Source organism: Callithrix jacchus, chromosome 2, assembly GCF_049354715.1.
Source record: "Callithrix jacchus isolate 240 chromosome 2, calJac240_pri, whole genome shotgun sequence".
NCBI lineage: Eukaryota > Metazoa > Chordata > Mammalia > Primates > Cebidae > Callithrix > Callithrix jacchus.
In genome coordinates, this window is record NC_133503.1 from 92,455,591 (window position 1) to 92,599,769 (window position 144,179).

Below are 144,179 nucleotides of genomic sequence, written 5' to 3' on the forward strand. Positions count from 1 at the left end.
TGGTGATGGGAAGGGAGAACATCAGGATAAATAATTAATGCATGAGGGGCTAAATACCTAGGTGATTGGTTTATAGGTGTAGCAAACCACCATGCAACACATAACAAACCTGCACATCCTGCACATGTATCCCAGAACCTAAAATTAGATTAAATTTAAAAAAGAAATACAAAACAAACAAAAAATGGGCAAATGACATGAACAGATACTTTTCAAAAGAAGACAAATATGCCAAAAATCATATGTAAGAAAGCTCAACAATACTATCATTAAAAACTGCAAATTAAAACCACAGTAAGATACCATCTCACACCGATCAGAATGGTATTATTAAAAAATCAGAAAATAACTGATGCTAGTAAGGTTGTGGAGTAAAAGGAATGCTTATATACTGTCAGTGGGAGTATAAATTAGTTCAACCATTGTGGAAGACAATATGGTGATTCCTCAAAGACCTGAAGACAGAAATACCATTCCACGCAGCAATCCCAATACTGGGTATACACTCAAAGGAATATAAATTGTTCTATTATGAAGATATGCACGCATATGTTCACTGCAGCACTGTTCACAATAGCAAAGATGTGGAATCAACCTAAATGCCCATCAATGATAGACTGGATAAAGAAAATGTGATACATATACACCATGGAATGATATGCAGCAATAAAAAAAGAATGAGATCATGTATTTTGCAGGAACAGGGATGGAGCTGGAGGCCATTATCCCTAGCAAACTAACACAGGAACAGAAAACCAAATACCATATGTTTTCACTTATAATTGGAACTAAATTGTGAGAACACATGAATACATAGAGGGGAACAATACACACTAGGGCCTATTGAAGGGTAGATGGTGGGAGGAGGGACAGGATCAGAAAAAATAACTAATGGGTATTAGGTTTAATACCTGGTGATGAAATAATTTGTACTACAAACCCCCATGACACATGTTTACCTATGTAACAAACCTACACATGTACCCCTGAACTTAAAAGTTAAAAAATAATAATTTCAAAAAATAGAAGAGGTCATTATTATTAGCCAAAGGTATAAACAAGGGAGAGTAAAGCTGTTTTTACTGTTATTTCATGTAATAGATTTAAAGAGATTGAGGGCCAAACACCAGAAAGAATCCTCAGAGTTGATGTGTCAGCTACATGTAAATGCAGTTTTGCTGACTGAAATAAAATAAACATAATTAGGGCCATTACCTGTATGATTAGGCGCTCCAGCAATTACAACTCACAACAAAACAAAGAATTCCTGTGTTACAGGAGCAATATTATTCTCAGCTGACCTCTCCAGATTGACTGTTTACAATAAACAAATTCCCAAAATTCTAAGCTTTCAATCACAATTTTCTCTGGTAGCAAGTTTTAGTCTATAATTGCAGAAATTTAATAGCGATTGCTTTGTTACACTATCAAAAATAAATTTTTTTAAATGAGATAATAAAAAACCCTAAAACTCTATTAGACTCATTCATCTTGATTTTAAGCAAAAATGTGGTCCTTTCCTAGATTATCAGGATAATTATTTCAATATACACTTAAAGGGCAAGGATAGATCTACCTATATTTATCTCATTAGTGACTCAAATTACTAGAGCCATTCTGACATAGTTTTATCATTTAACTGTCCTTATTGCCCTCTTCCCATGTTTCACCTTCAGCTCACCTCATCTTCAGATGCTGGAAACAGCATAGACCATGAATGGCCCTAACAAGTATCCTCTCATATCAGTAACGCCTTTCTCTGTCTCGACTTCTGCTAGATATTGAACTTGGCCTCTGTAAAGAAAATGGTGCAAAGCCCTCAACAGGAGGACTTGTAATAACTTTACATTCTGAGTTGTTGCTAGTCCATGGATCAAGTGATTTCTATTCTAGTTCTGCTTCTTCAACTAATTGGTTGCAAGTAACTTGGGCAAGTAACATTACATTTCTGATCCCCAGTTTCAGAAATTATTAATAAACACATTAGACTGGATGTTCGCTAACTGATTTTCTAGCTTTTATATTCAGTGTTTCCAACAGTAAAATGAAATGATTTCCCATGAATATAAATCTATAGTAATTAAGGTTTAATTAGTCAAACTTGATATTACCAAATATAGGACAGCAGTTATCACAATTAAAGCACTCAATGCTAAATTGGTCCAAACTAGTTCTAGTTGATTGTGTAATTCCTATCTGCCTGATTCTGTACTCTCAATTGTAGGAACAATATTTGTGAAGGAAACAGCTGAAATTACAAATCCCAAATGTGGAAAATATATGGGCCTATATTACAAGTGCTTACCAAAGTCCATTCTGTTACTTAAGTTGCTTCGAGTTCTCTTTTACCTCATTTTCTATTCCACCCACTCTCACTAATTCTATCTCACAAATATTCTTTGGATTATTCATTGTTATAGGTTGGGGCTTTTCAATGTAATCTTCAGTGATCATTCTTATCTTAAAAAACAAAACCAAACAAACTTCAAAAAAAAATTGCCCCTGTATTCAAAAGTGATCATGGGCTGCCCATGCCCTGGTCATTCATAGTGCAGGGAAAGGAATCAATGAAAGTACTTCCCCGTGCTTGGAGAGTTCACTCGTGTCCCTTGCAAACTCTGGAGCTTTCGTACATGTGGAAAAAAAAATGTACAACTGTAACCTTGCCTTGTTCTAGAAATAGTTTAGGACATCTTAAGAAATATATACAGTAGAAAAATAAAACATATTTTTAGTTTGGAGAAAATTTGAGGCAATAAAAAATTAAGGGCAATAAAATGTGATGTGGTACCAGGATGTAAGTACAGAACATATATACCACAGGATCCTATGCATGCAGTAAAGAGAAATCACAAATATGTCAGTACTTTTTGATCAGTCAGCAGGAACAGAAAAACATGACTACTTATGTAATTCACTGTGTTTGCAAGATAAGGATACATCAATTTCTCAGAATCAGAGACAGAAATTCTCTCACAGACTCCTATAAGGCTTCTCTTCATGTTGTGAACCAAGAAACATAATCTCTACAGTAAATATGTCACAAAACCCCACAGGGTGGTTTCTGATGACATCCTTCAATATAAGCTGATGACATAAGCCAAAGTGACAATATAATAAAATCAATAGTACAGGGATGTTGATAAAATGTAGCGATTTGGTTTAATCCAATGATGGATTTTTACATTATTGAGAATATTGTTGTGGTAAACTTCTCAATGGCTACGGTATGGCAGTGAGTGAAGACTATCAACTGGAGTGAGTATCTAAAGCTCATGGTAACAGTTCAGTGACCAGCTAAATGTTTTATCAGCCTGCCAAGCCAGAAGTGTAACTACCATTTTTTAATGAAAACAGAGTTGCTTAACAGGGACAAGTGTCAACATGGAAGGTCAAGCCATTCATGCTATGCAGAGACTAAGGAAGACCCCAGTGGCAAGGCAAGGGTCTCCTTGAGAAGACAGATCACCACACACAGACAACAGAGCAGGCGAGAGCCCTAGCTTCTGTGTCACAAAACAGAACTGTAATTTAGGTATGGGAAAATTTTAAAGCAACTAAAACCGAACAATCTACCTTGCCCATTAAATAATAAATCAAATCTCTAGAAAGCATTCATTTGAAGACTAGAGCTTGGAGCAATAAAACTTCCTGGTATGCCCTAAAAAGATAAAAATCATTGCAATCTAGATTTCTAAGCATCAACTTGATGAGAAAGCCTGTCATGGAACAGCATTATTATTTATACACCAATTTGAAACTGGAGGCCTGTTGAAACAAACATGACACCTTAGTTTTGGAGAAGTTGATATGTGATGTTTTCTGCTATGAAGACTATTTCTAGTCTAGCAAGTACTAAAACTTGCTGTCTACACAAAAGAAAATGCTTAGTTTCCAGTACTTTAGAGTGAAGGTGAGGGGATAATCCTTGTTTATAATTATTTAGGTTTTTTTTATGTATGTTGCCTGGCAATTCCCTAAACCCAAATCTTCTTAATTCCCTTTTTCACCTTCATTTCCTCCACTACCAAAACAGTCTAACACATAGTAAAATGGTCAATAGACATTTACTGAATGATATATCGATGTCAGAATAAGACATTCACAATATATTCTACTGAAAGAAGTTATAACAGAGCCCACCTTTCTCCATTAGTGATACGTTTTTTTTAAAGTCAATAATTAAAATGCATATTTTTTGGCTCACACTCAGAAATTAAGATTGATTCAGTATCTGGAAGGGTTCCAATGTCCACCTTTAACAATCATCCTAGATAATTCAGATGCAGAGCACCCACAAAGTAAGGTCTAAAAAGCACTGCAAATATTAAATGTAGGTTCTATATGAACATCACCAGCCCAGGGTCTTAGCCCATATCTGATTTCTATCCATCATCAAAAGTGTATGGGGAAGGGAAGGTATCTCAATTAAAGCTGCAAACAATCATGTTAATACCAAGAACTAGTCCTCAAGGTGGTAAAATATAAAACAGAGGTGAATAATGGAATACCTGTGTCTATGCTTTTTAAAAAAATACTTGCTTGAAAAACTACAGCTTATAATTTATCTAGCAAAGCATTTTAGAATGAATAGATGTTAAACTAGTAAGTCTGTAATTTGGGATAAAAAAAGATATAACTATCTAAAAAGGACAATTAACTGCATTCTGGTTTTATAAGCAAGTGTTTTGATAACCCAGCAAAAAGGCTGCCTGTGATCCACAAATTTCAGGGCATTAGCAGACATTTTAGCCAAATACATCTCACATAGATGTATTTTACCCAATTTTTAATTTTGTTTTGCTTTGCTTCTTAATTTAATTTTCAAAGAGCCCCCTGGGTTACCAAATAGTTCTAATATACACTCTTTTAGGGAAGAAATTAGGACTTCTTTAATTTTAGGAGCCAGCTACAAACATCTGGCAATGTTATAAGTTATGGGTGTTTATTTCTAAGAAGGGAATGAGCATCTCTGGACAGGCCACACTAATGCAATGAGTTTTTTTCTGCATAGCAACTATATAAAGTTAAACTATTTGCTTAGTGATGTTATTTATTTCTTCAAATAATTTTGAGCTTCTACTAAATGTCATGAACTCTCACAAATGTTTAGAAGACAGGTAAATTAACTCAAGTATCTACTTTCTAATATTCACATATGTGACTCAGTTAATTATAATAATAACATAGTGGCACAGGAAAACATAAGGCACTGGGGTAATACCTATCCAAGAGGGCCACTGTCTCAGGCTCAAAGAAAAAACAGGAACGTTATAAAATATCTCTAGAAGAGATGATGCCTCAATTAAGTCTTAAATAAGGAAAAGTTAGTAAGGCAAGGTCAGGAAGGTATTTCAGGACATTCTAGAACATAATATGTAAGTAACTGAGTGATAGCACATGAAGCTGGAAGGTCATGAAGGATTCAGATCAGGGTATATTTTATCTTAAAAGCCATGTGGAGCTTTGAAATGTTAGTGTCAGACAAGGGAATTCTCCACGGAACAGAGAATCACTGTTAAGGACATCATATAGAGAACTAAGCCTTATTTTCATTAGAAAATTATTACATACAGGCCGGGCACAATGGCTCATGCCTGTAATCTCAGCACTTTAGGAGGCCCAGGAGGGCAGATTACCTGAGGTCCCTACCAGAAATAACAAATTAGCCAGGCATGGTGGCTGGCACCTATAATCCCAGCTACTCGAGAGGCTGGAGCAGGAGACTCACTTGAACCTGGGAGGTAGAAGTTGCAGTGAGCCGAGATTGTGTCACTGCACTCCAAGCCTTGGCAACCGAATACTGGCCCCCAAGAAAGGGAGAGCATTAAGTCAATAGGTTTTATTACTACCATGTGTAATTATATTTAAAAAAACACTGAGCCTTAGTGGAATATCATAAGTGTGATGAAACCCTTGGTTATTTCTCATTTCTGTCCTTTCTTATTACATGAATGAATATGTAGCTAAAATGAGTGGATAATGGTTACCTTTTTCCTAAAGCTTCTCAGATTCAGTGGGGGAAAAATCAGTAATCCATCTTTAGAGTAGCTTTCTTTTTTGCAGGGTGATGAGGCATATCTAGGGACAAAAATAAGTTTCCAGAGTCATTGAAAGAATTTTGGTACTTCAAACTGTTACAACAACAGTATTTCACTATCACATGACCTTCCAGGCTCTTTCTTTCCTGTGATTATATACTTCAAGGATGTGTTACTACTTCACCTATTCCCCTCCCCCCACTTTCCCATCATTTCTAAACTAAACATGACTTAAAGTGAAGAATATCTTTACATAGCATTGTTCATTTTCAAAGGAAATTAGGTGGAGACAATCCACATTTAGAGAAGCAGCAGGTCTACATTAAAGGGCATTTGTCCTCTAGATTTATTTTTTACTCATGAGTGACCTCATCATAGAAAGAAATTAGCATAATTTATATCAATAATTTGTTTCTGTGATGTGTGAAGTAAATAATATCACACAATAAATTAAAGATGCTTTTATGACTGTGTTTTATCAGTTTATTTACCCTTATTTATATTTAAAACTGCAAAGTCACATTAATAAAGTTATGAAAATGGCCCCTGGGCTGAAGCCCTAGTTAGTTTATAGCTCAATAGGAATGAAGTTGTCTTATCTGAGTGATTAGAAAGGCTTTGCTGAATTCGACTTGTTAATTATAACACTTGCCTGCTTTATGAGAGGCTGCCTCTAATCCTCTAGCTTCCAAGCTAAGAGGTCACCTAAGTGGAGTTGCTATCTTTGGTTGAAACTGGTCAATCACTTTGCGAAACAGATTCACGTGATTTGTCTTTTAAAGCGACCTTTTGACTTGTAATCATCCACATTCTCTTCATGCTTTATTTCACTTTATTTTACTGAAGTGCATTTTAGAATGTTTGTCATGAAAAGAGCTACATAAATATTAATGTATTGATAGTGTTATGGCTTTTCAAACCTATATTTCATTTCATGGGTTTTAAAAGCAACAAAATTTACTGACTGCACAGAAATTATAGGTATAATGGACTTACTGAAATGCCCCAAATGCGATAAAATATGTGAATTATTAATCCCATGAAAGTCAGTATGATCCAGTTTAAATGCCAAATTTTCTCAACCAATCTTGGACTTTTTTTTTCACTAAGATAAAATTTCAGATGACAGATAAATATATTTTGCCCTATAATTTTTGAAATTTAAAGTTAATTTGGAGGTATATATTATAAAGTAAACAAAAACATAAATTAAGACACATCTAGAGTGAAAAGGGTACTCTAATTTAAAGCTACATGGCCATACCTCAACTTTCCTGCCTGTGCTATGAACCCTACATGAAGTCATGAGGTCAAGAGTCAGCAAAGTCGACAATTGCCTTACAATTTGGAAATTTAACAATTTCCAATGAAATGTTTTGGATAAAAAGTAAAATGACATTTAAAGAGCATCCCATAGAGCGAAAAAGAGCTGAAAATAGCTCACCCTGAGATATTATTTACCTACTGTGGCCAGGGAAAAATTTAAGGAAAAGGAGATTCTGAACAGCACAGATGCTATATAAAACTATAAAATTTTCTATCTTTAACTGTATAGAGCTATATAAAAATGCCAATTTACTTAGGGCCTTATATCATGTAGCTAGTAAGAGGGCAAAATCTGTAGGAAAGAAAGTGAGTGAACTGGGTATTCTTTCTTCCAGAAGTCTTTGACAAGTACTGACAATACTGACTACACTGTACTAGGCATTTAAGGGGCACAAAATGAGAATATAGAGCTTCTAGTCTCAGATAACTTAAAATATTGTTCGGGAAGAGAAAGTGAGCATGAAAATATACACCCAGAAAATAGAAACAAATTAAAATTCTGCCAGGTAATATAAACTGGATTGGCAAAGGGGAGTTATCAAGATTGCTTTGTGTAGGGATGTCTTGACTTTAGTTTTGATGGAAATGATTTTAGTGCATTAACAAAGAAGAAACTGGACAATATATGTAGCAGGAAAATGAAACATAAGGCAAGATACAAGACAAACTGTGAGCAGTATGTGAGATGCCAAGTGACCACTTTTACTTAAATGAATAATTGAATAAGGCTTTATTTTCATCTCCCATGAAAAGATTATGCATTAGTCTTGGAATAGTAATATGCCAATATTTCAATATCATTTCTCTCCCCCACATTTTCATGTTATAATAGTTTTTATAGAACACTAATTATAGGCTATGTCTTACACTAATGAAATAATATATACTATTCCATGGAAGAATCACATGAATTATATAAAATATATAAAATAAGTTGTATAAATCCTTTTATAGAAGATAAAGGAAGTGAAAATTTGTTAACTGCAAATTGTGCAGCAAACAACATAGTATACTTCATCTAAATTTTCCAAAAGTTTTCCTCAAAATGTATGTCGTTGGCTCAATCACTAAAATTTTTAATTTAAGTTTTCTTCTTTGAAAAGTAAAAGCATCAAACCAGATTTCCAAAGCTTTTCAGCTTTGATGGTTAAGAATCATTTAAGTTTTAATATCTCCCTCTCCCATTTCTTTTCTTGTCTTCTCTTCAAAACAACAAGCAAACAAACAAAAAAAGTAAAGAGGCAATGAACTTTTCTCTCTGGGACCAAATCCATAGATAAAGAGGACAAAGTTAGTTGAACATCAACATAATCAGTATTCCTTGAGAAAGCAACTGATATAGAAAGTGAAAAATTAGAATGGAATATAGGAAAAGATAAACTAGAATAAAATTTGCCAATAACCCAAATCACTAATTTAAAAAGAAATAAACAGAATTCCTCCATGCAACAGGAAAAACAAAATATACAAAATGATCAAACAAGACATTTCTCTGGTTTGAATTTCAAAAAAAAAACTTAAGTTTTAAGGCAAAAAAAATTCAGGAACTTAAAAAGATGGGATGGAAAGAGGAATAGGGAAGTTGCTATGATACATTAGCTCAAACTTCTTAACAACAGTATCAACAACATTCTGAAGGAAAAAAAATAGTAGTAACTTAAACCTACTTTATACAGTTTGATATTCAAATTTAAGGGAAACATCTTTAAGAATGAATAATGTAATTAGAAATTATTATCCCTTTTTGAAAATAACATGAGTCTTAAATTTTGTCATAAATGATAGGTGAAAAAGACAAAAGGAAGAAGAATGACAACAAGATTAAGAACAGGAGGAGCAGACTGAACACAGAAAAACTATATATTTGTATATCTGAAGATGAATTTACATGGAAATAAAATTTTAATAGACAAATGTTTGAAAACTTGAATAATCATATAAAAACCTGAAGACAAAAAGGCATAAAACATCCTAAAGTTAAGATAAAAAAAGATTTAAATTGGTTCAAAAATGTATAATTTGTCCTATATTGTATATAAACATGTAAAGACAAAAACTGCTTAAGAAAAAATAAAAGTAAAAAGATGGACATAGTTAGAGCAAGTGAACGGTTTTAAGAAGACAATTGTGGAAATTTTATTTATTTAAAAGAAAGTTGAATACAAAAAAAGGTTAATAAGGCAAAAAGAACATAGGATGAGGTTTTAACTCTAAAATAAATCTTTATCCAACAAATATAAAAGCATCACATTACCTAAACAATGAAATGTAGAAAATACATTTAAAAATCAATAGAAAGCAGATACCAATTTATATGAGTAAGCATAAACAAAACAATAAAAACTACATAGCATTTCTAAATAATCTATATTTATATATATTTACATGTATGCCATATTTATATTCATTTATAGATATATTTTATTTAAATACATTTATGTTAATGTTCAAATCAAGTTCTATATCTCTTAAGGAGAACCTATATGTTATTTTATGATACCCATAAAATATTTTTTAAATTGATCATAATTTAGGACATAATGGAAATGTTCATATAATTTCTTAAGCATAGGTACTGCAGGCAGTTTCATTATAAAAATTCTTAAAATTAATAACAAAACTATAAACAAAAACAATTTGTGAAGATACATTTCAAACAATCCCAAGGTTAAAGAAGAAATCAAAACCCAAACTGCAAAATTAGTAGAAATTAATGAAGCATATCAAAACCTATATAATATGGCTAAAGTTATGCCCCAAAGAAAATTTGTTACTGAACCATGCAAATTACAGTGAATCAATTCAGAGTCAGATCAAGAAGATAGCCTTAAAAATCACCTGTAGGAAAAAATTATAATTCTGTAGAAAGAAGGAAGTTGCTGATAAAGTTATAAATCTATTCATTAAGAAATAGAAAAAGTAGCATTTAAAAAGGTCATTTTAAAAAATATTTTTTTAATTTATTTTTTTATTAAAGATGGGATCTTGCTATGGTGCCCAGGCTGGACTTGAACTCCTGGGATCAAGTGATCCTCCCATCTGTCTCCCAGTAGCTAGAACCAGATGAAGAGGCAGTTATTTGGAAATATATATATATATATATATATATATATATATATATATATAAAACAGATTATAAAACATTCTCATTAAGAATAAAAAGAAAAAGAAAAAAATTACTAAATTAGAAATAATGGAATACTAATCACATATCTTGAGAAAAGTTAAAAATTATAATGGAACTATTTAAAAGCTCTTTATAAGCTTTTTAGCTAAAAAAATAGATTATTTTCTGTGAAAATAAAAATAAGCTACAATGAAACACTGCAACATATGCAGAAAACTTCCAAATAAGGAGTTTAACAACAAAAATTTGTAGCTTTACTTAAAAAATAAATCTCACACTGTATTGTATTACAAGGAAAGAATTAAATCTTTGTACTTTGAGTCAGGTAAACACTGATAAATTGTGGGACAAGTACACCAGAGATAACTACTGACCAATCTCACAAATGAATATTTATTTTTAATGCAACATTTTCAAATGGAAACATGGATGTCAGTGGTACATGAAAACAATAACTCCTTTAGGATCATAGGATGCTTATAACAAAAATATAAGAATTACTCAATAATAGAAAGTCAATGCAATACATAATTGATAAGTCAAATGAAAACAAACATAATTTTCTTAAAAAAGTCAGTGAGATAGATGTTTGTCAAAATATAAATTCCATTTCTGATTTAGAAAACTAATCGGAAGACTAAAGATAGTACTAAATCTAACATGAAGTTGTGTGTGTGTGTGTGTGTGTGTGTGTGTGTGATCTTAAGTTAGCATGATTTTTCATGATAAAAATTTGAAATATTCTTTTGGAGTCAAAAATAAAAAAAAAAAATCAAAGAGCTGGGGGAGGTCGGTAGCTCCTAACACCCTCTATTACCACAATTAGTTAACCTTGATCTGGAAGTACTAGTAATAGACACTTACCATTTTTGTCCAGTGCTCTGGTATCTTATTATGCAGAGCATATAACCACTGGTAGAGCCAATTTCTCACTTTCAGGGTCTTTGTTGCCCATAGGAAAAAAGCCATATGAATTTGACTGAAGCTTTGCAAAGCAAAGAAGACAGGAGTGTTGAAAATCAAGGAAGGAGGGTGTGCACACAGTAGCAGCAAACTAGCCAAGCCAGGCTCAGAGGTGCTGTATCAAGTGCTGGCAGGATGGGTGGTGCAAGCCATGGTATCTATGTAGAGCAGTGGCAGCAAGGTTGTCACCAAAAAGATTGCATGACATGATTTTGCTTTGGTTTTTGCTGATAATCTTTTGTTACTCTTCCAGGTATTTTATTATCTAAATTCATTTTCTGATTAAAGAAACCAGAATCAGGTACAATTGCTTCACTTAAGAATACTAATTGATGTAACTAGCCAGCAAAAAATTGACAATAGAAAATATTAAAGTGATTAATATTGAATTGATCAAAACTTATGATATAACTGTGTATCTAGAAATCTCGAGGGAACTAAAAAATATTAGAAAGAATAATAGAAGTCATTAAATGTAATCATATTCACATATTAAAAGGAAACATATAAGGGGTACAATAGGAGAGAAAATCCCATTTGCACTGGTACTTACACACAAAGTAATGATATGTTGAAATAAACATAACAATGTTCAAGACTTATATAGGGAAATCTATATAAATATATATGAAATGACATAAAATTATATTTAACTAAATGCAAAAACAGAATGCATTCTTGGATAGGAAGTTTATAAAAATTAATTTCAAATTAATATATATATGAAATGTGATTATAATTAAATAACAAAAGGCAGAATGTTATCAAGTCCCCATTTGAAAAGGAGATGGAGATAAGTAGAACAATTCTGAGAAGACTGATGGAAAGGGAATAATCTTGCTGAATACTAAGTATCATATAAATGTTAAAACCTTTTACATATGAATATATTAAACCCACATTGTGTCAACATATTAAAGTGCTTTGGAGCAGAGAAATAAAAAGTGATTGAATGGAGTAGAATAGAGGCCAAAATAAATTCTAATAAATACAGGATTTTGATTTACTACAAGGATGCAGACCAGTGGGGAAAGAAGGTAATATGGTTAAGCTTTGTGTCCCCACCCAAATCTCATCTTGACTTGTAATCCCCAGGTGTTTCAGGAGAGGCCTGTTGGAAAGTGATTGGATTATGGGGGTGGCTCCTCCATCGTGTTCTTATGATATCGAATGAATTCTCACAAGATCTGATGGTTTTATAAATGGTAGTTTTTCATTAGCTGACACACACTTTCTCTCTCTCTTGCCTGCACAATGTATGACATGCCTCTTCCTTTTCTGACATGATTGAATGTTTGCTGAGGCCTTCTCAGCCATGCAGAACTATTCATCAATTAAACTTCTTTCTTTTACACATTACACAATTTCAGGTATTTCTTTATAGCAATGTGAAAATAAACTAATATAGAAGGACTGAAGAACTCAGTCAGAAGTTGGTATCTGAATAACAGGCTGCCATTTAGAACTGTGTAAACTAAAACTTTTTCTTATTACGTCACTGGTTCTGCCTTAGCTTACTAGAGCTTTCATAATACACACAAAGTACTGGGTGGCTTAAACGACAGTGAATTTTTTCCTTACAATTCTAGAAGCTAGAAGTTCAAGATCAAGATGTCAGCAGGGATGATTTCTTCTGAGGCTACTCTCCTAGGCTTGTGGATGGCCACCTTCTATTTTTTTCTCAAGGTTTTCCCAATATCCTAATCTTTTTTCTTATAAGGACATTGGTCATTTTGCATTAGGGCCCTCCCTAATGACTTCATTTTACCTTAATATCCTCTTTAAAAGTCCTGCTGCCATATACAGTCCCATTCTGGGTACTGGAGATTAGGACTTCAATATTTGAATTTTGTCAGAACATAATTAATCTCATAGCAAAGTAGGCACACAGACCACCAGCAATCTTGAAACTCAACCTAGAATCAGAAACTCTGGGTGTGGGGCACAATTATGTGTACCTTAACAAGCACTCCAGGTGATTCTGAAGCATGTTAAAGTTGGAAACTAATCCTTAAACAGAAATAATGTCCAAATTATTAAGTAAAATTAAGAGTTAGCATTGGGTTGAGTAGAGAACCCCTAGAAATCCATGCCCACTCCAAAGCTTAGAATCTAACCTTACATGAAAATAAGCTGTTTGCAGATATAATTAGCTCTATTAAAATAAGGTTATCTTGGATTGAGGTGGGTAATAACCCAGTGACTAGTGTTCTTCAAGAAGAGCAAAGGAACACAGACAGATGTGCAAAGAGAATGTTCATGTAATGATTAATGTAGAAATTAATGTATCCACCAGTAAAAAACATCAAAGCTGTGGGCAACTACCAGAAGCTGGGAGAAACAAGGAAGGATCCTGCACTAGGGGAAGGCTTTCACATAGGGCAGACCCTGCCAACACTGTGATTTCAGATGTCTGCACTCTAGAGATGTGTGAAAATACCTTTCTGTTGTTTTAGAGGATCAAATTTGTGGTGCTTTGTTACAGCAGTCCTGCAAAATGAATACATAGCATTTAAAATTGAATTTAATTATTTTTTTAGTGGAGCAGATTTTTTTAATAAACAGAATATAAAACTTAGAAAAGAAAAACCTTCCACATAGTAAGAAAAAAGCAATGCCAAAAACAAAAACAAAAAAAGATAAACTGGAAACAGTATTAGTAATACTTATAAGAGGTTACTTTATTTTTTTAATTTACAAAGTGTTCATAAAAATAAATAAGAAAAGATAGTTAATAGAAATACAATGTGAAAATGTGAGAAACCACTTTGAGGAAAAATGCCTAAATGCCAAAAATGTATTAAAACATGGCCAATGGCATTATTAAATTAAGGCAAATTAAATGAGCAAGACATGATTATTTTCATTTATGAGAATGACACATTCATTTATTACATACTTGTAATAATATTTAATGGCAATAAATTTTAGAAATATATGCAATCTGCCGGGCGCGGTGGTTCACGCCTATAATCCCAGCACTTTGGGAGGCCGAGGCGGGTGGATCACAAGGTCAACAGATTGAGACCATCCTGGTCAACATGGTGAAACCCCGTCTCTACTAAAAATACAAAAATTACTGTGCGCCTGTAGTCCCAGCTACTCGGAAGACTGAGGCAGGAGAATTGCTTGAACCCAGGAGGCAGAGGTTGCGGTGAGCCAAGATCGCGCCATTGCACTCCAGCCTGGGTAACAAGAGCGAAACTCCATCTCAAAAAAAGAAAAAAGAAAAGAAATATACGCAATCCTTTACACTCTTGGAAGAAAATAAATTTCACCCTTTTCATAAAGCAATCTGTCCATATTGTAGGTTTTTAGATGCACATAGCAATGCAATGCCTGAAAATTTACATATAAAATTATTTCCAGATATATGTAAAATGGTATTTCTTGCAGGATTCTTTGCTACAAAAAAACTTTGCAAACAGTCTACATATCCACATATGTGATATAAACTAATTTACTTATGAAGTATCTGAATTAAGAAATAATAAGGCATTAATAAAAAGGAATTAGATCATGTTCCTTTAAGTGACATGGATGAAGCTGGAAGCCATTATCCTCAGCAAACTAACACAGGAACAGAAAACAAAACACTCCATGTTCTCATTTGTAAGAGGAGCTGAACAATGAGAACACATGGACTCAGGGAGGGAAACAACACACACCGGGCTTGTCAGGGGGATATGGGGGAAAGACAGCATCAGAATAAATAGCTAATGGATACTGAACTTAATACCTAGGTGATTGGTTGATAGGTTCAGTTACATGGCATATGTTTACCCATGTAACAAACCTGCATATCCTATACATGTATCCCGGAACTTAAAATACAATTAAATTAAGTTTTTTAAAAAAAGAAATAATAAGGAATTTAAAAATTGAGGTATATTTCTATGTATTAATATGGAAAAATATTTCGTATATTAAACATAGATATTCAGGGGCAGGAAATGGAAGCTTGTTTAATTCTTTTTGTGTAAATAAAATATGATATATTCACAAAAAAATATTTTTCTAGAAGTAATCATAAGAAATAATTAACAAGTAGATATCTTTGATAAGGGGTTTGAGGATAGAAGAAAAGAAGCTCCTTTCTTCACATATTGCTCTTCTTTATGGTTTAACTACTTTAAGCATAACTATTTAGAAATACAGATAAAACCTGCATAAATATTGTGCCAATTTATTTTATCTGGATGGTAAGATTATGGGTTATTTTAATGTTTTTAATTATAATTTTATGTGCAAAAACCTCTCATATTTTATAGTTGCAAAAAGGCCTGAGACAACTTTCCACTTAATTGCTTTACAAACTAAAAAAATAAAAGATGATATGGACAAGCTTTCCCTACTGTTTCCTAGTACTCATCAGCAAAAAGCAAGTGTTTTAACTCGAAATCCTTAGAATAAGTCATTTTGTAAATCAAAGGACAAGAATGTTGCATGATATAAAGAAACAGCACAGCCACCCCAGCCTTGTCTTAGAATTTGAAGAGACCAGTTTTGATATGCTGCTCTGTTGGTGGCCTATGACAGCAAACAACAAAGGTGAACTTGGATTTTTGAACTTTCAAACAGAGACTGTCTTTATTATCATTCACTCTAATATCTCTGCCAAGCAAGGTGAGAAAAGATGTGGGGAAGGAAGGATGTTTAGATAATTCAAGGTAAATAATTTACTCCACATAATATATGATAAATAGAAGGTAAGAGCTCAAGCTCTGGGTCAGGAGGCTTTGGCTTTAAATTTCAGCTTCACTGTGACTCAGTTTATTGCCTGAAGCAACTCAGCTTCTTCGTTTGTTTTCCCACCTGAAACAGGGACAATAATTAGCTTCTTCACATAGGGTGATTGTATTAAGTGAAGGAATGCAGATAGCCTGCAGAAGAAGCCTGAGAAGAAGCAGATTTTTTTTTTAAATTAGCCATAAAAAGTATTAGCTTGGAAAAAGGCATGGAATTGAGGTCGTGACAACTGCAGTTATATTAATAATACAAAACAGATACCATGAACAAGTCCAAAGGATCACGCAAATAAATTGCATTGTAGCTGACTGCAGATTTGGAGTAAAACTTATTATTTTAAAAAGAACAGATATGCACATTTAAATGATGTTAGAAATAAATTACGTGTTTTCTACATATCAGACCCATTTCCACTCCATATAGCACATTTTAACTTTTGATTTAGAGTAAGATTCATTTTAACTTTTTGATTCAAAACTGTTAGCAGCAGAGTATCCGTGTGGGTCTGCAGCAACTCAATTCTTGCCTCCTCAGAGGAAAGAATTCATCTGATGGGCATATAGCAGAGTGAGAGACCAAGACAAGTTTTATATCAGGAGTCAAAGTTTATTAAAAAGTTTTAGAGTGAAATGAAAGGAAGTACACTTGGAAGAGAGCCAAGTGGGAGAGTTGAGAGATTCAAGTACATGGTTTCACTTTGGCTGGGGTTTTACATGTTGGCATGCTTCTAGGGTCTTGTGTCTCTTCTCCGCTAATTTATTCCCTGGGGTGGGCTGTCCTCATGGGCAGTGGCCTGTCAACTCTTGGGAGGGGCTGCATGCACAGTGTGTTTACTGAAATTGCATGGATGTTCATTGGAGGCATTTCCCTTACTAGTCAAGTGTTCCTAGAGGAAGGTCATATGCCAGTTAAACTGCCATTTTGCCTATTAATGCACATGTCTGTACCCACTTGTCCAACTCCTGTGATCTTATCAGAAAGCTGTTGATCACCAGCTTCTGGTGATTTTTATCTGTTGGGAGATTGCCTTTCCCTGGTGCTAGCTGTGTCCAATTATTATTTTAGAGAGAGACAGTTTAACCTTACCGTAACCTTATGGTCACCTGACAATCCTGGTGGGCGGGGAAAGGGTTTTGCCCTGTACATGTCTGCCTATCTACCTACTCTAACAAACCAATGACACAGTTATGGAAGTAAAAATTAAAACCTTTCCCCACACATCAACATGAAGTTGTACATTTCACTTATAACTAATACATGGTTACATATTGGGTGCTCCAGGAATTACCTAGATTTTAGTGACAAAATGAAAGATGTTTGGTTTTCACAGTGTTAGTTCCCTTGCTTTTTGCATTTTGTTTTGTTTTGTTTTGTTTCTTGAGCAAGGTGATGTCCTGTCCTGATAAGCCACTGAATTTATAGTAATTCCTTTTTTGCAGAACCAACAACATACAGAACAAAACAAAAAAACTTTCCTAAACTCGGTTCCTATATACAGTTGTTTAAAAACCATACAATACTTACTTGTTTTAACATCTTTCTTAAACATTCTTTTTTAATTTAAAAGAACCTATTGAGTTACCTAGATAAAGCTGAGTGTTGGAGTATTTTCTGAGAAAAATTGCAATATGAGATGCTTTGTGCTCACGAAGAGTAAGCGAACACTCATCACGGGTTCCCTAGAGCAGAGGACCTAAAAATGGGATCCATAACAGAGTTTTAGGGGTCTATAATCCCCCTGAATTTGTATGCATGTTGTATGTGTATATACATCATTCATTACATATTCAGAGAAGTCTTTTATCTAAAAATTCTGCATTTCTACAGAGCAAAAACTCCAACATATTTTATAACTTTCAACCAAATGAGGCCTATCACTTAATCACTGAGAGATTGAGAGAAGTAATGAAAAAGGTCAGCTTGGAAGCATACTGTTTGTGATTAAAAGGAATAATTTGGTGATCCACTTGGAGAGAGTAATAAAATCTGCATTCGAAGTCTAGCAAACTGTAAGGCTGTTTGTTGAATGCCAAGGTCTTGATAGAAACTTAGTAAGAAATGAGACTTAGGGCTAACATCTGGAAATCTTACTGCCTAAGGCCATTTCCACAAGCTCATGTGCACGTGCACAAACACAGACACACACAAAAGTAGAATGATGAAGACAGAGAAGTACATACTTCTCAGACTCACATGGTTTGAAGCTTTCACTCTTGTTTCTCGGGAACATGTTTAATAAGAGAAATCAGTTTTGCCTCTCTGCTCCAAATTCCCTTACAAAGGACTTTTATCTCTCATCTCTAGGTAATCTTCATTTTTCTTCTACCCTCTAACTATACATCCCTAAAACCCTATAAGTATCCCAGTGGTTGGTAATTAATACCAGTTTGAGTCTGAAAGCAGCTCAAGCCTCATTTCATAAAAGCCCCTATGTAGACTACTCAGAAAAATGACTTCCAGAGAGAACTGTTTATTTTGAGCTGAAGAAGTTCTATCTATCTTTCTTCACTAGAAGCAAGTGGCAGAAAGGTCACTCTGCCCTGAAAAACTATTTAATCAGAGGTTTTATGCTTTTCTGCTGTTCCATCTTTATCCTGCAAGAGACCAGGTGTCAAGTCTACTTGCATAACGCAGGAAATAAGAAAGAAAAAAAGTGTCCTAATTATAACGTATATTAAGGTTAGATAGAACCTATCTGACGTGACAAGTCTGCATAGCATCCCAAGGAATTGTCATGCTTCCATCCAAACTATGTTCTATATATAATGTGTAATCTGCTGTTGGTAATGGCCTATATGACAAAAAGATACACTTTATTTGGTGGTATAACTTATCACATGCATAAAAGGCCAAGTATAATTATTCTTCTAAATATGCAGATATTTTCCTAAAATTTGGACTATTTAGCCAAAGCTACTTTAACACTGGGCATGTTCCATGCCCAAGTAAAGAACTTAGAAGAGAATGCTTAGCTTTTGGAATCTGTTAAGATGTCATTACTGCCAAGAATGTGACATATGGGGATAATTAGCTATTGTAGTCACCATGGACACTATAGACCGTATTCTGGAATGTTACTGGAACAAGTCTTTGCAGCATATTTTACATAATTTGGCAGTCTTCTTTATGAGCAATTCTAAAAAGAGTGGGCCACAAATTAACACAAAAAAATACATCAAAAATAATTTCTCTCATTTTTCAATTTGTTCAGTCTCTGCCAGGTTTAGACCAGGATTTCTTGTTTAATGATCCCGAATAGAATACATACTTTCTCTTCTCAAGAAATGGATTGGGATCTATTCTCAGTGCCTGTGGATCTTCTCTGTTTCTATTTATCATTGATTTAGGAAACTGGCTCTAAGAGAACAAAACACCCTCACTGGATTCTGAGGCTCTCATTTCAGAAAACTCTAGCATCATTTTATGATTCTGTTATATCTTTATCTTTTTTCTGCTTAAACCTCAAGTATTTTAAAGTAATACTTTTAATAACACAAACAAAATTTTTTTCTTTCTCGAAATTAAGGAGCTGTTTTAGTAACCAACAACTTATTCATTCAGATGTTCTTTAAACCAGCAGCTGATACATTACAACTCATGGGTCCATCCAGTCCATATTTGTAAATAAAGTTTTATTGAAACACAGACATTCTTAATTGTTCATGCATTATCTTTAGCTGCTTTCTCACTACAAAAGCAAAGTTAAATAACTATGACAAATTTAGGCATAACCTAAAATATTTATAATATAAACTTTATAGAATATGTTTACCAACCTTTAGGTTCAACAGATATTTATTGAATACCTATTTTATAGTAACTACTGTGCTGGGCACCAAAATGTAACAGTGATGAACATTTCCAAAATTCCGTAGTTAAATTATAATGCATTTGGTAGCAGAAAATGTGAGTAGGAAGAATAAGGACATAAATTAGACTTATTGTTCAAATACTTAATATAATCTCTGAAGAGAAAGGCATTCCCCATTAATTAAAATAATATTGAAGAAACCTATCACGTATTCTTGTGTACAGTAAAAAAGAACACAAAAATTTTAACCTACTCTCTAATGCTCATTACTCTTGAAATTATTGTCTCCAAGGACCATATGATGAGAAATGAAATATTGGTGAATATAGTGCCAGAGAATTATATTTCAAACTGAGATATCTGCAGATGGAGAAAGAAATCAATTTTTATGTGATTTTTAAAGGTTTTTGTTATACTTGATAATTGTTTTACACATTTCTTCTCCAGTGGTAAATCAGAAAATCCAGTTTTTTGTACTGTAAAGGTTGAGCACAAAGATGATGATGACATTGCAGACATTTATATATAATTTATTTTTATTTGGTTTCTTTGAAGCAGCAACACTTAAGGTTTATGTGACTATATCTAGTTAACTTTATTTTATGACAGCAACCAGTCATCTTCTAACTGGCCTGCTCTAACCATGTTAGACCTTGGCTTTGATGTGCCCACCCATGCATAAATATAAAACACAAAACAAGCCTTTCAATTAAGCTGTATATGACATTCTAATTTCAGCAATATAAATTAGAAATACATGTAAATGTCTTCAATGTGTCTAAAGGGACAACATGCATTTTAACTACTCTCCTTGAAGTTTCTCTTCTGACCTCTAATGTATTAAAAAGATAGGCTTTCTTCTGGACCTGGGTTCACTTTCCTCTGTGCTCTAGAAAATTATGTGGGCATTCTTTACTACAAAGGTGAACTTTACTTTGTTCATCTTAATAAGGCTGCAGTCTTGATTTGTTAATTTTTATTTTATTTATTTATTTATTTTGAGATAGAATCTCACTCTGTCACCCAGTCTGGAGTGCAGTGGCACCATCTCGGCTCACTGCAACTTCCGCCTCCTAGGTTCAAACACGTGCCACCACACTGAGCTAATTTTTTTTGTATTTTTAGTAGAGATGGAGTTTCTCCATGTTGACCAGGCTTGTCTCAAACTCCTGACCTCAGGTGACCCACCACTCGGCCTCGCAAAGTGCTGGGATTATAGTCATGAGCCACCATGCCTCGTCTATTGTTTATTTCTATAATCATGGCTCAGTTACTAAAGTGAAATTTTTAGAAAAATCTTCCAAGGGATCCAGAGATCTGCTACTTAAATAAGTGATTTTTATGCTAATCACAATCATTAAATAATATTTCAGCTATAACTTTGTTATACTCTCTCTTCCTTCAACACTGTTATGAAGTAACTTACAATAAAAACATGGCTACAAGATGTCTGCAAACAATTAATGGAAGACTAAAGTCAGGGATTCATAAGTAATGTGGAAGGGATGGAGATAGCCAATGACTGCAAATCCAGCAAGCAAATTAGCTACAATTTGGTAAGAGCAACAGAAGGAATACATGAAAATATAAATTCAGATGTAGTGAAGTCATTTCTATAATAAAAGTTATTTTTAATTATTCTAGAATAATATAAAGTTTATGATTGAATTTATAATACAATATCCAGCAAACTATGGGCACTTATATATTTGTAAAACGAAAGGACAGATTTGTTTAATCTAATTTTTATAGTGTTCACTGTATATTAAATACTAGTTGACTTATACGTGGGTCACTAGTGAGAACATCATTTTGATAAAGCAATCTTGTATGGATTTTAGTCTATACTAGATTGAATTGTCTTTTTCTCATTGTCATAGCATTATAGTAATTTGTTTTCCATTTTCTTACTGATCGCACATTGATAATAATATCATAGAAAGTATTTAAGAGGGTTAGCTTGCTCAACATCAAAGAGCTAAAGTAACTGTAACTATGTAAAAATGATGACCTCATGATTAGGAATTTGTGGAGGTCTCCTCATTCATCTAGACTTTTTGGGTCCCACTCTTTCCATAATATTCTGATTTTAAATAAGAGATACTGCAAGGGTGAGCAGTCAGTTTACATTGTAATACAGCTATTTGTAGCAACAGACTTGTGTTAAAATTTTTTGAAATCTCAAATCCACAAGAAAATGGTTTTTTTCAGGGAACTCATATGCATTACATGCAATTTAGTATCTACCTTGGTCTGGTTTTATACTTGATATCAATGGACTCACACAATATGTGTTCTATTATAACTTGCTTTTTTAGCTCAATATTACAGAATTCATTCTTATTGACATGTGCAATGATAGACCATTTTTATTTATTTATAATAACTCATTTTATAAATATCTTACATTTATTTTTACATGTGTTTATTGATTAACATTTTGATGTTTTCATATTTTTGTTATTTTGATGGATGGTGCTAATAGTAGTTTGCACATCTAGTGTTCATTTGTAAAAGTTTCTCTAGGATAGAGTTATTCACACTGAGATTAGAGGGCCATTAGTTGAGTATAATATCAACTCAATTAACCATAATTAACCACAATTTTATTAAAATGTGAAATAATAGAATTAAGCATATTAAATATTAGACATAATAAGGGTAATGATTGCTTTATGATATTTTATCTCCATGCATGTGTATTTGTGTGCACAGTCACAATGTAAAGTTAGTGAAAAGATTTTAAGCAGCTCTACTTAGGATACATAGCTAGGAATGTAATTCTACATATTCAGATTTTGCAAAATGAATACTGTAATGTATGCTTTCAGTAATAGTAAATAATGGTTTTCATTTTTTTGTATCCTTATCATTACTTGTCAGAATTCAAACTTTGGTGTCAAGATTATATTGGTCTTACAGAATGAACATCAGGTATGCCCTCTGTTTATACTTTTGGAAAAAATTACTATAAGATTGTTTGCTAAGAATTTTATAAACTTGTTCTTAAAATATTGTGTATCCCTATGTAACAAACCTGGATGTTCTGCACATGTACCCCAGAACTTAAAGTATTAAAAAGAAAGGCTTTTTCCCTAATAACCTCAAAACATCAAAAAACATAATTTTAGACTTTTGGTTTCCTTATGGGAAATTTTTTAATAAGTTATGCAGAATTTTTAGTTATTTGGCAATTAGCTTTGATAAGTTATATTATTCTAGAAATATATTATTAATCTCATCTGGGTTTTCAAATTTCTTGTCATAAAGGCATTAATAATTTTCACTCATTTTCTTTATAATTTCTATTTGATCTAAACCTATGGATTTTTTTCACTCAATATTTTTTATTTATAAATTATCTTTTTCTTTGGTTAATATTTCTGGGGCTATGTCTTTTATTAGCATTTTAATAACAAATTTTACTTAACTGATCATCTCTATTTCATTATTGGTTTATGTTTTATTAATTGTTCTGTATTATTATTGCCTGATGGTTAATTCCCTGCCCATGCCAACTTTATGGCTCGATGGCTCTGACAGCATTCTGCTCATAATGAGCAGCTCAGGTCACATAATAAGTTGAAGGTAGTTAAACAGTACACCAGGTAGTAAAAACAGCTATTCTGATGAGAAGGAGTCAAAAAGGAGAAGAAATATTAAAAATAGGGGCATGCGAAAGATAAGGTTAAAAGTACAAAATCTCCAAGAAAATTGAGTAGGACACAGTTTTTTTCTAAAGCTACACATTAATATTGGCTGAATACATGCACTATATTTTGCCTCATGAAACACAGAACAGTCATACAGAGAAAAGAGCTCTGATCTTCAATTATGTTTTAGTTTAATTTGAAACTACATCTTCTATTAGTAGAAGTCTATTAAATTGGGAGGAGTTCCCACTAAGGACAATTATAAAGGTTGAGCATGATTAAAAATAATTTATTTGAGGCTTCAGGAAACTACCAAAATTGCAAAGAATTACTGGCCCAGATCTGGGAGAGAACTCCAGCCAAAAAACATGAGCCATGTTTTCAAGGTTACTTTTCTGAGATACTTAGATTCTGGATGTCACTTTTGAGAGTCACAGCTAAATAGAGCAACAGGAAAAGCATATAGTCTAGGGCCAGTTAGGAATGATGGACTATTAAACCTTCTCCATAAGGTGGGAACCAAAGTACTCTTTTCAGGAGTAAGAGTAAACCAAAAGTAGACAGGTACATGAAAACAGTGCAGCTCAGCTCCACAAGTGTCAGTCTCTAAATTGTATTCGGGTAATGCAAAGTTAGGACTCCCAGTTAACTGGTCAAAACAAATGAAAATTATTTCTATTGTACAATAATATTATCCTAAACTCAAATTATCTCCACAAACAATTTTGAAAATAAAATATTAGAAAAAAAGGACATAAGAAAATGAAAAAAAGAAAAACTCTGAAAACATAGCAGACAATAGAAAAAGACTTACAGAGAAAAACAGATATACGAAGTATCTGTCAGTATTTTAAATAGTTTATTTGCTGTGTGCAGGAAGAGAAAAGACAATATTGAAAATTCTTTGGAAAAAAAACAAACTCTTAAAAACATAGTACAATTGGAAGATGGAGTAACTGAAATTACAAAGTCATTAGTTGAGTTTAATAAAAGGTTAGACATAGATGTAGAGAGTATTAGGACATTGGAAAACTGGTCAGAAGAAACTTTCCAGAATGAAGAATAAAGAGATAAAGTGATGAAAACTGCATGAGAATGTAAGAGACATAAAGAATACAGTAAAACATTTTAAAATATTCATAATTTAACTTCTAAAAAAATGGGAGAGAATGTAGCAGTTCTCTTTCAGGAGATACTGACAGAGAACTTCCAAAACTAGTGAATAGTCTATCCAAATACCTACACACATCCTACAATAACTACTAAAAATATGAAAGCAAAAATCCTTAAAATGCCCAGAATAGAAAAAGAAATGAAATTTCAAAAATTTTGGCTGTGCACGATGGCTCACACCTGTAATCCCAGCACTTTGGGAGGATGAGGCGGATGGATTGCTTGAGGCCAGGAGTTTGAGACCAGCTGGGCCAACATGGCAAAACCCAATCTCTACTAAAGTTACAAAAATTAGCCCAGCATGGTGGCACATGCCTGCAATCCCAGCTACTCAGGAGGCTGAGGCATGAGAATCACCTGAAACTAGAAGGTGGAGGTTGCAGTGAGCCAAGATCATGCTACTTCATTCCAGCCTGGGCAACAGAGTGAGAATATGTCTCAAAAAAAAAAAAAAAGAAAATCTCTAATTGGGACAACAAATAACATACTTTTCAACAGAAACAATGAAAGCCAGGAGACAGTGAAAGGATAACTTTAAATTGCAGCAAGAAAATTACAGTTCATCTGGAATATTATTTTTTACCAAAGAAAATAGCAATGAAGGTAAAATAATATTATGAGACAAAGATCATCTGACAGAATTCTTTAAAGGAAATATTGAGAGATGATTTTCAAGTAAAATAAAAATACTCATAGACAGAATTTTGGAGATGCATTATGAAACAAAGAAAGGTAAGTATAGATTTTGAAATGAGGCATTACTGAGCTATTTGGTGAATAACAAAAATATTGCTTTTGGATAATTGTTTATAGAGTAAGTGTACAGTTGGTTCTTTGTGACTATTATGAAGCATGCTGACTCTTGGCTAGTTATTATCACACTTTTGACTTCCCCTTATTGTCCTTTTTACTTTGGCATAATAATTGCTCAATTTTATGTTGTGGGTACAAAATTCAAATCTCACATAGTTCTGCTCTACATAGCCTTCAGGTAGTCCTTGAGCAGCCTAGAAGCAAAATTTCCAAATAGCCTTCATACTCCATAGGCTAAAAGCATTCATTAATTCCAAACTAAGAGGATCTGATACATGAAATAAAAAGAATTAGCATCCATTCTTTTTCTGCTGATTCAGACACTATAGAATGTTAACTTGATTTTCTTTAAAGCCTATTGTGTAATTTGTTTAGAGATAGTCTCTGGGTATACGCCAGATTTTGTGTCTCTAGTTCAGAGCCACCAGCTAATCTCTGAAACTACTTTGTTGTCAATATTCACATTCTGGATAAAGGAGCCATTAGCAGTTTGCATTTATTTATTCTATACAGGGCAATGAGTATTTTCCTGAATCACCAATGATGCAGCTGGCTGAGTTCAGGCCCTGCAGGACTCGTGATGGAAGGCAAGTTCTACTCCCAAACCACCTATAAGCATGCCATGTAGGAAAGATAATAAGGATTGGAAAAGGAGTTGTAGAAAGGATATATGTCATTTGGGATAAAAAGAGAGAAACCTGTAAAAGTAACCAGGATAGTTCAGCATAGACAAATTCCGCTTGCTGGAGTGAATTAGTAGTACTATTATTTAAATTATAAAATATTTTTTAGAGAAATGGCCTTACTATTTTCTAAATAAACAGCAAGATAAGCTGCCAAACAGAGATGTGGCACACCCCTTGAAGATAATGAATAAATCACTTGTCATTAGAATGCAAATATAGGTGGTTGATTTGTCCTGAGTCCTGAAAAAAATGTAGATTATATATTTTCCCTAAAATTTGTTTATACAAGTAAGTTACTTAGCAAACCTTTTGTATTTTTAGTAAAAACTTAAAATTTTATTCTATTCCTTTTCAATAAAAATAGTGCTCATTAACAGTAACCTATAAATAAATGGATTTATACTATAATTTTAAAGTTGCTTTAAATATATCTCTATGTCTGATAGATGCTATGTTTAAGCTATAGACAATGTCCTTAAATTTAGCAGACAAATATTTTAAGTAAGTTTTTTGCATAACCTTATGAATAAAAATATAGAAAAATCCAATAAGGATCAGATATTCTAGTATAAGATGTCTTACTTTTATTCTTAAAAATATATTTTTCTCTGATGGCTTGCTATTTACATGGCAGGACAATTCCATCCCTTGGAGTATTCCATATTTTTTCAATGACTCTCTAGGCAAATGACCTGCCTTGGAAAAAATACTTTTTATTCCTGGCCAATTTCCCTCTACAGCAGTGCTCACAGCTAACATTCATAAAGGAGAAACACTGCCAAATATTTCAAACTTCGGAGGACATCTGAAACTTATTGTTCAGTGCTTTCTTGGAACACCTTTATGAATACTTGATTCCATTGTGAGACATACTGCTTGCAGTACCTTGAGTTGCAAACAAAGAATGACAGCCCACTGCCCAAACTTGAAAGAGATTTTTATTCTCATTTGCTCAGCAAAATTGTCATGGAGGTACTCAGAAAGTAATCCGGGAGTATTTTATGCATCACAGTCAGTAAACATCAAAATATTCCTCATTTATTATCTTCCTAAAATTGTTGTCATAATGCAATTATGTAAATGAGGACCTGTAATCACACTGAGTATTTGTTCTGGTTTTGAGGCAAATACTTATTAGATCAGAGCAGTTTAAAGAAAACAAGAACTCACCACCAACAGAATTCAGGGAACGTGAAAGAGCATGAGAAATTCTCATTGGAACTGTTCCCAACGTGTTGTATAAATAAAGGTAGGGTTTGTTGAAGCTCCCCTCCCACCTCCTTCATTTTCTGAGAAAAGCATGCTTAGCTGGAGGAATGAAGCATGGCTCAGGCGGTCATCACAGCTCTTCTGTCCTGAGTTCTGGTGTATGAGATTTTTTTGTTTTGCTTTGTTTTTCTCTCTCTCTTTTATATCCACCAGCTTTCTCCTACTCCTCATACCCTCCACAAAGGATTTCCAGCAGAGAGCAGCTGGTACCCCATATTGGCTGCTTTCCCCAGACTCGGGGGGGCTTTCACAGGAAATCAATGGCTGCTTATTTTCCCCTGCACTGCAGTTTTATGTGTGGACTGACATGGCCCCAATCATACCGATCCATTCTGCAGAGCTATTTCCATTCAGATGTGCCTCTTTACAAATAGCGGAAATTAGTGGAGGGCCAGTGTCAAACTGCTTGTCACATCTTGTTTTCCATCTGTTGAAATCAGGTTTACAGTGTCCTATTCAGAAGCCTGGGCTCCTTTTGAGTTGCACAATACATTTCAGGAGTTCTATCAGGCGATAAATGCAGAACTTTACATCGCTATTAAAAAATGATCAAAATGGTTAGTCTTTTGAATTTTTTGAAGAAACTTATTTGCATGCAATATTTTGTTTTAATTGCATGATGTCTTTTATTTCTCAGTATTCAGCTCTCTTAAGTGTAAAAAGAGAGAGTTATTCCTCCTTCATTTTTCGGTATTAGAGCTGCAATGTGTTACTATATTCTGGTGATTTAGTTGCACAGAATGAATGACTAATCAAATTGTGAACATGAATACAGTCAATACCATACCATACCATCCTAGTATTCCTCAAACCTTCAAATAATAATTACTATTTATTCAATGCATATCACGCACCAAGACCATCACTAAATGCACCACAACTCATTTAATTCTCACAACCCTTTGAGTTGCTCTTATGATCCCCATTTTATAGATGAATAATTGAGGTTTAAAGTGATTGAATAACTTACACAGAGTGTCACAGTGTTTTAGAGGCTAAGCCAAACAATCTAACTCCTGAATTCACAAAATAAACCCTATGCAAAACCAACTCCTTGTAAAGCATAGTTTATTTAGTGCCATTTTAACCTTGAGTGTGCAAATGTACTCAGAAAGCTAAGCAAAACCCAGATTCGATTCTGGTTCTAGAACTGACAGTCAATGGATTGAAATGTAAAGTGAAACCCTTGTTTCACTAGCTCCTTAGGTGCTGCAGTTGAAGGACTACCAAGAGAAACTGACGGGTTTTAGGATGGTTCTAAACTCTTAATAAGGAAAGAGTAAGTTCAGGCTTAAAATAAGTAGATAATGAGATGAAAAAAGACATTCTCTACAATAAAGGAAACAGAAATAATTGGGAGCAAACCAGGTAAGACTGAGGGTGCCAATTCAGAGATGTACCTTCTCCATACAATATTTCTAATGAATGTGATTGAGAGTTAGTGCTAACTGACGCTTCCAGACAAAATATCTATTTACTGGAACACTCAGTTGATAGGATGGAGAGGGCTGACTGCTCTGCAATTTGAGACTAGCCCTCCCATTAATGTGAAACAATTTTTCCATTTCTTAAAAACACCTAAAGAATACTCATTCAAAAAGTAATATACAGATAAAACATTAGCTAAAGATTCCTTTTGTTGTTTTTGAGAGGTAGAGAACAAAACATTAGAGACAAAAGCACAATCTCCTGTGTTCTCCCCATTTCTTCCCAGAGACAATCACTATTATAAGTAATGTAAATAACTGGTACATTTTTTATGCTTTCACTACCAACATATATATGGAAACATTATACAAACTTACATGTTTTGTAAAATTTACAAATAATATATGTAAAATGCATCTTACTTGTTTTATTCTACTTTATATTTTAGAAATCTAGGTTGAATATTATTCATCTATTCTAGAATATGTATCTTAACTGCTATATATGGGGTATCACCTAATGAATATACTGTTATTTATTATTATGTTTCCTGATAGACATTTGTGTCATTTCAAAATTTTCTCTATTACAGGTAGTGCTGGACTGTAGCTGTCTGCACATTTCCTTTCACAAACGTATGGGAATTTCTTTGGGTAATATACTTAGGAATGGTGATACTAGGTCATGAGGTGTGTACACTTTCAATTTCAGTACATTTTCAATTTCTGTACATTTTGTCATTTTGCTTTGTTAAAGAGCTGTAGCAATTTATATAACTTCTAATAGTTACTGAGTTCTTTTCCAATGGCTTCTTCAACAGGTAATTTGTAATTTAATTCTTTTGCCAATATAGTATAGTTAAAAATATGTCTTATTTTAACTTTCAGAATTGTTGGTGATGTTATAGATATTTTTCCAGGATTGTAGCAATTAAGGTTTAACTTCTTTGCCCATCTTTTTAAATCAGTATATTAAGTTGCTTTACTTATTTGTGAACTTATTATTATTCATACCCATAACTAATATATCTTTAAATCAGTTGCTTGGCCACTTTCTTCATTTTCTCTTACTTATCCAGTAATTTCCAATTAAAATGTTGTCTATTTTATAAAATTTTCAATTTTTGTGTTTTTTCTATGTCTCATTTAATAAATGTTTGTTTAATCAAAATTATGGCAATCTCTTCCAATATACTGAGCAACTTAGTAGTCAGTCAGTCATCATTATTGCTACAGTTGTACTTTAATGTAGTGATTGATAGGAGGCACATAATTCCAAAAGTTTCATACAGGGAAAAAAATACTTTAAGCCATCCTGATAAAAGCCACTAAATCAATCTATACAAAAGGCTCACCAGAGAAGTGAACTTTATTCTAGCCCTGAAATTCATGAAGACAACTAAGTGGGCTCTAAGATGGCCTGCACATACCAGTACAAGTCCTATGTTCTCCATAAAACTTTTTCAAATTCTAGAATCCAATCCCATCATTCCCTATTTAGTCTCCTATACCTGTCAAAAGCTGAGCATTACATTCCCATGGTATTATTTCATATGAGTAAATTATTGTTCTCTCTCTCTGTTCACTGGGATGGGGCTGGGATAGCAACAAAATTGTAACAAAATAGTGAACTGATAGCAAACAATGGTTCCAGCACCAATACTTCCACTGACAAGCTATTAAACCTTGAGCAAGTCAATTAACCTCTTTGAAAAAGTCATAGTTACACCTTGCCCTGACTTAACAAGCATACAGTAAGAACAAAATAAATGTCTTTTAAAAGTCTAGGACAAAAGTAAGGTAATAACATTAACAATTCATTTTAGTAATTAGTAGCTTTCATTAATCATTCCCATATCATGATAGATTCTAACTACCACCAATATATACATATACAAAGTAGGTTTTCTCAATTGTTCTGCCATGAATAAAGATTACAGAACAAATTATAATTTCCTCACTATTCTGGCCATTAACATTTATTTCTTCATAGTATATGTTGGCTTTCCTACATAATTTTTGGAATTCCTACATAATTTTTTCAACTGAATAACATCAACACTTCTTTGATTTTTTTTATTATTATTTTTAGTAGCTCACACACATACCAACTCAAAATGAATCTATTTGACTTTCTCTTTTTAAATCACTCCCAGCAACAAAATAGTAAATACTCATTTTCTCTGGCCAATTTTGAATTTTCAATGCATATAATTGGAAAAAGTTCTATGTGCCTAGATTTTTATTCTTCATTTCCTTAAACAGAATACTAAAGGACGAGCTAGGATCAAAGATGGCCGAATAGGACAATTCTGGAGTGCAGTTCCCAGTGAGAGCAACAGAGAGTGTGAGTGAACACCACATTTTCCAAAAGAGTTATTACTGCACACAGACCAGGAGATTCCTGGGCTGAAAAGCTCCAAGGGTTTCCAGCATGGCTGTTTCAGCTGTCACAGCGGGTCTCCACACAAAAACTCACACAGATCTAGGCATCCTGGAAGATCTGAGAGACAGAGCCACCCATTCAACTGAAAAAAAGGGGGCTGAAACAGGAAGCCAGGCAATCTGGCTCGGTGAGTCCCAACCCCACAAAGACCAGCAATCGGAAATGCTCTGGATTGAGAGTTTCACAGCAAACACAGCTGGATCTGGAAAGGTCCAGCTCTGCTGGGGGAAGGGTGTCTGCCATTACTGAGGCAGTCCACCACCACTGAGGCACTCTGCCTTTACCAAGGCAATCTGACATTACCAAGTCAATCCACCATCACTGAGGCAGTCTGCCATTACCAAGACAGTCCACCATTACTGAGGAAGACTGCCATTACCGAGGCAGTTCTGACTACACCTCTGTAAACAAAACCACAAGGAAGTTCATACAGCAGCTGGGCAGAGCCCACAGCAGCTCAGCAATACCTCTGCTGGCAGACTGTGACTAGGCTACCACATTGATGAACAGGGCAGCTCTGAAAAAAGGCAGCTGATGTCAGGAACTTATAATAAAGCCCCACCTTCCCAGGACAGAGCACTTAGGAAATAAGGTGGTTATGAGTTCCACTACAGCAGGCATAAACGTACATGCCCAGCAGCTCTGAACAGAACAACAGAGCTCAGAGCTTAGCACTCGAGCTCCTATAAGGGACAGACTGTCTCCTCAAACAGCTCGCTGACCCCCATAGATACAAAGAGTTATCTCATAAAGGAGAACACAGGCTGACATATGGCAAGTACCCTTCAGGGACAAAGATAAGAAAAGAAGAAACTGGCAGCAACCCTTACTGTTCTGCAGCCACCGCAGGTGATCCCCAGGCAAGCAGGGTCTGGCATGGACCTTCAGCAGTCCTACAGCAGAGGGGCCTGAATGTTAGAAGGAAAACTAAAAACCAGAAATAAATAACTTCATCATCAACCAAAAGGATGTCCACTAAGAGACCCTATCCGAAAGTCACCAACTACAACGACCACAGGTAGATAAATCCACAAAGATGGGAAGAAACCAGTGCAAAAAGGATGAAAACACCCCAAACCAGAATGCTTCTCTTCCTCCATGGGATCACAACTCATCACCAGCAAAGGAACAAAGCTAGATTGAGAATGAGCCTGATGAATTGACAAAAACACGCTTCAGAAGGTGGGTTATAACAAACTTCTCTGAGCTAAAAGAACATGTTCTAACCCAATGCAAAGAAACTAAGAACCTTGAAAAAAGGTCTGAGGAAATGCTAACAAAAATAAACAGCTTAGAGAAGAATATAGATGACCTGATGAAGCTGAAAAACACAGCACAAGAACTTCGCAAAGCATATACAACTTTCAATAGCTGAATTGACCAAGCAGAAGAAAAGATATCAGAGACTGAAGATCAACTCAATAAAATAAAATGAGAAGGCAAGATTGGAGAAAAAAGAAAGAAATGAACAAAGCCTCCAAGAAATATGGGATTATGTGAAAAGACCTAATCTATGTATGATAAGTGTAACTGAATGTGATGGAGAGAATGAATCCAAGCTGAAAAACACTCTTCAGGATATTATCCAGGAGAACTTCCCCAACCTAGCAAGGCAAGCCAATATTGAAGTCCAGGAAATACAGAGAACACCACAAAGATATTCCTCAAGAAGAGCAACCCCAAGGTACACAATCGTCAGATTCACCAGCGTTGAAATGAAGAAAAAAAATGCTAAGGACGGCCAGAGAAAAAGGTCAAGTTACCCACAAAGAAAGCCCATCAGACTCACAGCGGATCTCTTGGCAGAAACCCTACAAGCCAGATGAGAGTAGGGGCCAATATTCAACATCCTTCAAGAAAATAACTTTCCACCTAGAATTTCATATCCAGCCAAACTAAGCTTCATAAGTGAAGGAGAAAGAAAATCCTTTACAAACAAGCAATTGAGGAGAGATTTCATCACCAGAGGACTGCCTTACAAGAGCTCCTAAAAGAAGCATGAAACACAGAAGGAAACAAAAAGTACCAGCCACTCCAAAAATGTACCAAATGGTAAAGAACACTGACACAATTAAGAAAGTGAATCAACTAATGGGCAAAACAACACCTAGCATCAAAATGGCAGGATCAAATTCACACATAACAATATTAACCTTAAATGTAAATTGGCTAAATGCCCCAGTCAAAAGACATAGACTGCAAAATTGGATAAAGAGTCAAAATCCATCGGTGGCTGTATCCAGGAAACCCATCTCATGTGCAAGGATACACGTAGGCTCAAAATAAAGGAATGGAGGATTTACTAAGCAAATGGAGAGGGAAAAAAAGCAGGAGTTGCAATCCTAGTCTCTGATAAAATAGACTTTAAACCAAAAAAGATCAAAAGAGACAAAGAAGGACATTACATAATTGTAAAAAGATCAATGCAACAAGAAGAGCTAACAATCCTAAATATATACGGGCCCAATACAGGAGCACCCAGACATATAAGGCAAGTTCTTAATGACCTACAAAGAGACTTAGAATCCTACACAATAATAGTGGGAGACTTTAACACTCCACTGTCAATATCAGACAGATCAATGAGACAGAAAATTAACAAGGATATCCAGAACTTGAACTCAGATCTAGACCCAGCAAAGCTAATAGATATTTACAGAACTCTCCACTCCAAATCCACAGAATATACATTCTTCTCAGCACCACATCACACCTACTCTAAAATTGACCACATAATTCGAAGTAAATCACTCTAAGCAAATGCAAAAGAACGGAAATCATAACAAACAGTCTCTCAGACCACAGGGCAATCAAATCACAACTTGGGATTAAGAAACTAACTCAGAACCTCACAACTTCATGGAAACTGAACAATTGGCTCTTGAAGGATGACTGAATAAACAATGAAATAAAGATGTTCTTCAAAACCAACGAGAATGAATACACAATGTACCAGAATCTCTGGGACACATTTAAAGCAGTGTCTAGAGGAAAATTATAGCAATAAATGCCCACATGAGAAGCAAGGAAAGACCTAAAATCAATACTCTATCATCAAAATTGAAAGAGCTAAGATCAGAGAAGAACTGAAGGAGAGACACAAAAAACCCTTTAAAAAAATTAATAAATTCAGGAGCTGGTTTTTTGAAAAGATCAACAAAAGACAGACTGCTAGGCAGATTAATAAATAAGAAAAGAGAGAATAATCAAATAGATGCAATAAAAAAGGATAAAGGGGATATCACCACTGATTCCACAGAAATACAAACCACCATCAGAGATTACTACAAACACCTCTATACACACAAACCAGTAAACCTGGAAGAAATGAATAAATTCATGGATACTTACACCCTCCCAAGCCTAAACCAGGAAGAAGTCAAAACCCTGAATAGACCAATAACATCAGCTGAAGCTGAGGCCAGTAATTAATAGCCTACCAACCTAAAAAAGTCCAGGTCCAGATGGGTTCACAGGCGAATTCTACCAGACATACAAAGAGGAGTTGGTACCACTCTTCTGAAACCATTCCAAACAATCCAAAAAGAGGGAATCCTTCCCAAGACATTTCATGAGACCAAGAGCATCCTGATACCAAAACCCAGCAGACTCAACAAGAAAAGAAAACTTCAGGCTAATATACATAATGAACATAGATGCAAAAATCTTCAATAAAACACTGGCAAACTTATTGCAACAGCACATCAAAAAGCTTATCCAACATGATCAAGTAGCCTTCATCCCAGGGATGTGAGGCTGGTTCAACATACACAAGTCTATAAATGTAATCCACCACATAAACAGAACGAAAGACAAAAACCACATGATTATCTCAATAGATGCAGAGAAGGGCTTTGACAATACTCAACAGCCCTTTATGCTAAAAACTCTCAATAAACTAGGTATCAACAAATGTATCGCAAAATAATAAAAGCTATCTACAAGAAACCCACAGCCAATATTATACCAAATGGGCAAAAACTGGAAGCATTCTCTTTGAAACCTGGCACTAGACAAGGATGCCCTCTCTCACCACTCCTATTCAAGAGAGTATTAGAAGTTCTAGCCAGAAAAATCAGGCAAAAAATAAATAAATAAATAAATAAATAAGGGGTATTTAGAAAAGGAGGAAGTAAAATTGTCTCTATTTGCAGATGACATTATGTATACTATATATGTCTCATCCCCAAATCTCCTGAAACTGAAAAGCAAATTCAGCAAAGTCTCTGGATATAAAATCAATATGCATAAATTACAAGCATTCAAATACACCTAAAACAGACATAAAGAGAGCCAAATCAATAATGAACTGCCATTCACAATTGCTACAAAGAGGATAAAATATCTAGGAATACAACTAACAAAGGATATAAAGGACCTTTTCAAGGAAAACTACAAACCACTGTCCACAAAATAAGAGAGGACACAAACACATTGAAAAACATTCCATGCTGATGGTTAGGAAGAAACAATATTGTGAAAATGGCCACCCTACCTAAAGCAAATTGTAGATTCAACGCTATCGCCATCAAGCTACCTATGACCCTCTTCACAGAACTGAAAAAAATCACCTTAAGCTTCATATGGAACCAAAAGAGAGCCCGCATAGCCAAGACAATCCTAAGCAAAAAGAACAGAGCTGGAGGCTCACTACCTGACTTCAAACTATACTATAAGGCTACAGTAATCAAAACAGCATGGTACTGGTACCAAAACAGAGATATAGACCAATGGAATGAAACAAAACAGAGGCCTCAGAGGCAACGCCACACATCTACAACCATCTGATGTTTGACAAACCTCACAAAAACAAGCAATGGGAAAAGGATTCCCTGTTTAATAAATGGTATTGGGAAAACTGGATAGCCATGTGCAGAAAGCAGAAACTGGACCTCTTCCTGATACCTTACACTAAAATTAACTCCAGATGGATTAAAGACTTAAACATAAGACCTAACACCATAAAAACCCTAGAAGAAAATCTAGGCAAAACCATTCAGGACATAGGAGTAGGCAAGGACTTCATGACTAAAACACCAAAAGCATTGGCAACAAAAGCCAAAATAGACAAATGGGATCTAATTAAACTTTTCTGTACAGCAAAAGAAACAATCATTAGAGTGAACCAGCAACCAACAGAGTGGGAAAAAATGTTTGCAGTCTATACATCTGACAAAGGGCTAATATCCAGAATCTAAAAAGAGCTAAAACAGATTTACAAGAAAAAAACAAATAAACCTATTCAAAAGTGGGTAAAGGATATGAAGAGACACTTTACAAAAGAAGACATATATGAGGCCAACAAACACATGACAAAATGCTTGTTATCACTGGTTATTAGAGAAATGAAAATGAAAACCACACTGAGATATCATCTCATGCCAGTTAGAATGGTGATCATTAAAAAATCTGGAGACAACAGATGCTGGAGAGGATGTGGAAAAATAGGAACACTTTTATACCATGGGTATAAATCAGTGTAAATTAGTTTAACCATTGTGGAAGACAGTGTGGCGATTCCTAAACGACCTAGAGGTCCTCTCCTTCTACCCAGCAATCCAATTACTGGGTATATATCCAAAGGATTATAAATCATTCTTTCATAAAGACACATGCACAGGTATGTTAATTGCAGCACTGTTTATAATAGCAAAGACCTGAACTGACCCAAATACCCATCAATGATAGACTGGACAAGGAAAACATGGCACATATATACCATGGAATACTATGCAGCATTAAAAATGATGAGTTTGTGTCCTTTGTAGGGACATGGCTGAATCTGGAAACCATCATTCTCAGCAAACTGACACAAGAACAGAAAAACAAACACCACATGTTCTCACTCATAGGTGGGTACTGAACAATGAGAACACATGGACACAAGGAGGGGAGCATCACACACTGGGATCTGTTGGTGGGGAATAGGGGAGGGACAGCAGGGGGTAGGGAGTTTGGGGAGGGATAACCGGGGGAGAAATGCCAGATATAGGTGATGGGGGGATGGAAGCAGCAAATCACATTGCCATGTACGTACCTATGCGACAATCCTGCATGTTTTGCACATGTAACCCAGAACCTAAAGTGCATATATATATTCTTTTTTTTTTTTTTTTTTTTTTTAAATGGAGTTTCGCTCTTGTTACCCAGGCTGGAGTGCATGGCGCAATCTCGGCTCACCGCAACTTCCGCCTCCTGGGTTCAGGCAATTCTCCTGCCTCAGCCTCCTGAGTAGCTGGGATTACAGGCACGCGCCACCATGCCCAGCTAATTTTTTTATTTTTAGTAGAGACGGGGTTTCACCATGTTGACCAGGATGGTCTGGATCTGTTGACCTCGTGTTCCACCCACCTCAGCCTCCCAATATATTATTTTATATATATAAAAGAATACTAAGGGACATAAAAGAAGAATGTTCAGGCAGAACAAAATGACCTATCAAAAGAAATTATTTTTATTTTTTACATAGAATTCTTAGATACATCCAAATAGCTTCCTGGAATGCTATAGTGTAGTCTTGACTGAAATAACAGAATAAATCAGATGACCATCTTATGTCATAAACCCTATAACTCTGCTTATAAAAAGGGTTTAATTCCATTCCTATCAAGTTCACTTGTCAACATCCATCCTTCCCCGAACAGAGAGAAACTTTTATTGTAGAAAGCTTGTGGAAGAACCATTTCCTCTCCTTCTACAGAATCTGAAATATTTTATGTGCCATGTAATTTCCTGGAATTCTGTTTGCAGAGACCATGGACATACAGAAGAAAACCCAAAGATATGGAATAATTCCTCAGGAGCCATTAATAGAGTTTATTGGTGAGTTTAGCAATTGACATGTCCGACGTTGCTTTCAGAATTCATTACTGACTTAACAAGATAACTCACTAGAAAGACAATAAAAGACATCTCTGATTTTTCCTCATCAATAGGATCACATCAATAACTATGACAACTACCAAATGACAAGATTTGCCAAATAGGGAAGTATTGAAAGTTGGATAAATGCAGAAGGATACTAGAACTGGGGGCCAGGCATCAGAAAGATTAGAAGTTAGAATAAAACACAATGAAAATTTTTAAATCGAATAAAGTGTCTGGATCTAGAATATCATTTTTGCTCTAATATTTAATCAAATATGAGTAAAAATATCACTTCACATACAAAAACTCAGAAAACTTACCAAAATCTTTTATGAAATAATTTCATGAAAATAATTTGCAGCAAAGTGAAAAAGGCATTCAAGGAGGAGAAAGAAATAGAAAAGGTTTAAAAAGTAAAATAAAGAAGGCATTCGTAGGAATAAAAAGAAAGTAATCTTAGGATGTGAGTCACACACCATGCCAGTAAATAGTAATTTAGAATAGAAAGTCATAGATTATCTAGAATAACATTAGAAGTCAGATAACCATGTAAATTTATATAAATCATATTTTACAGTAGTAGAAACAGGTCAATGACAAAGGAATATGTGTCCATCACTTTAAGTCATTAACATACTTCTACAATTAGTATTTAGATGATCATACTATTATAAAGATTGATTCTTGGCTTCAATTTTAGACACAACCTATAGGCAAAGCTTGGAAGACTAAGGTGTGTGTGTGTATGTGTGTGTATGTATGTTTCTATACTTATAGGTTATTATTACTAGTTTAAGATAGGGTCTCACTCTGTCACCCAGGCTGGAGTGCAATTACATGATCATAGTTCACTGTAACCTTAAACTCCTGAGTTCAGGCAGTACTCCCACCTCAGCCTCACAAGCAGCTAGGGCTACAGGGGCATGCTACTATGTCTAGTTGTTTTTTAAAATATTTTGGAGAGAAAGGATCTTGCTTTGTTGTCCATTGGTCTCAAAGTGCTAGCCTCAAGGGATCCTCCTGTTTTGGCCTCCCCATCACTGGATTTCCTAATTGTAGATTATTTAAAATTATATGGCGGATTAATTTGGAAAAATATTAAAAGGACAGAAGGTTGTAGAAAATGGATGGGGCACACGTCTTATCATCATTAAGTAGGCAAGGTGATAACATCTTGAGTAATCAAAATAATCATTGCATTGGAATCTTATGTTACTTCATAATGATTATAAGTAGAAGAGAAAGTTAAAAAATGAATCAGGCAGGCCTGGGAAGTAAATTATAGAGAGATGTTAAGTGTGTACCAAATGTGTAATATTCTATGTCAGGGAGTCTATAAATACCATTTGGAATTGATAGATCAAGAAATATATGTCCAATTCGATGATGTAGAATTATGGAGGTTGCTGACCCCACCACAGGTATTAAAAACCAATGATAATAGCAGAGGCAAGAGGATTTGCTTTCTAGTATATCAGTTAGTACTGTTCTAGTTTTCATCAGTCTATGAATTATTTACTTTTATAATAAAAATACAGACATGGAGAAAATAAATGTATGTAATTTTTTAAGGTTTGAGAAACTCAGGTCTACACAAAAGTATTTGTATTTAATGCTATTCAATAGAATTTCTGAAATATTCTGTCTCTGAATTGTTCAGTATAATCACTACATGGCTTTTAAGCATTTGGAATTTGGCTAGTATAAATGAGCAATTGAATTTTTAATTTGCTAATATTGATTAATTTCAATGTATATACCTATATGTGTCTCATGATTACCATATTGGTCATTGCAGCTCTAGATAAGACATTCTAATCTTTACCCTGAAAAACTCTATTTTATTATTTTTTTCTCCCAGAAATCCTTATGCTTAAAGGACTTTGCCAACCACATTTCAGTAACAGCATATTTGTTTACTGATCTTAATCAAATACATACAACTGCTAGTAGGGCTTTCATGAACCACAAGTGGATCACCTTACAAAGCCTAATCGAAACCGAAGCAACGTGATGCTTTGGAGAAGACAGGTTCTTTCAGAATTTGGGCACAATTTTATTAGCCTTTTTGTAGAAAGTTATTCAAAGACCCTTTGCTTGTGTTGTGAGAATCCCAAAGAATCTGGAAATTTCTGCTGGATTTCAATATTCTTCTAAATTCCTGTCACTGTTTCAAGTCCCTCATGGAATTGTGAAGGATATTGAATCAGTAATAAACCTTCACAACCTTTTTGCAGCTGTAAAATTCTCTGCTTCTCCTTGGAGGGCTCAGTTGTTGTTTGGCGTTTGAGAAATCCATGAAGTCCGCTAAGGTATTGGGAGTTTAACCCTCCTGAGGCTTGCTGGTCATTAGCAGGTCCTAGAAACAAGTGGTTAAGACACTGGAGGTATCATTGTTACCCCTCACCCCAGACCCATCCCAAAGCACCATTTTCAATGTTCAGTTCCATTAGGAAGAAAAAAAACTACTATGCTTTCTTCTTTTGTTGATGTCAATGAGAGAGAAAAAAGGCATTCTCTGGAGCAAGGTTCTGGCACTGTTCCATTTACATTCTTCTCACTAGAGGGATCAAGAGGTCAGTCAGCGAAACTAATAATCAGTGCAGAGCAAATAAGAGTAACACACTTGCACAGCTTTTCAGTCTCCTGGGGAAGCTGCATTCAGCAGAACAAAGATTCAAAGGCTGAATTTTAAGCTGACTACATCATTTTATGGTTAATATTATTAATGATCACCACATAATGCAAAAGTGAAGGGCATTGTCCACTCTTTCACTGAATGAGGCAGGAGTTGAAGAGTCGCTCTCTTGTCAAGCAAAGTCTATATGGTGAGTACTTTTAAAAACAGGTTTACATTAATTACAGGAGAATGGGCCACTTGACAATCACCTGCACCTCCTTAGTGGTGGCAGCAGCTTGTGGAAAGCATATGCACGTGCTTACTTGTGAATGAATTATTTAAAATACTTGAATTTACTCAAAAAAAGGATGATTTTCTGTGATGTAACATGTTAAACAATGCTTTTGTTGTCAATTCAGAAGAGGAGAAAAAAACAGACACTATTCTCAGCTCTGGTTATGATGTACTACATCCTTGCCTGTTACCACTTTGGAATAGTTGGAATCTTACCAGTTTATTCTCTGGAGTCAGATTTAGTAAAGTCCTAATGCATTGCTCTGAGGAAAGAAAACAGCAAAAAGTCATTGACACTTAGAAACCTTTATTTAGCACATATATTCTAAGTCATATGAGAAGTGGGAGAGGAGGAGTTATTACCTTTGATCCTTACATCCCTATTACACAAGAAGATATTTAGGAATTGTGCATCTAATTTTTACATTACTAGCACCTACTTCAGTTAGCAACATCAAGTAAATTCTTATAAATTTCTTTGAATATTTATTGAAAGAATAAACTAATCAATAACCATGGTCCTTATCCTAAAAAAGCTTTAAAACATGCTGGAAAAATGTAATTTTATTATCTTATTTTATTCCAAACTAATACTAAGGTATTCCTCTTTCATGACCAGTTTCATTGCGGTCCTGATTTACCCCCACATTCAACAATTCCATCCCCAAGTAGCATCATCTACTCTCTTTTCATTTTTATTCTCATTGCCACTAATTTCGTACAGTTTCATTCTGTCTCATGTGGATCATTTTAAGAATTTCTGGCTTGGTGTAGTGGCTGTCTGTAATCCCAACACTTTGGAGGACAAGGCACGGTGCTAACTTTGTTTATGAGAGCTATACCTACTTCATGAGCCCAGGAGTTCAAGACCAGCCTAGGCAATACAGTGAGAGATCTTGTCTCTATAAAAAATAAAAAAATAACTAGCCAGGGTATTCTAGCTCCTTGGGAGGCTGAGGTGGGAGAATCTCTTGAGCTCAAGAAGTCGAGGATACAATGACCCATATTTGTGCCACTGCACTCCAGCCTGCGTGAGAGAGTACAACCCCATTTATAATATTTTTTTAAAATCTGAATGCTATTACCAAGTTTTATACATCTGTCTCTTAACCCAAACTGTGGACTGTGACCAGATGAGTGTTTCTGACCACTGATCAAGACAAAGCTGACAATGAATCTCAGTGACATAAATGATAACGTAGTTCATTCTTAGAGCAAAATGAGGGAATCTTGTCACCATTTTAATACTCTTAATTATTTAAAAACTCTTAATTATTTTAAAAACACTAAGTATAAAAAAGGAGAAAGTGCAAAACTAAATCATTAAATTTGAAAATATTATATTATTATAAAAAGCATAATAATTTCTCCATACAATGATATGATATCACTTCTGAGGTGACATAAACATATATGTATGATCATTTGAGGTCATTAAATTTTCTGAACCTAAATTCATTGTAAGATTATTGAAAGCTAAAATTGTGTCTCATGCTTGTTTGGTTCATTTATTGTACCTGGTCAAGATTAGATGTTTACTCTGTCTGAGATTATTTATTATTTTATAGAAAAGAATAGTAATTCAAAAGGCAAAGTTAGCAGGAAAAACACTGTATTGAGGCCACGGTTTAATTTGGAATACTAGAGGTTTCATAGACCTAAAATCAATGAAGACATTTTTCCCCCCAAGTTAAAGACAATGTACAATATTTTTAAAGCATCTGTTGGTAGTCACAGGACTAACTTTGTTCTGTGATAGCTCCAGTTAATTCATTGTGCTTGTTAACATGACCAGGGCCAAATCAACAATCAATATTTGTCGGAAATGTTAAGGGAGTCTGCAAAAGTCAGAAGAGGCTGATTTTTATTTAGTATTTCCTCACAGAACACAAATAATTCCCTATTTGACTCTTAAGACCATGAGGTAAAAAAAAAAAAAAAAACTGGAAGAAGCAGTCTATTTGAGTGGAGAGAGGGGGAGTGAAGAATATTAAGCTCAGTTTCCTGCTTGCTAAATAGCTGTTAAAATAGATGATTTTCCATGGAACTGTGGTCATAAATAAATCTGCATATGAACCAGCATGTTGAATCAGCTTTAAAATATTGAGAATCAAACCAAGTTTCAATTTCTGTCTTATCAATATGGCTATGTTAGTATTTTTTAATTTAATGCTTTTTTATTATTTGTGGTTTTTTATATTATTTAAATATTAAATTAATATGAAGAGGTACAAGATAAAAATTTTGACTCTTATGCTTGTAGCCATCTGCTCATTAATCATCTCCATCCCACATATAATCTCCTTTCTTAATCTTAAAAGAATTCTTCCATAGTTTCTTTATTCAAATGCCTAAAAACAAAAACACATATTTTAATTTCCTCTTTATTGTTAGTTAAACTAAGTTTGGCCTACAGCTGCCTCCCTCTGTAGTGAACAGCAACCTTATTTAGTATGTAAACAAACTGCAACCTAATTTAAGAATACATTCTTGTATCAAGTAGCTGAGTCTCCTTGGGAAATTATAGAAGCTGAATTATCAGCCAATTATAGGCTATAAACTGTTCAAACATATCCAAATAAGGCAAATGCTGAACTGTAACTAATCACGCTACTTATGTACATCACTTCCTTTTTCTTTCTATTAATACTGTCTGCCCACATTGCTGCATGGAGCTTTCTGAACCTTTACTGGTTCAGGATGCTGCCCAATTCATAAATCATTTCTTTTCTCAAATAAACTCTTTTAAATTTAATTTGTCTAAAGTTCTTCTTAAATTTAACAATGCACCATTGTGTATTTTTTTATTTAACGATTTCTTTTAGAAATCTTTTCACATCATTACATAAATAGCTTCATCAATTGTTTTCCACCAACAAAGTAGTTCATTGCATATGCATGTATATAAATTATTTAACCAGTCCTTATCAGTGAACATTTGGGACATTTTAAACATTTTCATATTGCAAAGATGATAAATAACCTGTAATATGTCTTGTTTTGTACATATGCAGGTAGCAATGTGGGAAAATTTCTAGGCATCTGCATGAAAAATACGAAGCATTGACAAAGGATAAAAAATAAGATAGCTCTCAAATTTGTATACAGCAACTATCACTGGCAGAAGAGAGTGGGAATTGTCTGATCAGCAGGTCATTATACCCAAACAAATGTTCAAGTATAAAGGCAACAGGTAGAAAACCTCAAATATATACAACTCAAACATATATAACCTTGAACCCTTCCTGGAATGATCACTTCAAAACCAAATGCAATCATTAATTAGGGAACAGATTATAAAAAATACTTTAGAAATTACAGTGGTGAGATTTTAATATTTTAAAATATAAAACTGCTATAAATAAATGTTATACAATTTATGCTTAACACAACAAAATATAAATGCTGATTATGTGAAAATAATTATAAAACTAACAAAGTAAGACAGAAAAAGAAAGTGGAAAAGAAAATAATTATAAAACTAACAAAGTAACACAGAAAAAGAAAGTGGAGACAGAAAAAGAAAGTGGAGAAACATTAAGTTTTGTATCTTAATGTTTACATCTGCATAGCAAGAACTCAATCAGCATTATCTAAAATTAATGTGTACAATTTTTTTAAATGATTCTAATTTTAATGTTTCTTTCACAGTTTCCTTTAGTAGAATTATGTTCTTTGAAAATAAATATGTGTGATAAATACTTATCTAAAATTTAGTAACTCTTAATTTTGGAAAAGGTAGATAAACAATAAAATTAGTAACTCACTTTCCCTTGGATTTTTTCAATATTTAAAATAAGAAAAATTAAATGTAATGATTTTATCATATAGTAGCTGTAAAAATATTGCCATGTATTATAACCAAATAATAATCTAATAAAAATAGAAATTTATAGATCTACTTATATTTCTATTTGTATTATGCACAAAAATACAAAATGACAATATCTGGCATTGAGGTCTCATAAGTAATGGTTACTTATAAGTAGTGGCATATAGTTGTTTTGTTTCTTTGCATATTTCTTATAAATTCTCTATCATTCTTGAGTTATTTAAATTCTTAATAAAAGGCAAATATTCTACAAAGAGTACAGTTTTTGTTTTTGTTTTTGTTTTTTTGAGACAGAGTCTCACTCTGTTGCCCAGGCTGGAATGCAATGGTGTGATCTCAGCTCACTGCAACCTCTGCCTCCCGGTTCAAGAAATTCTTCTTCCTCAGCCTCAGTTTGAGTAGCTGGGACAACAGGTGTGTGCCACCACGCCCACCTAATTTTTTGTATTTTAGAAGAGATGGGGTTTCACCAGGTTGCCCAGGCTGGTCTCAAACTCCTGAGCTCAGGCAATCCACCCACTTCGATCTTCCAAAATGCTAGGATTACAAGTGTGAGCCACCACTCCTGGCCCAATAAATATTCTAAATAACATAAGGTGAATACATTCACTGTGGCTTTTTCAATTATTATCATACTAAGAACAAATAAATAGGCCAATAATTAGGAAATGATTACATAAATAAAGCATCATCAAGCAAATTGAATGCTATGCAAAACTTAAATGATAATTTGGAAGCCTATGGGCCAGCAAGGAACAATATTCATTACGTGATATTAAATGAACAAAAGTCAGAAAAAAATGTTCATTATTTATGCAATGATTTAAAATATCAATTGATATTTCTGTAACAGGCAGAAAATTAACTGATTAATAGATAAAAATAGATTACAATGAATTAAAATTGTTCGAACGAGGGTGGCAGTAATGTGGATGACTGTTTTCTTCTAATGTTTTGATAATGTTGCAGGTAGATATGTTGGTTTTTTAACAGCCCAAGAGAGTTTATATTAGTATACAAATACCTGAAATAAACCATAATCATTTATGGCTTTCACAGAATTAATGGTGTGAATTTATATATCTACTTCTGATAGAACAGTTCTAATATAAGTGAATCCAAAAAGCACCTCTGAAATCTTTCAGAGTAGGTCAAGTACTGGCTCAAAGAAATCTACTCAGCCAATATGCTATTTTTACTTTTTTATTTAACTTATAAACCTATCATCCTAGACAGTGATAAGACAACATTAAAAATCATGGGCAGCCGCAGTGGCTCATGCCTATAATCCCAGCACTTTGGAGGACAAGGCAGGCAGATCACGAGGTCAGGAGTTTAAGACCAGCCTGACCAATTCAGCCTGTGAAACCCTGTCTCTACAAAAAATACAAAAATTAACTGGGTGTGGTGGTGCAAGCCTGTAGTACCAGCTACTCAGGAGGCTGAGGCAAGAGAATCACTTGAATCTGGGAGGTGGAGGTTGCAGTGAGCAGAGATCTGCCACTCCACTCCAGCCTGGAGACAGAGAGAGACTCCGTCTCAAAAAAAAAAAAAAAAAAAAAAAAAAAAACAAATATATATATATATTATTATTATCCAGTTTTCTCTAAACTTAAGGCAATATGAACAACATTGGAAATAGTGAGAACACATACTTTTGATTTGGAATAGTTTCTAATTTTGGATTTTTATTTATAATACCTTGAGAGTTGCGTATATATTCTATTCAAATGGATTTTTCATTCAAGATTTTGAAAAAGCAAGGTAATTTAAAATAACTTGTTTTGCAGATTGTCTTCAGTAAGAAGGAGTAGAAATCTAAGAGTTTCTATCACCTGCACAATGCTTGCACAGAAACACATAACTGCATAGCAGGTTATCGTCTACTCAGCCTTGAATGTGAATTCCGTTTTGTTGAAGTTGAATAAAACCTATTATTTTCTGTAGAACAGTGAAACTGTTAGCTACATACTATACTTGACTTTTTTGTTTAATCTCTTGTGTGTGGGCTCTCTTTCACAAGCAAAAACAATGCATCCAGTGGTGCCATGTGAACAATGGAAGCTATTGACTTCGCTCTTCTACTGCTGGTTACTATATACTAAAGGGTTGCTGAGACATTTATTCTGTCCTCTGAATACTGCACAAGGAAATGTGTTGAAATCTGCCATATTTTTGCAGGTTTTCTAGGTGGGCAGCTTGATACCTATGCAGACTATAAGTTTACAACTTGAAAGGTATGAGACTAAAAGTGGGACTGCAAGTAACTGCCCTGGATCCATTGTATTTACCTTTAGAGAAAGCAAAGAAGGAGACTAAGCCACTCGCTAAAAGTTTTATCAACACTAGCACATCCATGCTGGTGTCGCTTATAGGCCTTGTTATTGCACAATCTTGGCAGAAGTGAGAAATGCAACAGCATTAGATGTTTTTCTTTAGTGGATTCCCTCCAGGCTATATTCCTATAGAATTTAGCAAATCAAAAATAGCATTTTTCAGAAAGCCCTTTGTATTCCACTTTCCTGCTTCACAAAGATAGCACTGATAAACCACACCAGCATAGGAGAAAGAGGGAGAAGAGGGAATGAATGTGAACTCTTATAGTTAATATTTAAAAGAAAACTTCTTAGTGTAAGTCCTATTTAAGTCATTGTTTTACTTTTTAAAAAATTAAAAAGGTATTTGCCATGGGAGATACCAAATTTTTATATCATGTAATCTAATTACTATATTTCCACAGAAGAAAGAACTCTTGAAAACAATTTACCAAAGATGAAGCACAGCCATACAGCAAAAAGGAATCTAAGACTATTTTATATTATAGAAAAAGGAGGTTTGTAGTGAAGTATTAATTTCATGTCTGTTTCCCCAAAATTTTATTAAAACAGGAAAGCTTGGCTCATGGTTAACCTATCACTAAGAAGTAGTCTTAGCAATAAGAGATGCTCCTGAATAATGCAGAGTAACTCTTTAAGTAATTTTAGAAGTGAAAAAAACAGTAAACTGGCCTTAACTTGAGTATCCAAATACTCAAGGTAGATTTGAAAAATGGTTTTGTCTTAAAACAGAAAATCCTCTTAGACCAGAAACAACATAACAGAAAACCCAATTAAGCAGGATTTCACACACATGCATACATGGAATTTCACTTTCACCAGAAACAAATACATAAAGACATATCTAGTTTAAATAAATCAGAGAGGCCAACAAAAAAAAATTACCACAACTTTATGGGTAAAATAGGCAATAAAGTGTAGCGCCACAGTTGAAATCATTTCACTCACAGCTTGGAGACATGGTTTCAGCTCGAAGCTCTGTCACTAATACCTGGGGTGGTTTTTGGTAAATAACCAATTTTAGGGCCAGACAACTTTCATCTTTTAAAAATGTGGGAGATCACAAAGTCTTCTTGCCACCTAAACAGCATGCTTCTCTAGCCTAGAGCTGACTCACACTGAGTATGACCCCTACCCCAGCATATGCAGACTAGGTGACTTGTCCTATTTTGCCAGGATCATATGCTTAAAATTTTCTTTATTTCAAATTGTGATCCTTAAATCACCAGGTTGGCTGCACCTGAGAGCTTGCTAAAAATGCAGAATTCTAGGCTCTGTCCCAGAACTACTGAATCAGAATCTAAAACTTGAACAAGATTAGCACGTGACTTTTGTGCATCATACAGTTTGAGAAGTGGTGATCCATTTGATTGGAGGTCTTACTACTTTCCATCGTTTTATACCCACCCATGACATTAATTTACCTGAATGGCCCAAATAGACATTCTATTTTTGACATCCTACATCTTTCAGTGTGCAAAGGTTAAAAGTAGGCTTTGAAATCAATCAGACCAGGGGTATGAATCTAGCTCTGACACTAAGGTCTGTTTCATTGGCATTTTAAAGAGCCTCACTAAACTTTTTGTCAAGAAAGTGGGAATAATAAAAACTATATGCCATGGCTAATGTGGGAACTACACTAAATTATTCTTTAGAAAATTAACATAAAGTCTGGCATATAGAATGTCTTGAGTAAGTAGTAGATGACAAACATCATCATCACCACCATCTTCATCCTCATTATTATGATTGTCACACAGTGATAGCCAGAGACAACATCATCAAATGAGTAGCAGGTTCCCCATCATCAATTAAGTTATATTTATTTTACTCCTCCAAAATATTCCTGGTCCAATCTAGAGGAACAAGTTGTAATATCATTTGGACTCATGCCAAGAAACCATTTGACTAACATCTTTTTATTCATCTCTCTGGGACACCACAGAGATTCTTAAGTGAGGTGAATATACGACACATCTTCTAATAGAACCCAATTGTTGGAGGATCTATTTAGGAACCAATCAAATGTCTCTTTGTGAAGAACAGGGCAGCAAGTTTGGAAAAAGTGACATCTCGACTAGATTCATCCGGAAAACAGCTTTTGGTCATAAAGGCAAAACTCCAAATTCAGAGTAACCCCCAATAAATTAGTCACTGAGGAAAAATTTCCTCTATAAGGAATGATTTCAGCTCGTAATTCTGGAAAAGAAAACAACAATAAGGTTCTTAATGCACAGCATGATATCATTAGTTACAGTTAGCTGATATATTGTTGATTACTTCAGTGAAATCATATACAATAACTTTGCTTCCTAAAAGATGTAAATGAAAAACAGACATGCATGTTCAAAGAATTCCTTCAACTCTACCTATTAAAGCTGCTTTAGAGAAATTAGTTTGCTCATGAGAATTCAAAGGCAAATGAGCCACATCAAGCAGGCATCTCTGTCTCAGATTTTAGAATGTGATGGAGATCACAGGATGTCGTTGCAGACGCTAATGTCCATGAATGTCCATATTAATTAAATGTCATTTAAAAATTAATCATGATCAGTGCCCTAGCCCATCCTTCTCACGTGACACATCATTGGCTTGTTTAGCAGAAGACACTGTGTTACATCTGCTATTGTCATTTCCAATCCTAACCAATTGTGAACAAGCTATGAGAAGCTCATAAATGCTTCACAATCAGATTCTGTAAACACAGGAATCTCCAGGCTGGGTGGGAGTAAGTCTTAAAGATCAACAAATCAATCATTTGAATGCTCTGAAATTGTCTAAAACCTTCCTATGAAGCCTCAGGCAAACAGCAGCTCTGGAAAGAAAGAAATCTAAAGGGAGAGATGAGAGACAGTACATATCAACCAAGAGTGAAGAGGCTGAGGCAGCTAAAATGCCTGCCCCTGCTGCACAGTCCAGGTCTGAAACCCCTAACCAACATGGGAAACTCTGGGTTCTCTTTGATGGCAAATGTTTCCAGTTCTTTCTATGCTCTGTGCCTTATGAATGCCTGCTGTTACACACTAGAGGAAAGATACTTTATCACATCCACAAATATATCAGTCCAAAATCCGGAAAAGTTTCCTCATCCTTTCTGTATTTTATCTTGAGTATAAATTCCTCAAGCCATATTTTTCTCCTTAATTCACATTACCGTAGAATCTGAGTCCACTGAACATAAAACACTCTTTTCTACATTCACCCTACTACATGAAGACTATTAATGAAAAAGTTATTATGCCAATTCCTCTTTAAGTAAGAGCCTCACACACCTGAACAATCATAATGGCCCTTTATTTCACATGGTGCAGACATCACAAATATAACTTAATAGAAACCATTTAAGTTCAAGGGTACAGAGCTGCAGTTATGAAAGGAGACCACCCTTATAGAGGTCCTTTTTACACTCCAATGGCTTCATTGTAAAAATTATATAATAGGATAAAAGTTGGATTGAAAAGGAGGATCAGTGGAATGGGAGGAAGTACAGCAAGACTTTTCAACTTATAACAATCAAAATACTACCAAATACAAAATTATCTCATTTTCTTCCAGATCCTGTGAATAGCTTTTCTATAGAAATCTCCCAGTGGTCTGCAGATTCTAGTCCCTTATAAGCAGTAAGGTTTAGAAAAAAATGCGCAGAATAATAGAATTCATATGCCAAGCAGCTGTTGTCACAGCAGTTTTGGCAATTTACTCTTCCCCATCTCCTTCTTCATTCTCTCCCATACACCTTCTAAGTTCTTTCTTACAGTGCCTTGCTTCCCTCCCTATAAAGCCCAGATACAAGACAGCTCCCTGTGTTTGCCCCCATCCACTCTCATAAAGCCCCCTCTCCTTCTGCCCCTAGTTTCCATTCTTCAAACCAAATATTGGGAAGATTAGCATGTGTTAGAGAAGGAAATAAAAGTCTTTGAAATACTTTGAGGTGAGCAAAAAATTGGAACAGTAATTTAAAGAGCTTATCTTAATATAGTTTCCTTTCTCTAGAACTACACTCTGTTATAACTACACTCTGTTGCTCATACTTTTATTACTCTAAAATGGAATGAAACACAAGCTTTAAACAGCATAGTTATTATAAGACCTTTAGCCAGCTGCACTACAATTTCCGTTTTAATCAGCTTGGCAATCTGTAGATTTTTACATTGATTTATTGGACTCACCATTTTCTTAGGTATTTTTTTCTCCTCTCCCTTTCCTTCCACTTTCCCTCCTCCTCCTGGTCCCCACCTTTCTCCTCTTCCTTCTTCATTTCTTCTTGCCAATTCTAATATTGTTCTTCATATTTGACAGTTTTCACAGTGCTTGCTATACCACTTGTTTATGGCCTGATGTTAAATTTGGCTAGCAAAAGAGGTATGTCCACATTCTTCTACTCTCCTGCTCAAAATTAGGTTTTGCACTAATTGAACAAGTAGGGAATATTAATCACCTCTTCCCATGTTTGTAATGTATTTTACCCATTCCCTAGTTAGAGAAGTATACAGCCAATTCTTTTTATTTGCAGTAGTTACAATCTGTAACGTCACCTCACTGAATCAGCAAATTCTAAAACATTGCTCCTAGCAGAAATACATGGTTAGGTTCCTGCAAGCCTCTAGTCACAACATTTTTTGTCACCTGATGTATGCATAACCTTGTTTTATGTGTGTTTCTATTTATAGGCATCTCATTTTATATATTGCTGATTCATTAGCATTGAACTTATGGTCAACAGCACTATAATTCATGCCTGAATGAAGCTTATCTACCACACGTATTTTCCCCCTAAGGCATTTGAGCTTAGGAACACTAGGCAGCACTTCAACACTATGTGTGAAGATGATTTTTAACAGTGAAGTCAACAACAAAGTGAAAAATGTGTCATTACATAGATCATAAAAAGGACATTTGTTCAGAGCATGAGAGCTAAAATAAAGAGGTAGTGTCACCATGTTTGACCTTGAGAATATGTGAGTCAGGCAACACAAATTTTTTGCCACCATGCTCTTATCCACAAATAATGGCAAAAGCAGCTGGAGCATTAATTCTGGGGTTACAAACACATTTTAGCAAGTAAGTGAATGAATAAATGCAACATGCAGAAATAATAAGAATAAATGGTCGTTACTTCTGGACCACAGAGTATACACCTTATATAGATGTATTGCTATTTTTGTGTCACTAGAAATTTTGGTTCATTAGATTATGAACCAGCATTGAGCTAGGGTAAAATAATTGAATTACTACTTGAGTTTCATTTTCTTAAAGGCTCCTCATGAAAAAGTAAAAGATATTTTGGCTTGTTTTTGCAAAATGGTAGTTGCCATTTTGTACTGTAAAGAGCTATTTGTTGTTGTTGCTACTACAACTGTCACTGTTGCTTTTCTCCCAAGGGAAAAAAGGTGAAACAATGAGTGTGTTTCGAAATATGGGCTGCTAGAAGCAGAATTAAGTCTTGAGACCATAAGTACTAAAGGTTTTGGGTCCAGTGAGCCTCTCAGGCATGTAGAACACAATACCTTAGGAATATCTGTTATATGATAGGAGAGCAAATGAGTGAGTTCAAACAGGTGAGAAGGAGTATTCATGGAGCATTAGAAGTCCAGACTGAATTAAATGAAAACAAGATATCAAATATAGTAAATAAAATCATTATAGTGAGGCCAAGGAATAGACAATTTTGAGTATGCTCTGCATAGGTGAAGCAGAGGGGGCTGCTGAAGAGACCGAGCCATCAGCAGCTTGAGAGTTATGTGTTTGGGGTCTTTATTATGTCAGATTGTTTCCGGAAGTTCCTGCCTCTGTTATAAGTCTCCACCTGCTTTCTTTGTCTAGTGTTTCCACTCTGCCTTGTTCCCACCTAGTTTCCACCATGGGGTGATGAAATCAACAACAGAAAAGAGGTGAACATGTGTTAGAGATGGAAATGGGGTGGAAGCTAGGTGGACACAAGGTGGGACTAGGTGAGGAACTGTGGTTCACCGAATAGTTGAGGCCCTCCCTTACTATTACCTGCCATTAGTTGAATGGCAGGTGGGGGCCCAGTACCATATACAAATTCTACCCAATGACAGCATTGCTCATAACTGCAACCCCAGGAAGGTCATATAGCAGTTAAATCTGTACTTTTTATGCCTGTACATATCTTATTAATTTCTTATTTTCTCTTTATCAGTGTGTAACTACATTATGATAGGTTAACTACAGTGAGTAATTACTGGGGAAATCCTTTCTGCTTAGGTATTTCCCCTCCTCTCAGCTTATGTCTAGCATGTAGGATTTTGGTGGTCCCTAGGGAGACTTTCCAGACCTCCCTTTCTCATAAGCTCTCCTCACCTGCTCATGTCTAGCTATCTGCCTCCTCTAGTGAGTATAGGCATTGATTAAACACTTTCATTCCAAAAGGGAGAAATCGGCCAAAGGCAAGGGACTACAGGCCTCATGCAAGTTTGAAATCCAGCAGGGCAGTCATTCAATTGTAAAGTTCCACAATAATCTCCTGTGACTTTATGTCCCTAATCAAAGGCACACTGGTGCAAATGGTGGGCCCCCAAGGCCTTGGGCCTCTTTGCCCCTGTGGCATTGCAGGGTTCAGTCCTTACAGCTGCTCTCACAGGCTGGTGTTGAGTGTCTGCAGCTTTTCCAGGTGCAAGGTGCAAGCTGTTGGTGAATCTACCATTCTAGGAACTAGAAAGTGGTAGATCTCTTCTTGTACCTCCACTAAGCAGTGTTCCAGTAGAGACTCTGTATGAAGATGCCAAGCCCACCTTTCCCCTCCATCCTGCCCTCGTAGATTCTCTACAAGGGTTCCACCCTTGCAGCAGGGACACTACTGACTTTTCCAGAAAACCTCCACAATCTAGGCAGAGGCTTCCAAGCCTCAGTTTTTGCACTGTGTGCACTTGCAGACTTAACACCATGTGGAAGCCACCAAGGCTTACTGTTTGCATCCTCTGAAGCAGTAGCTCGAGCTGCACATAGACCATTTATGCTAGCTGGAGCTGGAGCACCCATGATGCAGGGAGCATTGTCCCAAGGATGCATAGGTCAGCAAGGCCCTGGGCCTTGCCCAGAAACCAATTCTGCCCTCCTAGGCCTCTGATGGGAGGGGCTGCCTCTTAGATCTCTGAAGTGCCTTTGAGGCCTTCTCCCCACTGTCTTGGCTATCAGCACTTGCCTCTATTTTTTGTATAGAAATTTTCATAGTCTGCTTGAATTCCTCCCCTGAAAATGAGCTTTTACTTTCTACCCACATGGCCACATGTGAGTCAGGCAACATATTGTTGACCAGGAATTCAATGCTAATGAATCAGCAATATATAAAATGAGATGCCTATAAACAGAAACACACATAAAACAAGGGTATGCATACATCAGGTGACAAAAAATGTTATGACTAGAGGCTTGCAGGAACCTAACCATGTATTTCTGCTAAGAGCAATGTTTTAGAATTTGCTGGTTCAATAAAAATTTTGCAAATTTTTATATTCTGCTTCCCTTTTAAATATATGCTCCAACTTATTTCTTTGCTCTCACATCTGGGGTAGGCTGCTAAAAGTAGCTATGCCATATCTTGAATACTTCACTGCTTAGAAATTTATTCCACCAGATACTCTAGGTCATTACTCTCATATTCAAACTTCTGCATAAGCCTCAGGCATGGACACGGTTCAGCCAAGCTCTTTCCTATGGCATAGCATGCATGACCTTTGCTCCAATTTCCAATAAATTCTTTATTTCCACTTTAGACTTCCTTAGCCTGGACTTCATCATTCATATTACTATCAGCATTTTGGATATAAACATTTAACTGGTCTCTAAGAAGTTCCAAACCTTCTCTCATCTTCTTGTCTTCTTCTGAGTCCTCCAAAATCTTCCAATCTCTACCCATTACCCAGTTTCATGGCCACTTCCACATTTTCAGGTATCTTTACTGCAATGCCCCACTCCTTGTTACCAATTTTCATTGTTAGTCTATTCTTGCATTGCTATAAAGAAATGTCTGATACTGCGTAATTTATAAGAAAAGAGATTTAATTTGCTGATGGTTCTGCAGGCTGTCCATAGCAGCATTTGCTTCTGGGGAGGCCGCAGGAAGCTTCCAATCATTAAAGGCAAAGACATACCAGGCACATTACATGGCAAATGGAGGAGGAATAGAGCTAGAGAAGATGTGCTACACATTTGTAAATGACTAGATCTCACAACAACTCACTATTAGGAGGACAGTACCAAAAGGGATGGTGCTAAATCATTATGAGAAATCCACTCCCATGATTCAGTTACTTCCCACTAGGCTCCAACTCTAAACATTAGAGATTACACTTCCACATGAGATTTGGGTGGGGACACACATCCAAACTATATCAAGCCTTCATGGGTTAATGTGGGAAAGACTGGGACTAAAGCAGACTACCTGAAGCCTACGGCCGTAACATGGAAGAATAAAAATTAAGAAAAATAATGTAGAAGAGCAAGCTGCAAAGGCTGTTTGGGGAATTAATAATAAATATTTTAAAATAACTAGGCTGGATGTGGTGGCTCATGCCTGTAATCCCAGCACTCTGGGAGGCCAAGGTGGGTAGATCACCTGAGATCAGGAGTTTGAGATCAGCCTGGCCAACATGGTGAAACCCCATCCCTACTAAAAATACAAAAAATTAGCCAGACATGGTGGCAGGCACCTATAATCCTAGCTACTAGGGAGGCTGAGGTAGGAGAATCACTTGAACCGGGGAAGCAGAGGTTGCAGTGAGGCAAGATCAGGCCATTGCACTCCAGCCTGGATAACAAGAGCAAAACTCTGTCTCAAAAAAAAATTACTATAAGAGGTAAACAAAAATTGATTAATTGAAAATGATTTTTAAGTTTGGAGTTAGTTGATGAGGGAAATGCCCATACTACTGAAAGAACCAGGGAAAACTGAGAGGAAGTTTGATTGGCAAATGATTCTGGAAGAAATCTAGTTGGGTACATCTACCAGAGATGATTTCTTCTCTAATTTTAGTAACATTAACATTTTTTTTCACAAAGCAAAGTGTTTTATACTTACAGAGGCTTAGTTATTATTCAATACTTCATTATGCAAATATTCTCTTTTGAAAGTTCTACCCATTTATCTATCACTGTCACTTGGAGCACAGTAGAAATCTTCCTTCTCTTTCACATACTGGTATGTATATAAATATTAGAAGCCAGTTATTACGCATGCCCTTGGAAAAAATATTTATTTTCCCAAAACAAATATTCCTAGCTTCCTTAGTCATTTATCTTTTCAAATACTCCCCAAATCCTTCACCATTATACTCATCTTCTCTGGAGGTACCTAAGTGTTTCCATCGATGTATGATACTCAGAAATTAACAGAGGTTTAAAGATGCTCTGTGATGAGTGTGAAGTACAATAGCATTGCTATACTTTTGAAAGAGTGATTTTTGATACCTCAGATGTTCAGACTTGCATCAAAAGCAGAACTAATTACAAGCCCAAGTACACCCACCCTGTGCTTGTGTAATTAGTCTTTATGACCTAAATCTAGGATTTCACATTGCAAAGGAGCAGAAACTATGTGGTGAAAATATCTGAGGTTAGGGCAACAAAAGATGTGGGGCACAGTAGAAGTACAGAACAAGTAGAACAAGCAACAAAAATGGAGAGCTGATGAAGACAAAAGAGGGAGAGGCAGGATCGTAAAGGATCAAAAAATTTAGTAAAAAGAGTTTCAAAATGAAAGACAGTATTAGGAACCATAAAATGTAAACACAGATTTTAAAAATATAAAGACTGAACAGATGCTTTTATATATGACAATAAAATGCTCTGTGCTTAGATAAAGCCATTTCAGGACTGTGATATAAAGGGATTATGTTTAAGAGGCTAGAAAGGAGTTAGCAATGAAACTCAGAAAAGTCCAGAAATAATGCAACACAAAAATCAAAGAAAATAGAAAAATTCAGCAGCATCTAGAAATATTGTATGTTTTCACTTAATTCATGTCCTCTAACTTGATGTCATTTGTAAATCCCTCAGAGCACTTCAGACTCTAAATCTCCAACACAGATAAATAAAAAATAAAAATTTTACTCAGGTAATAATATATCTCCACACAGGAGCAAAGTATCATTAATTATGTTTGAAACAAATGAGCAATAGGACATGAAATTTTCCCTTAAATTACCTAGCAAATTCACAATAAACTGTGGTTTCAATTATAAAACAATACTATTCCTGGAACTGCTTAAAATGTTGCAGAGATATCATACATTTGGGTCAGTTGTTTTAAAATTTCTTCTTAAAATGTACTACTATTACATAATAATATAATATCAGGGTTTGCATTTTTCAAAGACGAAATAAGGAATAGTATTTATTTTTATACTTTGTTTCAAATTCAATGTCAGCTTCAGTCCTTTCATAGTCTGAGAACATTGAATATTAAATGTATGAATTCCCAGTAACCATGAAAAGCTTACATCAATATTGTTAGCACCATCTAAATTTTCTTTAAACGTAACTCTAAAATGTAACTGGCCAAGTCTTCCTTTGCCCTATCAGTTACTCAAGATGGAAGAGAATAAGATTTTTATTGGGAACTTTGTCTACTTCTGTTGACAATAAAACTGGTAAAATTGTATTGGGGAGCAATTCAGTAAAACATAGGACAACTGTATTTGTACTGTATTTAGCCTCTGTTTTAACATTCCACTCCTGAATCTACAACTGAGGGAAATATTCACAGTTCCATAAGGGGATGTGCATGAATGTTTTTGCTTCAGGGTTATTGTGATTGCAGAGAATCAGAGGCAAGCTAGGGGAATCCAACTCGGGGAGGCTACTTAAACAAAATGAGGCAGATGTATCCAATGTGTAATACCACGGAGCAGTAAGAAGTAAAGATGTAACTATATTTATTAATCTGAATATATTTTAGAAACATTATATTAAGTAAAAAAGCAGCAAAAGAATAAGGTCTATACTGCAGTATCATCCAAGGTAATAGAACACATGCATATACAAATTATTATAGTATGTCTCTTAGGCTACATAGATAGGGAAGAGAAAATAGAAGTAAGGATGGAAGAGGAAACTGATTACAATTCTAGAAATGTATAATTCACAATGGGGAACAAAATGTTTTCTAGAATCTTAACCAGTTGTACAGTTAATTTAATCACAATTTTTAGTTCATTGCCCTTGTTTTTATGATATTGTTAGTACTCCTCTTTCCTCTTCCCATATACATTTTTTATTAGTTCATAAAACATTTAAAGTCACTTTTAGCAACACAGAAACATTATGTATTTTGCATAGGATAGATTATGAGTGAGCAAAAATATACATATTAGTTCAAATGATCTTTGGCACATAGTAAAAACCGTGATATTCTTCTTTATTTGTGGTTTTGTATATGTTGTAAACCATCTAAAACAAGACAAAGTGCCTTTGCGAAATCCCAATTTGTGGACCTAACCAAATACCTGAAAATGTAATGATGCCTGACATGCACTTGTGTGCAGGAGTAGCATTACTGTGACTTCTTAGAGCCAATGATTTTGGTACATCAGATCAGGATTGGGAACCACATTCTTTTCCTTTCTTAGAAAAATCTCTTGACATACGTTCTTCTTGAACTGCAAGGGAAACAATCAGCTTTGCATTTCAAGTAGCTGACTATGTTTGGTTGCAGCTGATTATGCCGATGATAAAGATTAAACTCTAGGAACCAAACATATGACGCGATTCATGCTGAACACTAGGCTTGGTTGCATGGAGTAGCATTTGTTCAGAACCTACCAGAATATAATCTCACTTAATCATCACAGTGACTCTATAAAGTAATTACTATTAGAAATAAACTTAGAGCAAAAGAATATGGGCTAGGGAGGTAGAGTAGATTCTAATTGTAACATAGCTAAAAAATGGCAAACTAACCCTCAAACCCTGATGGGTAAGAGCCTCCACCACATTCCACTGCCCTTGTGATTGATTTCTTCAATATTGATTCATTTCCTTTTGAATCTTTACCATTTTGTTCCTTAATTCAGTGGTCAACTGAGCCCAACTCCCTTTGCCCTCCCAGCATACTCCCCTCCATTAAAATAAACTCTTAGAACAACCCATTATCTCAAATATTTTTAACAAAGAAAACATGGTCGCTAGCAAAGTTTAATTTTCTGATAGCTACTTGATGTTCTTAACAAACACAGACTTGTAACACATAGCAGCACTGCATAATGGCCAAGACCAAGCTAACAGTAGAGTTAGGTTACTAAAACACATTTCATTAGCAGAGAAATAAAACACGTCACCAAGATTTACACAGGCTCTTTCTCAGCAATCAGGAAATTGCACTTCCTTGCTTAGAACAGCTACAACAACTGATAAGATTTTTTTTTTTTTGCTCACTGCCTTACTCCTGCTTTGCTGTTCACATTCAATTAGCTGGAATCAAGTAAATCCATTTGAGATCAGGGCCAGGGAGAATATAACTGGGGTTGCTATCACTTTTTCTGTCAACTTGTAAGTGTGCTATGAATTACCTCTAGACCCATCTTTGCTTTTCAATAGCTTTGGGAATGAATGCATTTTTTTAATGCTACATGTTATATCTTTCTGACATTGGTTTGGTCCTTTTATGGATTAAAGAAGATTGCACCATTACAATGTCTATAACATAAGCTGACCCTGAACAGGGCAGTACACTCTGCTTTAGGATTAGAACCATATTCTGGGACAATCCTGGGCAGCACATGGCAATCAAAAGAAAATGATCTTCCAGAATGAAGCTTTTGTATTAGTTCAAGTGAAAGAGAGCTGGTCATCTGGGTACATCATGCAGCTTTCCAATGAAAGTAATGGGAGAAATAGCCAGTAATAAGACAATTGTCAGGAAATGTTCCTCACCAAGTCTAGATGCTGTCTGGAGAATCTTTTGAGGGACTTTTTGCATATGTCTCCATTTATTTTATTAGTACTTTCTTTCTAATTTCTTGTGACTTAAGGCTATCTTTTCAGGATCTGGGAGGCACCTTTGAAAATCAAGTTAAATATTTTCTAAACAGATTTATAGCTACTGCTGGATCAGAGGCTGTAAAAATGTAGAAGATACATGAAATGCTGAGCCCACAGAACTTTCTTGGACAAAACCAGATGCAATAATTAGACACAAAAATAATCCATGTCAAGGCCTCTTCCACAATCTCCATTAAAGAAAGACAGTTTCTTTGCAAATAAAATGTAGTGGCATAAACTTATTTCAGAGCCAAGATAGCAACAGGGATAAATATAACACCTTTTAATCTTCATTTCCTAGTTAATACACTGGCATTAAAATTTACAACAAGATGGTAATATGAAGAATAAGAAAATCTCAGTTGTTTAATATATAAAAGCAATTTGCCTTAGGAAAATCAATCAAGACAAACCAAACCTAACATTTGTAGGAGCCAGTATGTCTAAATCTATTTTTGTTAATATAAAACACATGGATCTTATCTAGATATTGACTAAACATCTTAACTTAGAAGTGATTAATATTTTGGTCCTAAAATTTTGTTTGGAAAAAGCTTGATATTTGTAAATAGCTTTCAAAGCTGAGTCCTCTTTGATTGTGTAAAGAATTAAGGGTTTCAAAAAACTAAAAGTCAATTTGTCAAACACAGGGATTAACTGATTATCAACTTAAACGTCTGTAATAATACCACACAACAAGCTTTTCCAACCCACAGCCCCTGGGCAGCATGTGGCCCAGGACAGCTCTGAATGCAGCCTAACACAAATTCATAAAATTCTGTAAAACATTCAGAGATTTTGTGCAATTTTTAGGGGTTTTTTTAGCTCATCTGTTATCATTAGTGTGAGCGCGTATTATGTGTCACCTAAGGCAATTCTTCTTCTTCCAATGTGGCCCAGGGAAGTCAAAAGATTGGACACCACAGCTATAGAACTTCAGAAAATATTTTTGTAAACAAACTTGGTAACAAAGGACTTTTTTCTGTTTATGATTATTAAGTTCTTTTTTTCACTGTTTTCTTTAAATGTTACTGATTATTTTCACTGAAAAATCATACTTGTCATACTGATATCTTTAAAAAATGATTTAAAAATAATTCAGATGCTGGAGAGGATCTGGAGAAACAGGAATGCTTTTACACTGTTGGTGGAAGTGTAAATTAGTTCAATCATTGTAGAAGACAGTGTGGTGATTCCTCAAGGATCTAGAAATAGAAATGCCATTTGCCCCAGCAATCCCATTACTGGATATATATCCAAAGGATTATAAATCATTCTATTATAAAGACACACGCACACGTATGTTTATGGCATCACTGTTCACAACACAAAGACTTGGAACCAACCCAAATGCCCAAAAATGATATACTGGATAAAGAAAATGTGGCACATATACAATGGAATACTATGCAGCCATAAAAAAGGTTGAGTTTATGTCCTTTGCAGGACATTGATGAAACTGGAAACCATCATTCTCAACAAACTGACACAAGAACAGAAAACCCAACACCACATGTTCTCACTCATGAGTGAGTGTTGAACAATGAGAACATACAGACACAGGGAGGGGAACATCACATACTGTGGCCTAGGGATTGGGGGCTGGGGAGGAATACCAAAGGTTGGGGGATTGGGAAGGGATAGCATTAGGAGAAATACCTAATGTAGATTACAGGGCGATGGATGCAGCAAACCACCATTGCATGTGTATATCTATGTAACAAACCTGCATAATCTGCACATGTACCCCAGAACTTAAACTACAATAAATAAATTTTTAAATAAAGAAAATTATTTTAAAATAATTCAACCAAGAGGCACAGAGTAAGATGTGTGTGCGTGTGTGTGTATGTGTATGTGTGTATCCCCAGTAGTTCCAACTGAATTTAATGATTCATATGGCAGAGAATACCAGTTTCCTCTACTATCTTTCTTCTATTTTGCCTTTATTAATATAATCCAAATATTTTAGCAATCATATGACTACTCCAATAACAATACTATTTAATCTACTTTAAGGCTTAGTGTTGACATGACTAAGTTTGGGCCAAGATGTTGGAAGTGGCATTAATGTGGAAGCAGTGTATACAATGTCTAGATGCTATCATTAAGCAAGAGAGTATAAGCTTTTCACCTTCTCCTTGAGTCTGCCAAGTGAACTGTGGACAGTACCATGCTCTAGCTTCAGCTAGAACAATCATCTATGCACATCAGAGAGAAATGGTAGACATTTACATCCCATTTTTAGCATGATAAAACTACAGGGGTCAGGGCTAGTGTACTGGCCATGCTCCATAACGTACTCAACAATCCAGGATCCTTCTATCTTAAGCTACTGTTATTTTGGCTTTTCTTTCCACTTGTAACAAGATTAAAAATCCTCATTGAAACAATTATGCTAGTGCAAGTCATTTGGAAGAAATCTGAATTATAGTAAATTTTGTACTTTGGATGATAGGAAATAACTAAGGTTCTATTATGAAGTATTGTCCCAGCATCCACAAAGTTGTCACTTCCACTTTGAAGGATTTAATCATTCCAAAGTCTCAGAGTGTCACTACATAGGCAAAATTAAAAACAAAAAAAATCACACATGTTGCCTAGCATCCTCCCTACTTCCTCCACCAGTCTCATCATCCCTGTACTCAGGCCCCTGATACTCAAATCCTCTCCCTCCTTAACCCATTTGTTGGGTAAAATTATCATTAAATGGTTGTTGGATATTGTTTTTGCCATTTTAAATGATTGGCAGCATATGACATGCTAGCAAATCCCTAGCTCAGGGATTCTTTGTTTGCTCCCTGGTTTTATTAAACTTTTTCACTTTTCCCACTCTTCCCTTTCATAATTGGAAAATAGAAGAGCTAGAAGAAGTCACAGAAAGCCACAGGCCAACACTAATTTAAAGATAAAGTGGATCTAGAAATGTCAAGGTAGCCAAAGCTATAAAGTAAATATTTGCCAGCACTTAGATGCAAATGCTTCTCTCTTAAGGGCTAAACCACTGTTTTCCTCTCTCTACCAGATAACTGCCTATTTTACATCTATGGCCTGTCCAGTCCTCCTTGTTATCCTTTCTTCTTTATGCCCTTTGACATTTCTGTTCTTTGATAAATATAAAGAAAATGAGACGGGGTAGAAAGAAAAGAGAAAGTATATGTGAGCCAGTGGCCATTCTGTAAAATATCCTATTGGATGATTTTTGTATATTTAGTACTATCCTTTTAAATGAATCTCTTCAGATAATCAGACTTCCATTTTAAGTGACTGGCTTTTGTGAATACATTTTCCAGAATTCTAAGAAGTCCTACCACAGTAGAGCTCTGTCTTTCCCAACCACACTCCAAGCCTCCTACATTCCTAGTCTCAAGAACTGGTAGCACATGCAAGAGAGACATCTGAGCATCATCCTTCACTTTTTTCTGTATCTTATCTTCCATTCAATTAATTGATAACTGCAATCAATTATACCTCAGTAACATCTCCCAAACTCGCTCTGTTATCTCCCTCACCATCTATATTTATTTAGTGCTTATCTGGACTAGGAAAGCAACTTTCTAACTGGCCCTCAGTCTCCAGTTCTATTCTTATCTAATCTTTTCTCTAACTTTCAGCTAGTGGGACCTTTCTAAAATGCAAATCTTTCCATTTGCATTTGTCTTAGACTTCAGAATATTGATCGTCATTCGAACATACAAGGCCTGTATAGTCCAGCCCTGTTCACTCCTCCAGTTCCATCTCTTACTGCATCTCTCCACCATTCTACCCTGCAGCCTTCTGTGCTTCTTCTAGGTCATTAAAACTTGGAATACATATTTTTGAACATATATTGTTACTTCTGAGTTTAAGATCAGCTGTAATCATCTCTTTTAGAATGATCTCTGTGAGTTTCCAGTTTAAGCCTGGTGCTCATTCCTTGTTCTCTGAAAGCATCTTGCTCATGTCATTATATCATCATCAACATAATATAATGTATGAAATGCAGGTGTTCAAATACTTGTCTTCTCCATTATAAGTGTCTTAAAGAAAATATCACTTATTCATCTATTACAAATGTCTAGCACATAGATGGTTCATGGTAAGTATTCAATAGGAGTTAGTTGAATTAATAAATAAAAAAATAAATCAACATAGCTATGATCTGTGCTATGTCAATCTACTACTGAAAATCTTTTTCAACTTTCGCCTTGCTTTTAACTAACAATTTCAGATTAGGTTGTCTGTTAATAGCTCACTCAGCTCACACCATACTCCTCCAACACACACACACACACACACACACACGAGACATACACACATGCACGAGACACACACACATATATGAGAGTAAAGCCAAACTCTGACATCTTGCCCAGAGCTTTCCTTCCCTTAGTTAATATCACAGACTTCTTCTCATCAAATAGTAGTTGAAAGTTACTCTACTTGTTCAAATAGTAGTTGAAAGTGAACAAGTTACTGTACCATTAAATTTCTGTGTACTATTTTCTGTCCTTACAGAGCTAATCTCTAATCCTCCCAAGATAAGAACTTAACAAATTATCACATGCCAAGAAAAGAATAAAGTGACTGCCCAAATAGATTGTGACCTCAAACAGTAGCTGAGACAGTCTCATTCCACTTCATATCTAACTTAAAGGGAAGAAAATAAGTAGGAATGGAGCGGCAAGACACAGTTGGGTATTTTCTCTAGTTGGCATCTGGGCACACCATTACAGTAACTATAGTAAATTTAAAGGCCAATTATATCAAAATATGTCCAGTTGCAAGATAAAAATTACAGAAAACTGTTTGCCAATAAGTGAAAATTTTATGCTGATGATTTAATTACAGAGGAGTTCTGAGTTTCATTACAGCAATAGAAGGTGATAGAGAAATGTTCATTTTTTCTGTATCTCGACTGCTGAAATATATGCATACCAGTTATACCTTTGAAATTGCTTTGTGTAAATACATCAGCTACCTATTAATCTAAAATGAAAAGAAATATTTAAAATGACAAAAATTTCTTAAGAATTTTGGTTTTCTTCTTTTTGCCTAGAGCACTTTTATGATGTGCTAAAAAATAACTGTTCTAAAATATATATAGTAAACAACTGAAGCTAGAAATAAACTGCCTTCTTTTGATAACTGTTTATTTCAAAAAAGTTTGCGTTGCCAGTTCAAATTGTTGGTTGACATGGTTTGGCTTTGTCCCCATCCAAATCTCATCTTGAATTGGATTAGGTTGTGCAAAAGTAATTGCCACTAAAAGTAATGGCAAAAACCGAAATTACTTTTGCACCAGTCAAATAGTTCCCAAAACCCCATGAATCGTGGGAGAGACCAGGTGAAGATAATTATCATAGGGGTGGTTTTCCCCAGCCTGTTCTTCTTCTGATGAGTTAGCTTCCACAAGATCTTATGGTTTTACAAGGGGCTATTCCCCCTTCACTGGGAACTTATTTCTGTCTCCTGCTACCATGTGAAGAAGGCTATTTTTGCCATGGCTGTAAATTTCCAGAGACCTCCCAAGGCCTGTGGAACAGTAAGTCAATTAAACCTCTTTCCCTTATAAATTACCAAGTATTGTGTACGTCCTTACAGCAGCGGGAAAACGGACTAATACATTGTTGCCATGACAGTGTGTCTTAAAATGATAATAATTTTTTAAAAAAGCAATATGGTTTTTATCACGGTAAATGATAAAAAAAATATGGTTTTTATCATGGTAAGTGATATATAGCTAACTTCACTGACTCTAGTCTAAGTTATACTTGCTTATAGTTTTATAAGAACCATCATTATTATTAGCAGTAGCGGTTTCAGTCTGTCAACTGATTTCCTTTTCATAAGCATGAACTGTACACACATTATCACTGTAGGCTAATGAATATATACTTTGTACTTTGCAGAATCTTTTTTTTTCTTTTGAGACTGAGTCTTGCTCTATCACCCAGGCTGGAGTGCAGTGGCATGATCTCGGTTCACTGCAAAATCTGCCTCCCGGGTTCAAGCAATTCTCCTGTCTCACCCTCCTTAGTAGCTGGGACTACAGGCGCATGCCACCATACCTGGCTAATTTTTTGTATTTTTAATAGAGATGGGTTTCACCATGTTAGCCAGCATGATCTCCATCTCCTAACCTCATGATTGCCCACCTTGGTCTCCCAAAGTGCTGGGATTACAGGCGAACCACTGGGCCCAGCCAGCAGAATATTTTTTTAATACATTTCTAGGTATTAGAACTGATGCAGATATCATGGAGGTCCTTAAATGCTGGAAAAGTATTGGAGACATAGGTTACTTGACCACATGCAGATAATTAGAAAGGATGATTGCAGTCTCAATTATAACTAGTGAAACACAATTTTTTCATGGGACAATTAGATTTCTGTAGAAAGAAGAAGAGCCGGAGGAACTTATCACCATTGGAAACTAAATGACCTTTCACTGGACTCACTTCCTGAAGACTTCTACTCCAATGTCTGTACCATTTCATAAATGTATTATGCTTAAACATCTCACTCTCAATGGCAACTAATGAATCACTAATATACTACTCATTTAACAGCTTTTCAATAGTGTGGCCATTTAAAGCAATTAGAGTTTCATAAGCAGGCTATTTAGCTAGTCACAAAACAAAATGGGAATAGAGTGATTTATTTTTACATGATTAAAAGTTTCACTTTAAAAAAAAATCAAATGAAAATCTAACCTAATCAAATGATTTCTTCTTCCCTAACATTTTTATGGGCATAACTAAAGCTGACCTTTAAAATCATGTTACTATTAAGATCAAATATGGCCCTGTACTGAAATGGATGGTCATAGTTTTAATACAGTGTGAGATAGAATATGGAATCTACCTAAATTTACCCTTTACCCAAAGCATTACAGCATCTGGACATTGATCAGCTCTGTCAGAAAGGTATCCACTCATAGGCTACCATTAAATATAATTCATTCAAATCAAATATTTCATACTTGTACTACCACTTTAAATAATGAACACAGGTATAATTTTTTCTTGCATTCTCTAAAAAGATCAATTTTATTATCCTTGATACATCAATAACAGCTATTTTGTGAATTATAGAAAAAATAATATATTTTGGTTATTAAGTTTTGCCTGATCTAATTGTGCCACTTTTTTTTTTTTTTTTTTTTTTGCTAATACTTAGAACATTGACTTGGCATCTGCATTTTTATAACCCAATTACATAACTTTGAATTCTTAAACAAAGTTATTCTAGTATGTCATGGGTATGAAAAGACCAGAGACAATTAAATGCTAATTGGAAAGTGAGGTTAACAAAGAGCTTATACAAACCTAATATTCTTTATTAATTATAAAACATCATAATTTTTAACAAGTTTTAGTAGTTGGAAAGTATTTTCTTGAAGTCATTACTAAACACTAATTGCAGCCTCAATGATTCTTACTAAACTCAGAATGCATGAAGTACATATACATACTTGATTTTTTGTGAACACAGAAGTTTACAATTATAATTAGAGTCAGAGCTCAAGGTAAAATAGACAATTAACAAATGACAGTTGATGGGCAATATAACCTAATAAAAACATTCCAACAAACAATAATATCCTGTGTTGACTTGAAGTAACGTAATTTTTGAATTTTTGAGCATTATTCATGAATAATTATAATATTAACTGGCTTTTTAGCTAGCAGAGTAGACATCAAAAAAATATGTATAGCCAGTACCACTACCTTTAGAAGTGATACTGAGAAAACATCAGAATGCTTATTCATAAATTATTGATGGGTAAAACATTACCATAAATTTAATATTAAAAAAAAGTAAGGCTTAGCACAGTGGCTCATGCATGTAATCCCAGCATTTTGGGAGACTGAGGCAGGCAGATTGCCTGAAGTTGGGAGTTCGAGACCAGCCTGACAAACATGGAGAAATCCCATCTCTGAAAATAAAGTAAAATATGCCTAAAGTATGATGCCAAAAAACATCTGAATAAATTCCAATGTAAAATTTAATCATATTTTGTATTCAAAATAAATTTATAAATATTTTATTAATCTGAAAGAACATTCTGCTTGGTGTTTCTTAAAATTTGTGCAGGAAAGTATAAAAGATGAAGTTCCACCTGAACACTTGACTGTTATTCTCCTTTCCAAAGTTTATATAAAATGTCAAGGGGTTTATAGATACACTGATGCTCATCTAAGGCCTAGATTCAGAAATACTATTGTATAGGAAGCCAAGATTTCATGTACCTGCTAAGTTTTGTTTGTTTGCATTGGGTAAGATTCGTGTATTTCATTGTGGTAAATTATAAGCAAACCCTTGATTGGTTTTGACAAATAGATATCACCTAAGTGGATTCAATTATTACCATAATATGAATTATTACTATCATCCCCAAAACTTCCCTTATGTCTCTTCCAAGTAAATCCCTGCCTCTTTCTCTAAACCCACACCAGAGTCAACCATAGTTCTGATTCTTTTTTCACCACAATTGGTTTTGCCTATAATGAACTTCATATAAATGAAACCATAGAGTATGCTCTCTTTTGTGTAAATCTTTCTGTCAGCATATTTTTCAGATTCTGCCAGATTTTTCTCCATATCAGTAGTTCACTTTTCTTTATTGATGAGCTGTGTTCAATTCATTGTATGAATATATCAAGTTTCTATCTATTCTCATGTTTAAACATGTTGGCTGTTATGAATAAAGCTGCTAGGAACACTCTTGGAGAAATTGCTTTGTGGGCATATACATTCCTTTCAAGAAAACACTTGAGAGTAGAATTGATATACAGTAAGGTTGATGTATACTTAGTTTTACAGGATACTGTCAGATCATTTTGCAAAGTGATTGCATCATTTTACACTTGCTCCAATAACATGTAAGATTCCACTTGCTTTACATCCTCTCCAATATTTCGTATAGTTGGTCTTTTTAATTTTAGCTATTTGCGTGGGTATGCAATGATATGTCATCATGGTTTTCATTTGCATTTCCCTGAAAATTAGCTAAGATGAATGAAGATCAATGTTTTTATCTGTTGATGAGCCATCTGTATACATTCTCTAGTAAAGTGTCTGTTCAACTCTTTTGTCCATATTTTATTGGGTTGTTTATCTTTCTGTTGTTAAATTTTCACTAATTTTAGTGTATCTGAACTCTAGACATTTTCAGCATATGTATTACAAATGTTTTCTTCTAGTCTGCAGGTTGTCCATTAATTTTCTAAATTGTATATTTTGACACACAGAAGTTTTAATTTTTGGTGAATTCTTATTTATCAATTTTTGTGGTTATTGCTTCCTTGTGCCTTCTAGGAAATTTTAACTGTACATATTCATAAGATATTTTTCTATTCTGGCTTTATACTGTTCACTTTTTTGATTAGGCCTATCCTATCTAATTAATTGATTCTTCTTCAATTATTTTTTTTTCTGTATGTACTGTGTGTAGGGGTTAAGGCTCCTTTATTTTCATATCCACATCTAGTTGTTCTAACACAACTTGTTAAGAAGACTTTTCTTTCTACATTGAATTACTTTGATATCTTCATTAAAAGTTGACCAGGTCAGTGGAGGTCTACTTCTGAGTTCATTATTCCATTCTGTTTTATTTATATATCCATCTTTATGTCTGGACCACATGTCCCAATAACTGTAGCTTTATAATAATCTTAAATTAAGGTAGTATTAATCCTCAAACTTTGGGTGTTTTTCAAGATTGTTTTACGTATTCCAGTAAATATGTCTTGGTGTTTTCACATATATGTTAGAATTAGCGGCTTGATTTCTACCATAAAATAGTGTCTTGTTGGAGTATTTTGGAACTGTGTCAAATCTACAGATCAATTTAGAAAGTGTCATAACTAGTTCACCAATATGTCTACCTAACTGTTGAAACATTAGTCATTTTAAATGCCATTACAACAAAGTCCCAGCCAGTATCAACCTGAACAACCACTTTAATTCAGTCTGAATTTCACCTTGGTCTCTCTTCTTCCCACCCTTCATAGCTTCTCTCATGCACTGCTTTTTACTACATGCTTTTTACTACATTTATAATACTGCTTTTTACATCAAGATGGAGATCAAGCTTAACACTAATGTCAAACCGAGTTATGGGGCTGCTTATGGTTAAGGTTCCCACATAGTATTTTGAAATAACCAATGACCTACGGCTGTATTCTTATCCAAAAATGTTCACCTCTTCTTGAATATATTAACTCAGTAAAGAGACATGATCAACATTTTTAAATTTTTAGCTATTTTTCAGAGTTTTATTCACAAGATTATGTTTTCCAATCTGAGATCTTAATTGCTATTGCTCTTTTCTGTACAAATCTTAAGAAAGATTAGCAGTTAATGATACTGAAGATGAAATCAACTACACCTTCTATTTCACTTAAAGAGACAAACAGTTCATTCCCATTTAATTCAAATAAAAGCCTTACTGTGTGACCTACCCCATATCTGTGAACAACAACTCATATCTAAGCTTTAAAAAAATTATGAGTGCTGTAAGAAAGATACAACTTACGTTGCAAACAGACTGCCTTAGAACTGTCTTATTTACTTACATGGAAGGTAAGAGAACACATATTTTTTGCTTCTTGATGATCAGAATCTCTCTTAATAAATACCAAAAACAAAATACATAATTTGACAATTCAGAGACATATCTAAAGCTAATTTTCAGTTCAGTATTACCTAGGTATAAAGGAAGAAAGAATGTAATTGCTGCCTTTATGTTATGTGGTGAGGGTAATACAAGGATTTCCAAAACACACTTTCAGTTTCCCTCTGTCATCTTTTTAAATGATCTGACACTCTTTCTAAAATGTCAGGTTACCAAAAAGATAACCTCATACATATAGAAGTCATTCATTCATTCATTCATTTAGTCATCAAATTTCAAAGTTATTAGAGTATCTAATCTATGTCAGACACTGTGCTAGGCCTTCAGGTTAAAAAATAAAAAAAGATATGCTCATTGTCCTCATGGAGTTTGTATTATTCAGAAAGGGACATATACTGAACAAATAAATAAACAAAAACAATCATTTTAGTAAGTGCTTTGAAGGAAATTATCAGTAGCGATGGTAGACAAAAAAAAAAAAAAAAGAAAAACCGTAAGGTGACTTTAGATAAGTTGATCAGAGAAGGAATATATGGAGGGGAAATGACATGCAAGCTAGTCTTAAAGAATGAGAAAGATCTGGCCATGAGAGTATTTTGAATAAAGAAACAATTTTATTATTTACTTTTGTTATCTTCAGTAAATGTTTTAGGAGTCTGCTTTGAAGATCCTCAAGGTTCCTGATAGTAGTTAAAGCTATAAAAATGAGAAACAGGGTAGGGGACAGGAAAATGTTTTACTTAAAGCTAGCTATGAAGCCCTATGGCCTTTCTTTCAGCCTCAGTCATCAATACCACCTGTGTTAAACACACTGTGCATGGTCAGTATAAAAGGAGATTTGTCATTTGCATCCACCTGAAGTCCCAGAGACTTGACATAGTCTTAAATATTTGAGGATTCTACAAACTGACTTCTGCTAGCAACCCAGATTAGTTTCAAGAATCTTATTTTGTTGGTGTTTTTAAGTGGTTTATGCAATGCAGAAATAGAAAGACTGAGCAGAAAAAAAAGCAGATGATAAATCCCATTGTACTCTTCCAAAGAATGAAGCAAATCAAAATGCAGAGTCACTGATCTGACACAGGAGTACAAAGAGATGCACTCACTTAAAAGCGATAAATTTAATAACAACTCATAGTAATATATTTTTATGCTTAATACATTACCAGGCTTTCATATTTTATGGAGAAATAAACTGGAGAATAATTCTCTTTGCATTTTTATTTATTTAGCTCAGAATAATGAATTTTTATGTGGCTGAACGGCTGCCTGGACATATATAAATTTCAGTCATATTATCATCTTGTTACAAAATTCAAGAAGCAAGATATTGAAAACAAGGAGCAGATGCAGAGATTTCAAAGCATCATAAATATATGTGCACATTCTAGTTTATATTTAATATAGTTATAGTCCACAAAGTCTGTTTTCCCTTTAATCACTTAAGATGTTAGATTTATCTTAATCTTAAGTCAATCTTAGGTGTTTTTTTTAATCATGACATGATCACAATAATAATAAACTTCATGTATTTCAGTCATTTATAAACTCAAGACACAATTCCATGCTGAGTTTTAAGATACTCATAATTAAGTAATTACTTGGTAATACTTTTGGAATAGGAAAGAGAAAAAGGGGACATATGGATTTATTAATATAACCACTTATTCTATACATATAAATCTTTTTTGTCTTTTGACTATTTCAAGGGATTTAATGGTGTTAAAAACATTTAAACCTGAACTGCCAATTCAGAAGATAGTTCTTACTTCAGGAGAATAAAACGAGAATTTTAAAAAGACATCCAAGAGTTTCACAGATGACTTCTTATGCCCTGACAGACATTCCTATGTCCATGAAAAGCTGGGAAATTATGTGGTATGGATAAGAAGAACTAAGTAGGAGGGGTGAGAGCCTTGGCCCAATTTTCTTTAAAAGATAAATAATTTTTTAAGCTAGAAGAAACATTCTCATGCATAAATTATCCACAGCAGTTCCACACAAACTGTTGACTCTAGAACTCTTTGTATCAGTCCCTTATATTATAAGGAGCATGTATCAGAAACTAAGCCAACTAAAGTAGTCCCCTCTTATCCATAGGTGATATGTTCCAAGAATACCATGTTATCAAACCCTGTATACAGTATATGCAAGAGGTGATCTGGTAGTAAGAGGACCACTGTGTGACCAATGGGCAGGGAGTGTGCACAGTCAAAGGTATGATTCATGTCCAGGGTGGGATGGTGCTAGTGAGATTTTTATCACATTACTTAGAACAGTGCACAATTTAAAACATATACATTGTTTATTTCTGAAATTTTTCATTTAATATTTTTGGACCTCAGTTGGTCACGGGTAACTGAAACTGCAGAAAGCAAAACCATGAATAAGAGAGGACTATTGCATGAGTCTTTTTTTTTTTTTTTAGTTCAACTGTTTTTTTAATAGCAAAACTTATTTGATGAAGAAAGCAGCATGCTGATTTACATTCTGATATAAGCTTCTCATTTCATTATTAAATAGTAATACTCATTTGGCAGATCAGAGTCTATCCACAGACCACATTTTTAATTGCACTGGTCTAGAGAAAAATTCAAAATCATGATTTAGAGTGGTGGTTGCAAACCATAAAGCCTATAAATCAGGAAGAACATCACATGTGGACTGCACCTGTTCCTGGTGGGAGTCATTAGGCTAGTGAAACCCGAAAATATCAAATGTAAATCCCAATAAAGAGAAATAAAATGTTATAACAGTAAAGGACATGTTTTACATACACACAACTACTGAGAAGCACAAACACAGCTACATACCAAAAGGCCTCAAGAAATGGATTACTCACTCTACCAAGAGTCACTTGGAGCAGAACAACAATAACAAATGAACAAAAACAAACAAACAAACAAAAACTACATGGAGGAATATGCATTGTTAGTGGGGTCATTAGGTGAGGTTTTGGGCTGAACCTTTTAATATGAAGAGACCCAGAGAACAACAGCAGAGCCCAGCTCTGGTAGCAGGAGTCCTGGGCTATTTGTTGTGTCCTCTCTGGAGTAAAAGGTAAAGGTATTTTCAAGAACCACATTTAACCATGGCCCAGGGCAGAAGAAGAGATTCTAAGCCAAAGAGAACACAGAGGGATGAGGTGAGACTGATCCCCAGAGCCAAGGTAGAGTTAGATTTGATGGGTACTTTTGAGGAAAGCAGAAACTCACTAGGAAGAAAAGCAGAGTTTTTGCTCACTAGAGGGAAGACAGAAGGAATTGTATAAAGAATGCCAAACATCAGGCACTTAAGCAAGGAGGATGTATTCATGTGTTTTCACACTGCTAATAAAGACATACCCAAGACTGGATAATTTATAAAGAAAAAGAGGTTTAATGGACTCACAGTTCCACATGGCTGGGGAGGCCTCACAATCATGGCAGATAGCAAAGAAGAAGCAAAGGCACATCTTAACATGGTGGCCAGCAAGAAAATGTGTTGGGGAACTATTCTTTAAAAACCCATCAGATCTCATGAGACTTATGCACTACCACTTGTACAGCATGACTCAATTACCTCCCACAGCGTGCCTCCCACAACACATGGAGATTATGGGAACTACAATTCAAGCTAAGCTTTGGGTGGGGAAACAGCCAATCCATATCAGAGGAATGGAGGAAGAGTCTGGGTGCCATTGTAAAGACTGGAAATGCAAAAGTAGGACAGAGGCTCAACTGTGGCTATAAAATCTTCAATTTATAATCTTTGATTTTTCAATAGTATTTTCAAATAATCTAACATTGTTAAAAAGAGATATGTGTTTAGTCTAGGACCAACCACAGGAGGAAGCAATTTTGATCCCTCTATTTTGTTTCTCAAATGTAATTGAATGGCATCTGATGACTTCCCTAGTTTACACTGTACACATTCCTAGATAATTTTCTCTCTTCCCTGGGCTATCCTTTGAAATTCTGATTCTATTTACTATCAAAGGGGAATCACAAAAGAGACCTAAAAAAGTTTGATTTAAGTAATCAACTTCCTAAGATCATTTTGACTTTATTATAAACAATAGCCTCTGGGAATGAGATGAGTTTGACTTAGAGGAAAAAAGTAACAACGCTCATCTCAAATATGATTTTGTCTTATAAAACAGGATTACGGAAGTTATAATTCACCTCAAGGATGTAAAATTCCCAGTTATATTGCTGGTATTAATTTATTACAAATTTTTTAAATAAATTACATTAAAAAATTATATTTATTTTCATCTTCACTTGCCTCTCTCTTATCTCCCTCCTCCCAATAATAAAAGCAAGAGGAATGTATACAATACACCCCAAGCTGATCAGGTTGGTTCTTTCACACTGCCCTTAATATTTTCCCTTTTTATGAAAGACCTGACAAAAACTACTCAGACAATTATCCTGACGAGAGGGACAGCTTCTGATGAAGCACCAGGGGAGGGAATATATCTCATAAACAACCTCACTCTGTCCTCAAACTCATACCATTAGCTCTGAAGGATGAGGCAACTAATTATACAAAAGGCTGTTGCCAGAATTTTCAACATGCTATAAAACTTTAAATATAGGGACTGACAAAATGAATAATAAATTCTTTCTCTACTTCACATATGGCCTGCAATCATGCAGCTGAATATTTCAAAACAATGGTGCAATGAAAACTAATATAGAGCAGTAGCCTCTTGGGTCCCCAGGGTGAGGGATACTGAAGACTGTACAGATATTGAATGACCAGGTGGGTGATGCTGCATCTCCCATTGCGCTCCAGGGCCATGGAGAGAGTTGTGCTAACTCAATGTTATAATTAGAGGAGACCTTAGAATTACATCAGGTCTGCAGAGGCAGTAAAGAATACAGTTTTGTCCATATGTATTGTCTTTCATTTTTGATCAATTTGAACACTAAGCCTAAATAAATAAGGAATTGGGTACATCTATTTCCCACATATCAACTCTGTCTTTTACCATGCTTTGTTTCTGTTTTATAAAGTTGGAAGAAAAAGTATATCATTTACTGTAAAAAAAAAAAAAAAAAAAAAAAAAAAAGCAGAGTTGAACTCCTGACTTTTCTAAACAAGATACTGAGGCATACAAAAAACCTTCAAAGATCTTATCAAAAAAGCAAGTAAATAATCATAAAAAGTGTGCATTGTATTCAGGGTGACTATTTCTTTGAATAAAGTATTTTCTACTGTTTGGTGGGGGACTCCTATTACTACAGACCATAAATAAGAATTGGCAAACTTGGCGAAAAAATACTAGTTGTTTTCTCAAAAAGGAGCAAGGTGTTGGAAAACAAGAATGACAAGAACATATTGAGGGAACTGGAATATTATTTTAAGTATATTCCAAAATATTAAGATGAATCAAAGTAATTATTGCCAAAGGTGAATCACCATTTTTAAAACAGTGAATGGGCCTTATCAGTAACGGAATATTTTTACTCCCATCCAGCAGCTGTGCTGTTGCCTGTAGTGTCAGAGAGCTGGCCCCTATTATGGTTAGTCAAGCAGGTAGTGTAGCACTAGGGGAAATTATCACAGAAGGTAAAAGTCATTGTATACCATCCCGGTTTGATCTGGCTTTAGCTGAGATGGGCAGATTGATGCCTAATATTTTTGCCTTATCAAATCCTGAGGCTAAAAGGAAAATAGGAGGTATTTAATCCAACTCCCCAACTGATGTTTTATTTCCCTTTACATTATCATGGCCAGTAGGTAGCCATGCACAATGAAACTTTTTTGAATGCCTTAAGTAACAGGGAATGTAATATCATACAAGGCCACCTTGCCTCAGTCAGTCATCATTCAAGTTCCTTCTAAATGAAACATATACAGAGAGTAGACTTAAAATCCCCTTGCTCTCTCTTGTTCATTATCTAAGTGGTCATGAGATATAATTGTCCTCTTAAAAACTATATTTTATTTAACAAAATTATATTTTATTATGGAAAAGCATCTCCCTTTCTTACTAAAATTCAGATTACTGGAAAAGAAAAGCCCTAGGAAGTCATTTTGCTTCTGGTTAGAGATTGAGCATTTGTGTACAAAATTAATTAGGCTCATTGTAACCCACCTGGAAGGGTTGAAAAATACAATTCTCAGCAGGGAGCATTGTAGGAATAAAGACTGTCTCAGTGACTGGATTATAGATGCCTTGGCTCTTATTATTTTCTGTTATAGAACCCTATCGGTTTGATTTTTTTGTTCTTGTTCAATGACTGCTACTTAAAATATCAACTAGAAAGGTAATCTCCAGAACGGTGCTTTTATTGTTTGAAACTCAGAAAAACAGCAATATGATCTTTCAGCCTGTGTGTGTTGCAAAAGCTAGGTCACTTTCTTGGGCTTGAAGGTCAGTTTCTCTTTATGTTAAATTCCTGTCTTTAAATGAAGAAGAAAAGCATGGAAAGGAAGCCGAAGCTTTGACCCACAGAGACAACCTGTGCAGTTAACCAGTGGACCCAGCTCTGGTTTAAATTGAGTATCCAGACATCACAATTTGCTCCTTTTCTAAAAGATTCTTAAACACAAAGAGAAAATGAGGACAGAAAGGTAACAGTAGATACAGCAACAAAGATACATACAGGCACAAGAAGCCTGGTAGGGCAAGTTTCTGGAAGCTAATTTGCCCTATTATCCTACAGGAAGCAAGGTTGCCTGTCTACTGAAAGGACACAAAATGAACTGTGTGGGAGAAATGAGAGACATCCGCCACAACATTCAAAATGAATAAGAGAATACAAAAAGTGAATGGAGAAAAGGCTGACTGAGTAGAGGGGGAGAAAACAATCAACACTTATTTTGCAAAGGACAAATATCAACTTCAGAGTGGAAAATACTGAAAGTATTTTATTGATGGGATCATTATGGTCTACTGCATTGAGGATGTTCATGTCATCCAGTATTAATTTGGAGAACTATATCATGAGTTTAGTTCAAAAACATTGGTATGCTTACTCTATGCACTGGTCACTGGTTTTCATGCTGGAAATATAAAGGAAACTAATGCATAGTCACTACCCTAGAGTAAATTGTATTCTGGAGACTATCAGACCATATACAGTTAATTTCAACTTAATGTGTTAAATGCTGTAACAGCACCAGAATGGGAATTCAGGCCAGACTAAGGGATCAAGGAAGATTTTCCAGAAGAGATAATGCTTGAATTGCCTTTCATCTAGATCAAAGCTCAACCCTATTTAGCTCTGTGCTATAGGGCAACAGGCATAATCCCTCTGAGCATGCTTCCTCATTAATTAAAAATGGGCACAATAATACCAATCTCACAGGTTTGTTATGAGGATTAAAAGATTAAACACAAGAAGTGCCTTGAACTCTACTTTGTATGTTATATTGGAAATGTTTGATAAATCTCTTTTCTCCTACTCCCTATAAAATGTTAGTGCTGGAAGGAGCTTGAGGTATGAATGAGATTTTATAAATGAGAAAGGCATGGGCACAGATCTTGGACGATTTGCCCAAGGTCATACCAGTCAGCCACAGAGCAAGGTCTTCTCACTCCTAGCTTAGGACTAACTCCACAATACCCACTGTATTATTTCCATATATTAGTATGATGATTAATGATAGGAATCACTCCACAGGAAAACATATGCAACATAAATATGGAGACACTGAAAAAAAAGAGAGAGCCTATAAAAGTAAAATCTGTGCAACAGTTCAGCAATAGATTTTAAAACCAACTTAAAAAGAAACTTAAGTCAGAAAAAAAAAAATCAAGTGAATGTAAAATCATACACTAAAATAACATAACCGAACAATATTTAAGATTTAATTGAGTCATTTTAAACAACTTTGGATATGAATGAAACCAGTGTGAGTGGGCAATAAACATGTTAACATTAAAATTCTACATTTTTTTTTAAAGATTCCTTAAATTGTTTAGATGAAAAGCAGATATTAAAATTTTCATCTGGGCTGGGCGCGGTGGCTCACGCTTGTAATCCCAGCACTTTGGGAGGCCGAGGTGGGTGGATCACAAGGTCAAGAGATCGAGACCATCCTGGTCAACATGGTGAAACCCCGTCTCTACTAAAAATACAAAAAAAAATTAGCTGGGCGTGGTGGCGCATGCCTGTAATCCCAGCTACTCGGGAGGCTGAGGCAGGAGAATTGCCTGAACCCAGGAGGCGGAGGTTGCGGTGAGCTGAGATCGCGCCATTGCACTCCAGCCTGGGTAATAAGAGCGAAACTCCATCTCAAAAAAAAAAAAAAAAAAATTTCATCTGGTGAAACCGAATAAAAACTCTAAAATCATTGAGTCCAATTTTTGAGTGTTTAGAGTTCATCTCATTCAGGGTTTCTCAGCTTGGCACTGTTTATATTCTGGACTAACAGGGTTTTTTTGTTTTGTTTTTGTTTGTTTAGGCGTGTTTTTTTTTTTGTTTGTTTGTTTGTTTTTTGAGGTGGAGTTTCGCTCTGTCACTCAGGCTGGAGTGCAGTGGCATGATCTCAGCTCACTGTAACCTCTGCCTCCCGGGTTCAAGCAGTTCTCTGCCTCAGTCTCCCAAGTAATTGGGACAACAGGCACCCACTACGCCCAGCTAATTTTTGTGTTTTCAGTAGAGACGGGGTTTCACCATCTTGGCCAGGCTGGTCGTGAACTCCTAATCTCTTGATCCACCCACCTTGGCCTCCCAACGTGCTGGGATTACAGGCATAAGCCACTGTGCCCAGCCTGAACTGACAGTTTTTTTACTTCTTTGTTGGTAGGCTGTAACGTGGAATTATGCATGCAGCAGCTTCCACAGACTCCACCCAAAAATGTCAGTAGCAACCTACCCACACCTAAGTTGTAATAACTGAAAACGTTTTCAAGCATTTCCAGATGTCCCCTGCAGGACAAAATCACCCCAGCTGAAAACCACTGATCTAGCTGAATGCTCTATCCACTGCAGGAATTCATCATTTTTCAATATTTTTGAAAGATAGTCAAATTCTGACCAATTCCAGGATTAGAAAAAGCCTCTAATTATAAGGCGTTCAATCTCCTATCTGAACAGCCCTAACCATTTGAAACATTATACTCAGATAAAATCTGCTCTTGTATATTTTTCTACTAACCATATACATTTTTCCCTCTAAAGAAACATCCAGAACATTCAATCCCTTTTATTCTTTAAAATATGTGAAGGCAATCATCATGTTCCCTTTAATTTTCTCTACCCTAAACATTTTTCCAATTTCTTTAACCCATACTCTTGTCAAATGCTTTCTGGATTTCTTGTTATTTTTGTCTTCATCTTCTGGGTGCTATTTTGCCAGTACTCCTCACACCAGTGTTAGTTTCATTACCCCATCATTGCAGATAAGAGAATTGAGAACCACAGTGGTTATCTGGTTTGCTCAAGTCCACATCAATAGTTAGTAAGGGCTGGGACTAAGGCTGGGTCTTTTAATTCTCAGTTAAGGACTTTTGACTATACACATAGCCACTTATACTCAAACAGGCAAGCAGGCAAGGGTTGCTGAATGTAGGAGGAGTTGTTCCTCTTTTTAATCATTGGTTCACCCTGGACCAGAAGTTACTCCAAAATCAACAGGAAAGTGGCAGTGAAGGAGTAGCACACATCCTCCGTTAATATTCTTTCAGAATATTTAACACCTCCCATGGGAGTCAAGCTACTTCAAGAAATCACATAAACTTAATCTGTTCAATTTCTTCATCTCTAAATTAGATATAATAGTGGCACTTGCTTCTTAGTGTGGTGTGAAGAGTAAATAAATGTTAAGTAAATGTTGTTATTTTTCTCCCAGCAACTACACTGTGTGCCATGGGCATACTGAATAAAGAATCAGTGTGATGGAAGACAAAGGGCTGAAGAACCAGTCAAAAGAAAAAATGAGGTATACGTACAAAATACAAAAGCATATTTCAGTAAGTCCAGCCTTGAGATATGCCAGTTTCCCTGGGTAGCACATCCTGGGTATAACCAAGTCTGCTTTTATACAGTTGTCAAGGAAAAGCTAGAAATTCAGAAAATTTAAAAATTATAATGGGAGTCACACATTAGTAAATAGTCATTTCTATTGCTTTTGTTTTCTCAAACCCTTTTGCTGTTGTTTTATTTTTGTGTGGTTTTTTGTTTGTTTGTTTGTTTTTTTGAAGGAATAAGTTTTCTTTGATGGGTGGCAGAGGGACAATTTCCCTTAACCCACATAAGAAAACAAAGACAAATAGCCTTTGCTCAGAACCAGTTCATTTTATCTCTGACTTGGGAAGCTTCTTCGTGCAACTGATTGGATTTGCAAAGTGTGATTCTATTCTGGAGGATCATTGATTACTATTTTTAAGCTGGTTTGCTCCATTTCATGTGTTAACGTATTTATGTGGAAGGTTTTCCAGAGTGAGTCTTCCCTTCTCCTCAACATACGAAAATATTTTTGTTCTTTAGTGGGATTAAATTGGTCTGTGTGTGAATCTCTTAAGACAACCTGGACCAAACTACCTCTTGAAGTTTTCTTTAGGGACCCTCTTTGCTTTTGTACACTGCCTTGTTTTAAAGCCTCCATTATGTTATGAATGCAACTCTTGATTACTCCACCTTAATAGGCTATTTCCCTGCTGTCACCTTCTGCACAGGAGGCCTGCATGAAAGCCAGGCATAGCTTCAGGAAGGAATGTGCAAGAATCACCTGGTGCCAAGTCATTATTTTTCACACTGTGCCATGCTGTTGAGGAACAGACCTTTGCCACTTAACCCCAGGCCTTGGTGGTTCTTAATTAGGTTGCCCAATTTGCTTCTAGTACTGGAGGCCTTTGAAGTTACTGACAGCATGGTCTCTGATGCACTTGGAAAGTAACACTGGTGAGATGTGGCTTGTTTGACAGGCTGGGTTCCTACATACTGGAACTATAATAGCACATGTGTCTGTACACATTGGGCATAAGTCAAAGGACAGAGAGGTATATCAAAGTACTAGATATGTGTACAATATTAGCTGCCCATTGTAAAACTTCCTTCTGATCCTGGGGGAATCCCATGTTACTGGAGTCTTGGCAGGAGACAGGGTCCTGATCCCTGACCCTGACAGTTAGGGCACAGACATATGGCCTAGAATCAACCAATGAGGTGTTCCTGCTCAGGACTTAAAACCTGGAAAACATGCCACCAATACATATATTGTTCACAGCAAAGGCAACAGAGTGGAAAAATCAGCCACAAGGATAAGCAACATTCTAGGGCAGCAAAGCCTACTATGATACTTCGGATCTTTCCTGTGCCCTGACCTTGACTGGGTTTTTCTGTTGCTTAGAATAACTCAACTATGCTTCCAGCTTCCTTCTATCAATTTTGTGAATTATTCAATAGTCTCTAAATAAAAACCCAGCATCGTTTCACCTCTGACTGTCTGTGTGACCTTGGACAAGTCATTTCAGCCATGACCATTGGCAGATGAAAAGAATAGAAGCACTTGCCTCTATGTTCAGTTGAAATAATTAAATGAGAAACAGTAAGTTGCTTACACGATGGCTGAGACATAGTAAATGCCAAATGAATGTTACCAATCCTACTTTTTTATTACTAAATTTATGAATGTGTATTTGTATATGAGTTTATTTAATCAACATATCTAAGCTAAAGACTCTTTAGAAATAAGATCATACATCTCTTAAATTTATTTATACATTCAGTTAGCCCACAAACATTTATCTGAGAAATTGTCAGGCACTTTGGAAGGAAAGAAAAGGTAGTCAAAAAATCAACACAGTTTCATTCCTCAAGGCAAAATAGCAGTTCAAAAAAACCTTACATATCAACGCAGGCTAGGAAGCAAGGAGTGTACTGTCGGAGAGTGCAAAGCAGAAGGGCATAACTTAACCATGTAAAATCAGTCTCAAGGCAGAAGGGGAACACTGAACTGGAATCCGAAAAATGAGTAAGAGTTAATTAGCAAAGACTGACAAAATGAGCATTCTGGGCAAAAGTAACCGCAGAACTAAAGGCGCTGTGGCAGGAAAAAACATGGCATGTTAAAGGACAAGGGACAAGGAACTCTGAAGTACTGAGAAGAGAGTAGTGCAGCAGGGGGCTTGGGGTGCTGGCCCTGCAGATGACATCAGTGTATTTGAAATATCCTAAGAATGATGAGAAAGTATTAAAAAATCCAAGAAGGGTCATTGCCAAAGCAAAAATCCGTTAGGCTTTAAACTTTTGAGTTGGTGCTGGAACAAGTTAAGACTTTTGGAAACTATAAGGATGAAATGATTGTATTTTGTATGTGAGAAGAAGAATGTGTGATTTAAAAGATCAGGCGTGGACTGCTATACTATGAATATTTGTTGCCCACAAACCTCATGTTGAAACTTGATCCCCAATATCAAGATGAGGCCAAATTAAGGGTGTTTGGGTCATAAGGGTAGATCCCTCATGAGTGGTTTGGTACTGTCTTCATGTTAATGAGTGAGTACTTGCTCTGTTAGTTCCTGTGAGAGCTGGTTGTAAAAAGAGCCTGCCACCTACCACCCCTACCTTGCCTCTTCTTTTGCCATGTGAGCTCTGGGCACACCAGCTCTTCATCACCTTCCTCTATGAGTGGAAGCAGCCTGAAGCCCTCACCTGAGCAGATGCTGGCACCATGTTTCTTGTGCAGCCTGCAGAACTGTAAGCCAAATTAATATCTTTTTTTAATAAGTTACCCAGTCTCAGGTTTTCCTTTATAGCAACACAAATGAACTAAAACAGTCATCCAATAGTTTTGCTTTATGAAATGTTCACTCTGGCTACAGTTTGAAGAATGGATTGGAAGGAACAATAAATGGTTATAGGGAAGCTACTTAGAAGGCTCCTACAGGAATCCAGATTTAAGACACTGGTTGATTGAATTAGGTACTAGAGATGGAGATGAGGAGAATTGTATAAATTGAGGTATTCAAGTTGACCAGATTTTGGGTGGGTTGGCTATTGGAGTAAAGAAGTAGGTGGCATACAACCCTCATTTCCCCAAAGTTTCCCTCCGAGTTTTCAAAACGGAGGCCTGGTGTGCTTGAATAGAAACTGAGTATGTTTCTTTTTTTTTTTTCTGCCCACCCTCCCCAAAACTGAGTACGTTTCATGCTCAGATAACTTCTCATACAACAATACAAAAATACTCCTAAGACATTCATCGGCAGAGTGCTTTAACATTTACGAAGTATATTCATATTCACTTTTTTACTTCATTTTTACTGAGGCAAAAGAGAGGTAAATAATGCTTTGTTTCTAGATGGCAAATCTAATATGTCCCGGAACTGGGATCCGGGCCCACATTCTCTGCTTCATATATTCTGTTCCACACAGGAAGAATTTTTTTCCTATCTGAGTAACTCAAAGAATGCAAACAGACTTCTTCAACAGATTTGCTTTCACAAATACCTGTTTTTTTATTGAATATCACATTTAATGAACATCTATGTTTTCCGTGATTCATCAAATTTATTGATATTACAGACTTGCTAGCTTAAATTCTTACATTGTATCTGCAATGTTAAGGGAAAAAAAAATAACCTGAAATGGCAGTTTTCTCAATGAAACTTAGACAATTAGGTTCAGTTATATGTAAGAAATTAAAACAAAAGTTTTCCATAAAGGCAGTAAATAACAGAACAACTTTGGAATCATAAAAATCCAAGGGAATTCTAGTTCTCCCAATTTCTAGTAGCCAAGTGATGTAGAGCAATTCTCTGAGCTTTTTTTTAAATTTGCAAAATTTATATAGCCAACTTAAGTTTGATTACATAGCTATATCTTGCTACGGTAGCTGCAGAAGACTAAGCTCTCAATAAATGGTAGATAAAATGAGGGCTGACACCTCCTGTGGGACCATTGTGTAATTAAAAAATGATTATCACATAATCGAAGGGCAAGTAAAGGATGAGACTTAACATATCATACTGTCATTTCTGAGGAATTTGGGGGTAGTTTCAGGGTCAGCTTATGAATCTGAGAAAAAAGCCTAGATGTTCCTGAGTGAAGCAGAGTTACTGATTAACACTTTCCTTTCTTTATGTGTTAATTATTAATTAGTACTATATTGGAGACACAGAGCCAGAATCCCCAGTCCACCTAAACTAATTTTATCACCACAAATTAACCTCTAAACTGAATAGTCCACACAGAGATCAAGAGGTCATCTAGGGCAAGTCTGGCTCTTTTAGAGTGATACAATGTTAACATAGACTTTCAGATCTATGAGGAAATAAAATGGTCCTCATAATTTGAAAAAAAAATAGGGTATCCACTTCATTTCTAGACATTGTTGTCATTTTGAGATTCTGGTGATTACTAATTTTTAAGGCTCTAACACAACAATCCTGCCACTGATAACTATAATTAATCAAAGAATAAATAAAAATCCTAGAATCACTACCTCTCTTATATTCATTATCTAGGAAATATAGAGATACAGCAACACATACAACTGGAGTGTTGAATTTTCTTATACAACTCAGAATCCAAGACTGCAAGATGTATTAACAAATGCATTTCCACAAAATATTTAATGAGTATGTAATATACCAAAAATTATACTAAGCATTCTTGATATATGTAAATTGATAAGATACTATCTTTACCATCAAGGAGTTCCTGGTATAAAGGGTGAAACAGAGACATGGGAGGAAATTTTTGTAAACTGTGCATCTGACAAAGGTCTAATATCTGGCATCTACAAGGAATTTAAACATATTTACAAGAAAAAGACAAACAACCTCATTAAAAAGCGGGCAAATGACATAAAGAGACACTTTTCAGAAGAAGGCACATATGCATCAACAGATATATGAAAAAGAGTTCAATATCACTGACCATTAGAGAAATGCAAGTCAAAACTACAAAGAGATATCATCTCACACTAGTTAGAATGGCTATTAAAAAGTCAAAAGATAACAGATGCTGGTAAGGTTGTGGAGAAAAAGGAATGCTTATACACTGTTGGTGGGAGTGTAAATTAGTTCAATCATTGTGAAAACCAGTGTGGTGATTCCTCAAAGACCTAAAGACAGAAATACCATTTGACCCAGCAATCTCATTACTGGGTATATACCTAAAAGAATATAAATCATTCCATTATAAAGACTCATGCACATGTATGTTCACTGCAGCCCTATTCGCAATAGCAAAGACATGGAATAAACGTAAATGCCCATCAAGGTTAGACTGGATAAAGAAAATGTGGTATATATATGCCATGGAATACCACAGCCATAAAAAAGAAAGAGGTCATATCCTTTGGAGGGAACATGGATGGAACTGGAGGCCATTATCCTTGGCAAACTTACACAGGAACAGAAAACAGAGAATATCACATGTTCTCACTTATAAGTTGAAGCTAAAAGAATGAACACATGGACACAGAGAGGGGAACAACACACACTGGGGCCTACTGAAGAGTGGAAGGTAGAAAGAAGAAGAGGATCAGGTAAAACAACTAATGGGTACTAAGATTAATACCTAAATGATGAAATATCTGTACAACAAACCCCGATAACACATGTTTACCAATGTTGCAAACCTACACATGTACCCCTGAACTTGAAGTTTTTTTTTTCAAAAAGAAATGGTTAATTATAATATGATGCATTTGATGTTTTCATAGAAGCAATTCTCTAGCCTAGAAACAATGTGAGGCCAGAAAACATCTCTTAATTTATTTTATTTCTTCAAAGTTCAACAGAGTACAGCCCATATAGCAGGTACTCAAGAAAAGTTTGTTGAATGCACACATGCATGCATGAAAAAATCAATTGCAATGATTGAGGCATCATGAAAAAGTGCACAATGGCTCACTACTTCAGGACCACACACTATGCGTGTCCCTGACGTGTATCTCAGGTTAGAGCTCACAGCTTTGTTACCAGATTATCTCTAATAAGTTGCCCTACTGAATACTTTCATGGTGTTGGCAAAAACACCTTTTCTTCCCCTCCTCCTCTAGATGATGAGAATCCTGGTTTGCAACAGCTGGGCAGTAGTATGTAATCGACAGCTTGGTGGAGTGCATCTTATCTGGTCCCTCATGTCTCAGGAAACTGATTGACAGAGAAATACCTAAGGAAACTGAACAAAATCTATTGTATTTAAGAATTGCCCTTTAATATTAGATAATTTCTCTATATTATTTTAAAAAATGCATTTTGTTCACATTTAGCCAAACCTACTTTGCAGCTTGAAGGGAAAATAAGATAGTCGTATTTTTATACTGAGAGAGGCAGATAGCAAAGAGAAGATACAACTTTAGACACTGTCCTTTTTACCAGCTATGCTACCAGTGACATAGAAGAGATTCATGTACATAATTTGAATAAAAGATTAAATAAATAAATGAATGAGGAATGAATGAATGAACTCTAACTTGGCATGTGAGGAAAGTCTCATATAGAAGACCAGTTATACATTGTACACGAGAAAATCTTAATTTCTGATACTATCAGTCTAACTAAAATAATAGCAGATTCTTTCTGCACATCTCATAGTTTCCTAAAGAAATCAGGCATAAAACCACAATTTATAGATACATTTCTGTTCAAAGGGGTCACATGTACTGGTTGCTTAATTTTCCTGATAGCAGAGGAGCCTAAAGCCAACTTTGATTTTCAAGCCCTGTAGCAAATATAAGTAAATTTGCCATATGGTTCTGTCCATTTTTGTTCCAGATGAAACAAATTATGCCCACTATAGTTACATCAGATAGAGATGTCATTATTCTTAACCCAGGCTGCACAGAATAATCACCAAGTAAAGTTTTTTTTAAAGGCTATTATAAGCCCCATCCCAGACCAATTAAATTAGATTCTCATGGGACAGGACCTAGCCATGTATATTTTTTAAATGTTTCCCAGGGACTTCTAATCTGTGGTCTCAACTAAGAAATACTGAATAAACTCATTTACACCTCCTGGCCAGCCAGGATGCAGGTGCTAACAAATGCTTCCCAAACTTCAAGGTGCACACAGGTCACCCAGGGACCTTGCAAAAATATAGATTCTGATTTAACAGGTCTGGGGTAGGGCCTGAGATTCTGTCTTTGCTAACAAACTCCAAATGAGGCTATAATGTTGCTGAGCCAACTTGTTATTTGTTACACTGCAAGTAGTAAGGTGTTAAATCACTCATGCACCAGGACCTCCTACAAGTATTTGAGGAAGAAATGTGGTTCATGCTGCTGATAAAGACATAGGCAAGACTGGGAAATCTACAAAAGAAAATAATTATTGAACTTGCAGTTCGATGTGGCTGGGGAGGCCTAACAATCCTGGTGGAAGGTGAAAGGCACATCTCACATGGCAGCAGTCAAAAAAAGAAGAGCTTGTACAGGGAAAATCCCTTTTTAAAACCATCATCCCATGAGACTCACTCACTATCATGACAACAGCTCAGGAAAGACCCACCCCCATAATTCAGTCACCTCTCACTGGATTCCTTCCATGACATGTGGGAACTGTGGGAATTATAATTTAAGATGAGATCAGGGTGGGGATACAGCTGAACTATATCAAAATTAATCTCTGGAGAGACATCCCCAGGGGTCACATGCAACAGGCACACAGTAAGATCCTGCATAAACATTTTTGCTGTTGAATAATGAAGACTTACAAACCAGTAAATGGCCACAGCTGTCAGCTCCCCAACCAGCTAGCCTGTTCCATCTCCCACGAAGCCCCACATGCCACAATCAATTCAGCAACTCAAGTTTGAATACCTGCCACATCAGGGAACCTCTAGGATTCTGCTTCAGCACTAATGACTTATTTTTTGTTCTGACTGGTCAGAGTGTTTGCTGAATTGGCTATTAAATCTTTTAAATATCACTCTTGAGCACCATACCAAGCTATGATCCCTGGATGGGTCAGACCTTGAAAACTGTCTGATTGCTGTCTTGAGATTGTGTTATATTGAAAGATGATCTATTTCATCACTAATGTAGGTGAATAAAAACATGAGATCAGCAAGATCTCATGACAATAGACAAATTAGGTAAAAAGATATGAGTTAAGGAAAACATTGGATCTAACAAAAATGATATGATAACAATGATTTAATATGCAAGTTCACCACAAACAGGCTGACTAAATGAGAGAAACCCCTTGGTTCAATTAAAAACTAGAGACTCTATGATATTAAAAATAATTAGAAATTTGCACCACCGTCATCAACAGAAATCACAGATGTAGCCAAAAAAAGACAGTTTCTCTGTAACAAATAATTGCAATTATCATATGCATTACAATAATCAGTTACTATAAAGTGAAATATTTAGTTTTAAAAACATATTTAGGTCGATATTTATTCAGGTACAATTATTTATCATTTTAAAACCAATTTTCCAGATTAGTAGCTTTAACTATGTCTCTACATGTGTAAAAACTTTTTTAAAAAACTAAAAAAAATTTTAGATTTTTAACTTCTGCATATTTCTTTTAAAATAGTCTGACCAGCCGAGCGCGGTGGCTCACGCCTATAATCCCAGCACTTTGGGAGGCCGAGGCGGGTGGATCACAAGGTCAAAAGATTGAGACCATCCTGGTCAACATGGTGAAACCCTGTCTCTACTAAAAATACAAAAAATTAGCTGGGCATAGTGGTGCCTGCCTGTAATCCCAGCTACTCAGGAGGCTGAGGCAGGAGAATTGCCTGAACCCAGGAGGCAGAGGTTGCGGTGAGCCGAGATCGCGCCATTGCACTCCAGCCTGGGTGACATGAGCGAAACTCCATCTCAAAAAAAAAATTAAATAAATAAAATAAAATAAAATAAAACAGTCTGACCAAGAAATAAAACAATAACAATAATGAGAAAACCCAAAACAAATTGAAGATGTATGCCTTGGGTTCTTTAAGACACATCTGAGAGAAATAATTCTTGTCAACTCCACAACACCTGTTGAACAGAATAAACAAGGATAGACTCTCTGTCCTAATGCCACAGTATTTTTATTAGTTTTACCTCTCTAGTGTACCTCATTGGGGCCACTGAATCACTATAAAGTATTGCATGAAGACTGTGTGCTTTTCAAGCATCTTAAAATATATCCATTAGAGTTGTAAAGGGCATTTCCATCAGTCTCCTCATACTTGTAGATGTACAGGTTTAACAAGCTGTTGCCATCCACTATGCCATTATGCTGACTAATCTTTGTTTTACTTTCATTTACCTCAATTTGTACTCTGTCTTGAATTTTTTTTAAGTACAACAGAATTACTAATGTGATTTCTGACTTCATCTTTTCCTTTTCCTGTGGATCTAAATCAAATACTGTGTCATTTTTAACGTACTTAACAAAGGAGGTTTTGAATCTCAGAAACACATATGTCTAATTATCTGTAACCAAAAAACTGCTTTCCATGTCTTTCTCTCTTTCCTGCAAGGGGCATCCCCTCTCGCTTGCATGTCTAATATCAGGACCTTAAAATCCTCCCACCATATGTCAGAGATATTTGATCTTTTTCTGTCTAAGCCTGTGGTGGGCTTATAGTTCACACTGTCTGCTATGTCTGATTCCTCCTCAGGGGAGTCTGATTTCACATTCTAACTGCTCTAAATAGGCTTCAGAAATAGTTTCTTCTTGCTAGACTAAGAAAAGAACAACCATGAAGAATGAAAAGAAATAAACAAGCAGTGGTCCTACACTAAACGACACAGACCTCTGCCTGGGCAGCTCCATTATCTGACTGTCTATAGCTCTTCCACCCATGTCCTTCCGTTGTGTGATAATCAATCATGAATACAAGCAGAAATACAGATTAGGCTTGCCAAAAGTGGACAGATGGGACCAGTCAGGACACAGAAGCAGGTATTTCCAGCCCTCTGCTTACTGCACACAGAAATTTATTGGAAGCCTAAAATGTGGAGCTTTCTTAGCAAACCTATTAAGAAAGTGTTTTTAAGAATGTCATATAGAATACAAAACAAATTCCTTAGGTTTTGTAAATAATGTATTCAGATTCAAGAGAAACATCCCAGCAACCTGAAGCTCTTCAACATGACAGCAGCTTCCATTTTTCTCTTCATTTGTTCCTAACTGTTCTCTCCTCTTGGTGGGACTGGCAGGTGGTACCTCTCCTGCTGCTACTTGCAATGAATGACCCTGTGATGGCAGATGAGATCTTTGTGTATTCTGGCATGAAGGGATTTTTTGTTCTGTTTTTAACCTTAGCAGAGGCTAATTTAACCACATATCGCCATCTTCAAATTACAGACAACTGGGACTTCTAGTGAATAATTTTTTTCCCCCATTGGAAGGCCCAACTACCTGCCTGTGCAAATTTTGAAAGGTATATTTTAATCCCCAGCAATAGAAACACACTGACCAAAGCAGTATTCATGGTAGCCCAGAGATGCGTAAGAAAAAGCCCCTGTTCAAGATGTGCTTCCTGCTGAGATGGGAACAAAATCATATGCGAGATATTAAAGACAATAGCTGGGTCTTAAGGAAACTCAGCATAGTATAACTATATTGACAGAAGACTAGAGGGGCTGAGCAGACCTGCAGTCAGTGAAGTTTTTAAAGGCAGCGGTACTCTGCACGCTTCACGTTTCTGCCCCTCCCTTTCCCCCTTCACCAGCCACTCCTATAAGTTTCAGGTTTTGGCACTGACTCTCTGTCAGGTGCCACATATATTACCCAGTCTGTTTACAGAGAACAAGCCTCTATTGTTCTATCAGAAAGGAAAGGACAATCAAAGGAAAGTTTATAATCAACACCCACTCAAAGAATATTTGCATTACTTATTTTTGATCAGTACTTAGTATTTATACACATTTTAATAATCTTTTCTCTACAATAAGCAAGAATAAATGAAAGATTAACTCTGAATCTATGGCAGAGCTCCCCTGCCTATTCACCCACATTGTGGTCTCTTGGGAGGAGTACGTAACGAACAGCACTAAGACTCGGGATTTTCCACCTTAATTGGTGCTTAACCTTGTATATTTGCTCCAGTTATTTCTGTTGAAAAACTGATGGCCTTCAGACAGAATTTGTGAAATGTCCTTCTAAATGGGGCCAAAATATGAGCTGTAAATTGTTGCTGGAAAATAAGAAATGGGTTATAAAAGCATAAGGAAAGAGAGAGAAACAGAAAAGTGGTAGAAAAATGCCTACATATTATCTGCCACCCATATAGAGAGAAGAAACAAACCTTTCCACAGACTTCGCCGAAGATAACAACACACTTTAGGGACAACACATTTGCACTATAATAGCATCATTTTTGTTTAATACATTTATACTTTATGCCTCACTTTGGTGGGTTGGGGAGGGGTAGTGGTAATGAAGGGAACTTTGTTGGGGAGAGGTAGCACTTTATCATGTATACGTGAAGATTTCCAGTTTCCATGAAAGTTCCTGAACATTACACAGCAATAAAATTAGCATTTGTCATGGGACATGGCATTCTGAAAGTCTATAGGAAGAGATTGGGGGCTGTCCAATAACTGGAATTTTCAGGTTCCTTTGATAGTTTTAGCTCTCATTTTTATTAACCAGTTGAATCTGGTATGCACTGTACTCTTACACTGTGAATAATATAATAAAAACAATAGAAGACCTACCTGCTGCTCTAGTTTGCTAGAAAATACAGTTGGACTCTCAGAAGGCAAAAGTGGAACCAAGTCATTTCAACCAATAGTCTCTGCATAGCCTCTTGGAGAATTCTTTGGTCTTTCCCTTGATGATGATTTCCTGTGAATGACTGTGGCAGAGCACAAATATTCTTTTTTTTTTTTTTTGAGATGGAGTGCAACAGTGTGATCTTGGCTTACTGAAATCTCTACCTCCCTATTTGAAGTAATTCACAGGTGTGTACCACCATGCCCAGCTAATTTGTTTTGTATTTTTAGTAGAGACAGGGTTTCACTATGTTGGCCAGGCTGGTCTCAAACTCCTGACCTCAGGTAATCTGCCTGCCTCGGCCTCCCAGGGTGCTCGAGTTACAGGCATAAGCCACCGAGCCCAGCTGCAAACATTCTTATATTCATGTTTTTTGTTCTTTTATTTTTCCTGTGCTCTCTTAATTGTGGTCTTAACATGGAAAGTCCAAACAATGCAGAAATATATAGAGCAAGAGTCAAACTAAAATACCTTTAGAGGTCAAGGAGGCCACATAAATGTGTGAAGCAAACCAGCTGGCAGGGGACATGGGGCCCTTCCACTTCCCGGAGAGCTAGAGAAAATATGGCGAGCCTCAATACCTGGAATTTTAATTCAGAAAGCTAAACAACAACAACATCACGTCTACCTCAAGTACATCTAAGACCTCACAAATTGCCAGTTTCAGCAAGGAAATGAGGGTCTCCTTCATCTTCCTGTCCACTTTAAATTATTTTATTACATGACATTATTCACTCATTTTCATGTGTATGTTCACGTCTTGTGTGTGTCTATGTTTATGTCTGTATTTGTTTAGATAGTATAGCCACTTAAAAGGTAATAGGCATTGACTAAGAGTGTCCACTAACACTAACAGTGGACAGCATAGCAAAGACTGTACCTATGTGGTCAATGCTTGTTGTCTTGTCTGCAGAAAGAGGACACTGAATAAGATTTGTGTAGTCTCAAAATTCACAGTGACTCTGCATTAAAAATGGGAGTATGTAGGAACTAGAGCATAAGCAGAAGTACAAAAGATGAGATGTGCGCCCCAGGCAGCAGGAAACTGTTGGAGAAGATGGTTCAGATTCTGACATGAGTACCAGTAGGAGAGAGAAATTCAGGTAGAGTTAAGTCAGTGAAAAAGAGCTGACTCCATTAGTAAAATAAAAAACCTAAATAGCACAGAGATCCGTAAGATGGGAGAGCTTCACTGATGATTATTTTTTCAGGGCAATGCATCATAAAGAGAAGGAGAAAGCAAAACCACTTCTGATGTTAAATGAAGAAAACAGAATTGAACTTTCGAGCAAAATATAAAACTGGAAGTTTTAAAAGTAGAGGCTTTAAGAAATGAAGTAAATCCTAAGGCAACACCAACTATTCTATGACTGAAGAGCTTGTGGTTTCAGACAATCTTAGACACTCTTTAAATCATATCCCTTATGAATATTCAGATATATATGTTCTTCAACCGAGTATAAAAATGTTGGATCTTTTTATTCCTACAGTAAGCTCTTTTTGCCTGTCTCCCTCCCCAACTTCCCCAAAGAAATATATGCTAATCTTAATTTATAAAAAAAGTTAACAGGTTCCTCAGTATGTTGGCTATGAAGTCACAACACTGAATAGAGATCATCCTAGTTGCATCTTATCAGAGGAAAATAAAACAGAAAGATCTGACTCTGTTTCATTTAGCTCTCTGAAATGTTATGCTCACTGAAACCCTCAAACTTGAGCTTTGTTCTTCCTATGGGTATGAAGTTAAAAAAAAATCTTGTTTCATTTTTGTCCACACACTCACAAAGTTCATATTTCAAGAGCTGCCTGGAAGTAAAGTACTAAGAAGGTTTTGTCTCCGGTCCCTACTCCATAAGGCAGTATCTAGAGCATTTTACAGCTCAGGTTAATCTGTAATTTAGTCTAAAGCTGTTCTGGAACTTCACAGGTTGCAGTGCCTTTAAAGTGATGCATGAATCCATGTTTAAACCATAAACTTTAAATGTTGTACATCTGCATTCTAATCTGAAGCAATCTTAAATACAGCAGCTGGCAGCAGGCTGTAGCTCACACTGCCTGCCAAGGAATCCAGTCGTTGGCGTGTTCACAGCCATGGAATTATTACGGCTGTAACAACTGAATTCACATTAGATCTTAACTTCAAGCTGATTGGTTTACTTGGCTGCACTTGTGTTTATTTCTTTCATAGCTTTTGTTTTATTTATTTGAAAGCCTCTTATTTGACATTTTCTCCAAGGAACAGACAAGTACACATACATAATTTCATGGGCTCATTTTGACTTTCTGTATAGCATCAATACACAAGGAAAACTGCATCTGGGTAGTTTTCAGAGCTGTGATATGTCACCTAAGAACAGGAAATTAAGTCAGAGTAATCACTCAGCTCTAACATGCCTCATTGTATGTAGGTATTAAGGAATAAGACACTAGATGTTTTTGTCCTCACAATTCTCTATCTTTCTTCCTCATTACCTTATAATCAGGTAACCAGGGTTAACTAGATTTCATGTTTTCCCGTAAGATGATTATAAGGAGATAAGATAAGGAGAACATCTTCTGTTCTCCTTTCTACCACCATTTCTTCTTGTTACACAAATAGCTCTGTCTCTGCCCTGTTGTTTCTCCAACCTATCCCACACACTTCTGTCAAATTAATTTTCCTATACTCTGCTTTAAAATCCTGTGCTTAAAAGTTTTCATGGGGTCCTGACTTGCCAAAAGAGAAGGACCCTACACAAACCTTCTGAGACAACTAAACAGTCTACTTACTCTTCCTAAACACTGTAGTCACACCTCCATTCTAAGTCCTTGCTCACTTTCTCATCAATTTTCTTTTCCAAGTTAAATTCAGACTTCCCTTTGAGGACAAGTTTAAGTCATCTTGTCAAAGACTTCCCTTTCACTCCAGGTCCTCAGAGATAGGTATATGTGCTAAGAGCCAGAGTTCCTGTTCATGCTCAACAATGTAATCTAAACACATTATACACATTATCTTACATAATTCTCACAAAATACCTATGAAGAAAATATTATCAGTCATCCCACTATGCAGGATGAGAAGACAGAGTCATGTGTACAGTAATGTCACTTGTCCACTGTTACAGGGCTAGTCAATGGAGGAGCCAGTGTTCAAATGCTAATCACATCATTGTTGCATTTCCTCCTTGAGACTTCTTTGAGATGTCCCTAGTTCATTAATTTGGCCAGCTTGCTTTTGCTCGTATATAATTTTATCACCCACTAAGAGTCACAGCCCACTAAAACCAGATGTTCTTTCTCATTGCCTTATGTGTTAAAGGTGTGGAATAGTTCATTGTACTCTCCATCAAATATTTCTGGTTTTTTTCAGCACACTAGATGATGGTACCTAACACCTCTCTTGTATTTTGGCATGACTGTATGCCAGTTGTGGTTAGTGAAATGTGAGCTGAAGTGATTTTGTTTCTAGGTAGATGCCTTAGCAGTCAGAGTGCAATTCACTGTCTCTTAGTCCCTCAGCTGTGGCTTTCCAGTAAGATCCCAACAGATGCCATTCTAAGAGCCTGGGTCCCCAAGTGAAGTCCACATGGAACAGAGTACAGTGGACCTGTGCTAGGCCTGGGAGAAAACTCTTTAATTTTATAACTTAGATTATTTTTTTCCCTGTAGAACAACTAGCCAATCTAACCAACAGTAGTGCATCTGTAGAGAGTTGTGACAGGAACTCACATGAAAGCAAAAACCAGAAGAACTCACCAGTTACATTTAAAATATCCAGAAAACATCTGCAAGAAAGGTGGTAAAGCGAAGAAGATTTTCACTCAGGAGAATCTGATCCTTAAGAATTTTCAGTTCAATTGTGGTCACAGTCAGGTGCTGGATCATAAAAGGAGACTCTAGAAAATCCAGTTTCAATTTCAAACTCTTTTTATAAGTTCTGCATGGATCACAATTCTCCTGTTTAGAGCATCTATTACTTTTCTATTTTCTCTTCATCCAAATGACTATTTTACAGTCCACTCTTACCCTCATTCCATTTTCCTTTGATGTGTTTTTACTCTTCAGTTTTTAAGAGTCTCCAAGTATGTATAATAAACTTTCCCATCACAGAGACTACATCCAGAGCAGCCTTCTCTATATATCACAGTTCAATTTCCAGTCTCTCCAGCAGTAAAGAAAGAAAAAAGAAGGAAGAAACGCACATGATAACTTAGTCTCAATTCTAAAAAGGGGAGTGGGATACTCTGGGTAACTGAATTTTCTCATTTATGGATGAAGATGATAGGATTTTACCTGCAGGATGAATTACCCGTAGAATGAATATATGTTGTTTTACTTCCCTTCCTTATCTTTGAGATTATAATGTAATTGTTGTTTTTATATTTAATCAAAAGTCTCCAGATCACCATTCTATATACATCATTGACTATTGTATGGTACTATAGCTAGAGCTGGTAATAATGTAGAAAATTGTGTGAATATGTATTTATTCCATAGCATTCCTAAAAGAGTGAACATTAAATCTCCGACATTAAATTTTGTTTGTAACTTACAGATTAGAAAGTGTATAGCATCTATAATAAAAATATAATTACAGGAGAGTAAATTTTAAAATTTCTAGTTAAATGATGTTATCTTGTATTAAAGTTGAGATAGAAATTCCCTAAAGAAAATAATCGAAGTATTTATAGAACTATTCCTAATAATGACTTACAAGGTTTCATCTAATGGAAACATGTATGCTAATTAGGCATTTAATAAAATCAGATAAATTTTTTTCAAAATTAAATTACTGCAGGTTTCCAATACATGGATGACTAGTGAGGAAGAGAAGTAGGCAACCAGGAGAGATTCTTGTAGGAAAACAATAAATAACATTGAAAAGTGTACTTTAGAGGAGTGGTCTGCAACCTCAACCCCCACAACTCCTCACCTGCAGTGGCATTAGATTTTCATAGGAGCATAAACTCTATTGTGAACTGCACTTGTGAGGGATCTGGGTTGCATGCTCCGTATGAGAATCTAATGCCTGATGACCTGTCACTGTCTCCCATCACCCCAGATGGGACCGTCTAGTTGCAGGAAAACAATCTCAGGGCTCCTACTGATTCTACATTATGATTAGTTGTATAATTATTTCATTGTACATTACAATGTAATAATAACAAAGTGTACAATAAGTGTAATGAGCTTGAATCATCTCAAATCTATCCCCCGACCCCTACCCCAGTGCCTGGAAAAATTGTCTTCCATGAAACCGGTCCCTGGTGCCAAAAAGGTTGGGGACCACTGCTCTAGAGGCAAGAATATGAGCACTTTGTTTTTTCTGTTGCTAAGACCCACCGCTGATTTGAAACCTTCTGAGCTAAGGGTCACTACAAACTAGGAACAGTTGCACTTGCTACTAACCAATTTAATTTGGACTATCTCAGCCAGCCTTATTGAATTCTCTGCAAACCCCCAGAGGCAGAAAGGTACTGCTGTACTTAACTGTTCAATAAGGTTTACTTTCAGGCCTCACTGGCGCAGCCTGGTTGTACATTCAGCATCATCTAGTTTAAACATATTGAGCAATCAATTTAAACTTGTTATTGTCATTGGGGTTTGAAAATTTAATAAGCAATTACCTGAACACATTCCTTTATGTTTTTAATTTCTACTGAGATGTTGTTCCATTTTCAGGCCTAAAGCAATCATGCCCTCCAGAATGTTTAATTGAATGAGTCCATAATGCAAGCCTTTTTCTTAACTGTATTTTCCTAGTGTGATTTATAAAGCTGAATGAAGTAGTGTCTTCATAAAAAGGGAGCCAAGAGCAAGTGAAAATTTCAAAGATCTGACATGAATGAATGACAACACTCTTTTTTTTATGTGAAGGAAGCTAGCTGACCCATTATCTCCTTAATACATCGGTACCTTTCCTATAGGGTAAATCTAAAATGCATATACAGAAGCAATGCTGTAGAATTGTATATATATTGTTTTTAATCCTGCCACATGAAGTGAAGTGGTGGTCGTTCATTTATAGAAGTATTTGTTTCCTTAAAAAAAAAAATGAAAATTGAGTAGTTTATTTTATCTAATAATTGTTTTTTCTCATTTTGTGTCTAAAACAGGGTCAGCAAACTTTTTCTGTAAAGGGTCAGATGGTAAATATTTTAGGATTACAACATATGGTCCTTGTCTCAACTACTCAACTCTGCAGTTTTAGGGCAAAAGCAACCATACATGATACATGAATGAATGGGTATGGCTGTGTTCCAATGAAGCCATTGGAACACAATGAGCTAAATCAGGCAGCAGGCTAGATTTAGCTCACCGGCTATAGTTTGCTAATCTCTGGCTTAGAATATTTAATCGAAAAAAATACGTGTGTGTGTGTGTGTGTTTGTGTGTGTGTGTGTTTTGTTTGGTTGGTTGGTTGGGGTTTGTGTTGTTAGTTTGTTTACTTATTTGTTTGTTCTGCCAAACACATGAATTTTTTTAGAGGTTCCCTTAGTAGGTTTTCTTTCATCTGTCCCATAAATGCTGATATTTCAAAGGATTTTTTTATTTACTTCTTTTAGGGGTAATACATTTTTAAGCCATCCCCATGACTTCACTTATCATTTAAGAAATGATGTCCCACGGCTTCATTGGGAACTATGGCTAAACATCATCCTGATTTGATCTTTTGCCACAAGCAGGCTGGTGTTGCCATAGAAGACTGTGTGATTTGTGACTCCTATGAGCATCCCTGCACTCTGGTGCACATACGTGATGAATGTAACTATGGATCTTACCAGGGGCACTGTGTGATCTGTGGAGGCCCTGAAGTCTCTGATGCCTATTATTGTAAGGAGTGTACCATTTAGAAAAAGGACAGAGATGGCTGCCCAAAGGTTGTTAATTTGGGGAGCTCTAAGACACATCTCTCCTATGAATACAAAAAAATACAGCTTCAAGAAGAGGTGAATGGTCGGTGGCCATTCCCCCCACATCAGGCTGCTCAGCTGCCAGAAAAGATGCCTACTACTACCAGAAGAAAGGGAGCAGAGCCCAGAGAATCACCAGGAGTGCCTGCTGGTGTACTGGCAGCTTGCCATTCTCCTCTCACCCAGACATGTGGTATGGATGGAAAAGGATTCTTCACAGAGCACTCTGGCACTCTGTATCAGAGAAAAACTGATACATTAGTGAATAGTGTTTCTTCAATTTGAGAAGCAAAGATCTTCTCTCCATATTGATATGTTCTCCCCCAACCAAGATCTTCTAAAAGGAAATAATATTTTAGTCTTCTGCTTGATAAGTTGACTGTGAAGCTACACCCAGTAAAAAACATGTTCTTGCAGCAGCTCTGGCGGCAGCTGTCCTTGAGGAACCTTCCATGTGTGGTGGGAAGCTATCAGAACAAGAAATGCAGGCATTTACTCTTTAAACACTTGTGCTAGTTTTAATGTTATTTTGTTCTGAGAAATTGGAAACCTTTTCTGTTGCTATTATATTAATAAAGTTGGTGCTTATTTTCTGGTAAAAAAAAAATTAAATAAATAAAATTAAAAAAGAAATGATGTCTCCCAAATTTTACCTTTAGTCCATAGCTTTCTTCTAAATGCCAGAACATCACACCTAATGGTGTATCTTCTCCCCAGAAGCCCAACTATAGACATATTACAGATACATCAATCTATGTCCAAATTAGAACATGTTTTCTTTCCTATCAGCTTTCCATGTATCCTACCAAGCCATAGGAATATAACTCCTCCCTGAAGTACTCTAATTCTTTCCTTTCCTTCCAATTCGATATCAATTGTTCCCAGTTTCATCTCCTAACTGGCTCTAAACTCCATAGTTTCCTCACCATCTCCACAGTCTCTGCCAAAAATTTTTGTCTCCTTCCTGAAATATCATTAAGAATATATGCATAGATCCCCCATTCTCCAGTATTTTTTCTTTTCAAAAGCACACCACACTGCTGTTGCTTATTTTTCTAAAATGTCACTTTTTGACTGAATATCTACAATTATTTCTTTTCCCTACCAAAAGATCAACACAGAATAAAAAGCTTTTCCAATACCATCCTATCTACCCTGCCTTACTTCCCTTCACCTCTACCAGTGCTATCCCACTTGCCCCAGGATTTCATGCAGAGGTCATACTGGATAATATCTCTCCTTTCTTAGAGAAACGTTGAATGATTATACATTCAATATCACTGGACATTTTTGCACACTAGATTATGTCCTTTCCATGTTCCACATACTATGCCAGATTCTGAGCATATAAATATGAAAAAGACAAAGAGCTTACAAGCTTACAGTATAGCTGGGACAACCAAATCAAACACATAATGATAATATAAAGAGATAATATGAGAAGGAGCACAGTATCGTGGTTTAAACATGGACCATGGAATTGCATTATCTGAATTCACATTCCAGTGTTCCTGTTGGCTGAGGGACATTTGGCAGGTTCCTTAATGTCACAGTCCATTTGGGCTGCTATAACAAAATGTCATAGACTGGGTAATTGATAAACAATAGAAATGTATTTCTTACAGTTCAGGATGCTGAGAAATCTAAGATCAAAGTGCCAGCAGATTTGGTGTCAAGTGAGGGATTGCTCTCTGCATCAAAGACAGTGTCTTCTAGCTCTGTCCTCACATGATGGAAGAGCAAACAGGGATCTCTGAGGACTCTTTTAAAACGCACTAATTTCATTCTTAGAGTGGAGCTCTCATGAACAAATCACCTTCCAAAGGCACCACCTTTTGCTACCATCCCCTTGGTGATTAGGTTTCAACATACGAATTTGGAGGGATACAAATATTCAAGACCTAGAAACTGGCTTCTCTGTGTTTTATCAATAGATAATTCATCAGCAAAATAATGGCATAAAAAAACCTATCTTAGGGGATATTGCAATGATTAAAGGAGTAAATAATTTGCCAATTCCTTGGAACAATGTCTAGCATAGGAAGCACTATAAAATATAGACAGATAAATAGATATAGGTATATATAAATGATATAAACCTTTATAAAATATATGTGTATGATGTATATCCATAAATATGTATATACTGCTTTATTAGGCTGTTCTTGCATGGCTATAAATACCTGAGACTGTATAATTTATAAAGAAGAGAGGTTTAATTGGCTCACAGTTCTGCAGGCATTACAGGAAGCATGGTGCTAGCATCTGCTTGGCTTCAGGTGAAGCCTCAGGGAGTTTTCAATTATGGCAGAAGGTAATGTTCAAGCAGGCACATTACATGACAAAAGCCAGAGCAAGTAAGAGAGTAGGGGAACAAGGTGCCACACACTTCTAAACAACCAGACCTCATACGAATTTCCTATCAGGAAAATAGCACCAAGCCATGAGGGATCTGTCCCCATGACCAAAATACCTCACACCAGGCATAACTTCCAGCATGGGGGACTCTTATTCAACATAAAATTTGAGTGGGGACAAATATCCAAACTGTATCAATTGCATATATGTGTGTATATGTATATAAATTAGTATTATTAGTTAGTCAATAATAGAAAAACTGGCAAGGAAGCAAATAATTATACATACAGAGTGAGGAAACATTGAAGAAAGAAGGCATTTCCATGGAACTTGGAAAATGAGGTGACAATTAAGAAGGAGAATCAGGCTTTAAAGCCAAGTTAGTCTGTCTCGAAAGTTCGTTTTATACTGGTGTGTTCTAAGAATCATGTTTATATTAGTCTTTTATCGCAGAATTTTTATATAAAAGTTCCTGTGCATATTGTTTAGTTTTTACACAAACTCTAGCCTTTAATGACTACAAGAGTTCATGATTATGAATCTCTAAGCCTTTCTTTATGTCAATTACCTTTCCTTTCATGTCATTTTTTATGTCTAGAGGCAACTGTGATAGAGCGAAAAGGAGGTTTTAATCAGAAGTTTTAAGTCACAAATCCAGATTTCTCTATGTCATGGGGCAAGTTACTTTAACTCTGGTGAGACTTTTCTTATGCATAAAATGGAGATGGGGGTACTTTACTTACAGCACATAGAAAAGGATTAAAGCAGTCACTCACTGCCTGGAAAAACACCTGTTTTCAAATTCCACCCGTCCTTTCAGACCCATCTCAAGCTCACTAACTTCTACAAAACTTTCCTGCCCATTGAAAATCAGTGATCACCCATTATTATAAACTTAAATCACTGTCTGTATCACTGAGGCAGTTCTTGATTATGAGACTTTTTCCTTTTATCATATCACTGTGTTACTATTTAATAGTTAATATGCATGTAATTTATTTACCCAAGTGGATCCAAAACCTTTGGTTGATATATAGTATATTATACAGTGTATATATTCGTAATAACACTGTTTCAAAGACTGTGCTAAGCACACAGTGGGGTTAATAGATATTGATTAATAATAAATAAAAAAATAAACTGAGAAAAGGGAAAGTAAAACCAAATGTAATCTTAAAACAAGTAATGGAACACATACATTGTGCTAAAATAATTTTACATATACCTTCATTATTACACTATCTGTAACAAGGTAAATTGTTACAGATAACAATTTGGTTTATAGAAAACTTTGGTCACTAGGTTAATTCTGAAATAAAAGGTGGATGAGCACCTACTGGGTGCTAGGGCTGAGGCTTACAGGAGAGCATGAGACAACAGGTTGTTTCCTTCATGGAAAATGAAATGCCTGAGATGACTTCAGCCTCAGCCCAGAGCACATCTTTTACATTAAATTTGCTCTTCATCAGCAAGACTGAGGATCTGGAAGTCTAACAAAATGTATAACACACAGTAGGCACTTGGTTAATGAAGGTATTTGGCACATGTTGAAAGAGGGAAATTAGAAATTATAGAACAACATAATAATCTTAGGATATAGAGATTAAAGTGGAGCTGGGTAGAAAATTAAACTTAAGCAATATCCTCTAAAAGAGTATGACTCAGAGAAAAAAAATTCACATAGTAAAGACAGGAAAATCAAAAGTGCAGAGCTAGAGAAGACTTTACCAGCAAGAAATCTTAACAAACGTTTTTCATGTATTTTCATGGCATTTGTTAAGTTGTATATAAATGCTATGACCATACTTTCAAATTTTAACTATGCACACCCTCTCCTTCAAACACTTCCTTATAAACCCAAGTCTTATTCTCACATTAGTATTTTGATAAAGTAGAAATTTTTATTTTTCTTCCCTTGATGCACTCTAATTTTAAAGAAAGCAGAAATCACATGTCTGACATACATACAGACACATAAATATGCTTTGTCTTTAGAAGAAAAGAAGGAAAATTAACATTTATTTAGTCTAATTGTGAACCTAGTATTTATACTTCCTATTTGGATAGACAGTATATAGTTGTGCTTTTAACTCATATACATGGCTAAGTGGTCCACAGACTGAACGGTGACTAGGGTTTCAGTGATTTTGAAATAGTTGTATTTTATTAGCCCTTGGAATGACAATAGTGCTTAAATATATACAGTTTTTAAAAGCCCAGAACTTTTTTAGTATTAAAAAAAGCCCTGTACTCAACTTATTTTTAAAATATGGACTAAAATACTCAAAACATAAAATGAACTTAGCTCTTCTTTTGCCTTTTAATCATTTGAGGCAGCAAATTAATCCTGATTAAGTTGAACATCTTTCATTTTCAGTATTCATTTTCTATAAGCAATCCTAGTTTAAATGCTTTGCAGCCTAAAGAAATTTAATTTTATTGCTTAATTTTGGGATGATAAAAAATGGGTGAAGGAGGTAATAATCACAACTCTAAGTGGTACATGACATTCCTTATGCAAACAGGCTTTATTTACTTGCCTTCTTAAAATTATAAAGTAATTTCAATAAACTGTGTCTATACAAATGCAGAGAGCATCCTAAAGAGAGGATTTCATGTTAATGTATGCCAGATACAATAATTCTTTATTTTGTACATTCTAATTCTCTCTCTCTCTTTCTCTTTCTCTCTCTCTCTCTCTCTCTCTCTCTCTCTCTCTCATGTGCTGGAAACACCACTAGGAAGAGGAAAATATAGACTTTCTTAGACTTCAAATTAAAAAAAAAAACAACTCAATGAATTGTCTTGAGTATCTTAAATATTAACCCTTCTACTAAGTTTTGTTTTTAAATCTAAAGTGCATGTTGCATTAAAAGGCAAATATTGTATTCACTGACTGATTGCAACAAATACAATAGCTCTTCTTATCTTTCTCATTTCTGTGTTCTTTCCATTACCTTGCTACTTTAGATAGTTGTACTGGGGGTGGGGTCAGTGAGAAGGGGTGATCAATTAGATGAACAGGTTCTATTACTTTGTGATTAATAGACGATTTTATATTGTTAGATATAAACAATAATAAGTCAGGGTCAGCACAGTATTTATAAGATGGGGAACAGAAGGAAAATTGTTTATGTAACAGGTCACGGACTTGAAAAAGCTTTTATTGTCTTGGCAGGCTTGATTTCATCGCCTTGTCCTCCTGAGCCAGAGAGAGGAGCTGTCCAAATTATAGATATGAAGGCTAAAAAGTACTTACAACCTAGGTCTACCATTCCTGCAATGCTATTTGTGACAAGCTGGCATTCTGGAAATGCCTCTTTCAACAATAAGAAAGACATTATCCACAGATTCAAACCTTCTCTCAAAGCCTACTTTGTTTCCCGTGTGTGCTGAGCAATGTTGGGCAAGCAAGTCTAGGCCCACCTACTGTTTGCTTCACCTCTAGCCCATCTCCATGCCTGATTACCCCTATAATAAATCATTTTCCTCCAACATAAAGCTCCAAAAAGACTGAAAGCCATTTCTTTTTACTACTCCTTAAGTGGTATGTATTTTTCTCTACTTGCCCAGTTGAAATAGCTGTAATATACCCCAGAGGGTATTGTTTCTGTCAAGCTCAGAGAAGCAGCAGCACCGCACTGTGAGGTGCATCAGTACTGATGCAGGCAGGTTCAGGAGCCCTGCAGACTTCCAGAGACCTGCCATCCAAATGAGAGAGCAGAGTACCTGTGAAGGACAATGCTGTTCAAAGGGAGCTAAAAAGCTTGAATTAATGGTAGAGGAACCGCGGGAGGTGATTGAAAGGCAAAGATGACTCTACCACAGAAAGGAGATTCCCCAGTACCCAACAAATTGTTCCTGCTTGGAAGTGAGGAATGTTGTAAAGACATTCCATGACTTATCCTTTCAATAACATGGATATGAATTAAACTTTTTTTTCCAATAACACTAGAGGAAAGCTAAAGAGTAGACTGTTGCTCTGGCTCTTAAAGCCCTTGTTCTAATTGCTTTCCAGGTAATCCAAATTATGTACTTATGTACCATCAAATATCTGTGTACTTCTTTCTTCTCCAGGCATGCCTTGTGATTGGGCTAATCATGAACATATACTGGCATCCATTTAGAAGAACTAAAATTATTTTCCTCTTCAACAAAGAAACATCTGTGCCAACAAGAAAACAGAAGAAGGAGGTGGAGGAGGAGGGAGGGGAGGGAGAAGGGGGAGAGGGAGAAATAAAAAGCTTGAAGTCTCCCTGACTTGCAAAAACAAACAGTACAGAGTGAGGCTGAGCAACTCTGTGTAGGGAGAAACTCCTGTAATCAGAGCCAGGAACTCTCCAATGGGAGAACTCAACAGTAGTTGTATTTAAAAAAAAAAAAAAAGAAAGAAAGATTAAAAAGGAAAAAGACAAAGAAAAGGTATAATTACAGATGGGGGAAATGTGGACTAAAATACTGCCATGAGAAGCCTAGAGACTGGTATTCTTTAAGCATCTTTCAAGTTGTTCCTTGCTTTAAGCTGCATGGACCTGTCAAGAGACAGAATGGGGATTTGGCTCTTTAGGTGAACAAAATGTCAGATGCATGCACATCTGTGTCCCTACATGAATAAAGTTAGCAGATGGATACAACTGGCCCTGCAGATATAGCATTTTATGCTTGTCCACACAGGTCTCACCAGCTCAACCCACACTCAGCAGCTTCAAATCCGTGGCATGATAATCAACGTCACGTCAAAATTGTGCTATAGAACTTGTGTTGTATTATCTGCTTACATTTAATGCCTTCAGATCTCAGCATGTCTGTGAGAGTTTGCATAACTCATGTAAAGGTTCTTTCCGATCCCTTAAAGTAAATAGAAGTTATGAAGGGATGAAATTTTACTAATCTGTATTTCCGCTCTGTAATCTCACTGGCAGGCATTTCGTCACTGCATGCATGCTTTCCTGAAAAGAAAGTATTTTCTAACCAAGTACAGCTCTTTTAATGACCATGAAGCAGTCTTTTATTCTGAAATAGAACCAAAATAAACACCTTACTTAATGCTCACACATTAAAATTCCAGAGTATTAGTCTTAACCATCTCCCATAGTTGAATGCTAAGCTCCTTCCATTAAAATGTGTCTAATCCTCAGATTTTGTTTTGCAAGATTCTGAACTGAGCCATGAAAAACTTTCTAGGAACATCAATATTCTCTTCTTCCTGTGCAACTTCCACTGCCATGGATAACTAACTGTAAATAACATAAGAGGAAGCTTGCAGCACATGCCACCTTCTCTCTGGGACCTAAGATGCATATCAGGAAAAGAGATTAAGATGAAAAGAGGGCGTTGACTCAAAAGGAAATGACAGGGTCTTTACAAACACGTTTTCATTAGAACAAGGGTTCCTCTGATTAACCTGGCCCTGAGTCTTTGCTATATAGCACAAGGTTGCAAAAATGAACAAAACCCTTGTGGGAGCTCAGAAGGAATAAACTGAGCTAAACATATGGCATTTTTCTTTATTATATATATGTTAGTAAGGACATCATAGACATTATTAAGTAGTCAAAGAACCAAGGAGAATAACTTGATTCTCTGCTGCTCCAGCTCACTATTGGAAAAAAAAAAAAAAAAAAAAAAAAAACGGGGGAGATGAAACAAAAGATATAGAAAGAATGAGGAAGATGATTATAGTTCACTGTAGAAAGAGTTTTCTGACAACCACAGCCAACTGTCCAACAGTGAAATCAGCACCTTAGGTGAACTGGCCATTACAAAGTTTGAAGTTCAGGCAGAGGTCCATCATTCAGGAATACCCTTTGAGCAGTTGCTGCCATGGGTAAAGACTACGATAAAGTCTTATGCATTCTATAATAACTCATAGCAGTGGAAACTTCTCTACATATTCCTTACACCTTCAAAATGACCTCCATTTCACCAATTTAATACTCACTACCATGACTCAAGTAATAGCCACAAAATTATCTAATCTTGTAACAACAGTGAAGTTAATTCAATATAATGTCAATAGTTTCAATTACTTAATTGAGATAAGAACAGCAGCTCATGATACAACCCTCAATGTAGTTCTCTCCGTTAGAGAATATAAAAGTATTTTTCCAAAGAAAAACTTGAGAAAACATAGCAGCCTTCCAGTTTGAAAACTAGTAGTAAAGATGTAACACACGTGGAGCACCAGATGTCCCAGTGTGGTCTGGTTAATTGAAAGCTATAATCCCTACATGTACAATCAGCCTCACACATGGCCTGTTAATTCAATTGTCCTGTTGGTTTGCCCATTCATGTTCCTGAAGCATTTTGTATTCCTTTTTCCTTTGCTCAAATTTGCCTCTCGCCTGGCAATTAAATCAGTTTTTTTTAAAATCTGTCTCAAAGGGCATGCAGATGTATGCCCATATAAGTTGGGTCTTCAAATAAAGAATGGCCTGAAAAATTTTCAGAATTGTCTATGTGTATGTTTCTTTAATCTGTGAAAGATGGAGCAGACTTGATATATAATTGATAATATCCCTGTGTTGAAAGTAGAATCTTCCCACTTATAGAAGGTCAAATTTCTGGAAACTTCAACACAATCATCAATTAAAAGGAATCTAAGAATAAACTAAACATATCCAGGCAAACACATACACATGTGTGCATGCACACACATACACAGGCACACAGAACTCTTGAGTACCTGAAGATTTTGTGAGGACTCAAAAAGAGACCATTCATGTGATGTCATGGCTGAAGACTTAGTGTCTTATCTGAATTGTTGAAACTTTTAAATAAATGTGGTCATACATTGCTTAATGATAGGGATACATTCTGATAAATGTGTCATTTGGCTATTTTATTATTGTGTGAACATCATAGAGTGCACTTGTACAAACCTAGATGGCTTAGCCTACTACACACCTACGCTATATGCTACTGCCTATTACTCCTAGACTAAAACCCATATTGCATGTTACTATGCTGAATATTGCTAGTCAATTATAACACATCATAAGTTTTTGTGTATAAACACAGAAAGTATATAATACAGTAAAAATAAAATATAATCTTATGAGACCACTGTCATATATATGGTCCATCACTGACCAAAATGTTATATGAGCACATGACTGAAACATGCTGATACCCTAGCCATGAGCAACTTAGAAGAAACAAGCTAGGCGAAGGTAGGAGAACAAGGGAGAGATACTGGAGGCAAACAGAAAAAGAAAGGCCAGAGAGAAGACAACTAACTACTTGATTTAGTTGGAGAAATAAACTAAATAGCATGAGCAAATCATAAAAATGCTATGTAGCTCAGAAAAACTGTGAATGTTCAATAACATTACAATAATCTGTTTGACAAGGATGACAATATTGAGCTAGTAAAACAACATGTGTCCTTTTCACTTGCCCCTTAGCAACAACTACCTTTTGAATCAATGGCATCAGTTGTTTCAAGGGGCAACAGTACTGAGCCAAGTTCAGAAGAGTCATTGCTTGGTTTGAAGTTTCAAAATGAATTTTTTTCAGGTTGAGTCAAGTATTTTCTTTTTTTGTTTGCTGGAATTGGGCTTTTTTGAAAGAGAAAGTGATTTTCTTAAAAACACAGGTATAAGATTTTTTTTTAATACAATGTCATGCCATGGGAGATTAAGATCAGAGAATTTCTTCTGTGAGTCACAGAACAAGGAAGAAGAAAGATGTGCTATGAGAACAGCTTTTAAAATAAATGAAAAAGGCTTGCCGGTGCTGGGAGAAATTGGACAAAAGAGAAGGGCAAAGTGTTTGATGTGAGTGATGTTGTCTGACTCTTGTCTTTCTCCAAACTCAGGTTAAACATTAGGGCTGAAGGAATATCCTAAAAACATGCAAATTGGTTTGAAAAAATGTAAAAACATTGTGTGCTGAGACCTTGCTTCCCTGGGCTACTGCAGGTCTCTTGGAGGATCTCCTGCAATGATGTTCTTGGTGCCCCACTCAGACCTCCTCAGATCTCTTTTGCTACTGCTCCTGTCCCCTAGATTTTGTGTGCTTTGTCACAATCTGTGCTCATTTGCCCTTCAGGGTTTTGTTCCTGTAATGAGCCAGAAGTGTATAGAAATTTACAATCCCTTCAAGGTGGTGAGGATCTAGGACACCAGGCAATAAAGAAGCACAAAGTTCAGTTTTCTTGCCTCAAGATGAAATAAATGCCAAGGTAAAATGTGTATGTCCTTTGGGATCAGTCTGAGCCTGGAGCTTCCCCTGAAGGTGCACTCTATTTTATTTCCTTTTTTTTCAATATTTTAATTATCCGCTCTCTTACCACTCTCTCCTGGGATCATTGTTTAAATAACCCACCTGTAGTCCAGTTCTTACTTCAAACCCGCTTCTGGGAAAACTAACTTAAGGCAATTGATACATGAAGTAGTCCTTCATGCAGGCCGTCTAAATGGGATTCTAGGTTTTGGATAACATGTAGGACAGGTATGAATGAGGATCATGTCACAGTGGCATGTGGAATGTTGATGAGCCCAGGTAGTCCACAGCAGTGTTGCTATTATCTGAGAAGAAATACAGGTAGAAGGAGATGCACTGGCTTTGGTGAATATTTTTGGCATTTGAGAGGTATAAGGGAAATAGTACTTATAAGGACTTTGAAATTCATTGGTTGTTGCTAAGTAGCATTGATGCTTTCAAGGGAGAAAATGACAGGCTGAAGTTAGCCAATTAGCAACTTACAAGAAAATGTGAAAATCAGAGAGCCCAAGGCAACTTTTTAAAAAAACACTTACCATCTGCAGGGAGAGGAGTGCCCAAATTATGACCAGGCACAGGACTTAATGATAAAGTATCATAACTTCAATGCAGAATAAATTTGCTAGCTGATTAAGTCTCTCACTCCAAAAATAGCTACCTGATAGGGAAATAGTAAGATCCTATTGGGATAGGAATATGTGGTAGATGCACATGGCAGCCTAGTACCCACAGATTCATCAAAACCTTCTGGGCCTGTCAAAGGATAGAGTCACCCTCCTTCCCCTTGTTTAAAGACTATGCAGATGATTCAGCCAAGGCAGGGACTTTGTAGAAAAATGCTGATCTCCTCAAGATCTGTTCCTATCTCCCATCCTGGACACCAATCCAAGAACTAAGACCAGGGTTGACCCCACTGGGAAAGAGCCATCCTGCTAAAGAAGAAAAGGATCATAGATTAAATGGTCTTCAGGATCTAACTAATTTGTAGCAACATAAACTAGAAAAGTATGCCTTGGAGTAAATTTTGAGGGTATAAGATGACTAAGGAGGAGAATTTAGAATATAAAGCTGGATAAGAGAAAGTTTATTTGGGGACAAAATTCTCTGATTCAGGATCTCACTTTTTAGAAAAGCCCCCTGGAGCTGGATCTAATAAGTTGCTGCTTTAAGAACTTTTGTCACACAAGCCTGTAAAAAGCAATGGCCCCCATTACGTGATGTGAAAATGCAAGAGCTGACCTGGCACAGAATGGAAAAAAAGAGCAAAAGGCTCAGATAAATGGGCATGCTAGTTTGTAACTAATATATAACCACCCCCTCCCAACCCCCCCTCCAAAACATCAATTGACTACGTTCAGGAAAGCCTAGGGGCATACCCCTAGGTGATACGGAATAATGAATTCCCTTAGTGATATGGAATAATGAATTCCCTTAGTGATGGGTCTCTCATATTGTCGAGAATCTTACAGCAGCTTTCTGCTGAAGGCTGAGATCGGTAATAGAAGATGCTTTTACGGAACTGGGCTTCTTAGTAACCATAGATATGAAAGATTCAGGTAGCAGACTTTAACCATTAGAGGCAAAGTAGATGTAATTATCCTAACAGACAATAAGGTCAAAATGGTAGCCAGGGATCCCAGCTCGCAGGGACTTATGTCAATGACTAAAAGATGATGGTGTGTCTAGGTCCAAGAGAGATGAGTTGCTAAGAAGGTTTTATATCTTCTAAAGAAAGGGAGATCAAAAATGTTGATATCAATCACCTCAGTTGAAAATTACAACCACTTGCTCAGTTTCCAAACCTGAACCAGTTTCCACATCTAGAATCTAAAGATTAAACGATATTAAGCTCCCAAGGAAGGAAGATGCAATGCTACAACATGCTTTAATGGCAGTGATGTTCCTTATCCTTTCCCAGCCAGACCTGCTGCCATCTACCTAAGTAAGTATATATTCAAAAAACAGAAATACTCAGATTTTTAATGGTGGTTGGGCTATTAGGAATCCAAAGCATTATGCTGATTACTCTATTAAAGTATAGGCATGTAGGTATCAAGTAATAAATAGATTTCTGGCTTAGGTTTTTTGTTTTTGTTTTTGTTTCAAGATGGAGTTTTGTTCTTGTCAGCCAGGCTGGAGTGCAATGGCACAATTTGGCTCATTGAAACCTCTACCTTCCAGATTCAAGCAATTCTCCTGCCACAGCCCCCTGAGTAGCTGGGAATACAGGCGTCAGCCAACATGCCCAGCTAATATTTGTATTTTTGGTATATATATGAGAGCTCATAGAATGTCTTACTTACAGGCACAGAATCCTGAATAATATCATGTTGAGCCGTAGTACCTACTTATTTGCAAAAGATGTGCAGCGGTAGGCACATAACCAGATGATCCATTGGTCTTATCACATACCAGACAATTCAGAAACTGCAAGCCTGACAGAGTATTGAAATACAGTCTGAAAGATACAGCTGAGGCATTATCTTAGACATGACCTCTTGTGAAGGTAGGAAACTGTCCTTCAGAATACGATATAAGCTTTAAAGTAACAGTTATTGTATGGACCTGCTTCCCCAGACAGTAAACTACATGAGTCCCAGAACCAAGGGATAGAAGGAGAGTTTCCCTGCTCACTATTAATCTTGCTGACATGTTGAGAATGTGTGCTTCCCATCTCAGCATCTTTAAGCTGTGAATGCTTAAAGGCCCTAGTTTTCATAGAGAAATGGCACTATCAAGGCACAAGTAAGAGCCCAATGAGTGTAACACTTGGGTTGCCATTGAGTCTGTTTGACTTCTCACACTAGTAAACCAGTAGGGAAAAAAATTACCATTTTTGACAGGAATAATTGACCTTAATCATTATGAAGATTTACGGTTGCTGTTATGTAACAGAGCTAGGGGTTAGTTCCCAACCTCAGCTTTTATTTCAGGTATTCTATTCATTTCATCTAATATTTCCATTTTATTGACCTTTAGAGTTCCTATTTCTCTGCTGATTTTTCTGCTTTTTAATATATTATAAGCATATTTTCCTGATAGCATTATTATAATAGCGACTGTAAACCTCTGCCTGGTAATTTTAAAATCTGTTTTATCTCAGAATCAGTCCCTATTGTGTTTTCTTTTGAGAAAGGGTCCCATTTTTCTATATTTTCCTATACAAAATTACTTTGGATTGAACCACAGAAATTGTGAATATACATTTTGGAGACTGGATTTTGTTATATTGCTCCAGAAAGTGTTGCTATTTGGTGTTTGTTTGTTTTGTTTTGTCAGGTAGTTAATTGACTGGACTGAAACTAGAACCTCTGTCTCCTAAGCAGCAGCCAAAATATTAAATCTGTTTGTTGTTGTTGTTGTTGTTTTGTTTTGTTTTGTTTTGGTCTTAACTGGGTAGCTTGGAGTCTTTTTCATGTTTGTGTGGTTCAGGAACTATCCAGAGACTTTTAGTATACGCAAATGTGCACAGAATTTGTGCATAGAATCTAGAATCTTATTTCCCTCTCTGTATCCCTCCTTCCTGAGACTCCTCCTACATTTCCAACTATTTCGATTGCCTCAATCTTGGTCCTTTGGTTCTTTAGGCCAGAGAAACCACAGGTTTGTTTATGGCAGTTTTACATGTTCCGTATAGAACAGAAAGAGAATTCTCTCCAATCTGGAAGCCATGAAAATGAACAATGCCTTCTATCCATACATTTTCTTTATCCAACGACTGTCTCCAAAATCTGCTATCTTTCACTTTGCCTCCAATGCTTTCAGGCAGGTTTTTGTTTTGTTTGTTTTGGTATTTTGTCCAGGGTACACATCTGTTATCTATGCAAGTGTTACCAAATAGAAGTTTACTTGGTCATCTATGAAGTGTACGGCATTGACTCCCAGAAGAAGTCTTAACTATGAATGAACAATAACAGCATCCATAACTGCATCGTAACCAGAATAAACTGCTCAAAGGATTGTCGGGTTCGCTCCACACAGCTATTAACGATATTGTCTCTTCTGAGTGCCTTGCCATGTACCATCTCTGAAGGTTTACAGATTATCTTATTTACTGGCACAGAATGCTGAAAAATATCAGGACACTAGAGTGAGTTTTAAATGAATATTAGAGGAGAGAAATTATGAGAATCTGTTTTATTCTTGGGACCAACTATGGCAGTGGTGATTAAAGCTTGTCACACCAAGACATCTCATCAGTTTGTCTGCAAAAATTGTGATCACTCAGGTTTTTGAAAAATAAAGTTAACTTAGTGGAAAAGCAGTATAAGGTAAACTGAAGCAGATATTTCTGGACATCTGCCCAAATACCCTCAGATCCTAGCATCTCTGTGTATCTGTCCCTCAACTTCTACTAGTCTGCTAAAGACTTGCATCTTTGATATTTTACAGAAAATAGCCTTCGAGACACAGGAGCGACCTTGTTACAAGTACCAAGTAATTTATGCCCACCACCCACTTCCCATCCCTGCTCTTAACCAATGAATAACTGATGTAGGAGTAAAAAGGCCCACCTTCCTTAGTGCAAAATGCAAATCCTAAAGTATAATTTATATTCCAGAACTCCTGCAGAATATAGCTGAGACTAGAACTTTACATGACCTTGGGCCCTTGCTTGGTTTTCCGGATCCATACCCTGCTTCCCCTGCTTCTTCATCAGTTTCTTTTAGGAGTACTTACTTACAAATTTACATACACTCAAATCCCTGCATCAAGGTCTGTTTCTGGGAGACCTTGACCTAAAGCACTTCATACTTAGTGTCTTGCTCCTCTAACAAGGAATGAGCATGGCAAGTATTGAAGACTGAGAGAGGACATGAAGCCTCATAGAATTTTCCCTGGGCCGGGTGCGGTGGCTCAAGCCTCTAATCCCAGCACTTTGGGAGGCCGAGGCGGGTGGATCACAAGGTCAAGAGATCGAGACCATTCTGGTCAACATGGTGAAACCACGTCTCTACTAAAAATACAAAAAATTAGCTGGGCACGGTGGTGCGTGCCTGTAATCCTAGCTACTCAGGAGGCTGAGGCAGGAGAATTGCCTGTACCCAGGAGGCGGAGGTTGCAATGAGTCGAGATCGCGCCATTGCACTCCAGCCTGGGTAACAAGAGCGAAACTCCATCTCAAAAAAAAAAAAAAAAGAATTTGCCCTGCATCATAATAGGTGCCACATGCCAGCATAATAAAACAAATGACAGGTGAGACTAGCCACATAGCAACAGATACAGCAACCAGCCCACACCAGCAGATGCAGAAATCTACCAACTGTGGCAGAATTCAACAGTTGTCTGAAGTATAACTCAAAGAGGAAAAGCCCCTAACCAACTGCCTGCATTACTCAACGAGCATCTACTGTCAAGCATCTACCCCATTTCCTGCACACACACACAAAAAAAGCTGCAGAAAAGAGAAGAAGAAACTCCAACAGTTGAGAATTTGCCCAAAAGTGACTACATTTTATTCTACCCAGTGCCTGAGATTTAAAAAAAAAAAAAAAACTTATATATACATCTGAGTAGAAAGAGTCAGATCAGACTGAATATACTAGAATACAAGAAACAAGTTATTTATTCCATGAAGACTTAAGTCATCAAAGTAATGTTCAGTTACATAAAATGTATTTATATTTTTACTTTTTCACATCTATACTTAGTGTTTACATTTTTAATCCATGCAAATTTCCATTTGAGCAAAGTTTAAAATTTTCAAAGTAATTTCTACCACCTAATAGAAAGGCAAAAATTTTTAGCCCATTCACAAAAAAAGAAAATAATGCTTAAGTGGTTAAATAACTTGCCTGAGGTCACAAACAAACCAGTTAGTGCAAAAGAAATACTCAAAACAGATTTTCTGACCCAAAGTCCCATTCAGTTTGTCCTTGAAACTTGGAAGAGCTGTGAGACAATAATTGAAGGCTAGGCATGACCATTAATTGATTCTTACACTTCCTTTATTTGAAACCTGGTGTCCACAGTGTATTAACTCACACTGCTTCCAGCAACCTTGGGACCAAATATTATAATATTATCTGGATGGTTGTGAACATGTTCATGAAACACATTGCTTACTTCTTCAGAGAATACTTTACTCACTAATATACCAGAGAGCTTCAACCCCTCTAGATATTCCAATCCAGTTTTTAACAACCTTTTCTGTGCATGATAATTACCTCCAGAGGTTTTAAAAGACACCTGCATCTAGAAAACATCCTATCCTAAAGGTTGAGAATTAATGGATCAGAACCAGGGTCTTGGCATGTGTATTTTTAACTTTCTCTTTGGATGACTTTCATGTACAACAACATTTGAAAACTGCTGCTTCTACTTGATTTGCCTAGTCCTGAACTCTGGTGTCAAATTTTCCTCTCTCTTCCCTGGCCTTGGGTTCTCCTTTCTTTACTCCCATGATCCTGCCTCAGTTCATTACTGGATTTGATTCAATAACTCCCCAGTGAATCTTCCTTTTCAGCATGAAACCGTGTGTAAGTATCCTAAGCTCCTATAACTTCTCAGATGACTTAGAAGAACAAATCAGACACTTGAATCTTTGTAGCATCCCAACCTGAAGATATCTTGCTTTCTTATTCACTCTTAGATGGAAAAATCACTTGCTCCAAACTGAAATTGGGTAGGCTAAGACATGGAACTTTTAGTTCCTCTCAGCACACAATGATTCTGCCAGACCACCATTTTCAAATGAAATGGGTTATGCTGCAAAGGCAGCCCTATGACCTAAGGCCTTGTGTGAATGATTTTTGATCATACCATTTACCGGTTGGCTCTTCACTAGAGATGGAAAAATCTTATATCTCAAATAATATTAAAAGCCCAATATTATGTGAAATCTAAAATTGCCCCAAATACAGTTCAGTAATGTTTCCATGTAATTGTACTACTTCAAAGATAACTTAGGGTCAACTCAGGTTTTTTAGAATTCCGTACAAGAAAGTCCAGTCTTCACCTTTGTGGTACAAATGAGAATGAGTCACAAAAATACATCTGTAGCTCTTTAGCTATAAATAGAGTTCAAAGGATTCTAAAAGAATGGTTGTCAATAACTAGGCCACTTGATTGACAGGCATTTATGACTTCCTGTTTTCCACTTAACATTTTGAACTTGTAATGACTCAAAAGACAAAGTATGCACTTCTGATCTAATTTATTTATTCACATTGCCTTGTATCAAAATGCTTGGTAGTGTCTTTTAAGAGAGGTAAATTTTATTCAGTGAGGTAATCTTTGTGGCATATTAAACAGAAACGGTAAAGGAATGGCCTCTCATTCTGTTATCAAGATCTGTCTTTCACACTACATTTTCAGTGTTCCGCTTCTTGTCTGAATTATTTGATAATATTAGCAACTAGGAGTTTTGAGATAGTATAATGTGAAACCATGCTCATCTTGGAAAATAACGTAGACAGTTTACTCACTTTAATAGTTCTTTATTCTTTTTTTTTTTTTAAATTTTTTATTGGATTTTAGGTTTCGGGGTACATGAGCAGAGCATGCAAGACAGTTGCGTAGGAACACACATGGCAGTGTGCTTTTCTTTCCTTCACCCCTTCACCCACATTTGGCATTTCTCCCCAGGCTATCCCTCCCCACCTCCCCCTCCCACTGGCCCTCCCCTTTTCCCCCCAATAGACCCCAGTGTTTAGTACTCCCCTTTCTGTGTCCATGTGTTCTCATTTTTCATCACCTGCCTATTTATTCTTATGGTATACCTTAGTTTCTGGATGAACTGTTAGGAGGCAGAGTTGAGAAGAAACAGGATGCTATGAACAGGAAGATCTCTATGTTTGAATATTTATTTGTTTATTTACTGAGACCAAGTCTCGCTCTGTCACCCAGGCTGGAGTGCAGTGGCATGATCCCCCTTCACTGCAGCCTCCACCTCCCTGGTTGAAGTGACTATCCTGCCTTGGTCTCCCAAGTGGCTGGGACTACAGTTGTGTGCAACCAGGCCCAGCTAATTTTTGTATTATTTAGTAGAGAAGGGGTTTCACCATATTGCCCAAGCTGGTCTTGAATTCCCGACTTTAAGTGATCCACCCACCTCAAACTTTCAAAGTGCTGGGATTATAGGGGTGAGCCACCATGCCCAGCCTATATTTGAATCTTTAAAGTCTGTTTCCCAAATAAGATTGTATAGCTCTCTGAAAATTAAAGAATAAAAGAAAGCCAGAGAATTCTAATGCTACCATCAGCACTACAGGGTAGAAGAACACATGAGGTCAGAGGGAGGAAAGGATGAAGAAGGAGAAAGCATACAGCTCAGGGCAGATTGTGCCCAACCCAGTTTCCATATCCAAATAACAATTTAGGATGTAGAAGATGAGTCCACATAGTCAAGGGTTAAAGTTACTTCCCAGTTTTATTTCCCCATTACATCAAATGGCAGAGAGCAGTCTATTTTGAGATTACCCCCTTCAGCTTTCTTTGGCTTCTTTTTTGGAAGCTTCCGAAGCCCCATGGTGTTGGGGTAGAAACACTGGTCTTCATTTTCTTCTGACCATGTAAGTCCTACTCAAGACATTTCTCCTGTCTATGAGCCTTTGGTTCTATGGTTCTCTTCTGCTATTTCTCAATGTGGGGGCAGCATTATTTATTCCCATACTAATTTAGAATCAGAAATTTTAGTGAAGTGTTCTGTATAGAGTCCAGTTCCTTGACACGAAAGCATATCGTTGATAACTTCTTCAGGCCTTGCTGCTGCTGTCAGAACAAACAGGCTCAACTCAGGGTTCAAGAATAAATATAGATGATAATGTGTGGGGTAGGTCTTGAAAAACAATGATGATTGGCCAAAGAAACAGGGAGGCATATAAAGCAAGAAGGTCTTCTACGAGGGACACTAATGCAAGCACAGCACAAGGAGCAAAACAGCATGGTATGCACGGAGGAGCTGGGTGAAGAAGCAGGAGACAAAACTGAAAGATGAGTCAAAATTCAGCTTATGTAGAGTTATGGAAGCTACCCTAAGGAGTTTATATTTGTTTAGCATTAGCGCTCCAGGTACCTCAAGAATGATGCACCAGAATGGTGCAAAGAATAGTGAAGGGCAAGCTGACTGTAAAGAAGAAGGGGTGTGGCTCATGAGTGTAATCTCATCACTTTGAGAGGCTGAGTTGGGCAGATCACCTGAAGTCAGGCGTTTGAGACCAGCTTGACCAATGTGGTGAAATCCCGTCTCTACTAAAAATACAAAAAGTAGCCAGGTGTGCTGGTGGGCACCTGTAATCCCAGCTACTCAGGAGACTGAGGCAGGAGAATCGCTTGAACCTGGGAGGTGGAGGTTGCAGTGAGCTGAGATTGTGCCACTGCACTCCAGCCTGGTGACAAGAGCAAAACTCCACCTCAAAAAGAAAAGAAGAAGGAGAAGGAGAAGGAAAGAAGAAGAAAGAAGAAAGACAAAAGAAGGAAGAAGAAGGAGGAAGAGCAAGAGGACGAGGTGGAGCAAGAGGAGGAGGAGGAGGAGAAGAAGCAAGAGGAGGAGGAAGAAGAGGAGGTGGTGGCGGCATGGCAAATTCAGAGAAATTGATTCTACTGCCTTCTGTCGCTGCCTCAATACCAGCTCTGGCTCTTACCCAGAGTATTTTCTATGCAGCTAAAACCTCTGGATTGGCAGCTTTGCCCAGGAGGACAGGTAAGAAAGATTTTCATAAGTTTCCTCTTCCTTCTGCAGGCAAAATAATCATATCATGTTCCTCATTAACTTTTACAGCTGTCTTACAACTATATGTTATACAGCCCTGGTCTACCATAGCCCCAATTGTTTCCAAAGAGATTCCATTATACATTGTTTTATTGTAAAAAAGTCAGTGTAAAGAAATGAGTATACAAATATATATACATTTACTTTGAGTAAAATTTTACATTTATAATGCCATTGTAGTATACAGTGAAATGAGAAAAAATAAATAGAATTTATAACTATAAAAACTGGGTGATAGACTAGGCATGGTAGCTCACACCTGTAATCCTAGCATTTTAAGAGGCTGAGGTCACAGATTGCTTGAGCTCGGCAGTTCAAGACCAGCCTGGGCAACATGGTGAAACTCCGTCTCTACAAAAATCATATAAAAATTGAAACTCGGTCTCAAAAAAAAAAAAAAAAATTTAGCTGGGCATGGAGGTGCATACCTGTAGTCCCAGCTACTTCAGGGGCTGAGATAGATACGTTAACTAAGCGCAGGAGGTCAAGGCTACAGTGAGCCATAACCATACTACTGCAATTCAGCCTGGGTGACAAAGCGAGACCAAAAAGGGAGGGAGGGAGGGAAGGAAGGAAGGGAGGGAGGGAGGGAAGGAAGGAAGGAAGGAAGGAAGGAAGGAAGGAAGGAAGGAAGGAAGGAAGGAGGGAGGGAGGGAGGGAGGGAGGGAGGGAGGGAGGAAGGAGGAAGGAGGGAGGGAGGGAGGGAAAGAGAAAGAAAGACAAGAAAGAGGAAGGGAAGCAGAGGGGAGGCAAGGTGAGGCTAAGTGATAAATACCACAAAAACCTGAGCTATATGAAAAAATGCAATTATCAAGGAAAATTATAAGATTTGTGGCTATTTTTGTTACAAAACATTTCAAATGTACGGATAACAGAACAATAATTTACTCACCATGCATATTTCACAGATGTTAATATTTTATCATATAATATTTTATTTTATTTATTATTATTATTTTTTTAAGACGGAATTTCGCTCTTGTTACCCAGGCTGGAGTGTAATGGCACGATCTCAGCTCACCGCAACCTCCGCCTCCTGGGTTCAGGCAATTCGCCTGCCTCAGCCTCCTGAGTAGCTGGGACTACAGGCACGCGCCACCATGCCCAGCTAATTTTTTGTATTTTTAGTAGAGACGGGGTTTCACCATGTTGACCAGGATGGTCTCGATCTCTTGACCTCATGATCCACCCGCCTCGGCCTCCCAAAGTGCTGATAATATTTTAATCTTTAGGTTTTTGATAAACCAAGATGCTTCAGATAAATTTAAATTCTCCTTTATCATTTCCTACACTCCTGGAATTAACTACTTGAATAATATTCTAGTGCATATTTTTACTACAAATGTGTTTATCTAATAACCATATAGAGAGCATCCTTTTTTTCACATAGAAGGTATCATACTATAGTTAACTTTTTTTTCTGAAACTATTTGGAAATTGATCCATGTTGATAAAATTCACAATGTATTCTTCCATTTTTACACTGATGAACTTTGATCATTTCTAATTTTTTACTATTACATTCAATGCTGTTAAAAAGATCCATATATATTTTGTTTGGTTGGTTGGTCAGTTTTTGAGTCCATACACAGGTCTTAAATTTAAAAGTGGAATTGCCGATTCATTGCTGGTGCTGAGTCGGTCTTAAAAGATATTACAAAGTGGCTATCCAAACTTGTTACAGAATTTAATCTCATGGATAGAATACATGAGATTTTCTGTTTCTCTATATTCTTTCCAATCTTAATATTGTCAGTCATCTTTTGACAATCTGTTGAGTTAGACATACCTCACTGTGGTTTTACTTTTTATTTCCCTTACTCCTCATGAGGTTGAGCATCTTTACACATGTTTATTGGTAATTATTCTTTCTTCTCTGAGCTGCCTGTTCATACTCTTTCCCCTTATTTCAGTGGATTTCTTCTACCTTTCTTCTTTGTGCAAATTATTTATCAATTTCAGGCTCTATCTCTTTGCTCAGTTGTATGTTTTACAAGTATTTTCTCCCAGTCTGCAGCTTCATTTTTTTTTAATTTCAGATGTGATCATATTATCAATGTTTTCCTGTATTATCTGTAAATTTTGTGACTTAAGAGTCCCCTACTAACTCAATATCATAAAGAACTTTAAGACACTTATAGTCATATTTACATTTATATCTTTGCTCCTTTTAGAATTTATTTTTGTGTACAATAACAAGTAGGGGTCAAATTTCATTGTATTATTTTCTGTATAGATAACTAATTGTTCCAGCACCACTTACTAAATAATCACTCTTTATGCCAATGTTTTCTCCAAGTATCTTAAGTATATAACACACTTTTATTATATGCTTATTTCTGGGCTCTGCCTTCTGTCTTCTTGATATGCCATTTCTTTGAGACAACACAGATGATGACTTTTCTAAATAATAACTTAAAGGTTTTATAAGATGTTTTAGCCCAAATTCCGAGATAAAAATTTAGATCCCATCAGAATAACTATTCGTGGAATTTTCTTTATTGGCAGCATGTAGCAGAAGGACATACAGGGCTATCGACTCCAACAATCCTGGGCTAGTTACAGCTGGCCAGCAGCTATCAACATGAGGTAAGTTCAGTGTACTTATCTGTAAAACTGAGAGAAAGAAAAATAGTTCCCTGTCCGCCTACAGTCTATTACTTTGCTTATTTCCTTCCCTTCACAGCCTTGTCATAATAAACTATTTAGCTCATTTGTTTGTTTACCTATTTGTCTCTATATGTACACAAGAATATACAAGTCTGTCCATTTACTATATTTCCATAATGACTATACTGCCTGATATATAACATATAATTCATGAATATGTTAAATGACTAACATGAAGTAATGAATTACTAAATTTAAAGAAATATGTCATAATATAAAAACAAAACTTAATAAATTGGCTATGACTGTAAATGTTGCAATTCTGGAATTTGTTTCAACATGTATTTGGAACCCTGTATTTTAAAAAGACAGGAGTTATAACCTTTAAAACATTTTAGTAATTCTGTAAACCTCATGATTATTTCTTACTAAGATGACTAATATAGACCTCACCTCCTAAAAATATTGAGAGGTGGGAAACTGCAACATGGGTTAGAATGGCATGAAAAATCACTGAGCAAACCCCACCCCTGAAAAATGTATAGAATACAGACAAGCAGAAAGAAGCTGCCAAGAGGCTGTCAATAAATTATAGCAGCAGAAAAAAGGCTCTCATCTGGTAATGAATACAGAGTGGTTGAGATGAGAATTTAACCAGTGGATCAGTAGATATGGAAAAAATGTGAAGTTATACCATTTTGCCCACTAAAGTACTTCCCTTTTTGGCAAGTTATTTTTGAAAAAGAGAAAGGCATTAATATTGTACTTAAAATATGTCTCTTTAATAAGCAAATTAGGTGATAGGTTAAATTCTGTATTCCTTCCAATATCAGAATAAAAACAACAACATTGAAACTTCCTTGACCTACAATCTTAAAAAAATCAGCTCTTCGGTTGGATTTCCGCTACTTCCTGCTTCCTGGTTGGATATGCTCTGAGTATTCTAACAGTGCTCCTGAAGTAAAGGGATAATTGGATTTTTCATATTATTTTTAACATTGACTCTAAGTATCAAAGTAAAATTCAATACTGACTTTTAGTATCAAATTAAATCAGCTTAAATAAGCTGAATTTTATGAAACCAAAGATTTATTTCTAAGCATAAGACCTGAACTGAGTTTGATTTTTACAAAGTCCATATTCTAATTCAAAACCTGGCTCTTTATCCACTGCCCAGATCAAATTAAATTTTACTTTTGTTTAATATTAAGAATATTGTGGTATTTTATTAAAGTAACTGGATAAAGATTATATAGCAAACTCTGTCACCTGATTAATTAGAGATTTGTCAATATCATTAGAATTTGCATTTTTGCTGAGTATAGAAAGCTAGCCACTTTGCAATTGGCCTTTCTTGGTTTTCTTTCTCTTTTATTAGTCTAGTAGTCCCTTCTGTTTGGTGCAAACAGAAGTAGTCTAATATCTTCTGTTTACACCAAAGCATTAGTCTGGCTAAAGTTCAAGTTCTTAAAAAATATTATGGACAAAAACTTAATCTAAAGGAGATAAAGAAGTCAGACATTTATTAAATATGGTTAAGGATTTTGACTCTATTAGGAAAAGTTAGCAGTCTCATAATGTTAGCAAAAGGTAAAACTTTGAGAAACTTTTTAGTCTATCCAAAACACATTTAACTCATCAAGTGCTTCTAGAAAGATACTTTTCTTAAGCAGATAACCTAATCAGGTTAAAGTTCTCATCTCAGTGTATACACTGAAAATATTTTTATATCAGGCATATTTAAATAGAATTATCATGCCACAGATGTCAACTTCCCCATTATAGGAAATGAGATTGAACAAAAATAAAAGTAAGTTTGAATACTATATAAGTAAAGTTAGAGCAAACCTCAAACCAACAACTCAAGAAAAAACTTTCTGGAAGCAATTTTATGATCCTCAAATTGATAATACAATTTGTATGGTGACCTGACAGTAAAACTAAATGATTCGTAGTGGCCTCCAGATTTTCACTATAAGGATCTCTTGCCAAATATTTTTTCAGGTTTTCTGTCATGCTCACCAAGCATTTTATTAATTCTGTCTAAATAAGCAGAGCCCTTCCAACACTCATTCCATGTAAGATGTATAAGATGTAGTTCTAGAATTTCGAGAAGTGACATGCCAATGGTTTGAAGGGGAAATTAGAAGAAAAAAAGGAAAATAATATTGCTAGGGACAATACCTTATTTGAAATGGAGATAAAATTCCCTTTATGGCTTCTTTTCGTCATTATCCTCTTATGAAGGCCACAGTAAGAACTAGAATTCATCTTTTCTGACTCTGAATTCAGTGTTCCCTTCCATTATAGCAGAGAGCATCTATAAGTCTAACCAGATTTGTCCCTTGATTTTCTGTTAATATATTTAGAGTAGTCAGAATCAGAAAGGAGGTGAGAATATAACTCAAAGATTTTGGGTGAAAAAAGTTTGACATTATATAATCTATAGTTACCTAGAGTGAAAATTTAAACTACATTGGCATTACATTAAAGGAGAAACTGTGCGATCTTTCTGAGCATCGAATTTACTATTCTAATTTGTTTTCAATGTCTAAATAGCAACAATTTAAAAAATTTCAGGAAATATACTGCATAAAATACCCTTTTAAATTTCAATACAAAAACAAATGTATATAAAATATCTGTTCTAGAAAAATACTTAAAATATTTCAAAAATTAGCCAAAGACAAACAATTGACAGCTGTATACTCTAAAATTTGTTCTCTTTAGAAATCTATAGTTTTTAATTTCAAACTGTAGATAATCATGAAGTTAAATGTAATGTCCTCAGTTGGATAAGGTTATTAATTAACACTATAATTTCACATTTATTAAAATCATGTAATTTTTTTCCAACAATTTTTTTGAAATTGGTATGGATTACAGCTATGGTATGCTGATATAGACCCTCTGAAAACAACAGTAACAACAGAAGTGGCCTGACTTGTAGCATATGTCAATTTCCATGGTATAGAAATTCCGACGATGGATGAAATCAAGCTACTACCATGTTACTAAAATTTTCATGGCATGTTTTTTCTTATTTAAATAAGAAATGTAAAGTTTTCTATTTTGTAAGAGATATGCAAACTATTATTTAAGAAATCTCTCATAATCTAAAAAAAGACACTAATGAGAGAGAACATGCCTCATCAAAAGATAAAAATGTAATAAATGTATTATAAAGATACATGAATTAAAAGACTGTGGCACTGGCTTAGATATAGACAGATCACTAAAAGAGAATAAATCAAGTTTCCCACATTATGTGCAATTGAAATGCTTTCCCAAAAATTCAGCCTGGGCCAGCATGTGTGTATGGCAGGGTCCCTGCCTCAGTTAGTATAGTAAGACAGTGGCTGCTTCCCCTTTGCCCTCTACCACTTTTGGGAGTTTGCTGTGGCCTCAGTTGTGCTTTCTGCTAAGCCTGCAAAACTGGGTTGCAGCCGCCTGCTGAAAGGGTGCCAGGATCTGTGTGGTTTCCCGTGCAGTGACCCACTGTTAGAAGGAAAACTAAGAAACAGAAATACTTCATCATCAACAATCTGGACGTCCACACAGAGATCCAATCAGAAAATTAGCAACAACTCAGATAACAGGTGGAAAAATCCAAAAACATGGGAAGAAACCAGTGCAAAAAGGAGGAAAACACCCGAAACCAGAACAGCTCACCTCCTACAAGGGACTACAACTCCTCACCAGCAAGAGAACAAAGCTAGACAGAGAATGAGTGTGATGAAATGACAGAATCAGACTTCAGAGGTGGGTAATGAGAAACTTCCGTGAGTTAAAATAACATGTTCTAACTCAATGCAAAGAAACTAAGAACCCTGAAAAAAGATTTGAGGAAATGATAACAAGAATGGACAACTTAGAGAGGAATATGAGTGAATTAAAGGAGCTGAAAAACACAACACGAGAACTTCACGAAGCATGCATAAGAAGAAAGGATATCAGAAGTCGAAGATCAACTCAATGAAATAAAACATGAAGCCAAGATTAGAGAAAAAAGTGCAAAAAGAAATGAACAAACTCTCCAAGAAATGTAGGACTATGTGAAAAGACCTAATCTATGTTTGATAGGTGTACCTGAATGTGATGAAGAGAATGAATCCAAGCTGGAAAATACTCTTCAGGATATTATCCAGGAAAACTTCCCCAACCTAGCAAGGCAGGCCAATATTCAAAGTCCAGGAAATACAGAGAACACCACAAAGATATTCCACAAGAAGAGCAATTCCAAGGCACATAATCATCAGATTCACCAGGGTTGAAATGAAGGAGAAAATGCTAAGGGTAGCTAGAGAGAAAGGTCGGGTCACCCACAAAGGGAAGCCCATCAGACTCACAGCAGATCTCTCGGCAGAAGCCCTACAAGCCAGAAGAGAGTGGGGGCAAATATTCAACAAACTTAAAGAAAAGAACTTTCAACCCAGAATTTCATATCCAGCCAAACTGAGCTTCATAAGTGAAGGAAAAATAAAATCCTTTGCGAACAAGCAAGTACTCAGAGATTTTGTCACCACGAGGCCTGCTTTACAAGAGCTCCTGAAAGAGGCACTACACATAGAAAGGAACAACCAGGACCAGCCATCGCAAAAATATACCAATGATAAAGAGCATCAACAGAATGAAGAATCTGCATCAACTAATGGGCAAAACAACCAGCTAGCATCAAATGGCAGTATCAAATTCACACATAACAATATTAACCCTAAATGTAAATGGGCTAAATGCCCCAATCAAAAGACACAGACTGGCAAATTGGATAAAAAGCCAAAACCCATCAGTGTGCTGTATCCAGGAAACCCATCTCACATGCAAGGATACACAAAGGCTCAAAATAAAGGGATGAAGGAAGACTTACCAAGCAAATGGAGAGCAGAACAAAGCAGGAGTTGCAATTCTCATCTCTGATAAAATAGACTTTAAAGCAACAAAGATCAAAAGAGACAAAGAAGGACATTATATAATGGTAAAAGGATCGATAAAACAAGAAGGGCTAATGATCCTAAATATATATATACCCAAAACAGGAGCACCCAGATATATAAGGCAAGTTCTTAATGACTTACAAAGAGACTTAGACTCCCACACAATAATAGTGGGAGACTTTAACACTCCACTGTCAATATTAGACAGATCAACTAGACAGAAAATCAACAAGGATATCCAGGGCTTGAACTCAGACCTGGAACAAGCAAACCTGATAGACATTTACAGAACTCTCCACCCCAAATCCACAGAATATACATTCTTCTCAGCACCACATCACACCTACTCTAAAATTGACCACATAATTGGAAGTAAAGCACTCCTCAGCAAATGCAAAACAACTGAAATCATAACAAACAGTCTCTCACACCATAGTGCAATCAAGTTAGAATTCAGAATTCAGAAACTAACTCAGAACCGCAAGCTTCATGGAAACTGAACAACTGGCTCTTGAATGTTGACTGAATAAACAATGAAGTGAAGGCAGAAGTAAAGAAGTTTTTCGAAACCAAAGAGAATGAAGACACAACATACCAGAATCTTGGGGACACATTTAAAGCAGTCTCCATAGGAAAATATATAGTAATAAGAGCCCACATGAGAAGAGTGGAGAGATCCAAAATTGACACCCTATCATCAAAATTGAAAGAGCTAGAGGAGCAAGATCAAAAAAAACTCAAAACCTAGCAGGAGACAAGAAATAATGAAGATCAGAGCAGAACTGAAAGGGATAGAGACACGAAAAACCCTTCAAAAAATCAATAAATCCAAGAGCTGGTTTTTTGAAAGATCAACAAAATAGACAGACCACGAGCAAGACTGATAAAAAAAAAGAGAGAATAACCAAATAGATGCAATAAAAAACAATAAAGGGGAAATCACCACAGATTCTACAGAAATTCAAACCATCATCAGAGAATATTACAAACAACTCTATGCACATAAACTAGTAAACCTGGAAGAAATGGATAAATTCCTGGACACTTGTGTCCTCCCAAGCCTAAACCAGGAGGAAGTCAAAACTATGAATTGACCAATAACAAGGTCTGAAGTTGAGGCAGCAATTAAGAGCCTACCACACAAAAAAAGTCCAGGTCCAGATGGGTTCACAGCCGAATTCTACCAGACACACAAAGAGGAGCTGGTACCATTCCTTCTGAAACTATTGCTACAAAAAGAATAAAATACCTAGGAATACAATTAACAAGGAATATAAGGGACCTCTTCAAGGAAAACTACAAACCACTGCTCAACGAAATAAGAGAGGACACAAACAGATGGAGAAATATTCCATGTTCATGCTTAGGAAGAATCAATATCATGAAAATGGCCATACTGCCCAAAGTAATTTACAGAATCAACACTATTCCCATCAAGTTACCATTGACTTTCTTCACAGAACTGGAAAAAATCACCATGAACTTCATATGGAACCAAAAGGGAGCCCGCATAGCCAAGTCAATTCTAAGCAAAAAAGAACACAGCGGGAGGCATCACACTACCAGACTTCAAACTATACTACAAGGCTACAGTAATCAAAACAGCATGGTACTGGTACCAAAACAGAGATATAGACCAATGGAACAGAACAGAGGCATCGGAGGCAACACAGCATATCTACAAACATACAATCTTTGATAAACCTGACAAAAACAAGTAATGGGGAAAGGATTCCCTGTTTAATAAATGGTGTTGGGAAAACTAGCTAGCCATGTGCAGAAAGGAGAAACTGGACCCCTTCCTGACACCTTACTCTAAAAATAACTCCAGATGGATTAAAGATTTAAACATAAGACCTAGCACCATAAAAACTCTAGAAGAAAATCTAGGCAAAACCATTCAGGACATAGGAGTAGGCAAGGACTTCATGACCAAAACACCGAAAGAATTGGCAACAAAAGCCAAAATAGACAAATGGGACCTAATCAAAGTCCACAGCTTCTGCATGGCAAAAGAAGAAACAGTCACTAGAGTGAATCGGCACCCAACACAATGGGTAAAAATTTTTGCAGTTTACCCATCTGACAAAGGGCTAATATCCAGAATTTACAAAGAACTCAAACTGATTTACAAGAAGAAAACAAACAAGCCCATTCAAAAATGGGCAAAGGATATGAACAGACACTTTACAAAAGAAGACATACATGAGGCCAACAAACACATGAAAAAATGCTCATCATCACTGGTCATTAGAGAAATGCAAATAAAACTACATTGAGATACCATCTCACGTCAGTTAGAATGGCGATCATTAAAACATTTGGAGACAACAGATGCTAGAGACGATGTGCAAAAATAGGAACACTTTTACACTGCTGGTGGGAGCGTAAATTAGTTCAACCATTGTGGAAGACAGTGTGGTGATTCCTCAAGGACCTAGTAATAGAAATTCCATTTGACCCAGCAATCCCATTACTGGGTATATATCCAAAGGACTATAAATCGTTCTACTATAAGGACACATGCACACGAATGTTCATTGCAGCACTGTTTACAATAGCAAAGACCTGGTACCAACCCAAATGCCCATGGATGATAGACTGGACTTGGAACATGTAGCACATATACACCATGGAATATTATGCAGCAATCAAAAACAATGAGTTCGTGTCCTTTGTAGGGACATGGATGAATTTGGAGAACATCATTCTCAGCAAACTGACACAAGAACAGAAAATGAAATATCACATATTCTCGCTCATAGGCGGGTGATGAACAATGAGAACACATGGACACAGGGAGGGGAGCACTACACACTAGGGTCTATTGGGGGGAATAGGGGAGGGGCAGCAAGGGGGAGCTGGGGAGGGATAGCATGGGGAGAAATGCAAGATGTGAGTGAAGGGGAGGAAGGCAGCAAATCACACTGCCACGTGTGTACCTATGCAACTATCTTGTATGTTCGGCACATGTACCCCAAAACCTAAAATGCAATTTAAAAAAATTAAAAATAAAAATAAAAATAAATGCTTTCCCTCCTCCACCCCAGGAAAAACCCGTGGGAAATACTCATCAATAATATGACTTTTTAATCCATCTCCTGGAGATTTACAATCCATTTTAGTATTTAAAGAGTCTGAAGGGTATTACTCTAGAAACCCATTTATAGAATCCCAAATTTTCCATACTTACATCATCATTCATTTTTTCAGAAAATAATTTCTAACATTATCTTCCAAAGAACATTACTTGGAACATGCTGGAACAGAGAATCTACTAATCCACCCAAGCATGTATGGGAATATAGAATGTAAAAAAAGTTGAGAGAAAAATTAATTAGTCAATAAGGAATAGTAGGAAGAATAATGATCCCAGGTAAACTGACTAACTGTAGTTTTTTTTTTAATGCAAGAAAGCAACAGCAACAAATTTTCTTGCATTTCTTATACCAAAATAAATTTCAGGCAAATCAAAATGTAAAATACAAAAACTAAACTTAAAATAAATCCAAAATACTGGTTAATATGGCTGGGCACAGTGGCTCACACCCACAATCCTAGCACTTTGGGAGGCTGAGGCAGGCAGATCACCTGAGGTCAGGAGATCAAGGCCAGCCTGGCCAACACGATGAAACCCAGTCTCTACTAAAAATACAAAAGTTAACCGGGAGTGGTGGCATGTGCCTATAATCCCAGCTACTTGGGAGACTGAGGCAGGAGAATTGCTTGAACCTGGGAGGCAGAGGCTGCAGTGAGCCAAGATCATGCCACTGCACTCCAGCCTGGGTGACAGAGCAAGACCTTGTCTCACTAAAACAAAACAAAACAAAACTGATTGATATGTTTAAAATATTGGAAAAAGAAAATCTTTCTTGGCCTAACACTGAAGAAATAAACTAAAGAAAGCTACAAATATCACCAGATATAAATTAAAACTTCTCTACAGTATAAATAAAGGTAAAATATAAATTTTAAATGGCTCCCATCCAAGTACTAACCAGGCCCAACCCTGCTTTGCTTCCGAGATCTGACGAGATCGGGCATGTTCAGGGTGGTATGGCATAGGCGGGTGATGAACAATGAGAACACATGGACACAGGGAAGGGAGTACTACACACTGGGGTCTATTGGAAGGAATAGGGGAGGGACAGTGAGGGAGGGCTGGGGAGGGATAGCCTGGGGAGAAATGCCAAATGTGGGTGAAGGGGAGGAAGGCAGCAAAACACATTGCCATGTGTGTACCTAAGCAACTATCTTGCATGTTCTGCACATGTACCCCAAAACCTAAAATGCAATAAAAAAATTTTAAATGGCTAAAATTATTTGAAATACACATGACATAGAAAAGGCTCTCACATATCAATAGTGAGGCTCTTCCAATGTTCTTCAGTTCAAGTTACTCAACATGCCAACAAACTATTGTGTCAGTTTGCTTTCATGCTGCTGATAAAGACATATCTGAGACTGGGTAATTTATAAGGAAAAACAGGTTTAATGGACTCATTGTCCCATGAGCCTAGGAAGGCCTCACAATCATGGTAGAAGGTGAAAGGCACATCTTACATGGCAGCATGAATGAGAATGAGAATGAGAGAATGAGAATCAAGTGAAAAGGGTTTCCTTTTATATAACTATCAGATCTTAGGGGACATATTCCCTACCATGAGAATAGTATGGGGGAAACCACCCGCTCATGATTCAAATACCTCCTATTGGGTCCTTCCCATCAAATGGGAATTACAGCAGCTACCATTCAAGATGAGACTTGGACGGGGACACAGCCAAACCTTATCAGCCTTATTGTGGGGTATCATGTTCTGAGCCCTGATATCATCTTGCTTGTATCTGTACTTATTTCAGAATTTAATTACATTAACATTTCTTCTTTTATTAATTACCTGGTATATTCCAATGCCTGTTTTCAATTTGTTTCCTTTTACTATTGATATGTGAGAGCTCTTTCTATGTCATTTGCATTTATAATAGTTTTAGCCATTTAAAATTATATTTTACCTTTATGCTGTAGAGAAGTTTTAATTTGTATCTGGTGATATGTATAGCTTTCTTTCATTTATTTCTTTAGTGTTAGGCCAAGAAAGATTTTCTTTTCCTAATATTTTAAACATATCAATCAGGCGTTTGGTTTGTTTGTTTGTTTTGAGACAGGTTCTTGCTGTTGCCCAGGCTGGAGTGCAGTGGTGTAATCTTGACTCAATGAAGCCTCTGCCTCCCAGATTCAAGCAATTCTCCTGCCTTAGTCTCCCAAGTAGCTGGGATTACAGGCACACGCCACCACTCCCAGGATCAGAAGTTTCTCTGACCTCCTCCTGACTTACCACCCTACTTTCAATCCGGAAGCAAGTCATAAGAATTAGAATCCCTCTTCTTCAGGGTATGAAATAGAAAGTAGAACCTCACTTACCAAAAGCAAGCCATAAAACCTAGAAAAGTCATACTCTACTTTCTCATTTGTTCCTTGAAGACTCTCATTCCAGAGGGGGCCTGTCCTATACCAAGGAGAAAAAGATCCTACACAGAGAGACCAAAAAGGATCTTGAACAGAAAGGCATTGCTGGGTTTCCCCACTCAATCCATGTATTAGGCAACTCCTGCATTGCTGTAAAGAAATATCTAAGACTGGGTAATTTACAAAGAAAAAGAGTTAATTAGCTGATGGTTCTGCAGGCTGTAGAGGAAACATAGTTCCAGCATCTGCTTCTGGGGAGGCCTCAGGAGGCTTTTACTCATGGCAGGAGGCAAAGTGGGAGGAAGCACATCACATGGCCAGAGCAGAAGCAAGAGAGGAAAATAGAGCATGAGAGCAAGAGCAAGAGAGAGAAAGAGAGAGAGAGAGACCGGATCTTGTGTGAACTCAGACCAAGAGCTCACTATCACCAAGGGTGTCCAAGCTATTCATGAGGGATTTGACCTTGTGATCCAAATATGTCCCACTAGGCCCCACTTCCAATATTGAGGATTACATTTCAGCAAGAGATTTGGTTGGGAACAAGTATCCAAACTATATCAGTTTATTACCATTAGATCATACCCTTTTGTTCAATCACATGTATGCACAGCTATTTATTCTTTATCAAACCTATGCATAAAAATAAACAATTTTCCTTAGGTCTTTTGGTCTTCATTTCTGAAGTCTCCTGTGTCACATGACACTTTGATTAAATCAATTTGTTGCATCGTTGTACCTTTCTCCTGTTAACCGTCTTTTGTAATAGGACTGTTGGCCTTACCCTTTATGATGGGCAAGGTGTTTGACTCATGGAACCTCTTTGCAGTGAAAAGAGAAAAAAATAAGCAAATGTATTTACAACAGCCATTAGGGGATATAATGATCAGCAAGTAAAAGGATGACTGCTTTTACACTGGATGATCAAGGAGAGTGACCCTGAAGAACTGTCATTTAAGCTAAGATCTGGATGATAAAAAGGGATTCAGACAAGAAGTTAACAAATCAGAAATTTTTATTTTATCCTAAATGTAATGGGATTCCACTGTAGGGATTTTTTAAATAATATAATTTCCATCTTAGAACTATCACTGTGGCTATTGCATTGAGACTATATTACATGGGGGCAGAAGTAGGATAAGAGCGACCTATCTGAAGTCTCCTGCTCTAGACTGTGTGAAATCTTGGATTAGGGTGGAAATACCAGATATGGAGAAAAGTGAAAGAAATTTACACATAATATATGAGTAAAATTTACAGTGCTTCCTAATTAATTAAATATAAGGATGATACCAAAAAATGATTTTTTTTAAAGACCAATAATTTTTGTTTGAGCAACTGGGAGGAAGAATATGATACTGACTACACGAGAAAAACCTAGAGCTCATTGTGGGGTATGAGGTATTTGTTAGTAAACAATACTTCTGTTTTGACCAGTTATGTTTAACATGTCTACTTCATATCCAAGTAGCAATACCAACCAGGAAAACGCATATATTATGTTAGAGTTTCAGGAGAAATCAGGTCTAGAGAAATGAATTTTAGAATTGCATAATTATTTAGAGCAAGACACAAGAGCATGATTACCAACAAAGCAGGGCACGTTTAACAGAACTTCATGAGTATAGGGCAGACCAACATTAGAGATTGAGCAAGGGAGGAGAAGACAAGAATCTGATTCCTAGCCATGCAATCTTCCAACTCTATGACTTAATCAAGTCAGCATCACTACTCCTCAATTTTCTCATCTTAAAATGAGGATAAAGCATAATAAAAACTACCAAGACTGGTCAGAAAATTAATGGGAATAACTCTAAGTATTAAACACCTAACAACATCTCCAACACATAGCAGTGTTCAACAATTGTCATTGGTTTATTTGTGAAAATATCCATAGTTTTAATAGAAAAAAGTGTGGAAGCAACCAAAATTATTTTTTAAGTAATAAAATAACTTTCAACAATCAGTGAAAACAAAGCTATATGAAAGCTGAGGAAAAGAAAAGAACAGACAAATAATTTTAAGTTGGCATTAAATTAGTAGTTACACAGAGAAAGCTATGTGTATCCAAAGAAGTAAAATTAGATGGCAGGTTCTAACCAAAGATCTTTTTTTTTCAATTATAAGGGAGTAAATCCAGAAATTTACGTGAGAAAGAACGTTAGAATGTAACTATAATACCATCAGGATGGTATTATAAAGACTTCTAATCTTCAGACAATTGAAATGTTAAAATCTGCCACAGAGCAGGCCTCTACATTAATAACTATACTTCCATGTAACATTTAGCCAATAGTAAGTGTTTGCCTTGGAGTTCTAGAATTCAGATAGGAGGCTTATTTTGCAATTTCTGTTGAATTCCCCTTTAAATTAAAGCAACTTCCCATTCATATCTTAATTTTTATTACTTTATGGGTTATAGGAAATAAAGCACTGATTGCTTTAAATAAAGGAACAAATCTTACTACATTTTTGTTATTTCATTGTTTCACTGCAGGAGAGTAAATACATTTTTTCAAAATGTACGTGTCTTAAGGCAACTAAAAATCAGGACTTGGGATATTCTAAATGGTTTTAATGAAGCAAGTACAATTAGTTGCTTTTTGAATCAGTATTTCAAAAAGCAGTGATAAGATAGAATTGAATTCTCTTGCTTCTTTGCTTTGTTTAAGAAAAATATTGGTGTTTTTTCTCCCTTCATTCCCAAGGGGGAAAAAAATGTCAGGCATGGTGACTCATGCCTATAATCCCAGCACTTTGGGAGGCTAAGGTGGGCAGATCATGAAGTCAAGAGATGAAGACCAGCCAGGCCAACATGGTGAAACCCCATCTCTACTAAAAATACAAAAATTGGCTGTGGTGGCGCAGACCTGTAGTCCTAGCTACTCGGAAGGCAGGAACATTGCTTTAATCCAGGAGAAAGAGGTGGCAGTGAGCCGAGATCGCCACTGGTACACTGCAGCCTGGCGAAAGGGTAAGACTCTGTCGAAAAATAAATAAATAAATAAATCCCCCGCCATCAAGAGTGACATAGAATTGAAGAAAAGACAAAAAAACCTATATCTGTGTAGTTACTTATATGCAGCTGCTGAACTCTCCAAACAACAGCTGGGCAATAATGACTATCACCCTTGTATTCTAGAACACAGTCTGAAAAACACTTGTATTTAAGTTAAAGCTTTAGTGCTTCTGCTGTGTGTTAATTCTCTCTTCCCTTCATCATCCCTTCCCCCTTTTATCCCCACCTAACCCACTGCTTCCCTATTTCTCAATACAAAATTTTATTAAACCTGTTCAGCATATTTTTCCTGCAGGGAAAACAATGCTAAAGTTTATTGCCTGTACAGTTACTTTAGCAACTTAAAAATACCTATCGGCTCAGATTTTTCGACCAAAAGTAAACTTTGAAGGCAGTTAATTCAAGTCTTAATGTGCTTCTTGGAATATTGGTGATTCAATTCTCAGTCTGTATTTTCAAGCTTCTTCCATACATATTTCTTATAAATATTAAAGTAAGGGACATAGGATTTTGAATTTCACATCATTGCAGATAACCAGGGAAATTGCAAACTGCTTTAAGGATTATTTGGAAACTCTATATGATGTTCTATGAATTTATTCATATGCATTTTATACTCACCTCATTTGAAAAAAATTTTTAGTCTGTGCCATTTTATCCTTTGATCTTGAAGCTACATTCTTACAGATTAAATGGGATAGACCCATTCTTTAGTGTTCACCTTTCTTATCATTATACTCCATCAAAATGAGAAAGCCATAAAGCTCCATATTCTAGTCAAAGCATGGAAAGCTTTGGGTGTGGGGTTCATCAAGTGTGGTGATTGACTCCTACAGCACAGTGACAGTCTTACTCTCCTCCTGGAATCTGCCAGTCATGTCATTAGGTTACCCCGTTTCCAAATACCTTTCTATTTCATCCCAACAGTGAAAGGAAAGGAGAGGAGAGGAGAGAAAGGAGGGAAGAGGAAGGGAAGGGAGGGTGAAAGACATGGGCTGCATGCTTCTTTATAGAATGAATAAAGAGAAAGAATAAAGAAATTACAGATATTTATTGGAATACCACATATCACTGAATCTTTATGACAACTATATAGCCTCCTTATTTCCATGTTACATATTTAGAGTTCAGGAAATTGATTGCCACAGGGTTTGTACAGTACACCAAAGGTCACATATTTAGAAAGTAGGAAACAGAAGGACCAGGACTTAAGGTCAGCTTTGACAGATTCCAAAGCCCAAACATTTTCAGTCTGTCTTTCTTGGGATGTTTTCATTTGCAAATGGAACAGTATTCTCTCTTATTTGTCCAACTGTGTAGGTCATGCCTTTGCATGTTTAGATGGCATTGCTACCCACCATGGGAGCTGCAAACAGCATTAATTGGGAGTAACACTTATCAAAAAAATGCCACAGAAGTTTGTCTGGCATTGTCTCTTCAACATTATCTATCCCACTCCAAGAGGCTAAGGAATTTACAGTGGCAAGAACTACAAAGAGTCAGCCTTGGTGAGAGCTGAAGGGGAATGAAAGAGTTGAACTGGATTAGAAATAAGTATGCAGTGGGAAAATCACGCAGACAGTGAGAACTGTGCAAGAGTCCCCACTGAGAAAGCAAGGGCTTGAATTACTGCCACAGTGAGGGCATCAACAGTGGTCAACTGGTCTCACCCAAAGAGACTAGGAAGACAGTTCTGAAGCCAAGATGGGTAAAATGACATGTGTTCTTCGATCCAATCCTGTCTCCCCTCTCTCAGACAGGATTGATAGAAATGTAGACCATTCTTCATTATTTGAAAGCCCACACTTGTCGGTGGGGGGGGGGCAGGGGTGAAAGTATGATTTCAACTGACATTTTGATAGCTGAAAATAATCACAGAGTATTGAAAACTGCCACATATGTTAAGGAGACAGAAAGAAAGATTAACTATCACAGTTGGAAATAGGTAATGGAGAAAGTTAAACCTCATATTTGTATCCATGAAACTTCTGCTTATATGAGAAATTATTGTTATTTGAATTCTCAGAACAAACCAGTAAAGTGGATATAATGCCTTTGTCACTTTTCAGCCTGAGTAATTAGCATCTAGAGAGGAAGAAGAATTTGCCAAATTAACAGTAAGTGACAGAACCCTGGCCCCAGAATCTGCTGTAAACCATTATTCTATGTTGCTCTAAAACAGGTTAACAACACATACCCCAAACAGTTTTCCATTTTAGACTCAATTATGTAATCTTACAAAATGACCAGAGAAGAGATCTACAAAGAACTTTTTGTTTTACTGGGCAATATGTGTGATGCAAAAAAGAAGAAACACATAATATCACATATATTATTCACATATGTGAATATAACATACACAAACGCAAATGTTTTCATAGAACTATACCATTTGTCAACATTTTTGGTAGTGGGAGGTGGGGCAGAAAATAGGAGTTATCAGTTTTTCTGGCTCTTTTACACTATATGTTTTATAATTTCCCTAAACTAATCTTGCATAATTTTATAATTATAAAAAACTAAGAGATCTGGGAAGAAAACAACCTATTCTGTTAGTCTGCCATACTTTTTTGCATATGTATACAAAGCTTCATACTGTATTTATTTAGCTTATTTCAAAATTGGCCCAAGTAGCCAAAAGGTTTTAAAGCTTAGATGTTTATAAAACAAGTAATTCAATACAGTAAGAAAGATTTTTAAAAGTGTCTGAGGAATTTTCAGTTGTTTGAGATTTAAAACTTTCATTTCACCTCTTAAAACCTAATGCCACTTTTAGACATTGCCATGATGCCAACTTCTTATGTATGTTTATCTTAATCAGTTATTTCTATTTTTCATATAATGCTCAGTAACTAATCTTACTCTACAGAGTTCTGTGAGAGTTAAAGGAGCTGTAAACTCTATCAGCAGCTTTTTCTAAAGCGACAAAACATGAAAGCTAAACTTATAAAATCCCCAATATTACAAGATAGAATTGTAGCCTTCAGTTGAGCATGAAGTGAACACACATTTCACATTTCACACAGTGATTTACATGAAATCCATTCACACACATCACAACCACACAGAAAAGCTACTGGGGCCTCTTACAGCTGTCTGGAAGCCACTGAAAAGCGATTACAAGTCAGAAAGCAGTGAGAGGCACTGAAAGTCCTTTTGTTTTAATGCCACATTCCTTTCCAGGGCCCCTCAGATTCATTCTCCGTTATGCAGTACTTTGGGTAGAAGTCCCCCTGCATGTAATACCCCATTGAGGTCAGAAAAGCAATACAGTAAGAACCATTTGGACAATTGTCTTGTTGCAAATTCCCCATGCAATTCTGCTGACACGTCAGAACGTCTGGCAAAATCATTTTACTTAGACCACATCTACCCTGCAAAGCATGCTTCTGGAAAGCAACAGACCTTGAGATCCATGGGTGCTCAGACAGCACTAGGAAGGGGAGTACTCAAGCAAAGTATTCCAAGAATATAGGGAACTGAAACACACCTGACTCCAAACTCCTCCTGCCTCAGCCCCAAATAGCTGGAACTATAGGCATAGGCCTCTGTTCCCTATTTTCCCCGAGCATTTTTAAAGGATCTGACATCTGGATACAGAAGGTTCTAAAAATTATCAAGTTCTATATAATGGAGATGATAGTATTATTATATATTGTGCCCTTTCCAGTCCTAGATCCTGTATGAAACAGTAACTAGAGGTTAACTTTAAGCTTGTGCCAAGAGGTAGTTTGATTCAAACAGTAGTTGTCTGAAATATGCTTCTTTGGGGAATTTTCTCTCCGTGACCCATACTCCATTTCCTTTGACCTCTATGCAGTCTTTGCTCCTTGCAGTTTTATGGTCTCATTAATGACACTGTTTATTTATTTTTCCTTCTCCTAAGGAATTCCTAATTTAATTATATGACTTTCTGCATAACCTCTGTATTTAAAGATAGGAAGTATAAAGGCTAGCTATAGAAATTTTCTGTGCTATATTTAAATTAATCCAATATAATTTGGATTTAGGGAACTCATTTACTAACAGATAACACATCATATATTTTCTCTTCTCTTTAATGTATGGAATTTGTTAAATTTCAGCTTGGAAAATGATTCAGGAAAATAAAATTTAGAGAACAATACTTATTTAGAGGAAGACATCAGAAAGATTTTGGAAAGAGAATATATTAAATAAAAGAGTAAAGTACCTCATAGTTTGTGAGTAGAGAAAATGAGAGCATTGTGAAATCTTTATTATACAACATGTGAAAGCAAATGCTACCTAACCCTACATGTGATTAAGGGTGAGAATTAATTGGAACTAATCCAATTGATCCTAAATGGTTATGTATGATCCTAAATGGAATTTAGAGGAAAAATGGGAAACAGCTCACAGGATGAAAAGTTGATAGTAAAACTGTTAGAACAGGACATGTTAAGTGTATATGACTATATTTTTCAGACACTAAAACTCTAGTATTGCAAACTAAATAATAAAAATTAATGTGTATGCATCCTACAGTCTTCAGCAGTTCAATAGCCTGTCATAAGAAAGACAAAGAAAAGCTGGTTGCTCCAGTATGATGACAACTTTCTCTAGATGATTAAAGAAACAAATACCCACTAAACATAAAACATTTCTAAGAACAGCTGGCTAACTTTATAGCTCTCTGTAACTCACATCTTTTAACGCCAAGATTTAGTGTCTGAAGACTTATAAAAAAACGATGAATAGGCAAAATATACAACAGTGAACATGGCCTAGTCTTGTAGCAGATCAGGCCATTCATTCATAAAGCACTTTATGATCCATGTAAACAATTTAGGCTCATCCAGGATCTTAGAGTTTAGCTAAATGCAACTAACTAAAATCTCTAAAACTCTCCAGTACTTGGGTTCTGGAACTTTAAAGGTTCAGTTAAGGTCTGTGTAGTATTTTAACCTTAATATTAAATCTTAAATTATTACATGTTGAATATTCTCATCCTCTACTTATTTCCTAGTTTCTTGAAGTTCTTTGTTTTCTAGCCATCTTTTCACCAAGGAAGTAAGCCAAATTAATGGTTTTCATTTCTACTTGTCCCCTGTAAAAGTAATTCTGACATGGGTTATATTAAATTTCATGATGGATGACTTCTGAAAAGTGTGTGTGCTCATTCCCATGTGATTTTAGGACCAATTACCCTCACACATGTTTTCTCTTTTTGTGTAGGACAGACAATTTGAGATGGATTCTGCATAATAAGGGCAACATTCTATAACCCATGATCAACTTAACTACCCACCCAATGTTTATCTAAACTTTTTAAGAATTCTGACACTGAAAGTCCCAGAGGGATAAAAAAAATGTTATCATCTGGCATTAAATACTCCATAACCAAGCAAGGCAGGAGTATCAATGGCAAAAGATGGCTTAGCATTTAGTTTATGAAGGATTAGCTGATTTTGCCATAAAGAGTTATTTTTTAATGTACATCTGAAAAATAAGATGCTGAGGTAAGAGTGAGGGAGCGACAACAGAGTTACTGCCTGAACACTGGAAAGTATGGGAATAGAAATTTCAGTGCAAAATACCTCTAGACCACCCACCACCCACTCCATCCACCAAAAATAAAGCATCCTCTGAGGAGGGCACAGAGCCCCATGGACAGCTAGGAGCTAAGAAGAGAAGTCTGTTGCAATGACCCAGACTTGAACTTACAGGAGATAAAAGGAGAGCTGTGATAACTACATTCAGTCAATGCAACTCCAGAGAACATTAGTTAACAGAAAACGTCATCAACATCAGGTTTCCTGAAGAGTTTTTATAACCATGTCCCTGTAAACATAGAATGATCTTCAGACTAAATGTTGGTCTCTGGAGGGTTAGCTGCTTAATGCCATATGGTTGTATAAACTGAACAAAGACAAAAATGGATGAAGGAATAGACAGAAAGACAGTCTGAGAAAGGAAAGTATGAAAAAAGAGAATACAAGAAATAGGAGATAAATAAGGATGGAAGATGGAATTTGATACAGACTAGGTAGAAAAAATTGAAAACTTTTTCATAAAATAAAGAAAAAATCTTTAGTTAGCTACAAACACTAATATAATTTAATCTCAAACATTCAATGCAAAGAAATATCTAAAAACCATCTCTTATTTTCATCTCTTCTCATTCCTATTTTATGCTCTCAGTCTGCAGTTCTACTGGTTGGAACTGCAACCAGTAGATATCATAACAATATTTATTTATATTGCTTTAATGTCTAAAAAAGAAACAAAGTCAAAAATCAAGCTTTTTTTTTAACCCAAAAGTATGTTTGTGATGAAAGCACATGCATTTCCTAATGCAACAAGAACTCCGTATACATTTGAAAGGAATTGCTTCAGAGCTTTTCTTAAACAAAAACAGAAGAAACATTTTAGTGTTATTTTCCATAAGCTTGGCAGGTTTGACTGATGGTTTAAACTGTCTGCATCACCAAAAGTGGTATGAGCAGGTCTGAGCTCAGGGGCTAAGTGGTGTGTCCTGTGACCTAAAAAGGTAAGTGAGTGACTGTCATCAACTGTCCAGATTCCAGACTTGATGCTGTCAATGGAAGACATGGCTGAAATTCATCCAATCAAAAGATCCCTGAGCTGCTTGTTAAAGTCCAAATTCTTGGTCCCATTCAAGAATTAATGACTCTGAACCTACAGTGAAGGAAAATTTGACTTTCTAGCAAAGGCAATTCTAAATTCAAGCTTAAGAACCAATGCAAAAATAAGCAATTCTTAGACTATAAATCATGTATGATTTTGGTTTTCCATTTTGAGTGATAGATGACAAAAAAAGAAATATGTATGCCATGGGATCTGTGAAACAGACTTATAAAACGTACACTAAGTATGTTTTAAAATTGTGTATCAGTCATTTGATCACCTTCAAGACATTTATATAGAAGCCAAATAGTATCCTAAGGGAACTAGTAGACTTGAGAAAAGACTGCAACACTGATTGCTTATTGAGGGAACCAAGAACCAAATGTTCACTCTAGCCACCTGTGAACAATTCGTGTTTGACATGTGACACAGAAAGTGGCTAGCACCTCTGAAGATTTATGGTGATAGAGATAGCAATTCATTTCCTTAGCTTTTAGTCCAATGGAAGTTAAACTCTCAATTATTACTTTATGACCTTTGCCACAGAAGGTAGTTGAATGCTATTAATAGAAAATGCTTTCTTTGGCTGTGTAATATGCAGTCATATAAGATAAAGGACTTAAGAAATAAGAGGTGTTTTTATTGTGGTGTCTCATATGGCATAAAAAATTTTTTAAATCTTGGATAATCTAAGAATTGATTAAAATATTTTCTAAATTCTTCCAGGGATATCAGCTACTCTCTACAGCTTTAGATTGGCACCACAGGAGCTAATTGGCTTAATTCTTTTTAAAGTTCATCACTTGTAATTAATAGACTAAAGAACCGGGAGCATAAAGATTTTCAGGTCTGAAGTTTATAATATCTTGGATTTTAAATGCACTTGACCTCTATCATCTTCTTCCCTATAAACATCACATTCACACAGAAATGGAAGATAATTCGCCACTCGTATTGACTAGCTCTGAATCCCAGGAAATAGTTGAAATTTTTTATCCTTCGAAATTTTCAGCGTCTTTTTCCCAGAGTTTGTTAATCCCTACATCATAGCACTAGCATCAGCCTCTTCAACAAAATGTTAATTCTTATCTGTTTTACTGTGGCCACTGAGGACAACAAAGATCGACTAAAGCCCTCTACTGTAACAGTCTCATAAAACATTTGCTACAGTTGACACTGACATAGTGACTGAGAGTCTTAGGTACAAAGATTTCTCTACATTTTTACAATATAAATAATCTTATGACACACATTCACATTTTATTAGAAAATAAAATCTAAGGCTAAGTAGTAATTTTTAGAACATGATCTAACATAAATATCAGATAAAATGTAATACATTAATATTAATATATGGTTGCAATAAAATTTACATAAACTAGTTTTAGCTTACCATTTTAATAATAAATATAATATAAAAAGGACATTACTTACTGAGCATGTGCTATGTGCCAAACACTATTTTACAGCTTTATATCTATGAACTTATTTCTTACTAAATTTGTAACAAGAACATTTCTCTAGACAAGTTAAGAAATTTGGCCAAAGTTGTTATGCTGCTTGGTAGTGAAATTCAAATTTAGTTCTGCTTGACAATAAAGCTTATCTTTTTAATTTTATACAAACACCTCACTTCCTCAACTTTGAATGATTTTGGTAAACATACATTATAGGGTTAGAATA

General features: G+C 36.0%; 1 long non-coding RNA gene, 1 other non-coding gene and 1 pseudogene across 2 annotated transcripts; all 3 read left to right on the forward strand.

The window, feature by feature from the left end:
• The first annotated feature begins 2,500 nt into the window (after nucleotides 1–2,500).
• LOC118151911 (small nucleolar RNA SNORA71) lies at nucleotides 2,501–2,634 on the forward strand. Its single transcript, XR_004740304.1, has one exon. It is a non-coding gene; the product is annotated as a small nucleolar RNA SNORA71 (small nucleolar RNA).
• A 47,498-nt stretch (nucleotides 2,635–50,132) lies between these two features.
• On the forward strand, nucleotides 50,133–105,428 carry LOC118151410 (uncharacterized). The gene is made up of 4 exons (XR_004739681.3): nucleotides 50,133–50,352; nucleotides 80,842–80,931; nucleotides 102,521–102,617; nucleotides 105,101–105,428. It is a non-coding gene; the product is annotated as an uncharacterized LOC118151410 (long non-coding RNA).
• LOC118151409 (PHD finger-like domain-containing protein 5A pseudogene) lies at nucleotides 99,279–100,068 on the forward strand (annotated as a pseudogene).
• Nucleotides 105,429–144,179: the final 38,751 nt, after the last annotated feature.